This window comes from Mus caroli, unplaced genomic scaffold (genome assembly GCF_978045245.1).
Source record: "Mus caroli unplaced genomic scaffold, Mus_caroli_1 scaffold_14, whole genome shotgun sequence".
NCBI classification, from domain to species: Eukaryota; Metazoa; Chordata; class Mammalia; order Rodentia; family Muridae; genus Mus; species Mus caroli.
In genome coordinates this window covers 5806273-5950451 of record NW_028227269.1, presented here as the reverse complement: position 1 = coordinate 5950451, position 144179 = coordinate 5806273, and the positions used below count along the sequence as shown (strand labels likewise).

Genomic DNA, 144179 nt, shown 5'->3' with positions numbered 1-144179 from the left:
GACAGAAGTGCCACCACCCTCCACACGTGGAGGTTGATGGTCAGGTTGACCAGGTGCTGTGGGAGCCGAGGTCTCATGGAGGCCAGGTTGCATGCCCCCGTGCGGATGAGATGTGACAGCTGCCTGGGCTGTGGTGACTCTGACTGTTGAGGCCCGTTGGGTGATGGGGAGCTGCACGGTCTCCCTGGGCCTGGTGGTGACCTCCTTTTCCTTGTCCCGAGCAGTGAAGTCAGGCTCTGCTTCTACATGGAGCACAGGCTCTCCCTCCTCGGGCTTCTCTCCGACTGGCAGGACAGAGGTAAAAGCAGTCTCGGTGTTGCTGCTGGTGGGCTCTGGAGCTGTGGGCGTGGCTGTCAACAGCCATACGTCCTTCCAAGTGGAAGGTGTCTGCCGTGACAAAGTATCTGGCAAAGCACCTGCAGGGTCAGAGGTGGGGGTTTGGGGTGTCAGGGTAGGAGAGGTCTCCAGGCATCACACCTGATGCGACTCATGCTCTACCAGGAGGCTGAGGCCTCCTGAGACCCCAAAGGTGACCTAGCAAAGGCTGAACTCACTTTGAAAATTAGGCCAGAAAAGATGTCCTTTGCTGCCTCACCTGCCTATAAGTAGCGTGGTCTCTGAACTGTGAGAAATTCTCGGGAATCTGGGAAGGGATCCCGCTGTGAGCATGGGTCAAGACACCAGAGCTGATACAGGAATGCAGCCCAGGACAGACAAACACCTCTTCTACCCTCTTCCCCAAGGCCTAAGGCTCCCTAAGGCTGCATTTTACCTACCTTCCAACCCTTCGCTCTGGTCTCCTTCCCACTGTTACCTCAACTTTCCTTCTGAGCTCTCCCCATTCTTCTGGGAGACCCCTCTGGCTAGCTGCAGCTCACAGCCTTCTCCTCTCACCCCCCCAACCCTCCCACAAACCCACACTCTGCAGAGAACTGGTATCGAGAGATGGAGATGAGAGCAAATCTATACCTAGCCGACTCTGTGCTTCCTACAGCTTCTAACAGCCTCCTGGGCAAAGTATTCCCACCTCACAGATGGGACACCACACCAAGGCTCAGTGGAGTCAAACTCCTCCAAGGGTTGGCTCTAGTGGCTGCCCATGGCCTGGTGGAGCCCCTTCATTTCTCTGAGAGTTTCTCTTAGCTGAGTGGCTTGCAGCTGGATACCATTCTTCCTTTTGGCACTGTCCTGACTCCAATGGCTAAGGATGGGATGGGAGAAGAAGGGGGCTCACTAAAAGCTGGGTGCCTGCCAGCTCACTACTCCAGCCATGACCTATGGCCATCTCAGTGTTCTGGGTCAGTCTCACCTGTGCCGGAGCCAGAGAAGGTGTCAGAGTCATCCCCAGAGCCATCCTGATCTTCAGGAGGAACATTTACAGCCACAATTTGCTGCAAAAAGATAAGGAAGGGGTATGAGATGTGCCTTGGTCAATGCCCAGTATCCCTGGGTTCCTATTGTAGGCAGCTGAAAAGACTCACCCAACCATTGCAGCCACACATGTAGGAAACAATTGCCTGTGGCCCTGGGGCTAACTCTGGGAAACCCCTGGTCCTTCTCATACCCTCAATGCCGTAACATCATAGCCTAGTGCCAGGTGGAGGCACAAGTGACAGGGACATCGTCCTAACCCCAGGATGCTCTGACTGGTCAGGGAGCCTGACCTGGGAACAGAAGCTGTGATCCCCATGAAAGCCATCAATTGATCATACTCTGAGACTCAGGCTTGGGGCCATCAGTGGGAGCTTTCAGCACACCCCACCCCAAAACCTATATACATTTAAAGAAAATCAGTATCCAGCTGAGCTGGACAGTGGGTGTGCACACAGAAGTCTCAACTGTGAGAAGCAGAGCCAAGCTTGGCATGGAGGAGCCATCTGTGCTGAAGCAGCTTTGCCCACACAGTGTGGCCCCAGGCCTTGTCCCAAGGCCTGTCTTATCAGCCACAGGAAGGACTGTATCCTGGCCTTCTTAGTGAAGAAAGGACAGGGCACTCTGGGCTAGGGACAGTGGAAGCTAATTCGACAAGGCTTCTACATTAAGGAGACTGAAGTGAATGGGATGGGCTCTCTCTGGCAATAGCAGCTGCAGGAATGCGGCCCACCTGGACTGCTCCAGCTCCAAGGGACTGAAGGTGGTGGAGTACAAACACAGTTCCACAGGACTTGGGCAGGGAAGTGGAACACCGCCCCCAGCTAAGCAGGCTGGGCAAGGGGCAGAGTTGGGCCCATGGTTGCTCTCAGTACTGGTTCTAGGACAGCTAGTGCAGGAGGAAGACCCAGGTAAGCAAGTGACAGAGAAGGAAGATACAGGGGCCCTGCTCAGCAATGAGACTAACCCAAATAGCCCAGCTCAGTACAGAGCATCTTACAAGGCCCCGGCACAGACCAGAACAAAGAATGAATTTAAAAAAAAAAAAAAGTGTGCAGTTAGGAGGAATCACATGCCTTCAATCCTACCACCTGGGAGGCAGACATAAAAGACTACAGTGTATTTGAGGTCAGCCTCGTCTACATATGGGTTCTAGGCTAGCCAGAGCCATGTAGACTTTGTTTCAACAAAACAGAGAAAGAAGTACACGGTTCAGCAAAAGGCTCCAAAGACCTCCTGACCTTGGTAAGGCCTCACCAACTGAGTGGCCTTAGGGATGTCACTACACATCTTACAGCCTCAGTTTCCCTACCTGTAAAATGGTGCCAGCACTAACAGCTGAACTACTGCATGTCACAACACTTCCGTACAAGTAAAAAAACAAAACAACCAAACAAACAAAAACCCTACAGCCTGGTAGGAAACAAGTGTCTGTGTCCCTTTGTGTGAGCTGCTCGTCTTGTGATGAGGGGATTTGTGTCGACCCCCAAGGCCTAGAGAGTCATGTGCACAGAGGAGGTTCGGATTGAGATGAAGTTTTAAGAGAAAAGAAGGCAGGAGGAAGCCAGCCAGCTCACTCGGAGCCTCTGCTAAAGATCCAGAGTGGTCTAGCTGAGGCTCACCGTGGTCCAGGATGCTTGGCCTAGGGACCCACACACAGCCCTGCTGGCCTCACTCATCAGTGGAGTCAGGAGTGGTTGGTGGACCCACAGAGGAAAACTGCAGCTGTACACGATCTATACAGCTTATTGTACAGGGGCACTTCCACACACAGCAGCCACAAGGCCCGAAGTACCACTGAACTTCCTTTAAAAGTACCAAGCAAAAGCAAGCTCTTCTCCCCTGGGACAAAGGTTTGGAGCCTCCACAAGTCCATCTGCAAGGACAGTTGGTTCACTGTGGCTTAACTCCAGAGAGCAGTTACAGCCCGCCATGGCCTACACCCAGAGGATGAGTGGTTTTCAACCTTCCTAACACCATGACCCCTTAATACAGCTTCTCATGCTGTGGCGATTTCTTTGTTATTTCACAATGGTAATTTTGCTGCAGTTATGAATCATAATGTAAATATCTAATATGTGACTCCCACCCAAGGGGTTCCCAACCCACAGGTTGAGAACTACTGCAGTAGACACTCAAAATTTTTCCTGTGGCCCATCCACAAAGCAGTCAGATCCCATGCCCTTACCACACATCATCAGCCCATCATGCCCTTACCACACATCAGCCCATCATGCCCTTACCACACATCAGCCCATCATGCCCTTACCACACATCAGCCCATCATGCCCTTACCACACATCATCAGCCCACATCCTGTATACACTGCTCCAGGTGGTACTCAGATTCCTGTGGTAGTCTTCCCTGCGGCTGCCTCCTTCAGCGACGGAGAAGAGCACCCACCAGACAGGAACAGTCCCCGAGTTCATAGCTTCCTCCTCATTCTAGGACTCAACTCCATTCTCTCCTAACCCACTGACTCCCTCCATGGGAAGGAAAGCTGGAGATGGGGTAGAGGTCTCAGACCAGCCTGAGGCATGCATTAGGAGTGCAGACCTTGTTCAACAAGGGGTAGCCAAGGCTGCAAAGATTATTGGAATCCAGGCAAACATACGGCGGCTAGCCTCTTTCCTCCACAGAGAAGCCCTGAAAGTCAGCAATTTCCCAAAAGGGAGGGCTTCTCTAAGAGCTAGATAAGATTGGGTCTTCACAGGGAAGCAATTTGTTCCCCTGGGTTCTGCTCAAGCTTATCGCTTTGTGATCTTGTTTACGCAAAAAGCTTCTAGAACGAATCTGCTGAAACCAGAAACCAGGTCCAGGGCAGGGAAAGTGGGGAGCCAACCCCCTCCTACGCCCCAAGCCTCCAACCCCTGCTAAGCAAAGAGAAGCAGCTCCCTGACTGCCCCGCCTCCACTCTCAGCTGGGACCAATCATGACAGCATCACAGGTAAGGAAAGGAAGAGACTCCAGCCCCAGAAGAGAAGAACTGTGGGGAGGAATAACTCCCTCTGAACCAGGACTCCACCCAGCTGACGGAGTCTCCAATGTAACAATCAGCTACTATTTACAACCCTGTGTGTTCCCGAGGGCTCATAGGGCCCTCTCAGTATCACTTCTGACCTGGGTCCTTCCAGGGCCGTGCGGCCACGGCTTAGAGATGTCTAGGGATTGAGCCACCAACCTCCTGCCACTCGGGGAAGAAGGCAAGCCAGCCCTACCTTTCACCTCTGCAGGCCTTAAGAAAATCAGCTGCTCAGCAAACAAAGCAAGAATAGAGAACAGAGCTCAGCAGGTAAAGGCACAGTGTGATCCTGGGACTCAAGTGAAGCAAAGACAAGATTTTTATAAAGTTTGCCTGACCTCCTCACGAGTCTGCTGTGGTACACACACAGCACACAGATAGAGGTACACATGTACACACATACACACACACACGAAAAAAATCTCATGGTAAGAAAGATGTTCATGGTTCGTACTATCGAGCCTGGAAGCTGGCTGATTTGAAAACCCAAAGTTAGAGGCTTGTTTTACCTAGGATTATGAAGGTAGATCCATGAGAAGTGGACACAGGGTGAAAGAAAAGACCAGTTGACTCGTCTACTTTGGGCGTCCGCTGGGGCTGTAGAGCAGGGACCCTGGAGAGACACCCAAGGCAGGGGCCCAGTCCAGGACAAAGGGGACACAGGCCTCAGACTTCCCTAGGGCTGGACATAATTTTCCCCACTCACTTTCATTCCTACACCTCCCATGCAGTTCCTCCAGTCCTGCTGAGGTTAGCATCTCTAATAGATAAGAAACAGCACTTCCCAGGGTGAAGGACCTACCAAAGCCATTAGCCAACAAGTGACTGCTCACTGTAGTACATCCTTTCTTCCGGGCTCCCCAGGCCGAGAAAGACCTGGCTGAGACCATCTGTCTCAAGGGAAAATGGCCTCGGTTTCTTTACCACAGCTTCAGCACCAGGAAGCAAGATGAGTGCTTAACCCTGCCTCGCAGCCCAGCTGGGTACCCATCACGCGTGTGAAAGGTATAGATGCAGCAGCGTGGGTCAGGACATGGTACAGGAGAGAGTTCACCTCTAGTTGCAAGCCATTGCCAAAGAACATGTTTGGAGCTGTGGGCAGAGGATGCTTAAAGGAAGCCTGGAGCCACTTCCTGCCAGCTCCCACACCCACACTGACCGGAAGGAAGGCCACCCTCGGTGGTAGTCACTGCAATCTGATGGAGCCTTGGGTCCTGGCTGTCTGAGGCTGAGAGTGGTCTGCACCCCAGCACTTCATGATATCCTGAGTATGAAGACAGTTCAGCTGTGTCACACACACCAAAATCATGATACCTAGGGGGCATCTCCAAGGGGCTCCGGGATTACAAGGTTTTTGGAGAGAATGCCCATCTGCCCCATACCCTGGAAGTCTGCAGCCCCTGGGTACAGAGGCCTGTGGCTTCCAATCAGCACTCCAGGACACTGTCATGTTACCAGCTGTGCAACATTGGTGGTGTCTAAGACACACAGCCCTACGAAGCTTTGCTGATCCCAAGGGGCTTTCTACTTTTTATTTTCAGGATAAAGCATACACCTCCAAGCCTGACAACTTGGATTTGATTCCCCAGGACCCACATGGGAGGAGAGAACTGACTTTCCGAAGTGTCCTCTGATCTCCACAAGCACGTCCACACACACAGACACAAATATGCGTACATATGAAATGACACATAATAAAAGAAAAAATTTAAGGTCACAGAATTTTGATATTAAGTGGATTCCTTCACTTCAAAAATCAGGACTCATTACCTGGAAACTTGGAGGTACGAGCCAGGTAAGAAACAGCCTGGTGTTGACCCTAACAGAAACCACAGCACGTATACACCCAGTGCCCCATTCCAGGGCTTCCAGAAGGAGAAGCCTCAGGGACTGGGGTATGAGGGGACCACTCACAAGTCTCTAATTTGGGCAGTGCTGGGAACTTCACTTCGTGGAGTGGGAAAGTGAGGCAAACTTGTGGGCTGTCTGCAGCTGCCTGGTGCCACAACAGAAGCCCCAGCGTCTGTGGGTGGGAGCCGAGTAACTGAATCAACAAGTCCCATTAGTCACAACATCCAGTGACAAAGAGCTGCTGTTATCAAAGGAGCTGGGTCACAGCCATTCCCAAGCAGTCTGGATCCCAGATAGTTGCACCCCCACCCCCCCACCAACACACACCTGTTCCAGGAGCCCAGGCTTCAGTCACATGGTCTCTGTCCACTCAGCATACTACACTGGGAAAGACAGGGACATATGCCGACCCCCACCCGAGAGTCACACCAAGATAAACATCCACCGTTCTTACCCAACCAAGACTCCATTCCACAGCAAATACCCAGGGGGTTTCAAACAGGTTCATAGTATGCAAGAGATCTACCCCTACCCACAGGTCAGACCTGTGGATCGTAGGACTGTAGTCTTCTCCTCTCACCCCTAGATCCACAACTCTGGGGTACTGAGGACTTGAGCTACAGAACTCGCCTCCCTCTGTACAAATGGACATTTGATCTGGGCATGACATCTGTATCCAAGGACCCCAAGAACTATCACAATGTCAAATGATACTTCCCCCTCAGAGGCTGCTGTACTTTGAAAGCAGTCACCCGAGGAGGAAAGGCTCCACTCAGAGGAGTCTTTTCCTGCAGTGGCCAGGAGCTCAGGAACGCAAGACCTTTACTCCTGTTCCCTGACGGAATCAAAGTCAAGGCACTAGGTAGCAAGAGAGATCTGTAAGCCAGCACAAGAAGCAAAGCACCCTGGGAAGGTGCCCCATCAGGCTTTACTTCCAATGCCTTCACTCTTCGCAGACAAACACCACAGTACCAGGAGGGAGGGCCTGCTTCACCAACGAGCTGAGGGAACATTCAAGCTTCCAAGGAAAGCAGGAACCGCCTTCCTGCCAGGGCCTACCAGCAATAACCTAGTTTTCCCAAGTAGCTGGCTTCCCAGCCCAGCGCCTTCACATTAGCTGCCCCACTGTGTAACCTGACTGATGTCAATGAGAGGATGCTGACACTACTGAGCTACCCCAGAGGGCCCCAAAGGTGGACCTCCAGGGCAGCTGTTCTACAAGGTGCAATGTCTCCTGGAGGGTAGGGCTGACGGGAGAGATTGTGACTAAAACCTACTCCTATCCGGTAGCTCTCAGTTTGTATCCTGTGTCCTACAGCCTGGGGTCTTGACTGCTCTCTTTCCCATAATCACCTTTTCCTCCAGCCCTGGCTGAAATGCTGGGTGAATTTTCCCGAAGCTTCCTCAGTGAGGCTCTCTGGGACTGTATCAGATCTAGCTCAACTAGTCCCACGCTGGGAGTCTGGGCAGCTTGTCTCTGTACCCACTGTGCTGGCGGGGAATGAAGTGCGCTGAGTGGATAATTCTGCGTTCTTTTATGGCACTCAAAGGTCAGGCTGGGCAGTGCATGCTGAGAGGTGACCAGAGATTCATGCTGGGGTGACGATACCCAACTTCTCACTTCTCTCCCATGGAGCTAAGAAACTGTAAGGAGGCCTCAAGACCCAGAAACCCCTTCCTAAAGCCACCTCCAGAAGGGAGGGCCCCCATTGGTGCCTTCAGGCAACACCCAAATTTCCGGCTGACAGGCACCCTGATTTATCAACTTTCTCTCTCTCCACCAAGAATCAAGCTGAGACCTGCACTGAAGTGACTGGTGACCCAGCAGGGAGTGAACAAGAGGCCCAACCCAGGGTGGGGCCAAGGTGAGGACAAGGCAGGTAAAGAGGACTGTTAGCTGCCTAGCTGGGTTGCACAGCACCCCAAAACACCTCCAAGGCTCAGACCCTGACAGCACTTCAACGGAGGGGAATTTCCCAAAATTCCCTGGGAGCACACAGCTCACCCACATCCCCCACCTCAGTGATTCCCACTGCTGTTCCACATTTCCTGTACGTCTTGGGGATTCTTGGGAATGGGCTGAGTGGAAAAGCAGTATCCTGTCTTGGTTTTAATAACTGTCTTTTTTGTCAGCATTCCCTGTGAGTTTAACACCAGACGGCAAACCAAGGCCAATGCCGGAGTCAAGTCCGTCAGCACCAGCACACTTGCCTGTACCATTCCTCCACTCTCCATCCCCACTACAGGTCAATGTCCCATGAGTACCCAGATGCCCATACCTCCTGGTGGAGCTGGCACCAGCCCTGCAACCCACATGCCAGGACTAGTCTCTGAGCAGGCTCAGCTGAGAGCTGGGTGTGGAGCTGGAAGACCAGTTCCCCTGCAGCCCCCACCTGCTAGATCCCAGCCAGGACAGGCAGGGCAGGACTTCAGGCAATGTGGAGCAAGGGCGCCTGGCCCTGACCCAGGCCCAGCCTCTCACTAGGCACTGCTCCTGGAGGGAACCAGATAGGACCTATTCCCCCAGACTTGCCAGCCACCTCTCTTCAAATCTTTTGGGCCTGGCCAGCCGAATGTACCATGGGAAAATGAGAAGACCCGATAGAGTGAAAAGATAACTTAAGTTTTGGACTGTTTTTTGGCACAAGCCTTATTTGGGCTACTATACCATAGGAATTTGACAGGAGGATGATAGCAAGAAGGTTCCCAGGGCCCAGCCTACGGCTTTGTATAGCACATGTTCTCTGGCTAGGAGCTCTGGCTCACCTTCAAGGGACAACCAGATACAGTGGCTGAAGCAAAGGGCAGCAAAGCATTGTGGGCCAGGTGACTGCTGGAGATGCCCAGAATCATTGTCTCTGGGAAGTAGCCTGTGATGATGGAAGAGACAGAAAGCCATTCCCAACCCCCACCATGCTGACCCCACACTATCCTAAACGGAAGTGAAGGGTCTCCTCAGTTTTTTTTGGGTACATCTTGCTGGTCAGAGCCAAGGGACTCGAAGAGAGGTGGCTGACAAACTTGGGGGATAGATCCTGTCTGGAGCAGTATAGGAACCCCACCATTCTTGCTTCTGGGACGTAAACTCCCAGTCTGCCAATACCCCCAAAACTGCTACGTAGCTGATTCTCGACTCAGCAGGATATGGGGGCCTGACACCTGTGACACATAGACTTCGCATGGCCATTCTGCCCCTGAACTGGCTAAATAAAGTATCCTCAAGTTTCACTGAAGCAGAAACTACAGCTTTCGACACACCTGCACCAGCCGGGCCACCAGCTGGGAGGCTGGGGCTCTGATCACCAAATCTCTTCTTAGTGTCTCTGCGGTTGTGCAATGCCCTTCTGAAAATTAAAATGCCTGTGGGAGGGGCTAAAGGGTACTAGTCATTCACATTAGAGCATAAGTCGGCTTCCTATGGGGGAGGGGCTAGTTCTACAACTGGGGCCCTGCAGTTGGGTAGGGGATACAACAGATGGGAAAAGATCATAAAGAAGAGACTAGAAGATACGAAGAGCAAATTTCTTTAGCCTCTGTGAGAATGCAAGTGACAGTAAGTCCACCACCAAGTGACAGTAATACCACCACCAGCATTTCCTCTTTCCCCTCTTTCCCCTTGAACTAAAGATGCCTGTGCATCTTCAAAAGGCACTGAGGCCACTGGGAAACAAACCAAAGGCAGAGCATGCTGGGAGTGGTCCCACAGCATGGTGGGCTAGCCTGAGGTGTCAGACTCTGAGAAGAGGCTGTTTTTGAAAAAGTGGGTGGGTTTCTCAGTTCCTGGAGTGGCCCCAGCCCACACAGGAACAAAGCGGCCCAGGTCCTTTCTCTGACATCTCACAGCCTAGATAAACAACTCCACCACCTTTAGAGTTGACACAGAGGTGGCTTAAAGGGAAAATGGGGTCAGGGTCCAGCAGTCTAGGTCCTGGGGCCAGCAGTGGGTGGGAGAACCTAAGGGCCTGACCAAGGCTATAGGGGCACTTGAAGCATAGGGACAGGTCTAGATCTTAGGAAATCAGGCACTCCAGCCACTTGTTGAGTAAGGTGCCAGGTACCTGTCAGAGCACTTTCCCTGTATTAGCTAACTAATCTTTAAAACCATTTTCAGACCATGACGCCCTATCTATCTTGCAGATGTTGAAATTGAGGCAAAGTGGACAGTCACTTGTTTAAGAGCACATATCCATCAGAGTGGGGAGAGGCCAGGCAGGTTTGCTCTGAGACCCCCTCCACCATCACAGTCCTGTCCAGAGCTCTCACTCCCCAGAAGAGCAGCCTTTGGCACTGAATGGGTCAGGGCAGGGGCCCACACCCACCTTGCACTCTGACCCAGCTGTGTTAGTGTCTATAGGGAACCTGCTTCCTCTCGGGGTAACCTTCAGTCAGAAGCGCCAGGCAGGGGCCACAGTGCCCTACAACTGAAACACTGCTGTCCCGAGCCCCCACCCAGGTGCCCGGGTGTCTAGTTTTCCCATTCGCCAGCCCAGCCCACACAGCTCAGGCCAGGAGCCAGCCTCATATAGATGTCTGGTCTGCCAGGAAAGGCTTGGACTTCTGAGGAAGGCCAAAAGGCATGTTTGTAGACTCTATGACATCAACACTAACTCCGGGGCAAGACCAGAAGGGCCATTCACATGAAGACTCTGTACCCTCCTACTCAGGCACAGTCCTGGGGGGCTGCACACAGCAAGCTACCCTTAGTACTCCTAGAGACTTGCTCCAGTCAAGGAGAGAACCCCAACCACTCGGCATACTACTTCATTCATCTTTTCAAAAGCCCTTCTAGGCAGGATATGAGGAACCCGATTTCACAGATGAGGAGACAGGCTTAGAGCTAAAAAGTTACCTGCAAAATTATACGAGAACTGATAAAGCCAGTATGTGGTTCAGGTGGACCAGACTGTACACCATGGTTCTCTTCAGCCTAATGTGGGTTTAGACCAGCCAAGATGAACTAGCCAGCTGATATGCGAGGAGCCCCTTACTCAAGCCCTGAAGATCTGAATCAGCTTTCACTCCCAAAGGTAGACTGATTCAGACTTCTATGGAAAGACAGGTCCTAGGATGCCCAGCCTGTCCTGTCTCAGGTTCATCAACAGCATGCTCAGGACCACTTCTAGGAATCCAGGCCTGCCTCCTCCTGGGGGTGGGAGAGCAGAAGGAACACTGTGCCCATTTGGAATGGCCAAGAGTCCCTTTAGCATGCCTTTAAAGCACACAAGGGCAGGGAGGTAGCACAGAACCCAGAGACTTCCGCAGCCTAAAGCCCAAGCTTAGGGGTCAGAAGCAAGGGCTCCATCCCTCCCCAACATGCCATTCTGGGAGAGATGTGATCCCAACACTGCACCCTCAACACATCCTCTCACCTTCCTCGGGAGAAGCTGGAGTGACATGAACCTCCACAACAGTCTCAGCGACTTGCTGGGGCCCCACAAGCCCAAACCTGACCTCCATATCCACTGAGAGCTCTCCTAGGAGAGGGGATCTCCGAGTTGCTGCAGAGGATACCAGAGTTAATGTTACTTTGTGCCCCTCTGATACACTCAAGTCCCCGGCCAGGGAATTCCCAGGAACATCTCTAGCCACCTCTGGTATGGCAGCCAAGGGCCAGCACATGCTGGATACGACAGATCCAAATGGGGTGAGATGAAGGGGTTTCCTCTCTGTCAGTGTACTGGAAGGGTTCTTTTACCATCCTTGGAGATGGAGGAGGGGGGCAATGCCCAGGAGATAGAAGTGTCTGGCCCTCTTTTACTTCCTGATGCCCTCCCTACCTGCGGGACCTTTCTAAGTACTCCTCATACCCAGGAAGCCTGCAAGTTAAAGCATCAAAGAAGCCTGCTTTGCAGTCTAGGCTCCTGACTGAATTCTATGGTTTTGCAGAATCTGAGATAAAAACCCTCCAGCTGGCTGGGAAGACACAGGTGGGGGCTGACTTCACTGCCACTGTCACTGGTCTAGCTCCATGGGCCTATTCCATGGATGAGCACTCTCCCTTGGTGCATTTCCAGCACCCCAGCAGGGGCTCTAGGCAGGTTGGCACTTAAGGCAGCTTCCTCCTGGGACAGCAGAGGTATCTGAGACACCCACAAGTCCCCATGGCACAGCCAGGTCATGAACAACTCCCCTTTGCCTCTCAGCCCCCCAGGCTGGTCTTGTCTCACTGCCCTGCCCTACCTCCTGCTAGTGGGCGCCGGTGGGTCAAGGTGGGTGGGGTGAGCCTCCAGGGAGGACTTGTGGGACCTGGCATCGTGACTCAGCTGATGAGCACAGCGATAAACACGCCCACCTGCCCACTGCCCCAACCTGCCCGGCACTGCTTTCATTCCTGCTGATGAGCGGACCTTGGGGAGGGTGCCAGGCTGCCTGGGTGTGGGTGCGGAGAACATCACCTGGCCTCCACCCCCAGCCTGACCTTGCCCAGAGGCCCCATCCACCCCATTCCCACAACGAATGCCAAGGGCACTGATCTGAAAACCTGCCCCACCTCCAACTCCAGAGTGGTCTAGTTGAGACCCCTGGGGCAGGCAATTACTCCAGAAGGGATAGAGAGAAACCAAATGAAGCTTGGGAAGCTCAGCGGGTTAGCGTCACCATCCCAGGACTCGGTCTCTCCGCCAGGTCTCTCCTCCAGCGTGTGACTGTTAGAAATGGAGGTCCCTGAGGGGATTTCACAGGCCCAGAGGATCACAAGAAGTCAGAGACAAGGCTAGGACGAAAGAAAAGAGAATTTCAGCATGAGTCTAAGGCCATCAGACCAGTAGTTAAAAAGGGGGTAGACACCAAGAAAGGGAGGGAGCTGCAAATAAGAGGTAACCCGGTTTCCCAGATGCTACCACTGCCGAGAGCACCAGGGCTAGAAAGGCTGAAGCCAGCAGGACAGAAGCCCCTGAGCACGCCTGTGTGCCTGAGTGCACACATGGCTGCAGGCCTCAGGTGAGTCACTGGGCAGAACTTTTCCCAGGGCTGGAGGCCAGAGGAACATATCCTCTCTATGTAATTAGGTAGCCCACATAGCCATAAACAGTAGGAGATGGGAGACCCTTGAGAGGCTCCCAGAGGAGACACCTCTGGAAACCTCTGAGTTCCAGAGTCAGCAGGGACGATCCCTAGGCAAATCTCTAAAAGGAGATCTAGACCGCCACCTCACCACCACCACCACCACCACACCTGCCTGTCACTAGCCCAGAGATTTCCTACTGAGCTCTCCCCAAGTCCTGCTAAACTTGCCTCCACTTGCGGGCTTCACCAGACCTCCTGACTCTCCAAACACACAGCATATGCCAGGTGGCAAGATGTCCCTTCTCCAATACCCAACCCTGGCCAGGCAACCCCAGCGTCGACAAAGGTTAGTAACCTGGGAAGCTCTTGAAGAGCAGGCAACAGTATCCTACACAGGCAAAGCTAGCCATCCCAGAGCCTGCTGTGTAGGGATCTCCAGTGTCTATCTGGAGCTGAAATGGCACCAAGTGCAGGGTCTCACTCTAAGAACCTAGTCTTATAGTCTGTACCTGAAGCTGCTTGCTTATGGAAAAGACAAACAAGTGGCCATGCACTTCGAGCCCTCATCAGGGCATTCCTGTCATACTCAACAGAAGGTTCTAGAAGGTTCTAAAAGGTTCATTCTCACCTAAAACCTCATCTCTTCTGGAATAGCCAAAAGCGATACAACACCATGCTGACTCTGCTCCGGGGCACAAGGTCCTGGAAAGGAAGAGACTTTCTACAGACTTCCTGTTCCACTACCTTCCCTCTGCACACACTAGGGCAGGCTCTCAGGGGGCAATTTTCAAACCCAACACTTCAAAACCAGATTGAGAGGAAAACAAAAAAAGGCAATTAGGAAACAGTACGTTCTGTGTGCTTTGGGACTAGAAATAATCTAATGTCCAAAATGTCCCCCTAGCGTTCCCTTGCATTGGAAAGAACCACAGGAGAGTGCAACCTAGAAGCGAGGAGCCTTGGATTCCAAGCCACCCACTTGTGGCCACGAAACCCACCTCCCAGGGCTTACAAAAGCTCTACTAAATCTGTAAGTGTGTTCACCAAGCTCGAGATAAACTGCATGAGAGGGCAAGCAGGCACCACCCAAGACAGGTTCCTTAGCACTCAGCCAATACTAATAGCATGCGAGCTTTATGTGGCCCAGGTGCCCACTGCCAAGCCCCCACTGCTGTCGACTGAGCTCAGCTTTCTGTGAAGAGCTCTTACCTGTACCCAAGCAACCGTCGGGCACACACAGCCACAGCCCAGGGTGTTTCCCAATACTCAGGGTTTACCCAAAGGCACAATGTAGGCTACAGCCCAGCTAAACAGTCACTCCACGCAAAATGCTCACAAGCAGGAGTGTCCAAGGAAGATCTGCAAACTCCAGGCAGGGCCTCACAGGATTCAGCCAGCCCCTGTGTGCCGGCCTGCACTATACATATGTGAGCACGAGAGCACGCACAAGCATACTCTCAAACATGCACAGGCGTGCCCGTGCACACACACTCAAACAATCAGGCAATGATACATACCATAAAGGCTTAGGAAGAAAAGCTAAGTAGGATTGTAAGAAAACTACCAAGCCTCTCCCCCCACACACAACAGGCACTCGATAAAAAGTTAACCCTAACCATTATCAACAGCTAACATTTCCCCAGCACTTTCATTACAAAGCACGTTTGCACCATCGATTACGAAATGAATATGTTAATGACAGAATGTGGGTAGAAAGAACAGGTATGGTGATGTCTGCTCTACAGATGGGGACAGAGGAGTTGGAAGTGAGTCACTTGAGCTGACACAGTGAATCAGTGGCAGAGCTGAGCTTCAGTGTGAGGTTCTGTTCGACCCAATGCTGGTTCTAACCTGCTGTTTCTAAGTCTGGGCAATAGACTATGTGGGACATGAACTAAAACATACACTAAAGAGATGGAGAAAGAACCAGACCCAAGAGTCGTTCACAGTTAAGGAGTAGGAACAAGGGGTCAGTCACATATGGTGGCTCGAGTCTGTAATCTCAGCACTTTGAAAGTTGAGACAGGAGAATTGCTAAGAGTTCAAGGCTACTGATCAGTCTCAAACAGAACCAAGGACTTTCGATTATCAATACTGAGAGCGAGCTAGCCTTGTTTGTTAGTCCAGGGCAGCTGGAGCTGATAAAGTCACCAAAGAGAAGAGACTGCCAAGCTGGAACTCAAGCTCATGTGTGCTTCTTGGAATTGTGTGCATCTCCCACCGAGGGAGTTCTCTAGTCTCTTCATGGGGCCAGTGCTTCATCATTCTAGGAACAGGACAGTGGGGTTGGCAGCACGCTTTTGTCCATTCTACCTTGCCCCTTCTACACGCACGTACACTGCAGCAGTCTCAACAGAGATTCCCAAAGTACATCAAACCCACACAGCCAGAGAGCTGCTCAAAGGTGAGACCTTTGTGTTTATAAGAATTATAACCAACCTGATTTGTTTTTCAGTCTGATAAAGAAAATAAACTAGAATTAAACAGAGAAGCTGCCAGGCTTGGGCACACCAGTGTCACTCTGGCTACCAAAGACTGAGAAGGAGAAGAGACGCTCCGAATTCAAACTGCCAGTCACTGGGACACAGTCTTCTTCAGAGCCACCAAAAACCAGGAGACTACTTGACCTGGCGCCACTTGAGGAGGAGGCCCAGCATCAGGACGGAATAAATACATCCTAGCATCGTATTGTTGAAGACAACAGAAAGGAACTAAGGGTTTCAGAGTCCTGCTCAAAGTAAGACCACTTTGTAAAAGTTAGGCACTTTTGGTGGTCTACACCTTTAGGCCCAGCACTGAAAGTTAGAGGCAGGTGGATTTCTTTGAGTTTGAGGCCAGCCTGGTCTACATATTGAGTTCCAGGGCAGCCAGGGCTATACAGAAAAACCTTGTCTTAAAACAAAACAAAACAAAACAAAACAAAACAAAACAAAACAAAACAAAACAAAAACAACCAAGGATACTTTATAAGGAGGCAATTTTGAACTCACTGAAAAAAAAAGTCTGGCTACCATGATACATTCTCAAAGGACTTCAGGAATCCAAAATTTTGCTGCAGCAAGGGGGAGGGGGCATCTAGAAAGTACTGCAAAAAGAAAAAAAAAAGAAAAGAAAAGAAAAGAAAAGAAAAACATCAATCTTTCCCATCATTCTTTCCAGTCCCTTCTCCCCACCAATGTGTGTTAATGAGGCTTTATTGGGGCCCATCAAGAGCCACAGGTAGGTTACAACCAGCTCCACCCTCCCTGGAGAGCTGAAGCCAACAGTGACATCATGCAAGCCCAGGCCTCCCCCACTCCCTCCCATTCTGCCAGACCTCAGGGGAAGTGTCTCTACTAGTCCAAATGATTACAGTAAGGGAGAGGAAAGAAAGTGAACAAATAGCAAGTCACTATTCCAGAGCAAATAACCATTTCTCCTATTCTATATAGGAGAAACAGAAGACCACAAGACACTGAGGGACAAACCTGCTTCAGTCTCTGGGGAGTAGTTGCTAGCAGCCTCCGATCCCTTCCCCATTCAAAGGCAGGCACCCAACAGCACTCCCTATCTCTCTGGTCCCCAGGGATGTCTGACCTGCTTCCCACAGGAGCTTAGGGAGCCCTGAGAAAGGGACCAGCTCTCTGGCAATTTGTGGATATGTGCTCTCATTTTAAGTAAATCCCAGCTGCCTTCATTTTTCAGGAAAAGGGGAAGCTCTGAATATGTCCTCACTCTTATGCACCCACTTTTAAACAAATGTGGTTTTTTTGTTTTGTTTTGTTTTTCTGTTAGAGAGAAAATAAACCAAACTTAAAAAAAAAAAAGCAAAACAAACACTATTGCCTCCAAGTGGGAGTCTGATCCTAAAGCCCAGACAGTGACCTGGGGGCTCAGCTCATCATCTTCCTCCAGGAAGCCTTCCATTGAGATAATTCTACTTCCTAGACCTGTTTCCCTAGAGGGTTCAACCTCCCAGGCCAGCACACAGGAAGTTCCCGCAAACACAGTCTATAAAGAATCGCCACCTCCAGTTGTCTACTCAGCATTATTAATGGGTGCTTGAGGGGCCTAGGTCACAGGAACATCTGCCTCTCTAAAGACACCAGGAAAGAGAACACCAGCTCTCCAGATCCTGGCTGGAAAGAAATTCAGTACTGCATCTGTACTGCCCCATTGAGGCCTCATGTTGGGCCTAGAGAACAGAGCCGGAGGTAATGCCAGGCAGGCCGGGGAGGCATGCTAAGTGGCTCCACTTTCTTCTCCACAGTGGTAACTATGATTCCAGGCATAATCTGAGTCCCACAAAAACCACAACCCTCAAAGAATTTCTTGAACCTTAAAGCCAGGAGTGCACCGGAGTCTCAGTTCGGAATTCATAGCCCTCCCAGAGAACCCTTATTTGGCGCCCCCACACAACCCCAACTCATGGGCAATACAATTATGGAGGCCCTATCTTGGGCTCCAGAGTGATGGAGAGCACAAGCCACCTGGGAAGGAGCGAAGGCGATGCCATTAACAGTGACTGGGGACGTGTCTGTGTGCCACTTTATTTGTACACGACCTTGGTATCTACCAGCGCTCAACTCTCCTTCTCTGTGCACGTGTCTGCCTTTGCCAGGACTATCGAAGTTAAGCAGACCAGATGTGGCGGTGGGAGACTGCCACTTCCGGGAGGGATAAAGCCTGAAGCTCCGCACCTCGCCTCTGCCTTCCAGGGGTTGGGCAAAGCCGCCAGTGGAAAGGACACCCGGGACTTCACAGCGGGTGCAGGGGCTAGGGGCGTGGACACCCGGAGGGCAGCGCTGACACCTGGCGGCGACCCAGGACCCGGCCCACGTCAAGGACCAGCGCTGCGGGGCGGTTCCCAGGGAAGGGTTACAGGGTCCGAGAACAAAGCGCCCCCGTTGGGGAAGGCGGGCTAGCGGACGGCGGCTGGGGCGGGAGAGCACTTTCTGGGGTACCCTCGACCAAGCTCTTTGTCGGCCAAGCCGCTGATTAGAGAGACCGACCCCCGCCAAAGGTGGATGGCTGCATCCTACCCAGAAGCCTCCCCCCACCAGTCGCCAGCTCCACGTTCGTCCCTCTTTCCCCGCGGCCCTACTGGGCGGGCCAAGGGACCCGCCTTCCCTACGCGCGGCTTCAGCACAAAGCCGAGTCGGGGGAGGGGAAGAGCCGTACCGGGGTCCACTCGCGGGGAGGGTCCCCCGCGCGGGCCATGCGGAGGAGGCCCTCCGGGGGGCAACACAACTTCAACGACCCCAAAGTTGGGCTCTTAGGGTCTTCAGCGTTCTGAAGCCAACTTCCCGGAACCTCCCGCTGCCAGCTCGGCCGGGCTCACCTGGGGCAGCCAGAGAAAAACCTAAGGTCCCTGAGCCACCCTCTTGTGTCCCACGAACAGCCTTAATCTCGTCCCTCCCGCCACCCCGAACGTCAGCTCCCCCCCCCCCCCGTTCCCGCGCCGGCTCCACTGTGCCCAAACTTGCCCCGGTGCAAAGGGCCGAGCGCCCGGGCTCCGCGGCGCTGGGAGTGCAGCCTGCAGTCTGGTTTGAATTAGGGTCTATGGAAAAGGCGTTGTGGCCCTGGCCACTGCATCCCTCCGGGACACTGGCGGAGGCCAGGCCGCTGAGATGGCCAGCAAGACAGCAACGGGAGAGAGCAACTCCAAGCGGCGCCTAAGGCCGGCGGACTCAGACCCATGTGGAGTCCGTTTTACTTAATTGGGAGCGGGGAACCAATGGAGGTTCCACTCTGCAGGACGCCCGGACCACGAGCTGGGGGAGCCTCGTGGCATCCACGGACCGTAGAGGAATTGGGACAGGAGTCCTCATTAAAGGGCTCACCATCCCTGGATCCACCAGGCAGCGCGGGAAGAAGTCCCCGCTCCCCTCCCCCTCCACGTGCTGCCGCCTGCATGGCATCGGCGAGTGGCGAGTCCGGGCTTCCCGCCGCCTCCCAGCCCTGCCCCGGGCCACACTCACCGGGAGGGCAGGCTGCAGGCGCAGCGCCAGCGCGCAGAGCCAGAGCCAGAGCGCCGCGCGTCTCATGCTGCCCAGACCGGCGGCGGGAGCTCGGTGGGCTTCGTGGATCCGAGTTGCCGGTAGCACGGAGCTCCGGGCCCGCTCTGCTGATTGCTCTGTGCTTTGCTGTCCCGGGCTCCTGCCCAGCTCGCTGCTCTCTCGAGCGAGGGCTGTAGGTTTCGCCGGCTGGAGTCAGCTCCCGACTGCCAGGTCCCTTCCTCTGAGCCAGGCTCTGTCTTCTCTGGCCCGCACCTCTCCCGCCGAGCTCCGCCTTATAATAAACCCAAAGGCTCTGCAGTTGCAAAACTAGCCGCCCACCCCCAGCTCCGCGGGCCTGGGTAGTCCCAATCTCCACCCCCCTCGGGCCCCGCCCCCTGGGTTGCCCCACCCCCGGGATCCAGCCACACCCCCTTCCAAGCCTCCTAGGATCTAAACCCACCCCACTCTTCAGCTCTTGCGGGTCTGAGCCCCACCTTCCTCCCCTGAGCACTGGTGAGTGCCGGCAATCTGTAATTCCCGCGTCGCACCTTCCTTGATGCGTGGCTGATGGAAACCCAGGTGCACTCGCTACTATGTCCTGGTCCGGAGTCCGGAGGCACTGCCCTGGAGAAGGGCGATTGTTAGTTCTCTACGTGCGAGGCTGCAGCGCCCTCTGGGCGAGGACACCCAGGGGTCCTCCAGGTGAGCAAGATTTTGGGGGCAACCTCGGAGCCCCACAGCGATGAGGTTATATATAAACCGAGGGATAGATTTATGGTTCCCACCTCCCCATGGGCTGAGGATAGGGGACCCCTGGGGTCTTGGAGCACTGGTCCTTACCTACAAATTGCTGGGAACTCCAGACCTTTAAAGACATGAGCACTGTCCGGAAGAGCTGGCTTTGCTATTGTTTTTATTATTATTATTATTATTATTACTATTTTTCTTTTTTGCTGTCTTTCTATTTATAGAAAGCCCTCTCTCTTCCTTGTCCAAGACCAAAGGAAAAAATAAATGGCCTTTTTGTTTCCAGGTGAGCTCAGGCCTAACCATCTGAGGAGCTCCAGTTGAGCTCCTGCTCCTTAATGATTCTCTATAGGGCCTGGACCTCACAGTTTCCAACGTCCTTCAGACAGCAGCGAGAGCAAGGGGGAAGAACCAGCCCTGTCTTGCCCTCAATCTGTAGATGGTGCCAAAGGACCTTTGCACCTGCAAGGCAGGGGCCATAGATGGCATCCATCCTTGTTCCTCAGTCCCACATCAGCTGGCCTGGACTGAGAAGCTAGATCTGAGGCCCAGCCTCTCAGGAGGTCCCCAGGGTAGACTCTACACTGTGGAACCAGCCTTCTGGGAACTCAACAGCCTCCTTTACACCACACCTCCAGCAGTAGCCCAACAACCAGCACTCAGTTGTGTTTGAACACTTTTGTCCTCAGGAAACTCTTCCTTTTGGCGTCTCAGCTACCCTAGGTCTAACTATGGGCTACATACAGATCCTGCCCAGTTCTTGCCTAGATCCTTGAGGGTCTTGGTAAGGAACACCCAATAGCAAGGCTCAGGGAGGCGTAGGACCTAAAAAGCAGGTGCCTCCTAACACAGTGGCTTCAGGATCTTCAGTTCTTTGAGCCTGATATATGGAGGAAAATAGGACACTTCGGTATTTTACCTTCCTGTCCTCTCAAAATGGGGGCGGTGGGGGCGGGGGGAGACGGGAACAGGAAGGGACTGATGGGGGCGTTTCATGTTTTAAACATGACCAGCTTGATCTTTCCTTCCAACTGCATAAGTTTAGCCCAGATCAATGAGACAGTAAAGAGGCAAAGAAGACGACTCCTATAGGGAGAACCCAAGAAAGGCACATAAAGAAAGGAGGCTATGGTCCTGTTGATCTCAGAGCCCAGGCATCCTACATGGCTTGTGATTCCTCCCTGTCCTCAATATCCAAGAGGCTGGAGAGATGGCTCAGGGGTTAAGAGCACTGACTTTTCTTCCAGAGGATCAGGGTTCAATTCCCAGCACCCGTATGGCAGCTTACAGCTGTCTGTAGCTCCAGTACCAGGGGATACAACATCCTCACACAGACATACATGTAAGCGAAGTATCAATTTACATAAAATAAAAATAGAATACTAATTTTAAGAGAGAGAAGAGAGCCTTTGTTCCAGCACCCCTTACATCTAAGCTGATGGAGAGGAGGTAGGGAGCTTAGCATCTGACTGCAGGTCTGCATGCAACTGACATCTGAACTGGAGCAGACTGTCTCTGCATAGTGTCTGTCAAGCTGAAAATGCATCAGCCCTCTCACCCAGGAAGACTTCTCCAGACCATTTGTCTTCCCTAATAGGCATGCCTAATGCCTGTCACTGAAGAAAAGCCAAAGTAGTTATGAATGGTCCCCCATTTGAATTCCATGCAGTATTTCTGAAATGAAGCTAGTTAACTCCTAACATGGAAAGCTTTTTCAAAACCTACTTTGAGTAGACTGTTGGACTGCACACTTTTAATCCCAGCTCTCGAGAGGTAGAGAGACAGGCAAATCTCTAAGTTTGAGGCCAACCTGGTCTACAGAGCTAGTTCCTGGACAGCTAGAGCTACACAGGAAACCCTATCTTCAAAAACCTAAAAAACGGGGCTGGAGAGATGGCTCAGCAGTTAAGAGCACTGACTGCTCTTCCAAAGGTCTGGAGTTCAATTCCCAGCAACCACATGGTGGCTCACAACCATCAGTAACGAGATCTGGTGTCCTCTTCTGGAGTGTCTGAAGACAGCTACAGTGCACTTACATATAATAAATAAATAAATCAAAAAAAAAAAACCTAAAAAACGAGGGCTAGAGAGATGGCTCAGTGGTTGAGAATAATAACTGCTCTTCCAGAGGACCCAGGTTCAGTTCCCAGCACCCACAACAATGGTAGCTCACAACAGTCTGTAACGTCAGTTCCTGACACCCTTACACAGACATGCAGGCAAAACACCAATGGACATAGATAAAAATAAATTAAAAAAGAAGAAAAAAACAAAAAACTTATTTTGAGATGAAATATGTATCTCAGATGAAAAATGTCTAACATATATACTACATAGAGTGATATATGTACATACATCTATTAATGGTCAAAATGTTCTTTTAAAATGTTTGTAATAATTTTGTTTGTTTGTCACATGCCTTTAGTCTCAGCACTTGGGAGGCAGTGGTAGGTAGATCTCTATAAGTCCCTGGCTAGCCTGGTCTACGTAGTGAGTTCCCAAATAGTTGGAGCTACATAGTGAGACCCTGTCTTAAAAAGCCAAAATCCAAAACAAGCAAATAAGCAAACAAAAAGTATACATTAAAGAAGACCTGGGGGAGAAGGAGGGAATAGGAACCACAGACGAGAGCTTTGGTGTTAACGCTGTGTCTTTAGAGCATTTAAAATGAAAATAGCTATTTATATTACTGGTTTCGTTTTTCTTGGGTTTGGGTAGGATTTTTTTTTTTTTTTTTTTTTTTTTTTTTTGTAGGCCAGGCTGTCTTAAACTCACAGCAATCCCCCCCGCCCCCCCCCCCCCCACCATTGGTCTGTCAAGTGCTGGGATTACAATGTGCTTATTTTTTTTCTTTTTTGTGACCCATGTATCCCAGGCTAGCCTATACTATGTAGCTAATGACCTTGGACTCCCCATCATCCTCTGCTTCCCAGGTGCTAGGTGCACAGAAGCCCCACTACAGGTGGGACATGCAGTGTGGGAGAGCACATCCAGGGCTTCACACTAGGCAAGTGGAGCCTTTGGGTTGCTTTTAGCCTCAATCAATAAACTTCCCTCAAGCCTGAAGAACAGGCCCGTTACCATTTGTCAGGACTTGCGTTGGAGCCACTAGCCTTTACCCACTGGGCCATCATGCTCAAACCTTTCTATTTTTAAATTTATCTTATTTTTCATTTATGAAATGAAATATAAATTATGGTAGTTAATTTCTCGTGTCAACTCCACTGGGTTAAAGGTACTAAGAGAGCAAATAAAGTATTATTTGAAGGTGTGAGGGTGGATCCTCAGAACAGAGCTAGCTAAGCATCTGAATCAGAAGACAGAGGAGAGACTAGTCACTCCCGCCAATAGGGGTGGACATCACTCCGTCTGGTGAGATTGAATATCTAGAGGTACCAAGAAGAGACAAGCTCTCTCTCTCTCTCTCTCTCTCTCTCTCTCTCTCTCTCTCTCTCTCTCTCTCTCCTCACTCTCTCTCTCTCTCCCTCCCTCTCACTCACTCGCTCTCGCTCTCTCACTCTCACTCTCTGCTGGAACTAGACATGCATTCTGCCCCATCCTTGGTCATTGGAATGTCTGGCTCTTGAACTCCAAGTGAATTGTAACATCTTAATCTTTTGTCTGTTGCATGCAGGCAAGAGACTGTGGGCCTTCTCTGCCTAGATCATCTCAAGAGCCAATTCCCATAGTAAATGTCCTTGTTTATACATATATCCTGTTAGTTCTGCTTCTCTGGGGGCCCCTGACTAATACCCAGACACAACTGGGTTCTCCCAATTTGTGTTCTGTTCTAAGAGTTAACTCATGTTGGCACTTGTAGCCCTGATTCATGTACTTTAATTGCTGTATTATAATCTGCCTCATTGTTGCAAAATAAAAATGCCACAGTGTATCCATGGACATTCTGTTGTTTCTGGCTGTTGCTGTGCTCTTGGTTTTAAGATGTTATATACTACCACTGTCAGCTCCTTGTCGTTGTTATGTTTTTATTATTGTTGTTGTTTGTTCCTTTCTTTTTCCATGATACTGAGGGCAGAATATGCCAGGCAAGTATTCGATCACTATGCTCTGAAGAGAATCCTTGTCTGTTCCCTCAAGTGTGTGTGTGAGGGCGACTCTAAAAATTCAATCCCTGGATTATAATACAAATATCTTCAAATTTCTTATAAATCATTCTAAGCAATTTCTCTAAACAAAACAGTCCCCAAAAGGCCCGTAACCATGCATAGTCCCAGTGGCAGTCAGGAAAACTGGCATTCCTTCTTTTGAATATTTATGGAGAACAGGAGACCTGTGCTATGGTGCACGTGTGGAGATTGGAAGGCAACGTTCAAGAGTCGGTTCTCTCCTTCAGCCATGTGAGACCTGGGGATCAATCTCAAGTTGTCAGGCTTGTAGCAATCAACTTTCCCACTGAATAATCTAGTCAGTCAATGTAGCCTGACCACTCTTTGACATTCTTTTCTAGGCCTTGATATGGATGGACATTTTATGTCCTCTCGGTTGGACTCAGATCAAGTTACGGGAGCTGTGGTTTGAGTTTCCTCATCATTCCCATTATAAAACATCTTGCTGAAGCTTTTTGTTGCTACCTGGTTAGGAAGAACATCTCTGGTCGCCTCTCAGCCTGTTCTCCATCCCTTTCTCAGATGGTTCCCTAACTGGGCCATTGAGGTGCCTTAGCCGGAACAGTGCGCTCTTGTACAAGCTTGATAAACCACTACACTTGGCTCCCTGGAACCCACCCAAAGGTGGAAGGGGAGAATCAACTTACAGAGCTGTCCTCTGACCACACATCCTCCCCTCACACAGTAACAATAGATACTTTTTTTTAATCCCCTAAATTTAAGATGTGTTCATAGCTACAACAAGGTGACCTCTTCCAGCACCTTTTACAGCAGTGTTCAGCCATGTTCTTTGGAGTTTGCCATTGCCAGTGGTAAATGATGAGAGACAAACATCCCTCTCCCCCTTTCCCTCCTAGCTAGAATGCAGATATAATATCTGTACACGGGATAGCAATCTTTGGCCATGAAGTGACCTCAGAACAGAGACCATGTATGGTAGAAGAGCAAGTGAGAAGCAGCCTGGGCCCCCGGCCCCCAGCCCTCGGCCCCCACAGAATATGGAGCTAACTCTGGACTGCCCACCCACACTTGCACATGACAGTGGGCATGTTTTTGTGTTGTTTAAAATGTTTATTCAGGATTTTCTACCACTTGTCAGCAAATCTAACCCTAATGCACAGATTAAATTGGCCTTCTACGCATGACTAAGAAGATAATCCTAAAAGAGTATGAGGAGGACATATGAGAGGGGAAGAGAGATGCCCAGGGAACAGACAGGGAGGAACAGCTTTGAAGGCGCCGCTGAAAGACTCTCAGAAGCCAGCTAGCCACGTTCCCAGGATGGACTACGTGCTAACTTTGCATATGACTCCAGTCATCGAACAACCCCTGTCCCCAAGGAGGAGCAGACGTGACATGAGTGAGCTTTGCTTAGGATAGTGGTTCTCAACCTGTGGGTCGCCGTGACCCCTTTGGGGACCATATCAAATATTTATGATTCATAACAAACAGTAGCAAAAACTACAGTTCTGAAGTAGCAAGAAAAATACGATTGAGGGGAGGGAGTCCCCACAACACAAGGATCTGCAGTAAAAGGTCACAGAATTAGGAAGGTTGAGAACAACTGGCTTAGAAGAAACCTGTCTGAAAGCTGTGTAGCCCTCTGTCCTGGAGGACGCTGTGGCATTTCTCCACTGCTTTAAAAAAAATGGCTCGACTCCCAGGGTGGGGCACAGCCAGGAAGGCTTCTGTATCACTTACTTCTTTTCATGTTCTTGGGACCCATTAACCGACAAGAAGCAACTTACTAGAGGAAGGGTTTGTTTTGGCTTACAGTTAGAGATGATGTAATCCATCATTGTGGGTAAGACGTGGAGGGAGGTGCGCGAGGTGGCTAGCATGCTGTGTCAGCACAGCGGTCAGGAGGCAGAGGGCAGACAGTGTAGTGCGGCCCTCGGCCCTCGACTCTAAAACCTTAAGGCCCGGGGTCAGCAAGTTGGCTCAGTGACTAAAGGCCCCTGCACCTACCACCCCTGCCCCATGCTTAACAATTGGAGTTAAATCCCCAGGTCCCACGTGTGAGAAAGAACGGTTTCCCTGGCCTCTGCCTTGTACATGCACAGATAAATGTAATTAGTAAGTCCGGCTTTCAGGGGCCCACTGCTTCCCCCCAAGGCTCCACCTCCTAAAGGTTCTACAAACTTCTAAAATGGCGCCACCAGCTGGGGACCGAGCATTCAAACACATGAGCCTACGGGGAGCATTGCCCATTCAGACCACAAAACTCTGAGCCCCAACCGCTGTAGGGCTGTTCTCAGGGCCGTGGTGAGTCACAAACTCTTAAAGATTGTGGAAAAGCGCGGATCTCTGCTGAGGAGAGCTGGGTCTGCTCACAGAGATACTGAAAGCTGTGGATGGTCTGCTGTTTGCTTTTGTGCCCAGGCAGCTCAGAAGCAGCAAGTGTTTCAGTGTGCAGCAAGTGAGTTGCTTATTTAACTCATTCAGACTGTGTTCCACAGGGCTAGTTAACCCTCCTTCAGTCCCCACCTGCTTCTTCCTTAGCATCTTCCTTCAGCGGCTCCCTCAGCTCCATTTCTTGCTCAAATTGATCCCAGAGGCTCTCCCTGTATCTCTTTTGATTCTCTCATTATTTCTCAGAATCCTCTTTTTTCCTGCCAGTGCCACACTTCTTTTTTTTTTTTTTTTTTCCAGAGCTGAGGACTGAACCCAGGGCCTTGCACTTGCTAGACAAGCACTCTACCACTGAGCTAAATCCCCACCCCACCCCCAGTGTCACACCTCTTATTTCCTGTCTCAGCTCATTGGCCATCAGCTTTTGATCGACAGGTAATGTTCATAAGAGATTCTCTTTACCAACTGTACTTAGATCCTGTGTGTCACCATCCTTAATCCTCCATCGTCCCCAGCCTTGTGTTCATTTCCAACATGGCCACCCCCACCTCCTATGCTGTTGCTAATATTTGGTAAGATATCAACAAGGTGGAGAGGGAGAAGGAAATGAATACACTTCTTATAACGATAATTAGACTCGCACATCCACACCAGACTATCCACTTCCCCAGCGCAGGCCCCTGGGAACACTGCACTCCAGTATGTGCTGTTCCTGAGAGTGCAGAGGCCCGAGAGCCTTCTCCTATGGGGAAGGAGGGTTGTAGTTCATTCACTTGCTAAGTCTGTCCACAGCTTCTTCATCACCCAAGGCAGGAAGTATGGTTTATAGCCTTTTCCACAAAAATGGCTCCACAGCCCTGTGTGCTAGGAATTCAGATGTGTTTGCATCCTGCATGAATGCTGTCAGTAGAGCTGACTACCCAGCCTTGCTGCAGATGCAGAGAGCCCATAGAAGTCAGGCCTGAGCCTGGGGATCCACCAGTGAAAACATACGGTTCTCATTTTCTAAGAGTTCACAGGTCTTTGGGGAGAAAGAGATATAAACGATCTTTATAAAACAAAGACGTGTGTATAATACTGGCCTGTTTACCAGAAGCTGGAGGGGACAACAGCTTCCAAATGCAGGGATGGCTTTCCAAATGCCCCCACAGATGAGAATGGAGCAGAGGGAGCATTTTAAAGCCATCTGAACCTGACCTTGGGTGGGGAAAGAGAGTTTGGGCTCTATATGAGCTTCCTGTGGATTTGTGCTGTAACAAATGACTACAAATTTTGTGACTTGAAATAACACATATATATTCTCCTTCAATGCTGGAAGCCAACTTCATGGGGCTGCCAAGAGTCACCAGGCCTGCACTGCCCCCTGAGGCTAGGGTGAGAATTGGTCCCTTCTAAGTCACCCAGAGAAAAGTATGACTCACCTCCTCTCCATCCTTTACAGTCAGGATTTTCAGTTCTCCCTCTCCTCTGTGTGGAAAAGCCTTCCATGGGCTTTCTTTTATAATAATATAGACAAAGGGCTGGAGAAATGGCTCAGTGGTTAGTGACGGCTCTGCCTGAGGACCTAAGTTTGGTTCCCTGCACCCATGTATACGAAGAGCGGGACATAAGTACCTGAAACTCCAGTTCCGGGGCGTGTTACATCACCACACCAGCATGTACACGCGCACATCCTCAGAGACACACCATTAAAAATAAAATAAATTCCATCCCTTTAATAAACAATAACGATGATCACAGTGGACATGTTAGCTCATGTCTGTAATTCCAGCACTTGGACGGCTGGAGGGACTATTGTGAATGCAAGACTACCAGCCTGGGCTACAGAGCAAGAGTCTACCTCTGGGGAAAGGAGGAGGAGGAGAAAGAGGAAGAGGAGGAGGAAACAAAGAGGAGGAGAAGGAAGAAGAGGAGATGACAAGAGGAGGAGGAAAAGGAGGAGGAGAAGAAAAGAAAGAAAGAAAGAAAGAAAGAAAGAAAGAAAGAAAGAAAGAAAGAAAGAAAGAAAGGAAAGAAAGAAAGAAAGGGAAGGAAGGAAGAAAGAAAGAAAGAAAGAAAGAAAGAAAGAAAGAAAGAAAAGGAAGGAAGGAAGAAAGAAAGAGGAGAGAGAGGGAGAGAGAGAGAGGGAGAGAGAAAGAGAGAAAGAAAGAGAGAAAGAAAGAGAGAGGGGGAATATGGTAGGGCACTTGTCTTTCTTGTATAAAGCCCTGGGTTCAATCTCACCACTACAAAATACATAAATAAATTCTAGATGACCACCTTTCAGCTTCACTCGAATAATCCAGAATAATTTTCCCTTAGCTCCAAATGCACATCTTAATTACAACTTAATGCACAACTGTAGACAACCCAGATGCCACCGCCCCCCCCCCCCCAACCCATCCCTTGCTCCATTCTTTTGCCCTGTAAGGTAACACACACGGGTTCCAGGGGGATGAATAGAGTTTGATGTTTGTTTATTTATGTGCGTCAGGATGGCTTTGTCCAGGCAGGAGGAACTCCCGACACTTCAGAGTCACAGAGACAGGATCAGAAATTCTCTGGTCACTTCACAAAGGATGAGGTGCAGAGAAGGAGGCTGAAGCCTGGAACATGGGGAAGGCCAGCGGAATGCAGCTACCCTGAGTTTAGCAGGGCAGGGACCAGAAGAGGTGGGGATGGAAGATGAGATGGAGAGGGGGGAGGGGGAAGGGGGGAAGAGGAAGGGGAGAAGGGGGAGGGGAGATGGAAGATGAGATGGACTGGGTGCAGGCACACACAGCTGGAAACCCAGCTACATATAGTATAGTTCCAGACAGTATGGGAAAGGGTTCCTGAGCACTGAGGTTACATAGTGGACCCCACCCAAGGCTGGTGACTCAGTCTAGCCTGTCTCAAGAAGCTGCCTTTGTTGAAGGCTTGGACAGGAAGCTCTCGTGAAGGTGGGTGTTGCCAGCACCAGCTACACCCTCCCAGGTGTGCCAAGAAGAGTCACCCTGAGCCACTTCCTGGAGTGGCATGGCTCACTCCTGGCCCCCGGCAGGTACCCCACACAACAATCATCAATGATCCAGTGTCTGAGCTGTGCAGGCTCCTTCAGGACTCCGCCCCAGCCACTGTGGGAAGGGCACCAAGATGAGAGACAAGTGGAAAAGTGAATCTCTGCAGGGATTCACAAAGGTACTGAAGGCATGCAGAGTCTCTTTGCTCACTCTTAGGGCCATTTTGCCTGGGGAGCTTCAGGCAAACCTTGTAACACGTTGATTTGCCTCTCTGAATTACAGAATACAAGTGCCTACCTACCTTGGGGACTTGAGGTGCGTTGGGAGGTAAACCCTGCTCCAGGAGACATGTGCCTGGGCACACACATGCATGTGGCACTCCCTGCCTCAAGGGAGACTAAAGATGTCCCAGTTAGGAGGGTCAGAGACAGAGGTGAGTATACATGACAATCTGTCTAGCCTCCCTGTAACTTTGGGCAAGTTCCTTAAAGTATTCTGACAAAATACCTATAAAACACTAAGCGTTTTCCATACACAAAGCAGGGCCCTAGAGCTGAGAGAGAGAGAGTGCTACAGGGATTCCTGGGCTCACCAGCAGGGGCATAAATCACAAGGTGTCGTTGGTCCATCATCTGACTGTATGTATGGGAGTGCCTCCCTTCCAGCTCTGCGATCCAGATGCAAATTTACATAACACGTCAGCCACCGAGTTCTTTCACCTTAAAAGTCACTGCCAATTCCTTTAATGAGACTGTGTGGGCAAAGGTTGAGATGTGAGAGCTTTGAAGATAACATTTGACCTGTAGAAGTGGTGCCTCCTTTGGGGACAGAGAGTGTGGGGAAGGGAGAGGGAATTGATTATAAGAACCCCAATGTCTGGCTTTTCCAGTAGAGCCAGAAGCACAGAGTATACAGCAATAAACTGAAGCCATGGGTGATACACGTGTCCTTCTAGCTTCCGAGACCCTGGGGATCTGAGGCCCAGGGCCTCAGCACAGCAGTGAAATGTGTGTGCTTTGGTGGCAAGCTGGATTTTAAACTCCAGCCACGTTGGACAAGCCACAGAACCTCTCTCTCTAAGCTTCATTTCCTGTTCCCATGTGATGCCAGTTCGTTCCTCACGGAGTCGGGATGATGGTTGTCTTCGTCCATCTTGTGCTCGTCTACCAGAACGTCACAGGCTGGGACAATTATACTAAAAAGAAGTTTATTTGGATCACTGTTCTGTAGACTGGGGTCTTCTTGTTCCACCGTCTCTTGGCAGAAACAAGAGGAGAAAAGAGAAGCAACAACCCAGCAGGGGTTAGGGAGGCTAACTTGCTCTTCATTAAGGGAGTTCTTCTGAGGCAAGGGCAGCCACCCATACAGAGCCCCCATGACCTGTCCACCAAGCGGCCCGCCTCCCACGCTGCCCTCTGCACGGGGTTACCAGAACATGGAAACATCTTGTAAGCGTGGCCAGGATGAAATGAGGGAGTTTGCACAAAACAGTGCCTGGCTCTTAAGTGTTCTAGAATTTTCAGTGGCTGCTTTTATTATAGTTTGTAACATCGGACTTTAGAACTCCGACATCTGTGGAGATCTGAAGAAACCTTTTGTGATTGGCAGAGCTTGCTTTTTATACTGACCGCCCCATGTGTAATGTGGATGTATAGGTGTGTGTGTGTGTGCGGGCACATGCACGCGTGCACACCCATGCACACACACACACACACACACACACACACACTGCACAGTTTATGTCACACAGTCTATGGGATCTCTTCAGTAGTATTTATCTTCTCATTCTCCTCTCGATGTCTGACAGGGTGCTTGTTAAGACAAAAAGGAGCCTGGCATGGTTGTTCCTAGCGCTGGAGCGGCAGAGGCAGGAGGATCTCTGTGAGTTAAGTCCAGCCTGGTCTAGAGTTCCCTGCCTTGAAAAACCGTGGCAAAAATACAAATAGGAACTCCCTGAGCTCTCAGGGTGGGGCTGTGCCGTACTGGATAGGAAGATAAACTTTGCCCTTGGCGCCTTCCAGAGACAAACTCATTGAACTGACATTCTGTCAAGACACAGAGCCCAATGGGAGTAGGCAGGTCTGTGGTGCCAGCTATAGACTGAAAGAAGGGTGTGCCAAGCAGAGTACAAGTGAGAGCTAGTTGGGAAAGCTGTCAAGTGGCCTGCCTGTTCTGTGGAACATCAGCTTTTGAGGGGGAAGCTTAGGGAGGGGATAGACGCCTGTGGATGGGACCAGAAACTCACCTGGAAAAGGCCTGTCAGGGGTCCGACCCTGGGTGAGGAGGGGTGTCCAGAACCTTCCTCCGTTCCTCTTCTTCCCCTCTCCCTCCCCCCATCTCTCCCTTTGTATTCCCTGATGCCCCCTTCCCTCCCCTCCTTTTACAAGCACTTTCTCCTGTTTGACCCTGCAATGACTGATTCGGTACACCTGCTTTAGTTGTGATAACATGGATACACTCTTAGTCACAAGCCTTGGTTTTCTCTAGGATTGTTCTTGGTAGTTGTGCTTGTCAGTGTGTGTGTGTGTGTGTGAGACAATCTCTGACAGAGGCTACAGTCATCTTGCAAAAAGGAAACTCAATTGAGACAATGCCTTCAATCAAGTCGCCTTTACGCCTTTAAGTTTGTGAGGCATTTTTTTTTTTTTTTGGTTATTTTTTTGTCCCTCCTTCCCCCCCAACCCCGAGACAGGGTTTCTCCATATAGCCCCGGCTGTCCTGGAACTCACTTTGTAGACAAGGCTGGCCTCAAACTCATAAATCCGCCTGCCTCTGCCTCCCGAGTGCTGGGATTAAAGGTGTGCCGCGCCACCACCACCCAACTTTTTTGTTTATTTTGTTTTTCTGAGGCATTTTTTAAAAGTAATGATTGCAGTGGAAAGACACAGCTCACTGTGGGTGGGGCTAACTCTAGGCAGGTGATTCTCGGTTGTGTTAAAAAGGAAATTGAACAAACCGTGAAGAGCAAAGGAGACTATTCTCCACGGTTCCTGCTGCTCTGAGTTCTCGCTCTGATGACTGTGTTTAGGATGTGTAAGCCAAATAAACCCTTCCTTCCCAAGTTGCTTTTGGTTATAATTTATCTCAGCAATGAAGAACAAAGATAATTACTGAACAGTATTCCACCTTTAGGTTGGTTTGAATTTGTGGCAATTATGGATATGGCCACGTTAGCTTTCCATTCCTGTCAACAAATCACTGACATAATACCTTGTAAGAATAGTTTGCAGCCATGACTGACCCTGTTGCTTTCAAGCAGTAGAGATGTAACATGTCTTGGTGACACTGGGTGACAAAACTGCTTCCTTGCTGTAGTCAGGAGACAGAAGGGAAGAAACTAGGATCCCACAATCCCCTTGGAAGGACAGCACACTTCCAGTGGGGTGAACCGTCCCTCCCCCACGGCTCCCTCTCCTTCCAATCCTTTCACTATTGCGAGGATGCAGCTCCATGTGAGCCTTTGGGTGACAGTTCAGATGCAGTCTGTTAGAGCTGCTACAACCACTTCAGGCCACCTTTTGACGGGGTCATGTGTTTTGTATTCGGTGTGTGGAGGAGTAGACACCAGGGAGCAGGATTGGGGGGGTCCTGTGGTAAAGCTCTTTAAGTCATGTACACAGAGGCATGTGCGCTGCTCCGGTACTGAACTTCATGCTGTCAGACTGACACCATGAGTGTGAGGCAGCCAGGAGAGGAGGAAATACAAGGAATGGAATGGGATGTCATTGCCCTCCCAAAGTGCTTTGCACTCTGAAGCAGCTGCTTCCCTGGGAAAACACCTCTGAGTGAGGTGTGAGCTGGGAGGGGGGAGGTTATGATTTGGAGGGAAATGTATGGCAAAATCACAAGCCAGGATGGTAAGAGCAGCCTCTAGGTTCTGGATGTTGGTGTCTGCTGGAAAGATCAGAATCTCTCAGCTAGAACAGACCAAAGAGTAGCTACCACCTGGCCAAACTCCTGCTTAGAACTTTAGCCATACTGGATTTAGGGCACAGAGTGACTTCACTAGTTCCAGGTGGCCATAAACTGGTGAGACCCAATATTCAATCAGGTACACCACTGATCATGATGCAGACTTAGACAAACAAAATGCATTTTTGTTTTATATAGTCATGGGACTACAGGAGTCTGGGAGTAGAATGTGCTTTCAATGACAAATGCCACCCCCACCCCCACCCCTGTTTTCCAGCATTTGACTGTTTGCGTGGTTCTCAGTTCATGTCTGTTAGGTATATCATTGCTGTAGGAAGTATGTCAGTGGGGATGTCTGTTTGAGAGCTTAAAGACTTTTCTGCTTGCTCCCTGTTTAGGGTTCTGAGATGAGAGCTCCCAACTGTTTCTGCCACCATGCCTGGTGCTTCCTGCCATGCTTCCTAGCTATGAAGGTGACAGACTCTTACCCCACTGGGTACATTAGGCCCAAAGAAACCCTTCCTTATTGCCCTGGTCACTGTTATCACAGCCATAGCAGTATGCTATCTTTAGAAAGCCCTAGGCGCACTTCCAGTACTCTAGTCTGAGGTCTGTAGTTGGAACTTCTGGGGCATTATGTATGGCCCAGTACCCCAAGGACCACAGTAGTCAATGTGTGCTGAGGAAAACTACATTGACTTGCCAGGGATGTTCAAGAATTACTGCAGAATGTGCTTCATACAGAAGAGGTAAGATTACTGGCATTTGTTTTCTGAGAAAGGCTGATTGGTTGGATACCTCCACACAGACACAGGCAGACAGACAGACACACACCTATTGGACTTCTGTTTCCATCAAGTCCAGAGATACTAGGAAGGAGTGGTTTATGCCAGTGGGCAAATTTTCCTTATTTCCACTTTCCTTGCTATAAAGCTAAATTACCAGTTCTTCTGAATTACTGTGGTTTCCTTTAGGCAAACCTAATTTTGATGCAATGGGTAGGCGGGTACATGCTCAGACTTACCAATTGGCTGAGCTAGCACAACAAATATATGTATGTGTATCATGTGGGTGTGGGTGCTCCAGGAAGTCAGGAGGCATTGGAACTGGAGTTTCAGGAGGTTGTAAGCCACCTAGTGTGGATAATGGAAACAGAACTGACCGGTCAGAGCACCAAGCACTCTTTCATCAGCTGGCTCTTTAACAGCAAAGCTGCCAGGTTCCTACTCTAACTAGGAAGCCTGCCTCCCAGATGTGCTCCTGTGGTGCTGGAGAGGACCAAAGGCCTGATCGATGTTGGTCCAAGAGTTGCACATCACTGAACTGTTATCCCTGACTCATCCTGACCATTCAAACTTTAAACCTATGTATAGAATCTACAAGACATTTAGGACTTAGAAAGTAGTTGGGCCTGTAACTTAAAGACCAAAGGACAGACCTCTACTTCCTTCTGTACCACACCTTGAACACTGCAGCCTGTCATCCTCCTGACTTCTAGGTCTAGAGCACCTGACTCATTCCAGAAGCCTTACCCCAGGCCTGAGCAAGTTGTGGAAGAAGAGCAGACAATGAAGTGTTCCTCTGAGGTCCTTACCCCTCTCTGCTCAAACAAACAAACAATAACATCCTGAGGACACAGAGATGACTCAGGCCCTTTCTTGGGCATGATAATTCCAAGAGTGTCACTTTTCCCAAAAACTGCTTTCATAGCAATGATCAAACCAAGATAAAACTAAACAACTGAGGTCAGAGATAAGCAATATTGTATAGTGGTGTTTCCTTTTCCCACCTACAGAAGGAACAAAAACTAAACTAGCATGTCTCCATATTAAGAGTGGCACATGCCTTTAATTCCAGCACTAGAGGGGCTCTATGAAGCCAACCTGGTTTACAGAGAGTTCCATGACAGACAAGAGCTATACAGTGAAAACTCTGTCTTGAAAAATCAAAACCCTCCACAAACAAACAACAACAAAAAACCCCAAAACACACACACACAAAACCCAACTAATAATCATAAAAGACTCAAACTCTGGGGCTGCAGAGATGGTTCAGCAAGTGAGGCCCTGAATTCAACTCCCAGCAACCACATGGGGCTCACAACAATCTGTAATGTGATCTGATGCCCTCTTCTGCCATGCAGACAGAACACTCATATACATCAAACACGTAAGTAAATCTTTAGTTCACTAGGGCACCCAGGCTTTTGATAGCAGTCTGGAAATAGTAAGGTAAGTCTTAAACTCAGGCTTGAACCCAATATGCATTTTCCTAGAACAGTCCCAAGTTTATGCAGAGAGCAAGCCACACACACACACACGTGTGTGTGTGTGTGTGTGTGTGAGAGAGAAGAGAGAGAAGTGATGTAATCAGGCACTCTTGACTGAGATACAGAGGGATATTTTATCTAGAGAAAAACACAAGACCAGGTTTATTTCATACAATGTTATTCACACGTTTCATTTTCTAATTTATACATAATATACAAAGTGAAGATAACATTTCATTTGAGCCAATAAGAGCCAGGACTTAGACAAACTGGTCCAGAAACAATCTACATCAAAAAGAGACTACTCAAGAATTAAAGCCTAAGTGGATTCTGCCCAATCAGATGTCTTTATTCTGTATTGTCAGATTTTTCTAAAGTTCCATGCCAACATACTAGAAGGTGGAATCAGGGTGGGCACCAAAACTGGCAGATCATAAATTTTCTACACGAACAGGTTTTTTTTTTCTAGAATATGCCTAAAAGTATCAGGAGGACTGGGTTGTCAGCACTGGGAAGTATGAATCAGGACTGCTGGAGGAGGATTCAGTTCCAAATAACTTTCTCTAGGACTTGCCACTTTTCTGAGCCAAGTGACAGCTGCCTGGGCATCCAAAGGGAAGGGTGAGGACAAACCAGAATGGGCTGCATTTCTGCAGGAAGAGCTGTTACTAATCTCTAACACCAACAACTTTGATCCGAAACTATGGGCCGATGAGAGGAAGTTAAATTCAACCCAGGGCCAAGATACTCTGAGACTGGCAAAACAAAGTAGAACAGGGGAGAAGAGAATTATTCTACACGAGCGAGAAGACTGCTACTGTGACAGGGACCTGCTGAGGAAGCAGTGTGACTGAGAATGGTGACACATGGCCAGACTTAGTGGCCTCACCAAGGAATGCTGTGTTTGAAAGCTAGAGTAACTCAGTATCAATGTTAGACTCCTGGCACCCCAAACTCCATGCCAAATTTTAAGGTTCATGATATGAGTAACACAAGGATAGAATCTTTATGCTCAATATTGTGCTCTGATTGCTTTTCTTCTGCAGACCTCGAATAAAAAAAAATCCCTTCTACTATTCATCTGCCAGAAATAGCATGTTCCTTTCAGTTTTTAGCACTGAACATAAGTGGGTCAACATAAAGTTTATATAAAATACTGACTTCAACAAAATACAAAGCACTTACTTTCTTTATCTTTCAGAAACTGAATATACAAAGCAATTTTTTCCAAAATATTTTCATAGGCAAAGGATTAAAAACGATTTTAATTATACACATATGGTCACAATTTTGCCTTAAAAAGATTGTTGGGAAATGTACATAAGGCCGCTTGTAAATGTACATCATGTTACTGTTATAATGACTTATGTCCAGAGGAAAAAAATGTTATCATACAGATTTGCTCTTACTTGGGAGTAGGCTATTCAAAAATACAGTACTCTTCTGTACAAAGAAAAAAAGTCACATCACATTTAAAGATGGAAAAAGCATTGGCCTCTGTGGTAATCAATCTCAGTCCAATACTTTCTATTCATTATGCACAATACCCTGACATCAATTGAAAGTGATCCAGATCCTAGCACGTCCGTTATTAACAGAGTCAACAACTATGTTATAAAACAAAATGTCTCCCACAAGAATAACAAGAAAGCTGGTTCATACTTCTGAAACCATATAAAGATAAAAAATTTGTAAAAATCACTCTCGATTTGGAGAAATCAATGTACATTATACAACACTATATTGCCAGGTTAAGGGGCAGGGATGGAAATGTACACTAAGATGCAAATGTTTCCCGAAGAGAGAAAACAGATTCCATTTACAGCATGAAGGTTTACAAATGTACACCTGTACAACCAAGGAACGTCACTATGAAATTAGCAAGGCTTTCATAACAAACACTGAAACAAGATTTGCTTTCAAATTCTAAACTTACATCTACCCTACACACACAATGCGTTTATTTATAGGAAGGGAAAAAGCTCTCTGACTATGCAATCATGCGTAAATGCTGAGCTATCACTTCACTTCTCAGCGGCCTCTCTCCTCTATCGGGGTCCTACTTTATGTATCGACTATGAAAACGCAGAGTAAACAACACTTCCTCAACAGCCTAGCAATTCTATAATCAGAACGAAATACAAATCTCCATCCATTCTTGTTGCAAACCAAATGGAAAAGTTAGTGTGGGATTTAACTTTTCATTCAGTGCAGTTTTAACTGAATGGAAGTGCCACCATGATTTTGTTTCTAACTCATTACAGTTATAAGTATATACAATTCTGTACATTGTCAGGGACATTATAGGGCAGTAATTTTATTAAAACCACATCCACTGTAAATAATGTTATCTCAAATCATTTTATTCTTTTCTGTCTTTCTGAGTTTTTCTTTGCATGATAGTTTGTGAATTACCAAAATACAACTTAACTTTCTTTTTAAAATATTAATAATATTTATGCAGTTGATTGTTAATCTGTTATAAAAGGCTTCACACAAAGGAAAAAAATAAGAACTATAATTCTATATACATCTCTATAAACCTGTTGTGCTATGGGGTTGTAGACCTACCAGACTGCAAGCCAGTTTATTAAAATATTGTACTTTTCCCTTTAAAAACTATTTTTTGTGACTTTACAAGGTATAAATTTACAAAATATGTGACAACTTTTTTTCCTTTTTTTTTTTTGGTGGGGGACAGGGGGGGGACACAGTTACATCATATACAGGCATTCTGTGCTTCACCAGAAATCCAATCTGATAGGTCTCCACTCAGGGTTGAATATAATTTATAATTCACCACCCCCACCCCCTAAATATACACAAGAACCTTAAAAATTTACAAATGGATGAAGAAAGTCAATAAATAGTTTTGCTTTAAAAAAAAATCAAAGATTCATAGTTGAATTGTGTTTTGATAATTCACAAAGAAAACCCATTCTTTGAACATGGTTAAATCATCTTCTCGTTTGTCCTTACAGCATTCCATTTGGTGGTCCTCCAATTGGCCCTAGATCTGGGCTGTTTTTCAAATAGTATTTTTCCAACTTGGCCAGTATATGCTTCCCATATGTGTATTTGCGAAGAGTAGTAATATGAGGTCGAATCTGAAAAATAAATAATCTTGTAAAAAAATCTAAGTTATTATAGTTTCTGGCTTTTAATTGTGTGTGTGTGTGTGTACATGCAAGTCACAGTATGTGGAGGTCAGAGGACAACTTGATTCTCACTGTGTGGGTCCTGGGGATTGAACTCAGGCCTTTGGGCTTGGTGACAAGTAAGTTTATCTACCTTGCCTAGTTTCTGATTTACAAATAGCTCCTTAGCCATGAAAATCTGTCGAACATGTTTAAAGGGGCATTTAAACACTCTTTTTGTGCAATAAATAAACAAGCCACTGTTGTGTCATATGCAGACAAGGGGGACTCTAAGTAGTGCACTAAGGAACTGCTGTGCTCTTCAAATGTATCCTGCTCCTTCCCACCTAGACCTGCAGTGAGTAAGTAACGTCAAGGACAAAACAGGCCCTTTTCTTACCAGATACACAAGCTTGTATGATTCCTGAGTATAAACAGGCAATATGTAGGAAATCATCCTACAGAAATATCATTTTACTGAGCAGACTAAGCTACCCATGTGCTTTAACTGACTCCTACTGTGGAGAAATTAAGCCCGTGAAAGTCACACAGATGGAGGGATCCTGAGCACGGTGTTACCTTGTGCATGATTATCTTTCTCTGCGCAGGCTCAGCCATATCAATCATCTTCTGAACCACATAGTTGGCATACTGATCCTTCATCATGGTGTATAAGGCACTGTGAGGACCATCATTCTGACAGCAGACCTCATCAATCAGTAAAGCTCTCTCAGCACGGGAGGCGTGAGTAACACACTTTTCTACTACATTGCTAAAAATTAAAGGCACATACACAGAAACAGAAACTTTGTTAGTGTTTTTTTTTTTTTTAATTTACAGCAAAATATTTTTACTTTTCAATTTGCTCCACCTACCAGAAAACAAGACAGAATCTCATTCTATAATCACTTTTAAAACAGAAATTGGTACTGTAGGACACACAACTTGATATCCATAAACTTAATTCTCGTACTTAGAAAGTACATCGAAAGAGCTGGAAGAATGAACTACTACAATACCTGGCAAATTTGTGTTGACTCAGGGCTAAGACCTTTCCTCTGATTTCGGAAACAATTTTGCTCTTGTCTTCAGGTCGACCATGTTCCAGTACATGCTGAATAACATAATTGCCATACTGATCCTATGACAGACATTTAAAAATTACTTTCCATCCTTAAGAACAATGACTAAGAAAAAATGTTTAACAACAAATTACATTTCTGAAAACAACAACGAAAACCTGAAAACACAGACACCTGACATTACTAGGGACTGATACCTGAACCAACTGTTCTGTGTGTTGGTGAAGTTCTTCTAAGATGGGTGAGGTCTGCTCTGCGGTGCAGTGCTCTAAGATACGCTGAATGACTCTGCAGCCATAAGGATGGGTTGAAAGCACAAATACCTTGAAACAAATAGAAAGATTGAAGACGTTCATTTTCTGTTATTTTTGAATCATCGTATAAGACAGATAAATGACACCAAATAACCCAGTTTAAACTGGCCAAGTGGTAGATCCATAGTTAACATAATCGGAATGTCTGCATCTCGCAGCACTTGTGATAGGTCAGAGGCCATCCTAGGGAAGAAGTTTGTTTTTCTTCTCACCATGTGGGATCTGGGAGAAGCAAACTCAGGTCATCAGGCTTCTTTTACTTGCTGAGCCACCCAGGTGGCCTAAAGATAATTTTCATCAAAAAGGAATCTAATGAGCTGCCTAGCTTGTGTAAGGCCCAGGGTTCAATCCTCAGGACAACAGCCCAAACACCACCATAAAAGAACCTTAGCTATAGGACCAAGAGTGAGTGACAGTGTAAATGAATGGGTTTGGGAGAGGGCAGCTCGGCAGTGTGCCCAGGACTACTAACCATTGTGGGTTTGGTACTGATTGGTAGCTATTTTGCCTTTGTAAACATAGTTTTATGTCCTTTTTTCTCCTTGGGATTACGGAAAACAAATTTGTAAGTACTTTTATCTAATGGCTTTACTAAGAAGGCCCACATTTTAATGGACATCCAGTTTTTCTGAGACAGGTCTCACATACTCTGGTTCCCAGACCTAGCTGAGAATGACACTGAGCTTTCATCCAATGCCCTTGCTTTCATTCCATCTCCCAGACGCCTGAGATTTCAGGTGTGTTTAACTGCTGTAGTTTAACACAACTTACATTTACTAACGTGCCAGGTATAAGCTTGTACTTAAAAGAATGCTAATACTCAAATTATCAAACGCTCTGCTAAGAAAACCAATCTTACCTGTCCTTTGAACGCATCGATGATGAACTGCAGTGCCTGTGGCTGAACACACTCAATGCATTTCTGTACAACGTGGTTTCCATTCTGATCTTTCACACATTTAAGTACATGGCCATCTAGTTCCTTAACCATTTCACTCTGCAAAAGACATTTAAATAATTATTTCACCAAAAAAATCCAATAAAATTAAAAATATTTATATGGAATAAAGTTAAAAATATTAACACAGAACTAAGTATACTCAAAACCATTTCCTGGTTTTGTTTTCATATACAAAAATTTAGAAACCATTCAAGATAAAAAACATGAAAGCACATCACTGGATAGTAATGTCTACGACACACGCTGACATAAACCAGTGATGTTCAACTTGCCATATTTAAACGACAATTTTCACCATGTACATGTTCTGCAACTATCATTTTGTATTGTCTTTTTTTTTTTTTAAACTCCTGGAGCTGAGGACCAAACCCAGAGCCTTTCTACCACTGAGCTAAAGCCCAACCCCACAACTATCTTTTCTTTTTTTGTTTTTTTGAGACAGGGTTTCTCTGTATAGCCCTGGATGTCCTGGAACTCACTTTGTAGACCAAGCTGGCCTTGAACTCAGAAATCCACCCGCCTCTGCCTCCCGAGTGCTGGGATTAAAGGTGTGTGCCACCTAACTATCTCTTTAAATAGTTATCTAATGTAAGTTTTTAAAGTTCTACTTTTGTGCCGTTTAGCGTCTTTATCCTTTATTCCTAAGGAATCATCACTAATGCCTGTCTCACTGTATCACATTGATTAGAGCAATGGACCACTAGGTTATCTGCATTTCACTCACTATCAATTTAAATTTATTACCAAAGGGCATTTTTTCTTGTTTACTGTCTTATTAGAACAGAAAATTATTACTTTGAAGAAATAAATGGGCACACATATACAATCTTTTAAAGTATTTTAAAGGGCTCAATTACACTCAATTATGGAGGATTCCTTCTAAGTCAACCACAACATGGATTTATGCTGACAGACTAAATTACAACATAAAATTAACATAAAATCTAAATAATATACTTTAGAAATAACTTATGAATATATTTATAGTATATTTAAGATTTTAAGAGTTATTTTTTAACTAGTTCTCATTAAGATAGTCTCAGCCCCCTTTATTTCCAAAGCCCCAAGGCTATGGGAAGGCTATGCTACTTTTGTTACTTATGGCAGAGGCCTTCTTAAAGCTTTGAGTAATCAAATCTGTTGCTTTTCTCCACTGTGACATATTTCAATGAATCTAAAACTAGATACTTCTTCTGCAGGAATAATGGAGTTTTCCTACAGGTTTTTAATTTTGTTATTAAACCGTGAGTGTACACACACGTGTGCATATACACCCCTCTTCGCTGGCTGACACAAACTACAGTATTTTGGAAGAGAGAACCTCAATTGAGAAAGCGTTCCCATCAAATTGACCTGTGAGGAAGCCTGTGGTGCATTTTCTTAATTAGTGACTGATGTGAAGGGGTCCAAATCACTGCAGGAGGCATTGCTCCTAGTTAGGTGGTCCTGGTGGATGCTGTAAGAAAGCAGGCTGAACAAGCCATGAACAGTAATAGGGTGAGCATCACCCTTCCACCACCTCTGTACCAGTTCCTGCCCTCACTTCCAACATGTGAGTGACTGAAGAAGTAAACCCTTCCCCCTCAGTTGTTTTTGGGTCATGGTGTTATATCACAGCAATAAAAATCAACTATGACATCCTCAACCCTGTTTTTAAACTGTAGATTTTACTTTTATTATAACAGTCAAAAATGACTTTCTAAATTATTACTATAAACTTAAGAATGAGCATTTTGTTCAATTATATTCCCATGAGCACATAAAGTAACTTCATCTTGGAAGTAAGCTTAAGATCGCACAAGAACCTACTAAACAATTAGTGTGCCATATAGCAGATACCTAAAACCTGAACATTTATTCTCATATCTTACTCTCAATATTGTTGACTTCTTCAAATTATTTTAAAGATTAGATTCGTAACTTAAAAGGAAGTCTAGTGAAATGTGACAGAAATTACATTAGTCCATTATTTAAAAATTCCGACCATTGTGCGGAATATACGCATTTCTTTTATCAGTATATCCATTCCAAAACAATGTGTGTTTCTGTGTGAGACTGTGTCACATGTGCATGGGTCTGAACTGAACTTGGGTCTTCTGTTATACTAGCATGTGCTCTTTCTAGCACCAAAGAAGTCAATCTTGTTAAAAGAAATATTAGGTTTCTTCATTGGTTAGACTCCTTTAGTATACACACACATATACTAACTGGAATACATGAATGCTATTTAAAGTTCTTAAAAGAGAAGCTGGGCATGGTGGCACACACCTTTAATCCCAGCACTTGGGAGGCAGAGGCGGGCGGATTTCTGAGGCCAGCCTGGTCTACAAAGTGAGTTCCAGGACAGGGCTACACAGAGAAACCCTGTCTCAAAAACCAAAAAAAAGGAAATATTAGGTAGACCCCCCGCCCCCCCCCCAAATAAACACTAGAACAGTGAAGAGCTGCAACTGCAGATAAGAGGTAGCGATAGCAAAGACATATCACCTGGCATTTTATCTAGCAAACGTAGGTACTCCATGGAGAGGCAGTAAATGGATCAAAGTTCTGCTTTAGAAACATTTTATGAAAAGATCTTAAAGTCACCTACTAGAAATGTTTAGGTCATTTTCCCTCAAGATTTTATGGTAAAAATTTAATTTTAAATTAAATATTACAGAATTTTTATCTCAACTTACAATTACCTGCTGATCAGAAGAAATAGATTCTAATGCTTTTTGAATAACACGGCAGCCATACATCTGCAAGGCTAATGGTAGAACATGACCGCGAATGCGAGTAGCCAGGGCTAGTTTCTGATCCAAACTTCCAAACTGAAAGATAGTATCGATAAGAAATGAACGTGACAGTACTGTACAGTTACAAAGCTCATCAAATAGTATATTGGTTCCTGAAAATGACTGTTACCCAACTTTAGAGTTATTTGCTAGCAAAACAGAATGAGCATATGAATATAAATGTACTTACCTCAAAAAACTTCTGTATAACATAGTTTCCAAAAACATCTGTCATTAATTGATAGGCTGCCTGTAGAATTTCATTAAATACCATCTGTCTCTCAGCTGGAGTAGCTCTCTCTAGCTTTTGCTGTATGAATCTATATGGGAAAAAAATTTAAATTCTAAGACAATAAACTAAAAACCACCTTTCTAAAATCATCTGCATTCCCCATCTTTTGTGTGTGTAGAAGATCTTTAGCTCAGGCTGACCTAAAATTCACTATGTACCACCTCAGTAAGCAAAATTAAAGCTTTTTCTTTTATCCTTTCAGACACAGACACACAGACACACAGACACACAGACACACAGACACACACACACACACACACACACACACACACTCTCACCGTGTAGCTACCTCAGGGAGAAACATGGTGATTACTTTCTATTTAAAGGTAGCCGTGTTCAAAGGAAACAGAAGTGTAACAAACCCTAACCACCTACCTGGAACCATGCTGGTCTTGAGAAAACTCGACTATATGTCCAATTAAGTCTCTGAGTTGAAGGTTGGGGAAGCGGTTGTTCCTGAAATCTTCCAATAACCTACTGCGGCCGGAGGGCATGATATCAGATCTATTATAGCGGAGCCGAGAAGGAGGAAAGAGCTGGCTGCTGGAGCTAAATAGACTGGAAGTGCTTGAAGCACTTCGGTACTTTGCTTCTGCTCCAGGTGCTGCAGAGATATACCGACCACTACCGTTTGTCAGGCCTCCTACAACAAAGCAGCTGTGGTCAGCAAATATTTCTGACAAGTTATTCCACAGACAAAAATTACACGAACTATAAATTTAGTCAAATAAGCTTCAACAAACCTCTCCACTGCATTAACAGGCAAGTTATAATTAGCTAGTAAGATGCAGATCCAGAGCCATAGGGATGCTTTAAATTTTCTTTGCAGCCTCAGGAAGTAGCTGGGTGGTAGAGTGTTTGCCTAGCACACTCAAGGCCCTGGGCTATAACCCCAATACCACAGAAAAAAGGTCCATTCAGAGTATAATAGAGTAACATTGAGAGCTAAATCTGTACTTTGGGGGGAGACATTAAAAATATATTGCCAGATGTATTTTGTGGTAAAGACAAGTCATTTTTAGTCAATTTTTTAATGTCTGAAACTTTTTAAAACCCACAGTAAAATACGATTTTTGAAAACTAGAAAATGTTTTATTAAAAATATTTCTCATAAAATGCTATTATTTTGTAGATAAGGAATGATAGTAATAAATTATTACTATAGCCACAAGCCTCCGACTTGTTTATTCCATACAAGAAAATGAAAGGCAGCTAACAGAAACAAACTTAAATGAGGAAATTGTTTCTATTATAAATAACAGCTAACGCACTTGACAGTGTCCTTTTAAAACGGAAAAATGTAAATACGATTATAAAATGCAGATTTAGTAGTTTACAAAAGCAATATCCGTCTTGAGCTGTACTTATACAGTACATTGTATGCAGTGCTACACAGTAGTCCAGACCACAGTTTAGAGGTGACCTCAATGCCAAGGCAAAGTCAGAGAAAAAAGAACCGGGAACAGTAAGTTTAATGCTAGAGTGTGGACTCCTCTACCTTTAGCATCTACTCTAATTTAATTATTTTTCTGTTAAATTTCCCACTGCGCAGCACATCAAACATTTATTTGTATGATTAACCCTTTAGTAAGTATCACCAAACTACATGATATCCTGTGTATCAGGTATTTACATTACAACTCATATCAGTAGCAAAACCACAGTTATGAAGGAGCAGCAAATAACTTCATGGCTGGGGTCACTACAACATGAGGAGCTCTATTACAGCGTGGCAGCATTCAGAGGTTTTTCACATTATTTAAAAATTCTGTATATACACATACTAAAATATACATCTATGTTGCTCTGCACTGGCAACATTATTTTATGATATAACAATGTCATAGATAACATAGTGCCATCATTTTAGTAACCCTGCAGCAATATAAATGTATTTGTTTTGTGTGAAAATAGGCCTGAGAAGCTAAAAACTTAATTAAGAAAGTATACCTACTAATTAGTCATGCTGAATAATTAACTTAAAGATTTTCAGTAATGCTCTGCTGCATTTCAAGGAAAACATTTAATAAGGTAAATTTTGGGAAATGACTATCATTACTGAAAAGGATATAAACTACTGTATTTTAAACTTTCAATTATATAGTCCCACATAATTAAGCATTTTTTGTTGGAGAAAAGACAAGGACTACATGTTTAAATACTTAAGTGATCCTAGCAAGAAGTATAACTTTGTCTACCATCTTAATAATGGGCTATTATAAAAGCACTAATGTAGCAATTCTGTCACGTTAATGGAAAATTTTGTGAGAATATACACAGACACTTGGTAACTGTAGACCGGAAATTCAGCCACATAATAAGTAACTGCTTATTTTTAATGTTTTTGATTCTTTTCTAAAAATAGTTTAGACATCATATAGTCTTTAGTGCTTCAATTAAATGAATGGGTGTATGATATCATTACCACCACACATGGTATTGAAAACATCCCTCCTTCTTGCCTAAATACCTCTTGCCATGGGGTGGGGGGTGGGTAGGACCATTAAGGTGCATCTGTATTTTTTCCCCCAAATATTTCTAATAAGATTTCATGGCTAGTGGCCTTAAATTTTTTTAAAAAAAGGTTTATTTTCCTTGGTGCGAGTACTTTTTCTGCATTATGTATGTGCACCACGCCTGGTGCCCTCATAGGTCAGAAGAGGGCATCAATCCCTTGGAACAAGAGTGACACATGACAGTAAGGTAGATACTGGGAAATGAAATCCAGTCCTCTCCAATAGCACTTAAGTGCTCTTAGCCAATGAGCCACCTCTCCAGCAACTCAGGTGCCTTTCTTGATTGGGATTAGAATATTATGGGAGTTGAGATTTTTCTTTTTAAAGCCATGATTATTATCAAGTATTTAGTAGTATCTTTGATTCTACTATATAGAATATAGAAGATGAATATAAATTGTATCTTGAAGTAGATGAATATAAATTGTATCTTGAGCACACACAAGCACATTTATTTTTTCCCTTGGTGTTATTAAGTGATGGTAAAGGACTGAACTGGGATAGGATTGTGAAAGATGTACCAAGCTTAGAATAATCTTTAAAAAATAATAATCATCAACTATACACATACAAAACAGAGCAAAAAATCCACAACTGACCCAAAAGAATACCCCCCAAAAAACCACAAAGACATTGATTTTGTATTACAATAATTACATACATACCAAATTTAAAAAAAAAAAAAAATCTGAAATCCACAAACTTTGAAACCCTATCTGCTACAAGAAACTGTTGCCCAGGCTGGCCTTGAACTTAATAATCTTTCTGCCTAAATGCTAGGATCATAAGAGTATACCAGACTCCAGACTACTTAGCTGAGTCTAATCTTTCTTCAAGTTATAGAAATAACTTCCTTATTTGTAATCTATTGGGAAAAATAAAGCTATAAGCAATATTAAGTACAAACCTGCTAGCAACAAACAATATAAAAACTATAAAGAAAGTTATTGGTTCTACCGAAGAGTTTTACTACCTTCCTACAGGAATAAAGTATTTAACACAGTAAGGCAACAAGGCCACAGAAGTACTAACCTAAGGATGGTGAATAAAGGCTGGGTTCTTTTTCAGCCAGAGTACATCACATTAAGTATTCAATACTGGATAAATTTAAAATGTTCAGAACTTTTCTTGTATCCAATTCTCATCACTACCAAAAATCACAAACCATACCAAACCAAGTCTAAAGCAGCAGTTAGTAAGCTACATGAAAGACAGAAACTGAATAAGCAATTCATCTCAGTATGAATTAAATTGCTCAATTATGAGTATTTATAAAGCCATAAAGACCTATACCAATTAATAATTTTAAAATGAGTAATAAATCATTTTACGACATGTATTGAAATAAATATAATCAGCTAACAAGCAAAAGTCTAAAGACAACACTAACAAATCCACTTTTCCCATCAAGTTACAATACATTAAGTTAAAATTTGCTATATTGGGCTGGTGAGATGGCTCAGTGGGTAAGAGCACCCGATTGCTCTTCTGAAGGCCCAGAGTTCAAATCCCAGCAACCACATGGTGGCTCACAACCATCCGTATCGAGATCTGGCGCCCTCTTCTGGAGTGTCTGAAGACAGCTACAGTGTACTTACATATAATAAATAAATAAATCTTTAAAAAAAATTTGCTATATTTATTATTATATAAATATTTAAGATTCTCAAGTTGTAGAATAGAATCCTTTTCACTTATTCAGACAGATATTACAAAAGAATCCTTTGAGAAGTATATGAGTAAACCATACAGGCATGAACAAAAAAAATGTTTTGTCTCTTATTTTATGACTGAAAACTAACCAGTTCATTTAAAAACGGTGTGGTGTATGTGAAATAAGAACCAAAGCTCACTGCTCTCATTCATTCAGACATATAACTGCTCCAAGACAACTCACTGATAAGACCATCTTTGTCATACATTAGAGTAGCAACTATGGTCAGAATAAGGTAATTAAATGAGCATATCTATTTCTGGGTACTCTTATTTGTCTTTGCTAATGTCAAAATTCTAGTTATTATGATTGTCTAAGTTTTGGTACTTGACAGTATGAAGTTCTTTTTAAGTGTACTTCTAGACTATTTGAGTATTCTTGGTTATACTTTCCCAACTAGATTTTCAAAATCAGCTAGTAAGTTTCTTCCTAAAAACCTGAAGAAAAAAAAAAAACCCAATAGATTAAATGCACCCATTTAGTAGAAGAAAGTTGGTACCTTTGTAATACTTCCAACCCACAAAAAGTAGGAAAATAAGAGGACAATGGAAAAAGAGGAAAGTAATAAAGTGGGAGTAAACGATTGTAATTAGGTCAGCAAAGCTAGAAAAGTAAAATCCATTTAAAGCAAATGCTCTCATCTACAAAATAGTCTAAGGATTGATATGCATTTTAAAACAGAAAAATTAAGACTTATTTTTCTATCCCTTGTCCCATGAATCCTCTCCTCCACTTAAAAATGTAATCATTCGGGCTGGTGAGATGGCTCAGTGGGTAAGAGCACCCGACTGCTCTTCCGAAGGTCCAGAGTTCAAATCCCAGCAACCACATGGTGGCTCACAACCCTCCGTAACGAGATCTGGCGCCCTCTTCTGGAGTGTCTGAAGACAGCTACAGTGAACTTACATAAAATAAATAAATAAATCTTAAAAAAAAAAAAAAAGAAAATATTAAAAAAAAAATGTAATCATTCAGACTTAAGGTCAGCTGGGCGGTGGTGGCGCACGCCTTTAATCCCAGCACTTGGGAGGCAGAGGCAGGCAGATTTCTGAGTTCGAGGCCAGCCTGGTCTACAGAGTGAGTTTCAGGACAGCCAGGGCTACACAGAGAAATCCTGTCTTGAAAAACCAAACCAATCAACCAACCAACCAACCAACCAAAAAAATCAAAAAAGAGTTAAGGTCAATGGAACATAGAAAAAAAGTTGAAACTACGTGAGGGAAGACTATGGCTGATAAAGTTAAAGGCTTGTAAGAAAATCCAAAGATAATTGAGTTAAATTGAGGCAAACTGTAACCATAAATTTTTTTCCCATGATACCCCTTTTCATATAGGAACTAGAAAACACAGTGAGGACTGTGTTATGAAAGAATAGTTTCTGCTACTGGACAATCAGTTACAAACATATTTCCAAACTCTTCACCTCTCCAAGTCTACACAACTGTAGTCCTCATCTAAATGCTTAAGGCTTACATTTCTCAGACTTTAGAGTATTTATGTAGATAGATAAGAGTTCAATGTTGAGTATTCTTAGGCTGATAATTTGAATAGAAATGTTCCAATAACAGAGACTTCTGAGTCCAGCGAAAGATTCAGGTTTTCGTAAGATGCCCAACTTGTACTAATTTAATTAAACATGTGCCTTGAGTGATCTACTGCCAAAGTACATCAATCAGTCAAGTACTCTCTCTTAAATCTGTGATCATCTTAACTAAATTAATTGAAGAAAACATTCACAAACATTGGAACCAATGTCACAAAGGTGCTTAAAGGGTTTGATGCTTAATTTTCACTATCAGTTTTTACTAGATTTGGATTCAAATAGGAGACAGACCTCATGGCTTATCTGTGAGGGTGTTTCCAGGGAGGTTTATATCTGAGGAAAACTATCCCTGAATGTGGTCAGCACCATTCTATATTTTGTGTTTTCAGAATGAACAAAAGGGCATGCAAAATTAGCATAACTAGTCATGTCTCTCTGCATCCTGACTCTGCAGTCAGCTATCCGACTACCATGATGCCATGACTCCCCTGCTATAATGGATTATATGTTCAAACCATCAGTTAAAATAAACTCTTTCCCCCTTATTGCTTCTGTTAATGATCTGATTATAATCCTGAGAAAAATAACTAGATAACAAAGATAATAAAGAAAATGATAAGGACAAAAGTAAAATCATTCAGTCTTGAAACCAGTACAACCAAAACTCAATAAATTTATGTGCAGCCATGTGTGGTAGTGCACACCTTTACTCCCAGTACTCAGGAGGCAGACAGAACTATGTGAGTTCCCAGGCCAGCTAGAATCACACGGTGTTAAGACCCTGTTATAAAAACAAAATTTTATGCAGAAAGCCAATCATAAATTGTCCCACAAAACAAAATTTTATAATTTCTTTACATTTAACCCTCCCATGAGCAAGACAGACATCTTGAAGAGTTGCAACAGTACCTTAGCATACATGATAACTGATATATAATCTTCTGAGAGCTGAATGTGATGTTCTACTTCCTGCCTGTGAAGTTGCCCATCTAAAGTTGCAGAAGGTACACACTTGAACTTTAAAGGTGCTTAGACAATATCTCTCAGGGAAATCTCAAGAATAACTAAATTCAGAAAGGAATCTAGACGTCTACTAATATTCTATACAAAAAAAAACCCACAAAACCTTAGGAAACAAGATCTTCAAGATAATGTAAATATTACTTCGTGAAAGGCTAGTTAAAATGCAGTAGTCAAACACGTTTAAAAACTATATTCCATTCCTTATGTAAGAGCATAATAGAAAAGGAGTACTATCATAGGTCAGAACTGTAGGTTGGCATCAATTTTTTCAGTTATTCTTACAAGTCTTAGGAGCTTATTTACTCTTTAATTTGTTTGTTTTAAATGGATTTATCATTGAGCCAGTCTATGTCCACATTAAGGATGAAATGACAAATATGAAGATGTTTTAGCGAAAAACAAAAGACTAATGCTATTTAGTTAACACCTCAATATATTTCATATTGTTATGCTTTTATTAACAATCATACTTAAACATAAAAACGGAAGACAATCTTACATCTAACTTGGCCATACTTGTTCACTCTTATACATTTCCTCTAAAAGGAGAGCCTGAATAAGTCTGTTAAAGCATGTGATTCTTAGCAAATAACTTCTGGGGGGCGGGGGGGGGGGGGGAATCATCACAGTAAATAATGCCCCATTTTTAAATAGAAAATGTTCTGATTAGGAGAAAAACATAAGTTCTAGAAACGTGTGATCCAGAGTTAATATTTTCCTATTTACTTAACATAAATGATTCTCCACAATTCTGAGCCACCTTCCAATAAACTAGTATCACTGAGTTCAAAGTTCACAGTATACATTTTAATCTCTGATTTCTTGGGGGTGGAAGCACATATCTTGAGAAGTCATTTAGTCTGGCAAAACCAAGGAAGGCCATGCAAAATGGTGCTTTATACCTAAGAAGTCCCAAATGTATCCAAATACTAAGACCATAAGCATTAGACAAATTAGAAATTACTAACATATTTTAAGTTTGTTTTCCCTAACCTAAAAAGTGGTGACATAGAAATGGTCTAAGGAGGCCAAGCACAGTACAACTAATGGTTTAAAACTGACACTAACTAATTGTTCATTCTGAGAGTTAGAAAATGAAAGAATGAGGCATTATCCTAACCACTATAGGAATAACAACCTTTTAGGGTAACCTTTTAAGTTATAAAGGAAAATTCATCATAGAGAATTTATAGATTGATAGTATGAGAGCCACAACTTTTCATAACCCCTGAAGAAATATTTTAGGCAGTGGCCATAAGGTGTTAAAACACCATGTAGACTAGATTGGTAGTCTCACAAAGGACACAACCATATGTATCTTGATTCAATGTAACACAACAGAAAGTGCCCAGAACTGCACCTTGCCAAAAGAAGCCATTTACAGGAAATACCATGAAGGCATATGCTTACCACCACCATAGGAAAGCAAGCAGCAAACTCAAGAATGTGAGAAATTTAACAGGACAATTTCTTTAACAAATGAATGAAACAAAACAAGAAAAAAAAAGTGGGGAAACAAATATAAATGAAAAGACAATTAAACTTAAACGACTGTGACTCAAATGACTGATATTTAAGCCAACCAAGCAGACCAGTCAATAAGAAATTAAACTATGATAACAATGTTATAGGTATAGTGTTAGAAAACCTGATTTTATACTACATATTGAAAAGCTAAAACTATTTTTCAGTCTTCTAAGCTCAATATACTAAAAAACATAGGTTCTGAATATAAGTTTTTATTTTAAAAATATTCAAAACTTATGAACTAAAATAGCTCTCCAATAAAAGTGACTCTAGCAAGTCTAATGATATCTACTGATTAAATATTTACTCTTTATAAAGAAAGTCTTTTTACAAGGAGATTGCTGCTTTGGGCAGTTTCTGTGGGGTTCAGACAGCTACCATTATCAAAAGGAGAGATGAGTTTTAAAAGTCTCATCAAGAACTTTGGGAATGTTGATTCCAAGAACCACTCATAACTATAATAGTTGTATATTCATTATTTCAAATCTTGGTCAAGACTAACCGAGAATTAGTTTTAACCAATTCTAGTAAAGCAGGGAGACTTACTCTTTTTGATATAGGAGCCTTGCTAAGTTTCCTGGCTAACTTTAATTTGGACCTTAGCCTCTGAAGTAAGTAGGATTACAAAAGCATGCTAATAAGTCCTCACAGGGAAGAATCTTATGCAGGCCAAGTAAATAAAATGCTTTATATAAAATCAAATCTGTAAATTCTACTCCCACAAAGTATTTTACATGTCAGCAATCTTGATATTGACTCACAAAGAAATCTAATTCAATGATATAGAGTTCAAAATTACTTTCTAAATAACTGAGGCAGCAAACGTAGAATGATCATTATTAATGTGAAGTCAGCTTAGTCTATGCAGCAAATTCTACGTCAGCCAGGCCTTAATAGCAATACCCTGTTTAAAAAATAAATATTTTTAATGTCACAAAGCATAGGAGCTTTGTATCATTATTAAATCATAAGAAAGTAGAGAATAGATTATTTTCATAAATAGTGTAGTAAATTCATGAAACCTGAGATATTTTCAATTTGGTGGGGAAACATTTCAAGTAACATGACTAGAACTAGGGGAAAGTAGGGACTAACAAAAGAAGACATTATAGGTGATTACTCATTGCAATCGGAATGCGTTTGAGCATCTAATTTCCAACTGAAGCTTTGGGTGTAACAGTACGAGGTATAACACAGGACTCTTGCTCAGATATGATTTCCCACAATTGACTAAAATTCTTCCTCTAAGTAATTAGACCAAATTCTTTACTGTCTAAAAAAGAGACACATCCACACTGTAGTGCAATTACAGACACCTAAAAAATCACATATATTCAATTTATTAGCAAGTTATATATAACGGTTCTAAGTAAACAAACACACACAGTAACAGTTAACAGAACCTGATCTGCAACTTACCTATGAAAAGATGACAGGACACAACAAATATAATTTTTACAAACACAAAACTATTGGGATACACCTGTCTTTTTTTCTTTCTTTCTTTTCTTAAAAATTTGCTTTTGGGTTTTCGAGACAGTTTTCTCTGTGTAGCTCTGGCTGTCCTGGAACTCATATATCCACCTGTCTCTGTTTAAAATTAAAGGCATGTACCACCACACCCAACATTTTTTGGTTCTTTGTCCCAAACTTAATACATTTCAAAAGCATGTCTTATCAAACAGCTCTTGTGAATAAGACGGTTGATAGCAGAGGCTCAGGCTATAAGCTAGGTAAGTCTATGAACAGGCAGGGATGTAAGTCAGACCTCAGAACCCTATCTGAATAAACTAACTGGTACATATTCAAAAGAGCAAATCTTCCAAAGCGCAAAAATTTCAGAATTTGGGTGGGATGCAGGACCAGAATCTTCGATGTAGTCTGTTTATAATAATGTTACATTTTAAAAATCACAAGATAGCTTAAATATTTCTAAGCAACAGAACCATTTAGTTTCAGCTGTACTTAAAAATAATCACAAAAATCCATAGCTTAATTTTTAATGGCAGAATTCTTTGATAAGACAGGGATTCATATACAGCTAATAATGTCTAAAAAGTCTTCAAAATATACTGTTTCCCTTATGGACAAGTACTTCCTAGAAGAGGAATAAAGGATAACCACCAATTTAATAATCTGGAGGTGAGAATAATTTTTAAATAGAGATAGAAATAAAAGTCCTAAATGTTTCACCTTTAGGAATATAACACGCTCAAATCATTTTTCCCTTTTAACATATTCAAAAGAGAAGCCTATTAACTTCTCTAATGCGCACACATTAACTGATATTCTCTGATATAACTTGTGGTAAAATGGCCAATACTGTACTAAATTATTTACATCCCATTACTATAATATAATTTTCTTATGGTGCGCAAAAGCTTGACAGTAAAAATTTCTTTCACTATTATGTATATTGTTGACTTTCAGATGCTCTAGAACACATAAATCAAAAGCACAGACAAGAGAACATACACCACTGTATGTCATAAAAGAACATAAAATACAAAAGAGGGTCTTTACCTTACTGTACATTAGACCCTCACTTTGAATTTCAGGAAGTAGAACTTTTTCAAAAGGCTAGTATCTAAAAGCAAAAGCAATTTGGCATGTTTTATCCAACATTCAATATTTTACACATATTATAAACACACATACAAACACACATACATGTATACATACAAATAAAAAGGGTTTTGGGTTTTTTTTTACCTAAATGCAAACTGGATGAGGATCCATGTGATGAAAGTGATGGCGGTGGCGTAAGTGAATGTCCTGGAGTTTGGCTTGGCAGAGGCATGCCTATTGGACTTGGAGAGGAGGAAAATCCCAGACTATTGTAAAATGGTTGCCCTATGGGTGCTAGGCTGCTACTAGATCTTTTGTACAAGTCAGAGCTAGTAGATAGAGACTCTCTCCTTGTGGCACTACTACTTGCAGAACTGCCAACTGAAGAAGAAATAAAAAAAACCCTAATTACATACAGTGTTAACTGAATAGAACCTATTCCCAACCAACTCTTGCTGGGCAATAATAGAAGTGATCACAATAATTATTTTAGAAACATTGTGGAGATGATAATTATTGTGATAACTATATATAACAACTTATTAATCATAAAAGGGTATAAATGCACCCCAATAAATAAGCAATCCTTAACAGAGCAGTTATATGATTCATTACTTCACACATATTTTACCACCGACACATGTAGTTACTGTGCTTTAATACCCTGGTATGATTTATAAACTCTGAATTGCAAAGTTGTCTGTTTTAGGTCATAAAAAAGATTAAACTCAAATAAGGTTTACTTTTGTATTATCCTGATGTCTGGAACTGGTTTTTAAGATTTCAGCTCAATGCCAAAAAAAAAGATTATATTAATAAATAGAGTATTCATAAATTTCCCTCAACAGTCATATCTTAGATTTTAGCTGTGTCCAAAATAAAGCCCATATTGGCCCGAATATTACTAGCTGGATGTGAAAAACAAGTGGGAACTAACTTCTCAGTATTGTTCATATAATTTGTTAAACAGAAAATCCCAACCACCAAATTTTTTCTTGGAAAATTAATGTCTCTCTTTACTGGGCCACACTAAAACCATGCCTGTGTCTCTTACCCTTCAGGATCCTTCATTTTTTAAGATTCTAGAACTGGCCTCCTGAGCTCCTTATTCAGAAGTTCCCCCTATCCCTCAGCTATCTAGGAGTGCATGTTAGGAAAAACAATCTGGCTGTAAAGCAGCATGCACGTGTACAATCAAATCCTTTACTGAGTATGGAAAGGCCATGTCCCAAATTTCTATCATTTATAACCAATATTCTCAATTACGTTTCATTCTTATTTTGAAACATCAGTCTCTTTTAACCAAACACCTTTCATGAAACATTTTTTCACCTAGGAACAAGGTCTACTTTCCCCAATAAGGACAAGCTCTATATTCGGACCAATATGGCAATTCTTTCCAAGGAATTGTAAAGTCTACTAAGTCTTGGTTTTTATATTGTAAGTCATATATAAGTAATGTATATAATAAGTAGGTCACACCTAACATGGATAAAAGAAAACAATTAGAGAACATAATAAGCAAGCTGAGCTTCTAACAGATAGAACCCATGATTACCCAGGTTTGGTCAAATTTAAATACCTATATAGAAAAGGGGGTTGGGGGTAGTGACAACTGCACAGGCAAAAGGTTATACTGCAATAGTGACTTTCATAGCATCCAATGCAGTTTCTAAAATACTGGCTATGTCTCATGGAACAGTTCACATTTTAAGACCTAACATATGATTAACTAGAATCAGCAAGGACACTATATGTACTTTAATAGTAAAACTAAATTAAGCCTTAATGAAATAAACATTTTTTGTTTGGTATTGGCAAAATGTCAATATGTGCTATATCAAATATGCTAATTTAAAAGGACACTGTCAAAGTGATCGCTTGAAGTGTATATTACCTATTATACTTATCTCAGACTCCTATTTATTTTAATAAGCAATTTAACTGATAAGCAAGGTTATTGGCTCTTTTTAGAGCAGCACCATTATCATTCCTTGGCCAAATAACCAAAAGAAACTGGCTGTGACACATGTAATGTATTCCCCAAAAAGAGAAATCAAGATAAATCTTTAAAAAAAATTTCAGAAATTACTTCAAAATATAGAGGTTCTTTAAATTTTGTCCTGTCTGTAAATTACATGCAACATTGACAAACAAAATGTACCCAAGATACTAAGTAGGTAAACAAATGCTGGAATCACAACTCGTTCATCAACTATGCATATGATATTAAATCACAAACTTTCAATTAAAATATCACTTTAGAATTAACAGGTCATAAAAAAAAAACATGATTTAATTGTTATATCAGAGTAGCTACCACTGCCTGCCGTATTTGCTATTACTCAAAAATTAAACTATCATATTGGTAAGGAGAGCTATGTAAAAATAGACAACTATGTATTTTAGCTTCTGCTTATGTATGCAATTGTGTGACAGGGCAGTAACAGGTGTAAGAGTACATATGTATAGCACTTGAATGGACTCTCACAAAAAGTCAAAAAGAATGGAGAAGATGAAGTTTATCTAGAGGCAGTTATAAGTGCAAAGTGTAATGCTCCTACTCTTTACTTATTAACTTGTAAGTTCATTTTTACATTATACTGGGAATTGAACCCACGGCCTAATGCACACCAGACAACCACTCTAATCCTGAGCTGTATGCCTAGTCCTAATGTTCCTAGTAGCAAGATAAAATGGTTAGTTCCCAGCCAGACCGGGCACCAGAATTCGGCATGTGATGCTCAAAAGTGAGTAAGGCATGAGTGCTCTAAGGGAATTCCTAACTCTGAGATAGACGGGAATCTCAAGAACAAATGAATACAGTGATCTAGAAACCTGCACCAGCGCATCAATAGCATACATTAGAGAAAACAATATGGTGTTTATCAAAGCTGTTTTTCCCCGAAAGGATTATAAGGGGACAATAGCTACACTTTAGAAATTACTTTATGTCCAGGATGTTTATATCTTAAAGTGTATGTTCTATCAGTTTTGCTTAGAACATTTAGGATTCTTTCGGGATAATGTCTTAATTGGGTTAGAATCACAGAATGAGACTCATGGGAGTACATCATCTGGACATAAAAATAATCAACTCAAAAAGGAACGAAATAAGTAGAATTTTTAAAGAATTGGGCAGGAGAGTTGGCTCAATGTCTAAGAGCACTGGCTGCTCTTCCAGGGGACACAGGTTTTAAACCAGCATCCATGTGATGGCTTACAACCAACTCCAGTCTCAGGGGATCTGATGCCCTCTTCTGGCCTCCCTGCACACATGTAGTGCAAAGACATACATGCAGGCATAACACCCATACACATAAAATAAAAAAATTTAAGAGCGTTAACACAAAGTCCAAATTCACCAGATGTGCCCTACGCTGTACTGCTTATTTAGAAAATACTGTTAGGCAAGTAAAGCATTCCTTTATTGTATTTCTTGAAACTAAAAGTGCCTTTTACTCCCTACAAGTTTATAGCTGTTCTACAAAGATATACTCATACTACAAAGATGAATATTAGTTCAGAAGACACATCAGGAAAATGGCAAACACCTGATAACTGCATTAGTTTTGCCATTTTATTTCTGTTCTGGGGGGAGACAGTGTCTCATGAAGCTAGATTTGTTGCAAGCTCATTGTAAAGCCAAAAATAACCCTGAACTTCTGATTCTTATAACTCTACCTTTTTAAGAAATGGATAATAAACATACGCCGCCATATAGAGTCTAGGCTGTGCTACAGATCAAACCTAGGGCTTTGTGCATACTGGGCAAGCAAGCACTCTACCAACTGAGCTACACCCCAGACCAATTTTATCATTTTCCACATCAGAAAAAAATCTGAAGTGATAAGAAAACAAATGGAAAATGATTAGGGGTTCTAAGAGTATTAAATATAAACATTAAGTATTTTAAAAAATCCCTTGAAGTCCAAATTCGTATCTGTGCTCTTAAAAGTTACCAATTACATATAAAGAACTAGAATATGCTATCCTTACCTAATGTGAGACTGTTTTAAAATTACGATTTCTTAATCCAAGTAAGAAAGAATCTATTACATTATTTTTAATGAAAAAACCTAAGTTATTTTAAGTATACTGGTAGTTTCTTACGGGACTCTAGTGATTCAACATTTATTTATTTAGATATTAGGCCAAATACAGAAAACCATAATTAGCTACCCAAACCTAGTAAGACTGTACCATCCAATAATGACTATTGTTCTTTTTAAGTTATCCAAATTTTAGGATGGCCATGTATTAACCTCCTCCAATATTACGGGGAATAAGGAAGAAATAGTGATTAGCAAAATATAGAGTACCAAATTCTTAAATGCTGGGGGAGGGGGAGTATGGGCTTGCTAGAATGAGCTAAACATTTATAAATGACTGAAAGATTTACAGGAATTCTGTAAAATTAAACTAGCACCCCATACTTTATTCCTATCCCTCCTACACTATGTTATTACTGCTTGTCTTTATATTAAAAATTCAAATACCTCAAGTATGCTTAGCAAAGTTTTTAAACAAACTTACCTGATGAGCCAAATCCACTGAGAGCTGAGCCAATAGCAGCTCCTAAAGAGCTACCACTTCCAAAGCCAAGAGACGCACTTCCAGGTTGGCCAGGTCCATGAGAAAATAAAGAGCTGCTCTGGGAGCTGTTAGTCAAAGAGCTGCTCCCATAAAATGAATTAGACTGCAGGTTAGTGCTTGGTTGCTGCTGCTGCTGCTGCTGCTGTGGTGGCTGAGTGCCAATTGGCCGAAACAGGCCATTTGTGCTGCCTGTAAGACTATTTGCAGTTCCTCCAGCTGCTGCTGCTGCTGCTGTAAAATAATTTCAGAAACTTCTTGAAACTACTCAGAAAAGTACCTAAAATCTCTAAAAATGTCAGTCATACTTACCAGCTTGTGCTGCTGCTGCTGAACTAATTAAGACAGGTGTTGGAGCCATTAATCGTACTGGAGCTCCAAGGCCAGTTCTTGCTCCAGGGCCAACCACTAAGGCACCAGTCTGATCATAATAGGCAGTTGGAGCTAGTACTTGATAGCCTAGATAACATTAAAATGAGTACTTATTAATGAAAACACTTTACAACATAAGACGTGAATACTTTCCCTTGTATTTGTGTTTAGTCCATGATTTCACATTATTATTACTAAACCTCTGAATACAGATGGAAAAACCACCTCTGAGGTCTTTTAAAAATGTGTTTTTATGGAGGTACCTTTATCAGTCATGTCTTATACTTACAGATTATGAAAAGTTCTTTTCTTAAAACAGAAGCTATAGGCTTCCAAGAACTAAGTCATAGAAAAACATCACCATTTGGTCAGTTATGAAGAGAGAGGCTAGAAAGACTAGAGGAAGTAAATTAGAACACTATTTAAAAAAAAGCTTATCTAAATTTTAGAGCAAGAACATTATCAATGCATTCACTTAGAATTTCACTTGTAAGCATCACTTTAAAATCTTAAAATATGGGGGTTAGAAAAATGGCTCATAGGCCAGGAGCACTTGGTTTTCCTGCAAAGGACACAAGTTCAGTTTCCACTACATACATGGCAGCTTATGACCAATTTCAAGGGGTCAAGCATATACAGTCAGGCAAAAATACCCATACACAGAAAATAAAACATATCTTACTTTTATTTAGTTTTTCGAGACAGGGTTTCTCTGTGTAATGCTGGCTGTCCTGGAACTTGCTTCTTGGCCTCTGCCTCCCAAGTGTTGGCATTTTAAAAAAAAGGTTCTGTGAGACAGATCCAGCCTGGTCTTCATAGTGGGAGCCAGGTCAGCTACAGCTACACAGTGAAACCCTGTCTCAAACCCCTCCCCAAAAGTTTAAAAAATTTTAAAAATATAATCTGAGAAGACAACTTAAGATCACTAAGAGTCAACCTGTAAAGACTCTCATAGAGGCCTTAGTTTTATTGTAGGTTTGTGTATGAGGTAAATGACATTTTTAAATTTCTAAAAAATACCAGAAAATGAAATTTACTTCTAAGCAGTTTTTTCTCAAGAGAATTTCTCCTCTGAATCAAAACTACACAAATGACATTTGACATTTTCCCAAGGATGGCACATTACTGCTCCAAAGGCACAGAAGACAATTTAACTGTGAGCAACAGCTATTTTGGGGCAATAGGGTTTTAACTCTCTCCTGGAGCTCAGGTTGAGAAGGTGACAAGAGCTTGACAACTGTCTGTGAAAACATACCAAATTATACTAACACAGCAGTGCTGACAACCACACAGAAGCCAAAGCTTCTTTGTAAAATTACAATAGCAAAATGGCTTCAAACATAGGCAAATTCAGTTCATGTAAGTGAACTATGCTGAGATAAGCCTTCTATCATTGACAGTAACAATTTCACATTTATTTTAAGTAAATATAGCAAATTCCAATGTAGTATTCATTATGCACAATACTAGATTCTCAAAATTCTGTTCACATTGATGCACAACAATGGTCCTAAATTCAAGACTTAAATAGTACTCCCGCTCAAAAGCATCATGGTACAGCTGGCAAGAAGGCTCTGCAAGTAAAGGTAATTAATTACTGCTTAGCCTGATAGCCCTAAGTTCTATCCTATAACCCATCTGTTACAAGCAGAATTCTCCTTTAAGTTGACTTCTGACCCCTACACACTTGTTCTCCATGCCTCAAATAAATAAAAAATGTTTTAAAAAAAAAAAAAAGCATATTGTCGGGCTGGAGAGATGGCTCAGTGGTTAAGAGCACTGACTGCTCTTCCAGAGTTCTGAGTTCAATTCCCAGCAACCACATGGAGGCTCACAACCATCTGTAATGGGATCTGATGCCCTCTTCTGGTGTCTGAAGACAGCAACAGTGTACAACAGTATACTCATAGACATAAAATAAATCTTAAAAAAAAAAAAAGCATATTGTCAATAACACCTGCATTAAAAACTAATGGCTACCCCATTTGGATTTTGGGTTGAAAACACTCTTTACAAAAATAAAACCCATACTTAAATGATGTGTATAATTCCCTAAGAGAAATTTCTTGTAAAACTTGTGTTCATCTGACCCTGAAAATCTCTCAAATGCATCCATTCTTCTGATTACCACTACTCTTGTCCAATGGTATTGATGTCATGTTTCTGTTCTCTTATCACACCTTTATAATTTTATGCTCCAGAATTATCTTTTTAATAACCAATTTGCTAGCATACCCCTCCCCTCTTCAACACATTATAAAATGTTTAAAATGAAAAGCAAAACTCTGAATGTAGTCCATAAAGTGATCCACTTAGTCCCTGACCTTTTATCTGAATGAAGACATATATGAAAGGATAATCTCTGGTGTACTGTATGGAAGCATCACCTGTCAATAAAAAAGCTGGTGGCCAATAATCTGAGGCTGAATTAGAAGGTGAAACATTTGGCAGGGAGACAAACTCTGAGAAATAGTCAGAGGAGATCTTGCCACCTGGGCTTGAAGGAAGTCAGATGTGGATCTAAGGAGAGGTAACTAGCCATATGGCAGATAAAGAACAGTATAAACATTAAATAAGCTACAAACGAGTAGGAACAAGCCTAGCTATTTAGGCACTTTTTAATAAATGATAAGCCTGAGTCATTATTCAGGAACTGGGATATGGGTGGAAAAGCCCAAAGTTACAAATGGCACCCATCATTGTTGGCATGTATTCCAAACTTAGCTAAAAATCCAAACTTAGAACAAAAGATCCAGGTATGCCCCCCCAGTGGAAAGGCAGGGAACAACCACCTCTTAGAGCAGTTTCCCAGCCAGGCAGAAGATATTCTAAGAGAGATCCAACCAGAGCCTTAGTACTTGGTACATTTCCCAGGTGACAGGGGGACTGAGCAACCTGGGCCCGTGAGAAATCAGTGTGTGAAGCCTGCAATGGCCCGGAGCCAGAAGAGGCACAGGCCACCTTTTCAGAGTGGGGAGAAGTCATATGTGGGCCCTCAGAAAAAGCCTGCTGGTCCCTCCGGTAGAGAGAAGGATCAATAGGAGGGGACAGAGCCAGCAGCCTGTACAATGTGGCAGAGAGTAGCTAAATGTCAGAGACATGGGCGGATGCCAGCTACAAACACTGCAAGACACTGCAGACAATGAGAAAAGCTAAAACAAACAAACAGCTAGACAAACAAATAAACAACAGACTTGGTAAGATACTTGGGAAGTCCTTAAGGAGAAAGTTAGAAATTAAAAAGAAAAATATTTTGTGTTAAAAAAAATGAAATACACAATGACATAATGCATCTGAGTCCCATATGACTTTGTTTCGCATATCAACATACAAATAATTATTTTTTCAGAAACAATTACAATTTTAGATGTCCCTTTAAAAAGATATCAGAATAAAGCAGACTTAGGGAAAGGATTGAGGAATGGATAATGAGATGATTAAAGGATTCTTTCTATCAGAATCAGGAATCTTCAGTGGATTCTGATCTGGAGTCTAGAACAACAGCATAAGGGTAGTTCCAGATGAGAAAAATCCACAAAGGTTTGAGGAATTAGAAGGGCAATACAGAGATACAAATATACTGAGTTAAAAAATACAGATTCTGTTTAATGAAGTCACCTTAGAACAATGTCATACAATACTTTATGTTTCATTTTGTAGAATTTGAAAATGTATATTTACATGCATTAATACATCATACAGTTGATGTCGAATTCAGAATTCCAAGGGGCTTCTGCCTTGAGTTTTAAAAAGAAATAATTCTAAGATTGCACATTTATTAGAGATGGTGGCTATACTGGAGATGCCTTTACAGACTGAAGCTGATGAAGCTTTGACATATGTATCCAATAAAATAGAACAATTTTTAAAAATATTATAGGGTAAAACATATACATCTTACAAATATACCTTACAAATGTACAGGTTAAACAACTGTAAAAAGATCTAACTATGCTTTAAAGGAAAGAGTCAGAGAACAGAAAGGGAATATGGGATCTCTCAGAGATAGATTAAATACTTTATTCATTTTTTTTTAAAGTCAATTAAGACATAACATAGCTGCTGAAATACACTGAAAGAACTGTTAGATCAGCCTATGTGAAAACCTCAGAATGAAAAGAAAGGAATGTGTTGCATTGAGGAAGAGGTTTTGCCTGTTTCAATAGGGAAAAAAAAGCTGTGGATTCCATCAAAAGTAGTTAAAATTAGATTTAACCAGAGCAGACATCCTGAAGATCTTGGCAACAGAAACAAAGGAAGAAACCAAGAAGAAAAATAAAACAGATAAAGTATATACACGGATCCCTTTATGTGGGAACAGGTTTGAAACTGGCTAAAATTTGGATATCTCAAGCCAGGACTACAGCTATGCACAGCCTGTAAATCTTGTTGGTTACAGAGTTCTCAAGATTTATCATGTCATCATTTGTATGGCAAGGGTAAAAATTTATTTTATAAATTGGATATGTAGTAAAAAAAAGACTTATAAAATTTGATGCCTTTTCCCTAATCTGAACACAAAGAATAGTCTTTAGTTGAATTGTACACACTGCATATTCCATACATGTTAATGCAAAAATGTATATTACCGTTGAAAGATTCTATGTTTGCAGAACAAAAGAACCAGACATCAAAGAAGACAAGGCAAAACTAATCCAGGTTAATATGTAAGGCTGGATAGGACAACTGATGGTAACAAAAGAGAGATTGGATTCTTGAAGTATCTGTTGAGGATCGATGTAGCTATGAGGGTAAGTAAAAGGGGGGGGGGGGGGCGCTAAGCATTGCTATTTTCTGATGCAAATTTTTGTAAAAGATGTAGTGTTTACAATGAAGCAAAGATAAAATTAAAAATATAAATTTACTATCCCCGTATTTCCCAATTTATTAACATGAAATTCTATAGGTTCTTTTCTTTCTAAAAACATGTGTAGATGTTTGGCTAGCATATATGTCTATATGCCACACACATGTCTGTCACCATGGTACCAATAATGGCAGGAGAAGGAGTTGGATGTCCTAGAACTAAAATGACATGGTAGTGAGATATATATATATATATATATATATATATATATATATGTATGTATGTGCTGGGAGTCAAACTGGGAACACTCCAGAGGAGCAATCTACTCTCTTACTCACTGACCCATCTTTCCAACTTTTCCTGGCTTTTTGTGATATGTAAATTTCCCTGACATTACTTAACTGTGTGTGATGATAAATTTTAGTTATCAACTTGACAATCTAGAATCAGCTGGGAGAATGTCATCTTAAATTGTGAGAGGTTGTCTTACTATAATAATTGAAGTGGAAAGATGCTGTGGTTCACACCAGAAACAGTTAAAAAAAAAAAAAACTACAAATAAACAAAACCAACAACAAAAACCCTTGATAGTTGTGTTAAGAATTCTGCTATATTGTCATTCCCAAAACTGGACTTCTCAAACAAAAATATTTGATTTCAAAGATTAGTATCTGGATCTGAGGAGTTTGTTTTCAGATGGGGTTTCTTTGCATAGCTCTGACTGTCCTAAACTCACGGAGACCAGGCTGGCCTGAAATTCACTACCTTCACTCCCAAGTGCTGGGATCAAAGACATGCACCATCACTACCCAGATGGGTTCTGCGTTTGCGATAATATATTAATAAATAGTCAAAGCTTCAAAGATTCTGAGTTGGTCATTCTTCACTTAACATTTTAAATCTCTTGAGCTTCCCCTTCCCACCCTCAAAATCACCACCTCCCCAAACTAAAGTTCTATATCAAACTACTTATATACCTGGCATGCCTGCAGCAAGACTCTGACCAAAAGCCAAAGTTGGGTTTGCAGCTGCTGCAAGTGACTCTGCTTGCTGCCCTTGCTGGCCCTGACTGGGAGTAATAGGACGCTGACCTGCTCCAGGACGAAGAACCTAGAAAGGACAAATAACTCAGTTAAAAGGAATATAACAACAAATTCATCTTAGACAACTATATACATATCACAGTAGAATTTGTATTTTTTTGGAAAATAAAATATAAATTTAACATGAAAAGTTATAAATAATTTCTACCATAAAAACCAAGAAATAACACTCCTGGTTCTTGACAACTGCAATCCTCTATAAAGTAACACTGAGAGTCTAGCTCTTTGAGTAAGTTACTTCTAATATTTATACTCTCCTTTTCAAAGACCCAACTAAAGGTGAAATGGCTAAAGAGTTAAATTATTTAATTTAAAAATGTTATTTATTAAAATTTATTTAAATTATTTTCTAAGGCTGAACACTGAAACATGAGATGTTTAAGGGAATTCTGCTTTAATGAGACTGTGATGTGAAGCCAAAAACCAAACCAACAAACAAAAAACTCACCAAAAACCAAAACACACAAAAAAATTTTGGAACTCAAGGAAAATTTAGCTTAAGAACTTGTTAAAACATAAAACTTAAGTGTGAAAAATAACAAAGTAACAAAGTACCTTCAAAATAAGGTAGAAAGCTCTTAAAATAATAAAATACAAGCATGATGAAATTAATAATACATTTTACAAATATCCAAGCAATTCCTGGTAGAGCACACACAAAAGATACGGGTTAAATAAATTATTAAATGATATTATGATACAATATACAAGGGCTAAGCTAAACAATACCTTCCACAGAACATCAATATGGCATTAAAAGTATTATAGAAAATTCCTAACAAAAACTACCTACCAAACAAGCAACAAGGTATTTAATTTGCTTTATAGAAATACCATGAACACAGCAGCCAGAATTCTCACTTAGCAACATTGTGTTTACATTTATCAAGATAATTTTATTTCAGGCCCTTTCAAAAAATGTCTCTGAAGGCACAGACTGGAGGATCTCTGGGAATGGCTTTATAGTAAAGCTCTGTGGAAAAAAACTCTGCCTAATTAATATTTTATTTGAGAAATTAAAAGTACTCTTTAGTGAAAATGTCTCATCTTTTACTGATTAACAGCACACTTATATAACTACTTAGACATCTGTAGACAAATGAAGGAGCAAGCTCTTTGATATAGATATCAAGAATGTTTATTTTAATGTTTCTTGCAACAAGGCCTAATTACTCAAGATGGTTTCGCCTCTGCTTTTCCAGAAGTACTGAGTTCAATTCCCAGCACTCACATGATGGCTTGAAACCACCTATAAAGGGGTCTAATGCCCCCTTATGGTATGCAGGTGTACATGCAGACAGAATACTCATACAATTAAAAAAAGAACATAAAATAAAAAATAAGCCTTAAAATTACTTGACTTTTGAAGAAAGTAAAATAATGAAAATAGGACACACCAAACCATTGTTTTAGGGTTTTGGTTTTTTCCCAGACAGGGTTTGCTTGTGTGGCTCTGGCGGGCCTGGAATTAGCTCTATAGAACAGGCTGGCCTCAAACAGATTCAAACAAGAGATTCACCTGTCTCTGCCTCATAAATGCTAGGATTAAGTAAAGGTGTGTGCCACTATTGCCAGAGCACAGCAAACCTTTAAGTGCTGATCAGAAAATTAAAAGTCAGTAAGTAGTTGCATATCAACTGTATACTGAGTACTATCATACTATCCACTGAGGGATGGACCTGTTTTAAATACAGGAACTCCAAGGCTCCTTTATTATTTCACAAAGAAAGGCCTACCTGCTGCTGTCCAGGCTGAGCTTGTGATGCTGCTTGCTGGTTGGCTGTGTTGCTTGCCGCAGCTGCAGCTTGTTGCTGAAATAAATTAGCTGGATACACTCCCCATGGAACACCGTAATACTGAGGTGGAACCACTGCTGGACCTAAACCCCATATGGCCCATCAAAAGAAAAAAAAGTCACTAAATTTTATATACAAGATCAGTTATCGTTAAATTATAAAAAGAGACAAATCGAAGGCTTAAGAGCTGAGCATATCTATTATAATGTTTCTCCTCATGCTTGCTATTATACCACACTTTTTCTAATTCTTTTAAGACATGTCAGGTATGGGTTTGTTTTTGTTAAATTTGAGACATCATCTCAGTTTGTAAACAACTAGTCTCAAACTCATAATGTCTTGCTTCAGATTCCCAATTACTTGCGCCATTACAATACCCAGCTGACTGCTGCTATCAAAGACAGGAGCAGAGTGTTCATTCATGACAGCAGTGGCCTTACTGAATAGATTCAAGTAAAACACAAGGCTACCAATAAACTGACAAGACACTTACACACTCACATGTATTGACTGCCCATGTGGGTCTAATATAGACACAAATAACAAGGTAATACATTAGAAACCATAAAACTGCAACACTCAAAAATAACTCATTAATTCAGTAAGAAAAATTGTTTGATGTTAAATTGTTTTAACTATTACTTTGTAAGAAAACTAGGGAACCAGCTCACAGTGTATGGACTTTAAGCCTTTAAAGACATTTTTCCTATTGGAAACAGCACGTCAACATCCTTACATTCAACTGAGTTATATGAAAACAGATGTGAGACATCAGTGGTCAGGGGAATGAACAAGTTGTCTAGTCGAGAATTAGATGATTCAAAAGGGGTGGTAAAGATAGCAAACTAAGGGGAAATAAAATTAACTGATTTTGCTCTATTTTATTTTGCTCAAGATATTTGATTATATAGATTAATGAGTCCATCAAAAAAGTAGTTGAGTAAATGTCCTGATTTTTGACAGATACAACAAAATGTCAAATCAAATTAGGGCAATTAACTTGTTTAAAAACCCAACGTCACAGAGTTTAGGAGAAAAACAAAGCCCAGTATAAATATCAAATTGCTAAAATTAAAAGCACTTATAAACTTAAAGGCAAATATATTTCTAAAGATAGTAATTTAAACACAACCTATAATAAAGATTGTCAGAACATAAAAAATTGCAAAACAAACAAAATAAATAGAAAATGAAAGTGTTTAAAAAAAAAAAAAAACAGCCTCAAACTACCAAAAGCCTTTGTCTATTCAACATAGCCAGAAACTAGTGTAGAAGCTGAGCAAGAGGCCTAATCCGGAATAGTTCTGCACAAGTATACTAGGATTCTGAAAATTTAGCATGAAGAGCAATGCAAAATATAGATTTTTAAAATACTGATTAGGTGTTACAGTACTTTAGACATACTGGATCAAGTCAAATAAAATATACTACTGAATTACTTTATATTATGGCTAACTAAAAAACTAATAAACTGTATTTTCTGGCTTATACTGCATTTCTGCTGATCAGTCACGGTGCTAACAAAAGGCTTAAGTTAACTAACTGCATGTACTAAATGACCTCTTGAAGATACTTCTTTCAGTCCTGTGGATAAATGTATATACACACACACATATAGGAGCATGCGCAAACACGCACACATAAACAGATGACTACTAACATCAGCATATTAATATCTAGTTAAACGGCACCAAGCAAACTATACATAGTTATGGAATTATGTGGCACAACTTCTACATCAAAAGCTACTGACAGGTTTCTTTCAGTTTAATAGTTTAGACAGAAAAAAAAAATTAGCTTTTTTCTCTCACTTTAAAAGTAATGTCTTACGTTTGGAAGCTGTCATTCTCCAAAAAGAGATGGACTATCCAACAGTCATAAATACTAACTGGTGACAATTATTTATCTCTTAAAAGTCAGAAGTAGTAGTGACATTTTCAAAGTTATGCCACCAGAGGCATGCAAGTGAACCTAGGAATGACAGCAACACATTCTTGCCTCTACAAGCAATACAAACCATGCTTAAAGACTGAATTTATTTCTGTATCTGTAGCCAATTCGACCTAAATCAAATACCCCCTAATGACTTTCCACAAGACCATGAAAATAGTCTGTCAGTAAGAGTGCACCTGACTAGCACGCAAGTCTCCCTTAACTTAAATAAGCAATTAACACAGACTTGGCTTGAAGAGCACCTGTCAACATAATTCCTTCCATACTGTTTGCACCCAGCTTGCTTGTAGCGCTTAAGAAATGTTTTAGATAGACATTCTCTCCAAGAATTTCATCCACCTCCAAATTATTTCTGAAAAAATAATGCCGCTTTGTTGTTATTTAAAATGAAGATGTAGGTTCCACACTGTAGGATTTTCTAAACTACAAACTAGAAATATAAACCAACTACACAAGTTATTGTTGCTGCCCTGTAATAGTGTAATTGAAAAATGAACTCTCTGCAAATTTCAGTTTATTATGGACAATATATTAGTTTCTCAGAAGAACTTCAAATTACTCACAGATTACCCCTTCCCCCCCCAAAAACCCTTATATCAAGATTAAAAGCAAGTTCATAACAAGCAACAAGGATCAACAAGTTACCTGCTAATGTTGCTGCTGCAGCCAATCCTGCTGCAGTATACGGGTCGGTCCCTGGAGGAGCAGCACTAATAATATATGGATTTGGCACAAATGCAGCTGGAGCAAGGCCTGCTGAGAATACACCAGCTATATTTAAAAGGGTGAGAAATAATAAACGAAAATGTAAAGCATTTCTTCACTAGGTACAACCATTGTAATTCTGAATCTGGGGTGGGACCCCATACAATAAGGGTTTAAATTTTTACTGAATAACCCCATTTAGAACATCAGCTGTTTTATGAAACTTTTGGTCATCCTAAGTAGTTTAGACTTTGTCCTCAAAACAACAGAGAAACAAGAAAGAGTTTAAAGAGAGTGACTTTTAAAGCTTCTATGATTTCTGAGCTTAATATAAGCCTGCACAGATTAGGTAAAAGCCAAAAATTATTGAAAACACTGTCTTTGCAGTATTTTTTTTTTTTTTTTTTTTTTGGTTTTTCGAGACAGGGTTTCTCTGTCCTGGAACTCACTCTGTAGAGCAGGCTAGCCTCAAACTCAGAGACTCCCCTGCCTCTGCCTCTCAAGTGCTGGGATTAGAGGCATGCGCCACCACAGCCCGGCTGGTAGCTACAAGCCTGGCTCTTTGCAGTATTCTTATCAAAAGAGAAGAAATTTCTAGGCACTGACAATTACCATTCCTGAAAATGCACTGCTACAAATGTGTCTTCTGGAAGGTAACCAGACAAATTGAAAAGGGAAGAAAATAATGAAAATGAATATATTTAAAATTAAAGGAGTTAGAGACCCAGCTTTAGATGATGATGATGATAAAGATGAGTTTATTTTTTCCTTGCCTTTTTGAGACAGGATTTCTAAGATATAGGCTGAAACCCACACAATTTCATTCCCAGACACAAGCAACATAGCCATTTTTCAAAACCAGTTTTTTTGGGGTAAAAAATTAATTAAGTTGTGGGTTCAAGACTACTCTTATACTTAGCATCATTTGCTCAGGACTGTATTCTAAACCCCACTCCAGGTCAACAGTTTCAAGACTTCTCCCTAGCTAGGGCTGAGGACGGCTCAAGTGATGAAGAGCACAAGTGGCCTTGTAGAGAGCCTAACCTAGTTCAAGCATCTCACCACCGTCTGTAACTACAGGCTACACAGACCCAGTATTTCTGGCCTGTTTGGGCACTCAAGTACTCATGTGGGTATGCAGGAACACACATAATAATAAAGTCTAAAAAAATTAGGTTCTCACTGGTTTCATCTGTGATGGATTTGGTTATTATAGGACTAGGAAATTGTATACTAGTATTGATGTTCTACTTAAGGCAACCAAAAAAAGAAACTGGAAGGCTAGGATTTACTTTTTTAAATGTGTTGTTCCACAAAATTATATATGACATTTACAACTTGCCAAAAGAGAAACCTATCAAATTTTGTTGTCTTCTACCAATCTGATCAGTGAAGTAAAACACTGAAATAAGTAAAGACAATTTTAATTTATTGTTCTTTTACTGTCAACAAGACAAAATGTGCCAATACTTAACGCTTATTTTTTAATTTAATAATTCAATCTCAAGCTACTTTCAAATAACCATTTTTAAACACTGCTTTGAAATGTCAAGATTTAAAACTGATACACATATGTAATCAAAATGATTCCCCCACTAATCATAATGTTTAGTGTGTAATCTGTTACTACTAACCTCAGAGGCCTTGCAGAAAGTAACAAAATGTAAACAAGGCATAAAACAAGAAATAAAAAGGAAACATTTTACATACCTTAATATAAGATTTTTCTTCTAATAGTGAAAAGGGTAATTTAATTCAAAAGACTTACCTATATGTGGCTGCTGAGCTGCTGCTAATGCATATTGCTGCTGTTGAGCTGCAGTTAACTGCTGAACTGTTAGTGCGTTAGTCCTCTGAAAGAGCTATACAGGAAAACATTTAATACAAAGATTAATACCAAAACATTGCGATTCTCATTAAAAAGCTATGAATATTTTAAACACTTATTTGAAGAACTTTCTTAACCATAATGACATTTTAATCAATAAAGCATTAAGTGTCAAAACCCTTATCACTCCTATGAGTCATACCACTTCAGGTTTTTCTAATAATAGTGTTACAGAAGTATCTTTACCTGCTGTTGGGAATTGTAGTCAAAAAGGCCTACAGTAGCTCCTGAAGAATCCATGGGTACCTGATTACCAGGATAGTCAAACTGTAAGGAATCCAGACCAACTTGGTCCATTGCATCCAGATTCTGAGTTTCAGGGTTTGAAAATTCTTCAACAAGTGGTTTATTCGCTGTCGGATTAGGAAGAGGGCCCAATCCTTCTGGGGGATTAGTACTAGGGCCAAGGCGCTCAACTACTTCAGTTGGAGAGGCTTGGCGACTTCCAGGAGTGCGACTAAATAAATAAAACAGAAAAGCACTGTGAGTAAATGGAGCAAGTCCAAGGGTAAAATAGTTAAGTATGAAGGGGAAAAAAGTCCCAAAATATGAAGAATAAATAAGGCTTTCTGAGTCATCAACCGTTCCATTTCCCATATTTTTTTCCTACTTAGTAAATACTTAAGATAACTGTTTCAGTATTTTTAATTTTATCACTCTCCTCAATTTGAATAGCATAATCATATAACTCAATCATACAGGTAAGACAAATACACAGGTAAGAAAATTTGTCAAAATTTACAACTATACTACTTGAAACTTTTGTCTAAAGCCATAGACAAAAATTAAGAATAAAAAACAACTATTAAATAACAAATATGGCAAAGCTCAAAATTCTACTTATCAAAAAACTAACCAGACATGATGGTTAAGTTTCCATGACTGAAAGAAATCTAAACTAAAACAAAAGCTGATTGACAACTGTGACTTTCAAAGGTTTTTCTGTGCAAACCCTTTTATCTTTTGCACTTGTTTCCTTAATGAGAATAAATGTAAGACTGGGTAGTTCTAGCTAAAAGAACAGGAGAAAGAGCAAGCAAGAAAAGGAGTAGCAGCCAAATAGCAAGCCTTTATGAAAGCCCTATACAATAAATAGCTATCCAAAGATCATCTTTACTATTTCAAGTTGTTTCTGTTTAAAAGTAAATGTAGTAAATTTTGAAAACTTAAAAGTATACAGAACGCACACAATTTTATACAAACAAAATACCAACATTGCTCCCCCACACTACCCTAATTTTCACAAGAAATTCACTAATACTGAATTAAAATTTCAGCATTGGTTTCTCTTCTCATCAACACTGTTCATGTTTCTGACATACTACTGCTACTACTACTACTATTATTATTGTTGATGATGCAGTATTCTGCCTGCATGTATACCTGCAGGCCAGAAGAGGGGTCCAGATCTCATTATAGATGGTTGGTTGTAAGCCACCATGTGGTTACTGGGAATTGAACTCAACCTCTGGAAGAGCGGCCAGTACTCTTAACTAGTGAGCCATCTCTCCAGCCCCCTCTAACATTCTTTTTACACTGTTTTTAATCCAAACATAGTCTATCTTCTCTTATACATGTTTTATATAGGAATCTTACTCTAAGTGTATTGCTCTGAGAAACTATGCATTCATAACACATTCAAAGTATAAACACCTAAGTTTAGTGGTAATGCGTGTTTTACTTGTGTCAAACACCAGCTGTTCATCAAACTTAACAGCCTCTAATTTAAGATGTTCCACACTGGCATAAGTTTGCTATCATACAGCAGTTTACAAAGTAATTCTTTTTTTTTGTTGTTGTTTTGTTTTTTGTTTTTTGTTTTTGTTTTTCGAGACAGGGTTTCTCTGTATAGCTCTGGCTGTCCTGGAACTCACTTTGTAGACCAGGCTGGCCTCGAACTCAGAAATCTGCCTGCCTCTGCCTCCCGAGTGCTGGGATTAAAGACGTGCACCACCACGACAAAGTAATTCTTAATTACAAGTACAGACCACTAAGTACTTAAAACATTCATGGTACTTCCAAGTCAATCACTGCTTTTGCATATTAGATTTCTAATGTGTTTTTCCTTTAGCCATACCTGCCATTTGTGGTTTTTTCACTTAAAACATTTAACTAGTAATTTCAAACACATATTTAAAATCTAGTGGAACAAAACCCACAAATATAGATATTCATAGTCATGTTTAAAATGGAGCAATAAACTTTCACATAAAACAACTCAGTACAGCAAAAGCAGAGAACAAAAGAACATACTGTGTTATCAGTGGTGCTATTTTCTTGCTATAGTTAATGGTGTGTTAACACTTCAATTATAAATATATAAAAATCAAGTTTGAAATGCCTTTCACTAAAACTTAGTAGCAGAAAAGAAAAATCAGGAAAGGATTCTAAATAAAGAACAATATTTTTTTTTCTTGTCAAAAGAGGTTTACTGATTTTGGATGCTTTTTTGCACTAGGAACAGATGAAAATGGTTCCTTAACAGAGACTATTATTCTTTGTTAGGTGAAGGCAATAAATACAAAAACATAAAAAGCACCAAGTAACTGTTCCTTTATCTATCACGAGCTGACGCTTGACAACTAACTAGGAACGGCACGGCTCAGCCTGAAGCATCAGCTTTCTAGCATACAGGTAAGTGTGCAGTGTTTAATCTAAAGCCAATGACTGAAAAACTAAACCAAAACAACAAAACACATTTGATCGCTAGAAACAACTAAAAATAAGTATTCAAGAACTCCAAGCTTTAAAAGCTATTTCATGTTTGAAGAAGCAATTATGTTTTAGCACAATTCATATAGTATAAGAAAACCACTGATTACTAAACTAATTTTGCCTCATATATCTAAGATGAAAAAAACCAAATGGCAGGGGATGAAAAAGTAGTTAATATAGCAATACAAAAGAAAAAGTCCACTGCAAGATATGCAAGCACAACTCAAGGGGAGAGGAAAAATCATGTTAAACCTGTAAGTCACTAATTAGCAACAAAAAAAGTTCTAATTTAGTTCCTAAGACAGAAATAGCAGCTTCTAACATTAATCTTCCAACATAACACCCTGCTTTAGATATGACTGTGAAGATTTTTCAATGACTCATGATGATTAACTCTATTTTTAAAAAAATCCATCCAGATTAACACAAGGCACAAAGGAAATAAAGTCACCCTAAATTGGAAAAACCACCTAAATCAATCACATCAACTGTAATATCTCCTAAAAGAAATAGTTTTCTTCTTGAAAAAGTTAAAAATCTTACTTAAAATCTTTGCAATCGGCATCCATTCCATTTGGCAAACCTCTGCCATTTATTTTAGAGTCCTCATCATCTTGTTTAAGATCTCTGTTTTGGTCCTCCTCAAATGGAGAAGCCTTGCCTTTTTGATCTCCTTTCTCAGGTCCATCTGTTTCAGCATCTCTAGTACCCTGAGGAAAAAGAATCTGTTTGATTCTCAATACTTAATAGAACAGAAAAAAAAAAAAAAAAAAAAGGGGGGGCACCAAAAGGTAGTCTAAAACTACCCTGTAGTGCATGTAATAATAAAACAATAATTTGTTAAGTGAACTAATTTAGCAAAGGCCAAAAAACTAGGGATTTATAACAGAAGGGCTAAGTCAACCTTAACTATAGCGGCACAGGAAAAGCAGCAACACCACAAATTAAAGTAGCTAACTGTTACATCATCTGACTCAGGTACAGATTAAGTACTATCACGACCTAGCAATATCACCTTTGCAAACAAAGTTTTAAAATGACTTGCTTTTTGTTAACACAGTCATAAAAACATAAGTACCTGTGATTATTCTATAATTTTATGAACTAAGTAAAGAAAACAAATTGTAAAGACTTTAAAGTTTCTTTCAGTTCTATGGCTAAACTGGAAGCAGTGGCCCATATCTGTAATGCCACGACAGGAGACTCAGGCTTGACTCAGATAGCCTGGACTCTGCACAGTAATTTCCAGGCTAAGCAAGGCAATATATAGTAAGATCTTATGTTAAAAGGAAGGACTCAAAGAGTAAAATACCATAAAACACACACACACAAAACAATAAAAACATTAAATTTGTATTTAAAATACTTACAAAAGTTCCCTTCCTAAATCGAGAATCCAATTTATCAGCAGGAGAGGAACTTAATACATATTCTACCATGCTCACACCAAGGCCTCCACTTTCTGAGCGCGGAGAAAGAATTGCATTTACTTCACTGTTTCCATGAAAACTCTGTCCAGATCTTCTCTGCACCATAATAGGCTGGGACATTGAATGATCTGTTTGGAAGAAAAACATAATACAGTTTTACTTCTAAGCCAAGTAAAATATAGTTTACAAATTAACATATCAATTTCAGGAAAACTAGTATTTTCTCTTATTACTATATTCTTGCTATAATAATATAATATTCTTATATAATATTCTTGCTTTCCATTCTGGATAGTTGGGACATCGTCTATCATATGATACATTTTATTATTTGTGTAAGTCAGAGGACAGTTACATGTGGACAATTCCCTCCTTTCACACTGGCATGGCACCAGGGATTAAACTCAGATTGTCAAGCTTTATGGCAAGTATGTTTTTACCACATCACTGATCTAAGAGAGCAGGTTTCTTGAAAATATATAGAGAAAGACAAAAGGCAACTTTGTGGAGTTGCTTCTCCAACCTTCACATGAGTTTAATTTAGTGATAAAAAGGCAAAAAAGAGTCAAATCAAAATATATCAATGCCGCAGAAAAATGACTCTGAAGGCTGAATTGTTTCTAAGTCTTAAACCTTTAGGAATAAAACCTATTCAAAACAAAAAACAAAACAAACAAGAAACAAGAGGTGCAGTTCCCAAGCTCAGGTATACATCACACAAACCTAGAACACACTGTTATTAATACAATACCAATCAGTTTGGGGGGGAAAAATCATTAAATCACGAAATTTTATGTGCATAGTGAGAAACCCAAATATCAAAGTCTTTTAAAATACTTTCTAGTTTCTTTTATTTTAGAACAAAATTATGCACCCAACATAAATGCAACATGTGAAAGCTAGCATAATTTTAATACAATCCACAAATTAGACGCAGTATTCCAAGTTTTTATTGCTGAAAATTGTTTTTAAAGAAACCAAAAAGGCTGTTAACTCTGGCTCATTTGTGAGCAGAAACAATCTCAATTAGTTTTAGTCCTTAATATCATGGGTATCTTCACTTATTTCATTGCTATAATAATTTTCAAGTAAATGGTGCTTTCCTTAGTTCTTATTAAGACCCTTCTGTTTCCCACTTGTATCCATACAAGACTTGTCGTTTTACCCTTGCCGTAATCACTCACCCTCACAGTTTAAATACTGGTATATAGTGACCCATGATAGGTATGATTCAGTGGGGAATCCCAGAACAAGGCAACGTGTCTTACGAGTTTCTACTGCTGTGATGAAATAGCATGACCAACAGCAACTTGGGCTTATTTCACTCACTGTTCCATGTGACAGTTCATCATCAAAAGCAGTGAGGGCAAGAACTCAAGCAGGTGAGGAACCTGGAGGTGGGAGCTAGCGTAGAAGCCATGGAAGAGTGTAGCTTCCTGCCTTGCTTATCATGGCTTGCTCAGACTGCTTTCTTATAGCACTGCAGAACCAGCACATGGATCACATCTTCCACAGTGGGCTGGGCCCTCCCCGATCAACCACTAATTAAGGAAATTCCCTACAGCTGGTTCTTATGGAGGTATTTCTCAACTCAAGTTCCCTCCTTTCAGATAACCGTACCTTGTGTAAGTTGACATAAAACAAGTCAACATACAGAAAGAATGAGCATGGAGACTGTTGATGTAGATCAACTGGTAGTGATTGCCAAGCACGCAAAAGACTAAGTTTGGTTCCTAACATTGTCTAAGATGGGTGTAGTGGCGCACATCCCTGATCTCAGCACTTGAGAGGTGAAGCAGGACTATCAGTATTTCCAAGTCAGTCTCTACTACACCAAGGTCCAGGCCAACCCAGGGTTACATTTAGTAAGGAATAATCAAAAATAGGATAAAGTCCCTCAAAAATAACCCAGAATTTTACAGGAATATAAAGCATGAGGAATTGATTCTTCCCACCCTTAAGGTGATTACAAAAGAAGAAATAAATGGCCGGGCATGGTGGCACACGCCTTTAATCTCAGCACTCGGGAGGCAGAGGCAGGTGGATTTCTCAGTTCGAGGCCAGCCTGGTCTACAGAGTGAGTCCCAGGACAGCCAGGGCTACACAGAGAAACCCTGTCTCAAAAAAAAACAAAAACAACAAAAACAAAAAAAAGAAGAAGAAATGATATTTAAGTGGCATAGACAGAAAGGAGGAGTAGACTTACAAAGTGAGACAATGAAGGAGGAGTGAGAGTATTTCAGTTACAGAAACTACCATGCTCCAAAGTCCCACGGTTTGAAACATGCTTTTAAAAAAAAGGAACCAGACTATATCATTTTAGCTGCAAGGAAGTAATAATATATATGATTAGACCTCTCATAGTAGCAGAGAAATAACTTTGAAGCTTTATTGTTATGTGTATGATGTACATGTAGATGCATATGTGCCGTGGAGCATATACAACAGTCAGAGGACAACTTTGATTGTTCTCTGCTTCCACTTGTGCATGAGTTGCAGGTCACCAGGTTTGTACAGTAAGAGCCTTTATCCTTCTCACTGGTCCAAGAATTTTCTTTCTTTTTCGGAGACAGGATCTCACTATGTCCTCTGACCTCCTCAAGCAGTGCCCTATATATCCCTGTTCTTATTCAACCCTCAAAGAAATGTTACTTGTAAAATATATGCTTAGAAATTTGAATTTTTCTTATTTCATTTACTTTGTATATATAGCATACACAAACTGTATCATACTCAGGAATAAAAAGAAAATATTTGTAAAAACATTTATATGCCCCTCAAATTTGATTCATCACACATTTTAATAAGTCAAAATGTTTTAAAATTGACAAATAATGTGATTTCTACAGGCTATATAGTTCATTATCTGCCTGCCAGGTTCCTTTCCCCTAGTAGTTTTGTGGATCTACTCTTTCCTTACAACTTAATAGAAATCAAAAATATTTTCAACTGCCCTGTTTCTAGGAAATCTGTATCACCAATGTATACCATTTCTAGATGTGGCTAATGTTTTGCAATGCTAGACTGAAATGCAGTTAGATTAATCAGTCACTGTCACCCAAAAGAATTTAAGACAGAAAATTCTAGTTAAGTTAATGAGTCCTCTAGTAGTTGTCAAATTTTTATCACCAGAGTTAATTAAAAAACAAAAGAAAACAACTATTAAAATCCTGTACTAAATCTATCTAATCAATAAAGTGTATTGTCACAGAAGACTTAACAGTTGTTACAAAAATCTGAACTAAAGCTGGGCGGTGGTGGCATATGCCCTTAAAACCAACACTGCAGAGGCAGAAGCAGGCAGATTTCTGAGTTCCAAGCCAGCCTAGTCTACAAGGCCAGCTCTAGGGACAGCCATGGCTATATAGAAAAATCCTGTCTGAGAAAAACAAAAACAGAAATCTACACTATAATCAACAAAGGTATCACAAAGCTTTCCCCTAAATTGTTTAAGGATGGGCAAAAAAGTTTCAATTTGAAAACCTGAATTAAAAAATTTTTGAATTTATTCATAATTCTCACCCAAACACTAATGACTTACGAGAAGTTCCCCATGCAGTCTCTCTCCATTCATCATCCCCAAGAAATATGCCTTTTTGTCCATCTTTTGTTGAATCATCAGGTTCCCAAAACTTTTTGGTAGGCAAAAGCTATTTGAAAGGGGAAAAAGAAAAAAAGAAAGTTTTATACTGTTATACAATTTACAAAAAATACATAAGGAAATGTAAACATGTCACTTACATGTACATGTTAGCTTTCGCATACCTTTGAGTTATCTATTTTCCAAGCCATCTCATTGAGCAAAGTAACTCCTTATTTAAGTACTGGCTCAAATAATTCTAGGCCTCTAATACAATTTTCAAACAGTTTTGTTATGTCCCATCTTTTTTTAATTTTTATAAGGTATTTATTTACTTTGTGTTGAGAATTGTGCCTGCATATAGGTATAGGTATGCATACATCAGCCATGCTTAGAGCCCAAGTAGGTCAGAAGAGGGTATCAGAGCCCCTTAGACTGGAGTTATGGAGGATTATAAGCTATTATGCAGACGCTGGGAACCATCTCAAAGAGCAACAAGTGCTCTTAACCACTAAGTTTACCCCTTATGACTTTCTTTATATATAATTCTCAAAAGACTTAACAAATTTCTTACTCAAGATAATAAAAATGCCCAAAGAAATTATTAAAAATTCCCTCACTTCTAAAAGCTGCTTTTGAACAATCTCTTATCAAAGTCCAAAATAGTATTTTTTCAAAACTCTTACTAGCTTTGAATAGCACCAATCTGTTGATTCCAAATCAGAAAGCTATGAATAACAGAAGACACACAAAGAGAAACCCTAACAATATTTTCTGAGATAATAACCTCAAGGTATTATGCTCTATTCTACATGGTAACCTGTAAAAACTACATCTGTCAATAGGACTACTCGGTCATTACTCGCTATCCTTGACACTCAGAAACAAAATTCCATTTGTTTGAACAGATTCTTTTTCTCAAGACATACATGTAGCATTTTAAGTAAACATTCATAAAGACATCATTTGTATCCTATGAATTAAATGCCAAGTCATTTTAGCACTCATAACCAGGCCTGTACATACTTCTACTACTATATTGACCACACTAGTTACCTGTGTTTGCCCCTTTAAAGGCATGCTGATCTCATCTTCGGAGAATTTAAACAGACTGGAGTAAAATAAATAATATCTGATGTACAGTCTGAGAGATAATTTAGTGTCTATTTTCAGGAGGCAGGGCGAGTTGCATGCAAGGTGAGGAATACAATAACCACAAATGAAACAGAAAACTATGAACAAAAGCAAAACTTAAGAAAATGCAATATTCTACACATAAAGAAGATGCAAGACAACTCATTGAACACTAGTAAAGCTAACCATGAGGTTATGAAAACCCTTAAAGGCAAATTAAGGAAACTGAAAGTTTTACTAAAGCAACAGAAATTAAGACAGGTTTGTGACAGTATGTTTTGGAAAACAAGTCAAGTTGTAATACCAACTGATAGAATGGGGACAACTAAAAAGCAAGGAAACCATCAGTTTAGGAAAGTCACAACAAAGCCAAGACAGTAAGACCTAAGAGGGTACTGGCAGAAAAGTGCTGAGGGGGGAAAAGAAAAAGAAGAAAGAAGAATCTCAGAGACTTCTTGGAATATCAAAAGACATTGATTACAAATGGTGGAAAATGTAAATAAAATGCACAAAAACTAAGTGATGCTGTTGTTACCAAACCAAGAAGCAGTGTTGAATATAAAGCATCTTATCTTATCTATTTAATTAATGTAAGATAAAAGTTTTAACTAATCCTGGGCACAGAAGTGATTAGGTGAATCATCATCTGAGAGAGTAGAAATAACAGCATTGCACTGAGACTATTCTGTTCTAAGATAATATTCCGAGTGCTTTCACAGACTATTGCTTTAGACTACAAAGTGCAGAACTAGGGATTGGCATCGTGTGGAAAAACACCTATCTAGCATATCTAAGGCTCTGAGTTCCATCCTCAGCACCATAAAAAGGGTAAAATAAAATGTATATTGCTTATGTAGAGGAGAAAAAAATCATGTCAAATATTCTATATGCTAATTTTACCAAGTACTTCTATAAGCAAAGCTGTATTTATTTTGCAATTATGCATAAATTATTAGATATACAGAAAATAATTTAGCCAAAATTAACACTTCTACTTAGAGATCTATCTTCCGTACACTCTAGAAATGCTTTTTAGTTATTATAAAAAAAAAAAAGTTTTCAGTGAGCGTGTACTATATGTAATACATGCACATTAGTGTGTTTGGAGCCAAGAGCAAAATGTGTCTTTATGACTCTGCCTTTTTACCTTTGAGACAAAGATAGGGCAGGCTGGCATTATAGGTACTGGCAGCCATGGCCTTTTACATTGATGATGGGGACCCGAACTCAGGTCCTCAGACTTACAAAGTAAGCACTGTTACCCACTCAGTCATCTCCATAGAAAAACACCTTCTGTGGCAATTTAAACACTAATTTAAGTGTTCTTCCTAGCTTGTGATCCATAGTTTAAAATGGATTAAAGATGAGAAAAGGCAATGGGTCAAAAAAACACACAGTTAAAATAAAAAGTGAGAAAACATCAGGTTAAATGAATTGAGACAGAAACAGAGATGTCTCCATAAATTCTTTGATTATATATGATATAGCATAAATAAGATTTATGTTATAGAAAACAAGGCAAAGAAATTTTTAAATCTAAAAAGTTTATTATTTTCCTACTAGTGCCCTAACTCACAAAGCTTTGGGCCTAAACCATGGTTGGGACACTAAGTGTTTCTTGTCAACCTGTCTTTCCATCCTCCATGTCAGGATGACTGACAAACATTTTTTGTCCTCCAGAAACAATTTATGGCTTGCCCTCTCTGTTGAGAAGAAACCAGTGAAGACCCGATATATACTGCCTTATAATCAACCAAATTCCTGGTCCAGCATTTCAGGAGGTACACTTAAACACCATACTTTTCTACTATAAACTAAGCAAAAATCTCAAAGAAGCCAATTAACATGCTTGAAATTAAGTTCATACAGCTTATCTAAGCTCAGATACTTCCAAGAAAAGAGATGTTATGATGACATCATAACTCAACTACGGGGGTGGGGGAGTTATCAAGATATACGATCACTCTACTTATATAATACAAATTCACAAAAGACAAAACAAAATCCCAAATGAAGTTGTAGAGAACAGCAACAAAAAAGAAACCTTGATGAAATTTCCTAAATCTCTAAAATGGTGCTTTCTAGTCTTAATCTTTGCTGTAGTCTATTCTGTAAATAAAGATTCATTCAATCCATCCTCTAGCTTATAGCCATCATAAATACTAGGAACCTTTCATAGCCAAAGTACAAGAGTCATTTTACTGACTGTTTATTTCAAAGAATTGTATGTTACTAAGGTTTTGTCTATAGCCATTCTCTTTCTTTTTTCTTTTGTTAGCTTAAGTATCCCAGAGAGATGAAAACCTAATACTTAAGAATAGTTACATGAAGCCGGGCGTGGTGGCGCACGCCTTTAATCCCAGCCTTGGGAGGCAGAGGCAGGTGGATTTCTGAGTTCAAGGCCGGCCTGGTCTACAGAGTGAGTTCCATCCAGGACAGCCAAGGCTACACAGAGAAAATTTGTCTCAAAAAACCAAGGACAAAAAAAAAAAGAATAGCTATATGATAGTTTTTCTACATAAGAAAACACAATCAGATTTACATTTAACTACTACAGAAGATAGTACTTTCCAATTCATCAATTTCTAAGAATTCCCATTATTAAGACTATCTTGGGCTAGAGAGATGGCTTAGTGGTTAAGAGCACTGGCTGACCTTCCAGAGGTCCTAACTTCAATTCCCAGCAACCACATGGTAGCTCACAACCATCTGTAATGGGATCTGATGCCCTCTTCTGGTGTGTCTGAAGACAGCGACAGTGTAACTCATATACAAGAAATAAATCTTTGAGAAAAAAAAAAAAAAAAAGACCATCTCTAGGTAAATAAAAAGTTTAAGATTATCTAATTCTTCAATCTTTAGATAAACTCCAAGAATAATTTAGACAGTGATTTTATAAATATACTGCAATCTTCTGAACACTACCTGAAATAGCTGATTTCCTTTTATGTTTTGTCTTGAGACAAAGTCTCTCTATAGTCCTGGCTGTCCTGGAGTGTAGCTAGTGAGACTGCTGAGACAACAGAAGTCTCCTTAGTTCCTCCAATATGTCCCTACTCCATCACTCTATTTTGTTTCTTTTTGTTTAAGACAGATTTCATTGTATAGTTTCAGCTAGCATGGAACTTACTATGTAGACCAGGCTGGCTTTAAATTGGAAGATCCACCTGCCTCTGCCTCCACAGTACAGGAATTAAAGGCATTTACTACCAGGTTAGGCTCTACTTGAGATTTTTTTTTAATGCTTTACATATTTCTTATTTTATGAGCCTTGGTGTTTTACCAGCATGTATGTCTGTGTGAGGGTATCAGGTCCCCTTTAACAGAAATTACAGACAGACAAAACTGCCGTGTAGATAGATACTAGGATCTGAACACAAGTCATTTGCAACAGCACCAGTGCTCTTTAAACTACTAAGTCCTCTTTCCATTTTAATAATTTTCTAAAATACTGTGTCAAAATAGGAGAACATTATTTATCACAACAGTTATGAAACAATCCCCCAAATAAAACTCACTAGCTCAAAGATCTGAAGTGAAATTTTGGTTTCCTCAATAAAATTCAGGCAAGGTCCTTTTCTTCTATTATTTCAAAATTAAACAGGAGACAGCTATATGCACTCTAATAAACTGATTGATGACAGTTAAGAAGCATGTGCTTCTCTGGATACTTGATTAAAATATTATATCTGTATACATACTAATAAAGCCAAATACCTTTTCCTATGTGTTATATTTGTTTGTTCTAAGCCACACAATATAAAGGAAGTCAATACAGACAAAAACATGCTATTGAGGAGAAGAATGAGTTTATGAATACAGATTTGTTTCTATTTTTGGACAAACAACTTAAGAAAATGACCTCCTGGGCTGAAGAGATGGCTCAATGGTTAAGAGCACTGACTGCTCTTCCAGAGGTCCTGAGTTCAATTCCCAGCAACCACATGGTGACTCACAACCATCTGTAATGAGATCCGATGCCCTCTTCTGGTGCGTCTGAAGACATGACAGTGAGTGTACTCACATACATAAAATAAATAAGACTTTAAAAAATAAAATGACCTCCTGATGATAGCTCACAAAAACGATACATTTAAAACAATTCTTGTAAGTATACACAATGATTCTCCATACATTAGAGAGATTTATAACAGTTAAGACTCAATATGCAAAACTTTAAAAAGAACAGGGCAATCCATTTAAAAAAAAAAAAAAAAAAAAGGGATTGTTTTACATCACAAAAACATCCCAAACAAGCAATCTTAGAAAACGAGAAAGAGCCAGAGAGTACAGGCTGCTTTAATTTATTCCAATGAGTGAATTCTGGAATAAAACAAACAAAACACCTCACCTGTCAGTAAAGGAGGAGAAGACTGGTGAGAGAGAGACAGGCAAAGAAGGAAATCCCAGAAGGTTCCCTGCTGCCTGTGAGATGAGGAAAGATAGAAAGGCTTGTGGGAGAGAACCCAGAGACAGAAATTTGAGTAGGCTTCTTAGCTATCTCAAGAGGTAACAATATTAACTGGTAAACTGTTTTTTAAAAAAATAGCAAAACCAGCTTACTTTCTAAAAAAATATTTTTTACTAGATGAAGGTTACATGTTAAACTGGCCTGCAGCCATCTACCAGACAGCAAGAAGTTTAGGCCCTACAGCACTCTGGTTGTCTGATATGCTGACTAATAAAGCATGGGTTTTAGCTTATTTCATTTAGCTTACTATTCAATCCAACTCCTCTACTAAAACCCATAGACAACTAATTTAACCACTACTTCTGACCATAATTTTAACCACAAAAGTATATTTAAAGTTATCAAATGTATTTTCAAATAGTAAAACAAAACCAAACAAAAAGTCAATTAGTAAATAAATCCATAATGTATATGGAAGTAAAGAACCAAGCCTAGGATTAATGTAGGGTTCTTACTCTTATGAAAATCAAGTTTAAGTCTGTCACAGACAGAAAATGTTTTCACTAATTTAGTATCTGAAGATAAGGCCTTTCTATTTAACCTAAACTGGCCTTAAGCTCAAAACTTTACTGTCTTGGCCCACAAAGTGCTGGAAGTACAGGCATGTTCTACAATGCTCCCAGACCTGCTGTTAAGATATGCTACTCTACTTTCTAAAACTCAAAGAATACAAATGGGGGGGGGGGGGCGGGGGACAGGGGGCGGGGCAGCCCTTTTAGCTCTATTTAGACTACTGGAGTATCAGTAATGCCTGAGCAAGCCACTATGCTACAAAATATAGGTTTTCTTTTAAAACCAAAAAGTATCCCTCTCTCAAAATATTTTTTAGGGCCCAGATTAGATTTTCCTTTATGTACTGAACTAACAAGTTTATTTTGGCAATACTTAGCTTAAGCACCTTAACTCACCCTTAAATCAGTCCTCTGAAAATGACAAACTCTTTGGAAAACGCTGTTCTGAAGAAAGGGAGGGTTAGCTAGCTGCAGAGTGCCCTCTTGTGGCCCAAAGGAGTGACTGGACTCTCTTTCTGCATCTGAAGAGCACAGCATTGGATGGAGTGAGTCTCTTGAAGGTCTCTAATCTACTAAAGTAAAATAATCTCCAGGAGCAAGCAATTCATTACACATCTTAGGTCTGTTTACTGTTATTTTCTACTATCAAAGTCTATACAGGAGTGTGTAATATAGAATACAACAAAGGTGTGTCTACAGGAGTTTTTATAATCAGTTTTCTAAAATTCATTAGGAATATGGAAAACTAAGTATTTTAGATGCCTTCAAATATGGAATGGTATGGTTAACTGGGTGACCCAAAGAAAACCATAGATTAATAGAAAAGATAGCATCCATTTAAAATTGTAGAGTACCTATTATACTAAGCATTAAAAGCTAGCAATTTATAGGAGACAAATACAAAACAAACTAATCAGTAACATAAAGTATTTATAATGAACTAAATGACAAGTCAGATGAGGCTAATTCTATTACAGACAGCTATGGGATACTAGATATTGTGTTTTCAGTGGAGTCTTGCAGATTAGGAGTTTATTAAGCAAATATCTTCAGGTAAAGAGAGTTTTGAGAAAGAGTAGCAACAATCAAGCATAGCTAAAGCAAACAGCATACATATATAAAATGGCAGAACAGGATGTACTCTTTTGAGCAGAGCTAATTCTAATTACACAATTCACTAGCAAAATATGATAACCAAGTCAATCAAAATCACCTAGACACAAATAAGCACACCAATAATTACTTACTGGGTCTAACTTACAAAATAAGCAACCAAAAAAAAAAAAAAAAAAATCATTGACTACACAAGTGCATAATTTCAATTAAAAAAATATAGGTCTGAAAGCTGTAACTATTTCCAAGATTTATAGTTTAAAAATAAATGTCAATGATTAGAGTGAATCGTAAGTTTTTGGTATTGGTGAACTCTTACCTCTCCCATTCCCCGAGATTCTAATGCAAGAGCTTGAAAATCATGATTCATTTCATCCACAGATCAAACCTAGTGAATAACCAAAAGTGAAAGTTAGCAGGATTTTTTTTTTTTAAAGTAGTAACTATGTTGTATGTCTATTAACTAACATTATCACATTCCAAAATAGACAAGAACAGATGTTTCTGTGACAGGCTTTCCTAAAACTATAAAAGTAGTTTGTTTATTTGTTTATATAATTCTGTATGCCAACAGACCACTACACACTCTTGAAGCAAAGGAAGTAAAAGTGAATCCAAACATTAAAGCATTTCTCTTTTTAGTGTGACAAGTCACTTCTATAACATTGTTTTACATTACCTAAGGTTTTGTTAGAATCCCCCCCCCCCCCAAGACAAATCCTGAAGCCCTGGCTGTCCTCGAACTCAGAAATTCGCCTGCCTCTGCCTCCCAAGTGCTAGGATCAAAGGTGTGCGCCACCACACCCAGCCTTTGTTAGGATTTTTTAAAAAATTCTCACCACTTATTTATAAACCTCAATGTAAAAAATTAGCAAGATAATTAAATGGTAAAGCACATTTTTTAGTGAAAACATTTCGTATACAGTGAATTAACGACCGTTGTTTGTTGTAGTTTCTTCAAGAAAGCACTTTCAATCCTTCCATTCATAATAGTTAACCTCTCTCTTTTTAAAAGTAAGTAATCTTGGGCCAGAGAGATGGCTCAGAGGTTAAGACTTCTTCCAGAGGTCCTGAGTTCAATTCCCAGCAACCATATGATGGCTCACAACCATCTGTAATGGGAATGGATGCCCTCTTCTGGTATCTGAAGACAGCAACAGCGTACTCATACATTAAATAAATAACTAAATAAATATTTTTTAAAAAAGAAAATCTTAATTATCTACTGAGGTGTATTTTATTTATTTACGTTTATATTTATTTATGTATGTATATGGATACTTTATCTGCATGTACATCTGCACACCAGAAGACAGACAGTTGTAAGCCACCATGTGGGTACTGGGAACTAAACTCAGGACCTTCCAAAGAGCAGTGAATGCTCTTAACCACTGAGCCATCTCCAGTCCTACCACTCTCTTATGTGACAATGTGTTATTGGTCCTCTGCCTCCTCCAACTAAGAAACAAAAGAAAACAAAACAAAATAAAACATGCAAGCTTAAGCCTTTCCCAAGTTAACAACTTTGAAATTCAACTGGAAAAAAAAATTCTATTATTCCTCCCCCCAACCCCAACTCATTCTTTCTCTAAAACCCTCAGGTTTTGACAAACTGAAAGCACTAACTTTAATTCCTCCCTGCTCTCTGTTCTAATCTGATCCTATGATAATTAGTTTTGCTTTCCTAGGTTTCTAGTTGGTACATCATAGATTCCTATTTTTCATCTCATCCCTTAATTATTAGTATTCCTCATTATTCTGTAGAACTCACCCTTTTTCTCCATTCCATAATATGAATAATCCCTGTTTTCAATGCTGTGAGAGTTGTCTAGATGAGCTGGATACCAAACCCACCAAATTTGTATCTACAAAGGAAATTTCTCTATTCTCCAACACTTCCAGTTATCGCTTTCCTTTTATTTCCATTTTGTTCTCCTTTACTGCCTTTCTTACACACATTTTCATTTCATATTATTTATCAAATATCAAGTCCTGTTAAACCAATCTTATCTGCTTAAATCTGTTTTCAAGCTATCAGGTTGTGAACACCACCTTTTAACTGAAACACTGCAACATTCCTCATCATTCCTTTCTGTAATCTAATCTCTAAATTGTAGTTATCTTTCTATAACTACTCTGATCATGTGACTCTCGTAAAGCTCAAACTCCTTTCTTTATACGGCTTACAAAGAGATCCTAGCTGATGAAAGTGTCCTCCAACTTGAGTTCAATGCCCAGGAGCCACAGGATGGAAGGACTCCCTCAGCTTGCCTGATTTCCACTAAATAGCTGTACGGAGCTGATGAAGTCCTGTGCCAGTGTGCACTGTTAGCATGGGCCCATCCATGTCAAGGGCCTCAGTTTCTCAGATCTATGGCAAAGCCTCTTCTGGTCTAAGTTTGAGTGTTTACGAAACTGTGTGTGTACAAAAACTAGCCACAGTTTCCTCCTCTTGGATGACTACTTCTGACAGAGGTCTCCTATGAGACTAGCTAGCCCTTCCTCCTTGCTCTGTTCATAATAAATAAACAAGCTGACTTTTTGGGATTCTAGTAGGTATCCTCCATTAGCGTGAGCACAGCCTATGGTAAGCACAGTCCATCCAACTCCAGCTTCCCTGTGTAGTTTCTTTATTCCCACATTGCCCCAGTCAGATTTCAAGGAACAAATATATAAGTAAAACATTAGAGTTCAGACATCTGGTAATTCTATATCTCTGGACAAATAAAGTAATATTTCTTTTCTCTATGTTCTAATATGAAGACCTGCCACACAGATTGGCTGTGAAAATTAAGTCAGAAAAATAATAAAGTAGTGGTTACTAGGTAACTATTCAAGACAGCTAGTAGAAGACTTTCAGGGACTCGTGAGATGGCTCAGCAGTTCAAAACTGTCAAGTTAGAGGACCAGAATCCAGTTCCTAGCACCTGCCTCCTGACAAACAAGACACAAATATTTGGGCAAGCGAGACAGGCTCTGAAACTCCTATAGCAAATCCACTCCTATAAGGCCTAAAGAACTAAAAAAACAAACAAACAAAAACAAACAAACAAACAAACAAAAACCCACTATGGGGCAACCAGAGCTACTGCACAACAATGGGAAGAATCCCAGAAAGAAAGAGTATACATTCTGCACTTAAATTAAAATACATATTTAGGTGACCCTGGAACTACAGATCTAGAACCAGTTCCAAGAAATCTAATTAAGGATCTAAAAAGAATTAAGCAAATTTCAGCTGCTGACCATAAAAAGTACAGGAATTCAGATTTTGAGTTACATGAAAACTAAACCCAAGATACTCCACAACAGAATCCAATCATCAATAACATCTGAAACTCAGACTATTTAAACCTATGAAGAAACTAGAAAATGATATAAAAAGAAAAAAAAAATCAATGAATAAAGACAAATGCTGAATGACATCAGGCTTGTGCTCTGCCCTATGCTACTCTGTATTGATTTAAAAGTCATTTTTATTTCTCACATTTTGCCTTGTTTTTAATCACAGCAGCTTTCAGTTTTTCAATACAGGATTTTATTGTGTATCTTTGGCTGTACTGAAACTCAGAATCTGCCTGCCTCCCAAGTGCTGGAATTAAAGTTGTATGCCACCACTGCCTAGCTCCACCACAAGCAGATTTTGACTCTATCATGAAGTACTATGTGCCAACGTGGACACATGAAAGGTACCATCTGCCTAGCACCACCCACATGGCAGAAAAATAAATGGATTTAGTAAATCTGGGAGTAAAAAGAATACCATCCTAGACTGCTAACTGGGTCTTGGTCTTAGGTCTTTTCAAAGAATAAGCAATCTTGTTCCGAGCTAGCTTTTGAGGCTTCTGCCCATCACATCGCCATGGAGGAACTATCAGAGAAAGTCGACCCAATGAAGGACGCTGAAACTCCTCAGAAGAAAGATGAAGAGGACTCATTCAATGATACAGACGTCCTACAACCAGAAACACTAGTAAAGGTCATGAAAAAGCTAACCCTAAACCCCGGTGTCAAGCGGTCCGCACGGCGGCGCAGTCTACGGAATGGCATTGCAGCCGTACCTGTGGAGAACAAGAGTGAAAAAATCCAGAGGGAAGTTCAAAGCGCCTTTCCCAAGAGAAGGGTCCGCACTTTGTTGTCGGTGCTGAAAGACCCTATAGCAAAGATGAGAAGACTTGTTCGGATTGAGCAGAGACAAAAAAGGCTTGAAGGAAATGAGTTTGAACGGGACAGTGAGCCATTCAGATGTCTCTGCACTTTCTGCCATTATCAAAGATGGGATCCCTCTGAGAATGCTAAAATCGGGAAGAATTAGGACAGTTTACATTGTCCGCTGCCCTTGCTGTCCATGATGCCACACAGCAGATGTTAAAGCTATTTTTTGTTTAAGATTAAACTTTTTCTGGTGCTGGGAAATCTAACTTGTTAACCTTTAAATTGTATATAGGATGTATGACAATCCGGATTTATGTGAAGTTTAGAAGCCTCAAGCTGTGAGGCCCAGGGCTGAGGAATAATATAAATAGAATTTGGAGTATGTACTTTCTAATTTCCAGAAATTTGTAATAAAAGCATTTTTGTTAAAAAAAAAAAAATACCATCCTATACATTTATCTGGGTAAATCCAACTGTAAGAACACAAGGTCTTATTAAAACATCAGAAAAGACAAAGCCAAGAACTTATCAGATACAACAGACCAAGGCAAGAGAATAACTGTCTCACCTGGACCCCATACAGACAGACAGACACCTGGGCTGTAGAGATGGCTCAGTGGTAAAAAGCACTGGCTGCTCTTTCAGAGGTCCTGAGTTCAAGTCCCAGCAACCACATGGTGGCTCACAACCATCTGAAATGGGATCTGATGCCCCCTTCTGGTTTATCTGAAGAGAGTGACAGTGTACTCATAGACAAAAAAATTAATCTGAGTGAGAGAGAGACACAGACAGACAGAAACATCGACTGACTGTTAAGTGAGATGTGATGACATAGAAAGAGAACTCGCCACTTTCTTAGGGGCTTCAGCTTGGCTTCTCAACTGTTGATAAGTCGTCCTATCTGCCCAGCAGTCTGGGCCTGCCATTCATCTGCCTGTTCATTTATTTAGGCCCAAACCTGCCTTTTGTTTACCTTACTCCTCCAGCTCAGTTCTGATCTTGCATCCAGACTCTGCAACTAGGAGCCAGCAGTTTCTCTAACTTGAGGTTATATAACTTATTAACAGACTGGTATTCATATCAGGCAGGTCCCCAGCATTAGCCTCTCAGGCTTCTTTCTTTTAAATTTTTTGCCTCTTTAACCTTTACAACTATTCTGTAACCTACACACACACACACACACACACACACACACACACACACAAAATACACTATGTCATCTGAGAGTTAATGCTAATAAATAAGATTGTAAGAATGTGTTCTTGGCCCGGGCGTGGTGGCAAATACCTTTAATCCCAGCACTTGGGAGGCAGAGGCAGGCAAATTTCTGAGTACGAGGCCAGCCTGGTAGTGAGTTCCAGGACAGCCGGGGCTACACAGAGAAACCCTGTCTTGAAAAAAACCAAAAATGAAGGAAGGAAGGAAGGAAGGAAGAAAGCAAGCAAGCAAGCAAGCAAGCAAGCTAGCTCTAGTCAAAGAGAACACAATCTATCAAGGAAAACAGTAATACCTGGCAAACTGCAGCCACTGAAGCCTTCTCTGTGAATTTACTGTTAAATAATGTCTGATATTGCACAAAGACACAAATGTGCTTGTCCATGTTTCTGACATAATATGTTTGAACAATCAACCAACATCAAGATAACGCATGACAGAATTAGGCTATACAGAACTTAAAAGCAATGGTTCTCAACTTTCCTAATACTGTAACCCTTTAATACAGTTAAGTACCTCATCTTGTGATCCCTAACCATAAAATTATTTTCCTTGCTACTTCATAACTGTAATTTTGCTAGTTATTAATTGCAATGTAAACTCTGATATGCAGGGCGGTCTTAGGAAACCATCAACCCTTTGTGACCCACAGGATGTACCTGGCTAAAAGTACCTATCAACTGTACTAGATGAAGGAAAAGCATGCTTCCAGTATGCAAATCTGATTAGTGTTGTCAACTTGACAAAATCTACAATGACCTGAGAATGCCTATGGGGGATTATATTAATTGCATTAAGTGAAATGGGATTGACTCTGATCTCAACTACATAAAATGGAAAAAGAGTTAAGCACTCCTGACTGCAGAGTACCATGTGAGTAGCTGTGGTAAGCTGAGGCTTTGCTCCCTACTATGGCGGACTGTACTTAGCACTTTGAGTTAAATATAGATCTTTTCTCCCTTAAGTTTCTCATGTATTTTATCAAAGCAACAGAAAAAGACAGTAAGTACAAAATTTCAACAGTTCAGAGAAACTAGAAAAATAACCAAAATGAAACTACTAAAATGGAAAAATATCTTTCAATGTCAATAAATGCAATTACTAGCAGAGCTAATAGAAGGGTCAGTTTAAATTTTGAAAAGGATTTCTAATCTAAAGGGGGGGGGGTGGGAAGGAAAATAAAGGTTACAAGACATGGTCAATGCCTGCAATCCCAACACTTAAGTAGAAGTATCAGGAATTAGGTTACTACTTAATGTTCCCACTTAACTCACCACCAAAACCAGGGGCCAGGAAAATGGCTCAGTAGGTAAACACTTTGCTGCTAAGACAGGTAACCTGAGTTCAATCCTTGAAACCTACATAGTGGAAGGAGAAGAGAGGTCTCCCAAACTGACTGACTTCCACAGTTGTGACATATGTGCACACACCTATGTTTTTCTAGGTTCCTTTAAAGAAAACATAAAAAATAAAAATAAAGGAAGAGTAGGATATCCTTCCATCACTTGGTAACATAAATGTCATCAGGACCAACCCTGCTGAAATACATGCTTGTCTATTTGACTTCCAACATCAGATAGTTTCCTAGTCTAAATGGCAGGCTCTACTTCCAGACTACAAAATCTGACCCTGTGCAGATGCACTAAATATTAGTGCATCTAAATATACTGAAATACAGAAACATAAAAAGTGTGCTGTGTCTACTTGCAAGGAACTTATGGGAGTTAAAGATGTTAAATAAACAGGGAGTAAATGTGAAGACCTGGGACATTACTTATATTTTACTGATCCAGAAATCACAAATCTCCTTCAAAGATGCTATTAGCCCTAATCATCTAATTAAATATTTTATTCCAGCCCACCACTGTCACTGAATAAAAACCTATCAAATATTTCTATATAAGATCGTTTTAGCTCCTTGAAGATTAAAGCCAACCCTCAAGGAGGTAAAGTAAGATATTCTTCCACATATGGAATATGTCTTCCACTAAAACCCACCTTGGAGAAAACACCAGTAAACTGTCATTACAAAGTCTTTCATATCACAAGGCATTCATTCTTTCCATTGCTTTATTTGAAAAACAAAATAATGCTCATGAAACATTCATTTTGGAAAAAAATACTACAGAACCAACATACTTTGATCGAGGTTAATGCTAGCTTCCAATATGCCAATCGTCTATGAAGTCAAGATCATTGAGACGGTAATGAGGACGGCCTACTTCAGATAACTACTGGGATACCACAAAAAGGTGGTCAAAATCTTGTCAGATACAAGATATATTTTTCCATCAAAATAACAGTATTTCTAAGCTGATGTTATTTTCTAATTTAAAACCTCACCATCAATCTGGCATAATGGCTCAGAAATGGAACCCTGAAGACCTGAGTTCAAAATCCCAGGGCCCACATGATAGAGAAGGAACCAATCACTACAAGTTGCCCCAACCTCTACATGCTCTCGTGGCAGATATGCACCCCACATCAAAACAAATATTTAAAAATAAATTAAAATCTCACCACCCCAAAAAGCAGAACAAGACATAAGCCTCACTGTATAATTAATGTAGTTTGAAATAGTGCCACCCATTATAAAGAATCATGACTAAAATCAAAAGAGCCCAAGCCTAAACTTTAGCAGGGACTTGAGAATAAAAAAAAAAAAAAAAAAAAAAAAAAAAAAAGATACATTAAGAAAGTAACAAATCCAGAATGTGCAGGTAAGGTAGACATCAACTGATTTCACTAATACATCTACAAAGTGAAAATTCTAAAGTGGAGGGAAAATGAACTATTATATAGACCTACAACTTAAATGCCACAAACTATGTAAGCTGTGTTTGAATTTTGATTCTCACAACCAAATACAAAATGCTTTGTGAAAACAAATTTTGTTAGGCGTGATACTGGTAAGACAGCTTTACACATTCTCATTATTATAAGAATAAATTCCTTTAAAAAGTAAAATAGATATTTCATACAATGCTGAATACAAAGGATAGATATCCAAGAATTCACTCTATTTTCTTTACAACATTTGACATTTTCCATAACCAGGGTTAATGAAATACATATAATCAAAAGCTCTATGAAGGGGCTGGTGAGAAGGTTCAGTGGTTAAGAGCACTGGCTGCACTTCCAGATGCTGAGTTCAATTCCTAGCAACAACAAGGTGGCTCACAATCATCTATAAAAAGGGATGTGATGCCCTCCTTCTGGTATGCATGTGTACATACAGAAGAGAGCATGAATCTATTTTTAAAAAATTATATGAAGACAGGCGGTGGTAGGGCACACCTTTAATCCCAAAACTCGGAAAGATATCTCAGTTCCAGGCCAGCCTGGTCTACAGAGTGAGTTCCAGGCCAGTCAGGGCTGTTAAACAGAGAAACCCTGTCTTGAAAAACCCAAAACAAAAACACTCCAGCTAATAGGAAGCAATAAATACAAGGGAGCTGGGGAGATGTCTGAGTCAGTAAAGTATGAGGATATGGATTTGGATTCCCAGCAACCTTGTAATTGAAGTGCTGGGAAGGCAAAACCAAGATGATTCCTGGCACCTGCCAGCCAGCTAGTCATGCAAAATTAGTCAGCTCCACATTCAGTGATGGACTTGTCTCGAAAAATAAGGAGGGCCGGGTGTGGTGGCGCACGCCTTTAATCCCAGCACTCGGGAGGCAGAGGCAGGCGGATTTCTGAGTTCGTGGCCAGCCTGGTCTACAAAGTGAGTTCCAGGACAACCAGGGCTATACAGAGAAACCCTGTCTCGAAAAATCCCCCCCCCCAAAAAAAAGAGTGAGTGGATTATGAAGCCTGACTTCATGAATAGATTAGTGCACTGATAAGATTCATGACGTGACCCAATTACTGGGAGCTGAATAATAACAGAACATTAAGAGTGTGGACCCTAAATGGAGAAGTAGGTAACTCATAGGTGCCTTTTAAAGACTTACTTTCTGTCTAACAATTCCCTCTTCATTCTGCTCAGCTTCCTACTTCAATGGCTTACTCTACTATGAAGTTACTGCTTCCCTACAGGCTCAGTAACATAAAACCAACCAACCCATCATGAAATAAAACCTCTAAAGCTAAATAAGTATTTTCTCCCTTAAACTGTTCCATTTATTTGGCACTGCTATGGAATGCTAACAAAGCTGATAACTATTGAAATCTTTTTTTTTTTTTCTGAGACAGGATTTCTCTGTGTAGCTCTGGCTGTCCTGGAACTCACTATGAAGATGAAATCTTAATTTTAAAAAGATCTTTGTCCTTATCTTTCTTTAGCTCACCTGGACAGCATCTTACTAGTTCTCTCTCTCTCTCTCTCTCTCTCTCTCTCTCTCTCTCTCTCTTCAAAACTGTATCAAATAACCCAGGTTTTCTTTTTCTTTTTTTATTAGATATTTCTTTATTTACATTTCAAATGCTATCCTGAAAGTTTCCTATACCCTCCCCCACACCATGCTCCCCTACCCACCCGCTCCCACTTCTTGGCCCTGGTATTCCCCTGTACTGGGGCATACATATAAAGTTGCAATACCAAGGAGCCTCTCTTCCCAATGATGGCTGACTAGGCCATCTTCTGCTACATATGCAGCTAGAGACACGAGCTCTGGGAGTACTGGTTAGTTCATATTGTTGTTCCACCTATAGGATTGCAGACCCCTTCAGTTCCTTGGGTGCTTTCTCTAGCTTCTCCATTGGGGGCCCTGTGTTCCATCCTATAGATGACTGTGAGCATCCACTTCTGTATTTGCCAGGCACTGGCATAGCCTCACATGAGACAGCTATATCAGGGTCCCTTCAGCAAAATCTTGCTGGCATATGCAATAGTGTCTGGGTTTGTTGGCTGATTATGGGATGGATCCCTGGGTGGAGTAGTCTCTGGATGGCCCATCCTTTCGTCTTAGCTCCAAACTTTGTCTCTGTAATTCCTTTCATGGGTATTTTGTTCTCTGTTCTAAAGAGGAATGAAGTATCCACATGTTGTTCTTCCTTCTTCTTGATTTTCTTGTGTTTTGCAAATATAGCCTAGGTTTTCAACTAAAGTTCTTTTATCAATATAGTATAACAGAAATCCAAATCAAAAGACTTAGAATATATGGATACACAAAATTGAAATAAGTGTGTCTTAGTTAGGGTTTCTATTCATACACAAAACATGACCACGAAGCAAGTTGAGGAAAAAAGGATTTATCCAGTTTACACTTCCACATTGCTGTTCATCACCAAAGGAAGTCAGGACTGGAACTCAAGCAGGTCAGGAAGCAGGAGCTGATGCAGAGGCCATGGAGGGATGTTACTTACTGGCTTGCTTCCCGAGGCTTGCTCAGTTTGCTTTTTTAGATTTTTTTAGAACCCAAGACCACCAGTCCAAAGATGGTATCACCCACAAGGGGCCCTCCCCCCTTGATCACTAATTGAGAAAATGCCTTACAGCTTGGTCTCAGAGAGGTATTTCCTCATCTGAAGCTCATGGAGGCATTTCCTCACCAGAAGCTCCTTTCTCTGTGATAACTCCAGCTTGTGTCAAATTGACACAAAACCAGCCAGTACAAAGTGCTTCTTAAAGTATTTTTTGTTTTGTTTTGTTTTTTCAAAACAGGGTTTCACTGTGTAGCCCTGGATATCCTGGAACTCACTCTGTAGACCAGGCTGGCCTCAAACTCAGAAATCTGCCTGCCTCTGCCTCCCAAGATTAAAGGTGTGTGCCACCATTGCCCAGCTGCTTCCTAGAGTATTAACTGCCTATCTTAATGAGTTTGTTTAAAAAAAAAAATCAATATACAATTCTCAGACGTGAAAGTTTCTCTCCTGTGAATTTGCCTCATACAAACAGCATCATTAACAAAGCAGAACTATTCAACAGTTTTTACCCAATAGTGCTTAACTGAACACTCCAAGTTCAACAGAAAAAAAAAAGTAATAGTAACAATAGCCCATGTACTAAAAATGTTATTAAAATTAAAGCTATATGTACTAATAAAACATCCATTATATTAAGGAAAATACTAAACAGTTCTTGAATGCAGTTTTAAGGGATTTTCCTTTCAAACATTTCAACGAGCATCTTGGGGGACGGGGTGGTGTTGTGAAAAGGGGACCTAATGAAACTCAGGATGGCTTCAAACTATGTAGGTAAGAATGAACTAATCTTCCTATCTCCATCTTCAAAGTGCCAAGCTTACAGGTATACATACAGGTATCCACCAGCTCAATAAGATTATTTACTTAAGGGGAGTAGTCGGCAGGAAACAACCTCATAGAAACAAAGAGAATGCAAAGAATCAACAAAACCAAGAGGCACAGAGACAGTATCTAAATTAACAAAATCCTAAACAAAAAGGGAAACATAAAAGACAAGAAATTCAAAGAATTATGTCTTACTTCGAAAGCCTGTACTCCACATAATTGAAAAAACTAAACAAAATGGACAATTTTCTTACTAATGTTAAATCAAGATCAGGTAAACAATTTAAATAGGGATATAACCCCTAAGGAAATAGAAGCTATCATTAAAAGTCTCCCTGGGCCAGATGGTTTTAGCACAGAATTCTACTAGACTTTCAAAGAAGAGCTAATACCATCCCCCTCAAACTATTCCACAAAACAGAAACAGAAGTAGCATTGTCAAATCATTGTAGGAGGGGCTGGAGAGATGGCTCAGCGATTAAGAGCACTGACTGTCCTTCCGAAGGTCCTGAGTTCAATTCCCAGCAACCACAGGTGGCTCACAATCATCTGTAATGGGATCTGATGCCGTCCTCTGGTGAGCATGAAGATAGTATACTCATACATATAAAATAAATAAGTAAATATATATATTGAAATCATTGTAGGAGGTCAGTCACCCTGATTCGTAAACCACACAAAGACTCAACAAAGAATTTCAGACCAATTTCCCTTATGGACATTGATGCAAAAGTACTCAATAAAATACTCACAAACCAAATCCAAGAACACATCAAAAAATCATCAAGTAGACTTCACCTAGGGATCCAGGGAAGATTCAAAAAGAAAACCCATCAAGGTAATCGACCACATAAACAAACTGAAAGAAAAGAACCATTAGATGCTAACAAAAAAGCCTTTAACAAAATCCAACATTCCTTTGATTTAAAAGTCTCAGAAAGGGCTGGATAGATAGCTCAGCTGTTAAGAGCACTGACTGCTCTTTAATAGGCCCTGAGTTCAATTCCCAGTTCAATTCCACATGGTGGCTCACATCCATCTGTAATGAGATCTGATGCCCTCTTCTGGTGTATCTGAAGACAGCTACAGTGTACTCATACATAAAATAAATATAATTCTTAAAAAAAGAGAGAGATCAGATGCATACTTAAACTCAATAAAAACAATATACAGCAAGCCAATAGCCAATATCAAATTAAATAGAAACTTAAAGGAAATCCACTAAAATCAGAGACAAGGCTGCCCACTCTCTCCATATCTATTCAATAGAGTTCTTGAAGTTCTACCTAGAGGAGTAAGACAAGTAAAGGAGATCAAGGGGATACAAATTGGAAAGGAAGAAGTCAAAATATTGCTATTTGCAGATGATATGATAGTATATGTAAGTGACTCCAAAATTCTACCAGAGAATCCATGCAGCTGATAAACACCTTCAGCAAAGTGGCTGAATAAAAAATTAACTTAAAAAAAAATTCAGTATTCCTCCTTTATACAAATGTTAAATGGGCCAAGAAAGAAATTAGTAAAGCAACCTTAGTGTAACTCTACCAGGCTTCTGTAAGGCAAAGGACACATCAATGGGACAAAACAGAAACCTACAGAATAGGTAAAGATCTTCAACCCTACATCTGATAGAGGACTAATATCCAAAATATCTAAAGAACTCAAGAAATTAGACACCAACAAACCAAATAATCCAATTTAAAAATGGGGTACAGAACTAAACAGAATTCTCAACAGAGGAACCTCTAATTGCTGAGAAGCACTTAAATATTCAACATCCTTAGTCAACGGGAAAATGCCTGCCTTCAAGATGTGCAGAGATAAAGATGGAGCAGAGATTGAAGGAATTATCAACCAATTACCAGCCTAAATTGAGACTCATCCATCATATAGGAGAGAGCCAACCCTTGACACTATTAATGATACTTTGCTCTATGCTTGCAGACAGGAACATAGCATTAACTGTCTTCTGAAAGGCTTCACTCACCAGCTGATAAGAGATGCAGAGACCCACAGCCAAACTTAAGGCGGATCTCACTCAGGGAAGAGTAAGAGATTGTCTTAGTTTGTGTTTCACTGCTGTGAACAGACACCATGACCAAGGTAACTCTTATAAGGCCAACATTTATATAATCATCAGGCAGGAGCATGGCAGCAATCAGGCAGGCATGGTGCAGCGAAGCTGAGAGTTCTACATCTTTATCTGAAGGCTACTATGAAGACACTCACTTCCAGACAGCTGGGACGAGGGTATTAAAGCCACCCAGTGACACTCACTCAAACAAGGCTACACTTCCTACTCCAACAAGGCAACAACAGTGGCACTCCCTGGGCCAAACATAGACAAGCCATCACAGAGATAAAACTGATTGAGCTGGAGGGGTCAAGGACACCAAAAGACCTACAGAGTCAACTAACCTGGAACCTTGGGAGCTCAGAGACTAAACTACCAACCCAAAGCGTTGCCAGGCTGGACCTAGAGCCCCTAGACATTTATCGAAGATGTGAAGGTTTGTCTTCATGTGGGTCTCCTAATAAAAAGAGCAGGGTTGCCGCGCACACCTTTAATCCCAGCACTTGGGAGGCAGAGGCAGGAGGATTTCTGAATTCGAGGCCAGCCTGGTCTACAGAGTTCCAGGACAGCCAGGGCTATACAGAGAAATCCTGCCTCGTAAAAAAAAAAAAAAAAAAAAAGAACAGGGTTGTCTCTGACTTTGTTGCCTGCCTTTGGATCCCCTTCCTCTAGCTGGGCTACCATGTGGGAGAGGATGCATTTAGTCCTGCTATAACTTGATATGCCAGAGTGGGTTGGTACCCACAGGGTACTACCCTCTGAGAAAGGGAAAGGTTAGTGGGGAGGGGCGTGTAAGGGTGGGGCTGGGAGGAGAGGGGGGGCTTCAATCAGGATCTAAAGTGAATGATTAAATAAATAAAAATGATTGGCTTACACTTCTTTGAAATTAAGCTCCTTGTTCAATATATTTAAGATACATTGATCTCCAAAACCCAGAAGCTATTTTTAAGCTCTGAGCACATGCTTAATTTAGGTCACTGTGGTTCACCCATTGTCCTTAAAACTTTACCCCAGTATCAACACAGCTATTTTTGGTCTATGTGTGGGCTGTAACTACTTGTTAGTATACATATGTGTACATGTGTAGGCAAGAGGTAGATATTCGGTATTTTTGTGCTCCAAGACAGAGCAAGAGCAGAGTTTATCAATTCAGCCAAGGTAGTTAGACAATGAATTTCAGCAACCAGCCTGTTTCTACATACCCCCCCTACACACACAAAATGGGGTTATAGATATGCATTATTTTGCCTGGCTTTTTATGTGGGTTCCATCTGGGAATCCAAAATAAGATTTTCATGCCTATGTGCCAGGTACTCACCAACTAAGACATCTCTCAATCTCTCATGGTAACATTTTAAGTAAATGTTAACACAAAAACACCAAGGAAAAAAACCCAGTAACTTCCCCTAGACAACTTAAAAAAAAAAAAAAGAATATATATACTTTTCCATATAGGCTATATAAAATAGTCTTAGCTTTATAATGATTTGTGGCGTTTAACAATTAACACCTTTTAACAGTTAAAAGCTTTAAAATGTTTATTGTGATCTATGAAATAGTATAAAATATATGGTTTGTACAAATCTAAATTGAATATTGAGTCTTTTTTAGATAATGATGAATTGTAATTTTTTCCCTCAGACATTCAAATAAACCATGAATTCTTGATCATTTTCTTCTCACCAACAATCAAAATATCCTAAAGATGACAAACTCCAGGGCTGCAGGGCTGGAGAAATGGCTCAGCTGTTAAGAGCACTAAGTGACTGCTTTTCCAGAGGACCTGGTTCAATTCCCAGCACCAATATCACAGATAACAATTGTCTGAAATTCTAGTTCTAAGGGATCCAACAATACCTTCTGGTTTCTTTGAATACCAGGCACACACATGGTGCACAGACATATACATAGGCAAAACACCCACATACATAAAAACATTTTTAAGAGGGTTTGTGATAAGATTCTTCAGCACAACTTAAAACTTATTCTATAGTCTTTAAACAGAAAATTCTAGGACTATCATACAAAATAAAATTTTTATTTAAAAAAACAAAAGCAGATATTGAATGGAAAGACTAGGAATAGTAAAACTAGTAAATAAATTCTAAGTTTACTTTAATTGTAAATCCCATGCCAGAATTCCACACCCAGGATCCACAGTATATAAAGAGAAAACTTGCTCAAGTTTGTACACACACACACACACACACACACACACTCAGAGCACATAATACTTTTAAAATTTTTAAAAAACTTTTAGATATGAACACCTTTTCTTATCCAAAATATAACCCTGCTTCCTGAATACAGATGCAGTGTGACACAGCAGCTGCCTCATACTGCAGCCATGCCTTTCCTCATGGCAAGATAATGGCGTGATCCTACTTTGGCTGTAGTTAGGAGGTCTGTTCTTTGCCATCTGAAATGCCTACAGGTTCCTACAAATGCTCAGCTCACGGCCCTGGAAGTAAAGTTTCAATTTCAGCTGCCAACCAAAGAATACAGTCACTTACTACACTGACTTTAGTTACCTTCTAAAGAGACAGAAAGGATTAAAACATAGCAGTTTGACGATATCACTCAGGGTAAGAAAAGTCAAATTTGGAATGTGAAGGTATTCACTATTAGGCACCGGCTTTGAACTGAGCTAACAGTAATCATCTGACATTCTGTTTTGTGCTTTGATGTATTACATCTAACTGTATGCAGAGCCTTAGCTATAAAAGCTAGCCCCAAAGTAAGAATTTCTCTTCTTTGCCTCCCCCATCTTCATTCTTGAAGAAGAGCTCAAATATCTGGGCACAAAATCTAAGGAGAGAAAATATTTCCACATACAGTATAAGAATCGCTTTATGTCTAAACTTTGTTACTTGGCAAAGAGTTACTTATTCCTTATCCTAATGTATATACTTCTATGGCTTTGTTCAGTCTTCTTTGACTTCACTGTAATAGACTAAATTTGTATCTTAGGGTTTGTACTGCTGTGAAGAAACACCATGACTAAAGAGCAAGTTGGGAAGGAAAGGGTTGACTTTCAGATCATAGTCCATTGTTGGAGGAAGTCAGGGCAGGAACATAAAGGCAGGAGCTGATGCAGAGACCACGGAGGGTGCTGCTTACTTACTGGCTTGCTTTGCCTGTCTTAAAGAGACTCCAGTCCAGGGATGCATCACCCACAAAAGGCTGGGGTCTCCCCAACTGATCACTAATTGAGAAAATGCCCTCATTTCCCAATTATGGATGCATTTCCTCAAAAATGGCTTTCTCTGGGATGACTCTAGTTTGTGTCAAGTTGACACACAAAACCAGCCAGTACAATTTGTTTACTGACTTCTTGAAACTAACATTTGGAAAATAACATGAAATAATGTTTTGCAGGGGGAAAAAGGGAATAATACCTATTCCACAGAGGCAACCTTATTTCCAAACATTACTTTTTTACTATTATTTTAGGTTTTATATATTGCATTTTTATTCTAAACAAACAAAAACCCCACTTAAGTATTGCAAGCTCATGAAATACAGTAAGGCAGGACAGTTCATGCTTTCATCCTGACCTCTGTCATTAAGATTTATAGGTTCTTGGGCTGGTGAGATGGCTCAGTGGGTAAGAGCACCCGACTGCTCTTCCAAAGGTCCAGAGTTCAAATCCCAGCAACCACATGGTGGCTCACAACCATCCGTAACGAGATCTGGCGCCCTCTTCTGGAGTGTCTGAAGACAGCTACAGTGTACTTACATATAATAAATAAATAAATCTTTAAAAAAAAAAAAAAAAAAGATTTATAGGTTCTGAACACATAATACATGCCCTGCTTTTGTTCTCCTGGTAAGCTCATTCAAGCATGAGCTTTTATATTTGAAGTTTTGTGGAATCCTGGTTGGTCGATCCTAAGCAATAGCAACAATATCCCAGAATTTTGAATTTTAACTTAAGACATACAAGCACTTTTATTCAAATTGATCACAATGTAATACACATTTAAAGTTTAGGAAAATCTTTTCTTTTTCCTTTTTATTAGATATTTTCTTTATTTACATTTTGAATGTTATCCCCTTTCCTGGGTTCCCCTCTGAAAACCCCCTAACCCCCCACCACCAACAACAACAATCCACCCACGCCTAACTCCTGGTCCTGCCTGCCATTCCCCTACACTGGGGCCTCTCTCCCATTGATGACTGATGAGGCCATACTCTGCTACATATGCGGCTGGAGCCATGGGTCCTTCCATGTATACTCTTTGGTTGATGGGTTAGTCCCTGGGAGCTCTTAGGGTACTTGTTGGCTCATATTGTAATTTCTCTTATGGGGCTGCAAACCCCTTCAGCTCTTTGGGTCCTTTCTCTAGCTCCTCCATTGGGGACCCTGTGCTCAGTTCAATGGTTGGCTGAGAGCATCCACCTCTATTTGTCAGGCACTTGCTGGAGACAGCTATATCAGGCTCCTATCAGTATGCACTTCTTGGTATCCACAAGTGTCTGGGTTTGGTGACTGTATATGGGATGGATCCCCAGGTGGGGCAGTCTATGGATGGTCATTCCTTCAGTCTCTGCTCCATTTTGTCTCTGTATCTCCTCCCATGGGTATTATGTTCCCCCTTCTAAGACCACACTTTGGTCTTCCTTCTTGAGTTTCATGTGGTCTGTGAATTGTACCTTCGGTATTCCAAGCTTCTGGGCTAATATCCACTTATCAGTGAATGCATATCATGTGTGTTCTTTTGTGACTGGGTTACCTCACTCAGGATATTTTCTAGTCCCATCCATTTGCCTAAGAATTTCATAAATTCATTGTTTTTTAATAGCTGAGTAGTACTCCATTGTGTAAATGTACCACATTTTCTGTATCCATTCCTCAGTTGAAGAACATCTGGGTTCTTTCCAGCTTCTGGCTTTTATAAGTAAGGATGCTATGAACATAGTGGAGCATCTTATTACATGTTGGAGCATCTTCTGGGTATATGCCTAGGAGTGGTATTGCTGAATCCTCAGCAATACTATGTCCAATTTTCTGAGGAACTGCCAGATTGACTTTCAGACTGGTTGTACCCACCAGCAGTGGAGGAGTGTTCCTCTTTCTCCACATCCTCGCCAGCATCTGCTGTCACCTGAGTTTTTTATCTTAGCCATTCTGATTGGTATGAGGTGGAATCTCGGGTTGTTTTGATTCTAGCATTACTATTTAAAGGAATATTTCTTAGAGAAGGGATAGAACTCTAATAGGCAGTGTCTTCAATGAAGTTCCAGTAATATTTTTTCCCCAGTCCCTCAAGGACAGGTTATATACCTAAATCCAAATACAACACAGGGGAAGCAATTCTGTAACAATTTTAGAATAGTTTTGGGATAATTTAAATCTTCCTTAACTGAAATTTTGGTTGTTCAAATCTAAATGAATAAATATCCCAATCAAATGACCACATTATGGTGAGCTCCAGTTGCTCCATTCAGATCTTGTCACTTCTCTCCCAGTCACTATGTGAATCCCTCTGGCCAAATAACATGTCACATATCTCTTGATATTAATGTCCCTAAATTTTGTATCATCATTATTATATATGTATACATGACACTGAGTGTGTGAGGACACCAGTACAACACTCATGCAGAGATGAAAGAACAATTTGGCAGAGTCAACTCTCTCCTCCCACCTTTACATAGGTTTGGGGGGGAATATACTTAGGTTACTAGGCTTGCATGGAAAACATTATTCATCGAGTCTTCTCACCAACCCTAACTTCTCTAACTCTTTTAAAAAAGACTCAGTTATTGTAATGGCTATTCTTGGTTGTCAACTTGATTATATCTAATCAATTAATTAATAATGGAATGGATTAATCTGAACTATAATCCATAATTGGAGAACTCAACTTTGATCCAGATCTTGAGGTTGGGAGATACAAGTTTCTCACCTGGATCTTGGCATGGAGATCTTGAGGCATAATGGCTATGAAAAGCTTAGGCCAAGGCAATGTAACACATGCCTTTAATCCCAGGAGACTAAGGCAAGGAGATTTCAGAGTTCAAGGACAAAACAAGGCCCTCCAACTCGGGATTGTAGTTCATTCCAGTTATACCTATACAAACTTTTCCTGACCACTGCTGTATTTTCTACCCCAGAGTTCACAGCCACCTTTATAACATCACCTTTATGACAGCATACTGCACAAAAACCCAAGTTAACCCTTTCTCTACACTATAAATTCCTTAAGAACAAGAATTACTGATTACCAGCATCTAAAGACAGTATAGCTCAAGACCAATCTACAATCCTCAAACAAGTATGCTTTTGATAGTATACCTTAATAAAAATACATATTCAAAAACAAATATACTATGTTCTTTAACATTCCATGACTACTTTAAGAATTTTCATTTAAAAGGGCAATTATTTTTAGCAAGCATTTAGAGTACTCTTACTGATGGTGAAGACACAAAAATCTAGAAATTAAAGCACCTTTTCTCTCCATTTTTTTGAAAAATCCATTATTATAATTATACTTCAATCAAAATGTTCAAGCCAGACACAGTAGCTTACCTGCAATCCCAGCACTTGTTAAGAGGCAGGAGGATTTTAAATTCAAGGTCATACTCTCAGGAGTTTCCACACCAACCTAAGCTACATAACATCCTAACCTTATCCCACCGCCTTATTCCAAAACAAAGACAAAAAAACAAACCAAACTGAATACATAAACAAGCAGCTGTAGAAAAAACCCAGACCCACTTTCTAACTTCAAAACTTTATGCTGTGAATAAAGATTTAGATTTTACTATGTAAGTATCTGACATTTTGTCACACAAAAAAAAGTATAGATAAAAATGGTATGGAAAAGTTCAAATAGCTCCTACCTGTGCTTAATTTTGTTTTTTTAGAAACAGGGTTTCTGTGTGTGTCCTGGAACTTGTTCTATAGAGTAGATTAGTCTCAAACAAAGATCTGCCTGTCTCTACCTCCCATGTGCTGGGATTAAAGGCATGCTCTACCACCACCACTTGGGAGTATTTAATTTTTTTGATAGTTAACAAACTTTGTAATTTAGTCTATTGTTTCTTTCTCCCCATTTTGACAGCCTGTTACATAGCTATCCATAGATTTCCCCCACGTCTATATTTCACTTACCTATATTGTCTGAATAAAACCAACTGCACCTTAGTTAAGATTCACTTATTTCTAAGAAGTCTTTTGGGAATGGTGCCAAAGGGATAAGGTGATGTCTCAGTGAGTAAAGAGTGAGGACCTGAGTTCAGATCCCCAAAAACCTATATACAGCCAAATCTCCAGGTCCTAAGGTACGTAGGTAAGAGACAAAACATGAGAAACCTTTAAATCTCCAAGTTTTTTGCAATAGCAAGAACCCCCACCCCACCCCATATCCAACAAGGTAGAAGGTCAGGACTCACACCCAATATTATCCTCTGATCTCCACACATGTACTCTGTCACATTCAAGTCCTACGTTTGAATACTAGAGCACAAACACAAAGAAAAGAACTTGCTACTCTTGGCAAGTCAATTACAACAGAAATCATCACAAAGATTGACCTTCAAACCAGGTCCCAGACTCACTATTTGACTTTTGTTTTTTTAAAAAAGGGACTATACAGAAACAATACTTTCCTACGTTTCCAGTTCCACCACATTATACATTTGTTGGCAGTTACAAGTTTTATTCCTTCCCAGGGGTATCCAACTTTTGGCATCGTTACAGCACTGTCTTCTATGAAGTTCATACTTAAGAACCACACAAACTTATTTTTTAGAAGTATGTCATAGTGTTTTAGGTGAGTTTAGGGCTTTATGGTGAGTTGAATTCATAGTTATTCTTGACCACATACAGCTAATGGACCAAGAACTGGACAAGCCTGATAGGCAGTATAAAGTATAGCCAAGTACACTAAATCCTCTCCAGGAAACAAATTTGGGGGAGCCCAAGCACATACTTTGCCAGAAAGTAGGTGATAATAATCTTGTTTGTTTTTTTTCCCTGTCCTGCTTGCAGTCAATTAAAACACACCTTTTTCACATTTGAAATTATTCTTCTGTAGTTGGCAGCTAGTGTGACAAGCACATCAGGTGGGCACATCTGGATGTTTCTCAGTACTCTCAAATCTTTTATCCCTTCACAAAAGAAAAGAAAGTGAAAACAAGTGACCTGTAGCTTGAGAATGGATTAAGACTTGCAGAATGCAGTAAAGAAACCATCCTTCTGTCAACACATTTGAATAAAGTCAATCACTTTCAATTTCTTAAACCATTTCATTTTAGATTCAAAAAAGGTAAGAGTCAGAAAGACTCATTTAAAAAGTCAATGAAAATTTAAAGTTACTCTTTAAGGTGAAGGCTGCTAACTAAGCAAATCCTAAATTCTCATTTAAAGTTCAATCTCTTGAATTATGGAAAGAAAAAGCATCATCTCATCTCTAAATTTACTATTTCCTGAAATATTAAGAAAAAACATTATGCACCTCCTATATAATAATAATAATTTAATTCTACAGTGTTTCAAGCACTAGAAAAGTTTGAAAATATCTTTAAGTCCATGTTTCAACCACAAAAGCAGTAATTATTTAAAAACTGACTTGTTAACCAGGAGTGTTGCACTCCCCTTTGATCCCAGCACTTGGGAAGCAGAGCCAGGCAGATCTCTGAGTTGGAGGCCAGCCTGGTCTACAGAGTGAGTTCCAAAGGATGACACAGAGAAACCCTGTCTCAAAACAAAACATTTCAGTTTGAAGGAATATTTTCCTACTGCATTAAAATTCAGAACCTACTGAACTGAGAGGCAAGTTAGACGGTGAACGAACGAACGGATTTTTCATGCTGGCAAAACCACAGAGAAATACTTTAGACTTAACACAATCACTGATAGCACAAGCTGCCAACCACCAACCTCTCCTACACACAGAACTATCTATCCTGGTTGGTCTCATGAAGTGAGACACATTTTCTGCAGGGGCCACACTCCCAGGAAAAGAGAGGAAGGGGTCAGCATAGTACTTAATTCTCTTACAACAGGCCTAATAGACAAACAAGGAGAAAAAAAAGTGCAAGCCAGACAGTTTTCATGCCTTCTTTTTTGTTGTTGTTTTTTCGAGGCCAGCCTGGTCTACAAAGTGAGTTCCAGGACAGCCAGGACTACACAGAGAAACCCTGTCTCGAAAAACCAAAAAAAAAAAAAAAAAAGACTGGCCTCAAACTCAGAAATACGCTTGAGTCACAAGCCAATTTCAATTTACCCACCTACAAGTGCACTGTTTATTAACCTGCTTGTAAAATGGCCTAAAGCTGTTAAATGAATACAAGTTAATCAAAGCCTTGTGAGATATGAGTATTTACATAGTGTATTTCAGATAAATATAAGAACAAACACCCACATACATACACACAAGCAGTCTTGGTCGGTGCGAAGATCGGTTCTGGATGTCACACCTGACCTAAATCAATTCTGAGGTCACACCTGGCCTAAATTGATTAGTACTTCTGATGTGGAAAAATACATATTTAAAAGACAAACTATCTCTTAACATTACAAAGACAAGGAAAGAAAATCCATGGTTTTGTACCCCTATTAAGTTACTTTAAAATCTTGGGCAGGCAACAAAGTAGAGGTCGACCTACAGCCAGACAACTGAGTCCCATCCCCAGAGCCCACACCGTGGGAGGAGAGAATAACACTCACAATGTGTCCTCTGACCTCCATACACAAGCCACCAACACAGAGACAAAAAGTTACACAAAAATGTAATATAATTTTAAAGAAAAAATTACTTTAAAATCTTACTAAATACAAACCACCTAAAGGAACTTTAGACTCAAGACAAAGAAACTTTATTAAATCAGCTTAGATTGTCTGAAAATGTTTAAAAGTGCTCCTGGCAAAGCCAGTTAAGGAAAATCAGCTAGACTGATAAAATGAGAAAAATAAAATTAAAGCCCTGAATACTGTAGCAAGTTTCTGAAATAAAAAAAAAGTTATTGTAACTTTTTCATGTGGAACAGCTGTGCTCCAAAACATCAAAGACAGCCCTACAGAACTTAATCTCTCTCAGAATCATTTTAAAGACATTCTTGAGATAAAGAACAAGCAGTCAATTACTTATGACTGGTCACATGATGTAAATCATTTATAAACAGCAGGATATCGGACTAGCAACAGAGGCTTATTATTAACCAATTAAAAATATCCATCTTTGTATTTTTAACAGGATTCCTGGCCAGAATTCCCTAAACCATCCTCCATTCACCCGGTCACATGGTTAGGAGTCACGAATGTAAGCGGTGAACAAGCTTTAAACACGCCAAGGTAACTCCTTAAACTGATTTCGTGACACACTGTATCGTTTCCAGGCACTGCACCCTGCTAAGCATTTAAAAACATTTCTCCTGAAATCATCACAGAAAACCCCTTCCTCCAGATTTCTTTAAATCTGGAAAAAACTATCATAGCATGTCTTCTTTTGTACATAAAACGTCTGAATTCCATTCCCTTCCCCAAAAGTTCAGATGTTACAGAATAAAAGGCTACGAGGAAAAAAGAAGGGTTTCTAAAGCTGTATTCTTGGAAGAAGCACTAACTTTACACGTGTTTGGCCATAAACTCCGCACAGTTTATTTCCCCTCAAATTTGACCGTATTCACAAGCAAAACTAAGGTTCGAATATCTGAAGTCGCTGATTTGGTCTTCGGCTTTCAAGTTCCCCGTTCTTCGGAGTACCGAAGAGATGTTCCCCTAACAAAAAGCACCACGTTCCTTACTAAGGCACCTGAACAGGTCGAACCCCAGTCCCTATTTTCTTTCACATTCACATCCGTTTGCCAAGGTTTTCCTGCACACTCGCAGGCCTGAGGACCACCCTGCACCCCAACCTAGCGACCCCCGCCCACCCACCCTCGCTCGCTCTCATAAACCCACTCCTTCCGCTTCACCCACTTCCACCTCGCACGTTTCTCTGGATTCACCGTGCTTCTTCTAGACTGTGGGCACCCAGGGGCTCGGGGCCGCCTGGCACCCACACGGATCTGGTCACTAAGGCCGGCAAAGGGCGCGGGGCGCGGGAAGGAAGCGGGAAAGCGGCGAGTGCGCCCCCTCCCCCGCCGGCGCACACCCCCTTCCGGCTCCCCTCCCCCGGCATTGTGCGAGCGGGGCCCAGGCCGCGGCCCGCCGCGATCCCCGCCCAGGCCCGACCCGTTCCCGCCCGAGGCCTGCTCCCGCGGAGGCCGCCACACAAAGCCCGGAGCCGGCCCCCGCGGCGCCCACGGACCCGACGAAGCGAGCGCGGGCTGACTTACAGGGCTGCTGCGGCCGCGCTGCCTCAGCCGGGGGACACCGACCGTTGGGCACCGGCGGCGACGCTCTCGGCCGTCCGTCCTCCCCCTCCGCCTCCGGTGGCGGCGACGTCTTCTTTCTCCTCCTCCTACCTCCCTCCCCCCCACCCCACCTCCTTCTTCTCCTCCCCCTCCTCCTCCGAACCACCGAAGTACCGAGGGTGAGGCACAGAGACTCACAACAACATGGCTGCCGCCGCCGCCTCCCCTCCCCTCCCTCCCCCGCCCACCGGCCGCGCGCAAAGCACTGCGGGAGAAAGGGGGGAGCACTCACCCAGCCGCGACGCCTCGCAGTGAAGTGCGTATCTTCTCCCGCGCGCCGGGCGCAGGGGGCCGGCCGGGGCTCCGCGCGTGCGCACTGGCGCGGCGCTCTCCTCGCGGGTGCGGCCGCCATCGGGCGTGCACTTCCCGGTCTTTACCTTCTGGGTTCAGGGCTGGCCTGCGCGCCGGACCTCTGGCGCTCTGCTCCCGGGGTTGGTCTCGCTCCTCGTGTGGTGCTGCAAACCCTCGACTTTCTGTGTGAGACTGAATTTATTCATCCACCGCTTCCTCCCGGATATCTCATTGTTCTCCCTAAACTGCCTGTGTGTAAGCACTGCTGCCCATGCACCCCAAAATTGAAGTCTCTTTCCCCCTACTTCCGGTATGCTGGCACCTACAGGAGCTGTAGACCTTAATACAGGCCCTACCGCTCAACGTTTATCTCCCCTTTTCCACTCAAATGTTGGAGGTTTAGGGGTTTAAAAAAAATGCACCTTGATATCGTTTACAGTACTCTCAGGCAAGTGTCGCTGACTCCCTGCAATTGATGAGCCAGGGGTACTGGGTAAGCACAAAAGAAACTACCATAGCTTTGTATCACACTGAATGTTTTCTTATTACCAGTTAGACTTGACTTGCCCTTCCTTGAAATCTGCAGAGAATAACAATGACTGCAAAGATTTGGTCGCAGTAGTTGGGACCACTTTCTATCACACCTCTTTTGGAGAGCTTAGGCCCTCATGGGACAACTTCCTAATTAATGGCCTACCTCCTGGTTTTGACAATCCAGGGCCTTTTAATTAACCCTGTGTCAATGTCTTCCCTAGGCATCTGTGAGCTCTACCAGGCTAAGGACTGTGTGTGCTTTGTTCATGTGATGTATCCTAGTGCCTGTTAAACACAGCTCTTTGGGTTTTCATCATTATAAAGACAGACTGATTTAAAATTTATCTTGCCGGGCGTGGTGGTGCATGCCTTTAATCCCAGCACTTGGGAGGCAGAGGCAGGCAGATTTCTGAGTTTGAGGCCAGCCTGGTCTGCAAAGTGAGTTCCAGGACAGCCAGGGCTATACAGAGAAACCCTGTCTCAAAAAACCAAAACCAAAACCAAAAAAAATAAAAATCTTAGTGTTGTATTGCTTTGACAGAATCAGGTCATTAATAAGGGAAAAAAAATTTACTTCCCAAGTGTCTGAAGACTAGGAAGTCCAATGCTAAAAGTAGTGGAAAGATCCTTGGGGCTGTGTAATCAATCCCATAATAAAATTCAAAAGGACAAAAGAACAGGAGGGGAGGGCTTGAGCTTGCTTCAATAATAATCCACTCAAAATAACATACTCCCTAGATAGTGATACTAATTTATGCAGGAGAGCCCTTTGACTTAATCCCACCTCTTTTTAAATATCAATATGCATGTTTGTGTGTGTACAGGTGCACGTGTGTGTGCATGTTTGTGTGTGTACAGGTGCACATGTGTGTGCATGGCACGTGGAGGGATGAGGTTGACACTCTCACTGAGATTTTACTGGGCTGCCTGGCCAGTGAGTCCCAGGAGTCCTTTTGTCTCTGTCTGCCAGGCACTGTGATTACCTATAGTTGCCACAATTCCCTGTTTTATAAACAAGTTCTGGAACTCAAACCATCTTTGTGCTTGTTCAGTAAACATTATTACCAAATGAGCCATCTCCCCCAGATCCTCAATCCTCCTGTTATTAGGCTACCACTTCCCAACATTGTTGTACTGGGTTTTTAAATTCCAACCCATAAACATTTAGAGATGCATCTGCATCTCCCCAGCATATCACGTCTCTACCTCCTGCCCAAGTTTCAAGCTTCCATTTGAGTATCATTCTTGTCACCAAACATACTAAGAACCCGTCATATCTGTGCCCTATCCCTAACCCTTACTTTGTCTCCACAATTAGCAATTACCACTGATTCATTCCTAAATGACTATTCTGAACCATATTTACTATTTTCCTCTTTCCCCCCACTCCCCACATAGATAAATCGACAACCCTCGCAGATTTTTAACTTCCCAAATACTTCTGTAGGCGTCTCCTTTCTCTATCCCTCCACTATACAGACATCACTTGAATAGGTAGCTAGCTCAACCAGCCTTCCCTTCACTGGTCTCAGTCTGTGTAGTAAGTTCTCGCTGCCATCTATCATACAAGCTCAACTCAACTCATGGTACTCAGACCTGTCCTTCAAGCATCCCAGCTCAATGTGTGTTCCAGGAGCAGTTCCCAAGTACTCTTGCTTGCTCTCTCCTCTCCTCTCCTCTCCTCTCCTCTCCTCTCCTCTCCTCTCCTCTCCTCTCTCCTCTCCTCTCCTCTTCTCTTCTCTCCTTTCCTCTCCTTTTTTTGGGTATTAATAGTTATTCCATTAAGAAATGTCTCCCAGACCATGCATGTTGGCTACATCTGTGATCTTGGCATTTAGGAAACAGAAGCAGAGAGGTCTTACTGGGCCAACTGGGACTGCATATGTGTGATGGTTTGTATATGTTCTGCCCAGGGAGTGGCACTATTCTAAGGTATGGCCCAGTTGGAATAGGTATGTCACTGTGGTTGTGGGCTTTAAGACCCTCATCCTAGCTGCGTGAAAGTCAGTATTCTGCCAGCAGTCTTCAGATGAAGATGTAGGACTCTCAGCTCCTCCTGCACTGTATCTGCCTGGATGCTGCCATGTTCCCACCTGGATGATAATGGACTGAACCTCTGAACCTGTAAGCCAGTCCCAACTAAATATCCTTATAAGAGTTGTCTTGGTAATGGTATCTGTTCACAGCAGTAAAACCCTGAGACTATGATACCCTGTCCAAAAAGGAAAAAAAAAAAATGTTCCTCAAGTTAAGCAGTTATGGGATGTAGATGTTTTTGCTTGCACATCCTTGTGCATTCCAAATTACCAATTGCAGAGGACTCGGGGACTCCAAGCTGGATTATTGAATTCACTGGGCCTATAGCCACAGTCATTATATAGACTTGTTTAGTCTAGGTAAAACTAAATGGAACCATCAGAGCCTCTTCTTTAGAGAATGGAATTGGGGTGAAGAGGCACTCCCCCCACTAGACAGTCTCTATGAGCTGGCCTTGCCTCAGGATGTAGAGAACCTCTTTAGTAGAGCTGAGAATGTTGTAACACTGTTTTCTTTTCCATGTGGAAATTTCTCTTCCACTTGCTTAGGTGACTGCTGACTGCCTAGGTACTTGCCTGTATGGAAAACTTGCCTGGACGCCCAGCAGTGCTGGGGCACGCCTTTAATCCCAGCACTCGGGAGGCAGAGGCAGGCAGATTTCTGAGTTCGAGGCCAGCCTGGTCTATAAAGTGAGTTCCAGAATAGCCAGGGCTACATAGAGAAACCCTGTCTCGGGGAAAACAACAACAACAACAAAACTAGCCTGGAAAAAACCTTTATAATGAATTACAGTGATCACGACTACTACTTCTTCTTGACTGTCTTGTTGTAGTTAGATCCAACAAGTTTCTACTGCAGCCAAGAATCTTCACCAAAGCCCACGTGTCTGTCTGGTGTTTCTATCCGTTGCCCCCTTTACTCCTCTCAGCGTCCTCAGAGCTGGCCTGGTGTTGGGCATTATACAAGGCCTCACCTAGAAAGGCTCTGCAGTTGGTTTAACGTTCTTGTCACCATCTAGAAAGTCTGAATAATTTTTGGAAGAGCAGCCCCTCGTTTTTATTTTAACATATCCTGCCTGACCTATCAGTTATTATCTATTTGAGGAAAGGCTTCTTTATTGCAGGAAAACTTCTTAGCATCTTGAAAATTAAAGTAGCCATTGTAAATACCCTAGTGAGAGACATAGAATGTAATGTTTCCCACAGTAATCGGACCCAGAAGAGTTCTTTCTCAGACTATCCCTTATGGTTTTGTGTTCTGAAGAACAGTAAGGGCCCACCCTTTAGTGATCTGACTGCCTTATCCCACCCATCTCACTGCTCAGTGAGCAGCTCCTTGCTTTTGTGCCTTCACATACGCTTTGCACTCCTCTGCTCATTAAGCCCTTGTGATTATAATTGGCTTCTCTTTAGAGTTACCTACAAGGAAAGAATGTATTCCTCAGCTAATATAAATATCTCGTGTGCTTGGCAGTTAAGATGGACATTGTAATTGACACCTCAACCAGCCAGTCTAATCACCTGGGAGCTTGTTAGACATGCCAAAATTGGCCCATGGCCAAACCTACTGAATCAGGATCTGCATTTTAAAAAGATTCTCAAGCAATGCCTATACAAAGTAATGTTTGAGAAGCATTAGTAAGCTAATCACAATAGTTCATCATGCTTACTAGAAATTGCTCCTGTAATGGGTGTGCCTTATCCATTTTGAATCAGCAACATACAATGAGATGCCAACTCAGAAAGTCAATCTCTCTCTCTCTCTCTCTCTCTCTCTCTCTCTCTCTCTCACACACACACACACACACACACACACACACACACACAGGTTGTAAACAAGAACACACATGGTCTTCTTGGTCGTCTTCTTGGTTCCTGTTGTCAGGCACTTTATGACAAGAGAAGCCAGGCTGGGGTCAGGCTGCTGTAGCCCATCTCATGTGGTTCTTCCTTCTCCCCTAGTAACTAGCTCTGGTCACGAGACTCTTTTTTGTAGCCAGGACAGTCATCTTGGGACGTATCCATGTGACCTGTTATCTCAAGTGGTTCTTGACCAGAGTTGTACATCCCAGTCACTCGGGGAACATTTAGCACACATCAATTCCCAAGTCCTACCCCTGAGCTTGTGGCTTAATGGGTCTGGGCTGGAGCCTAGACGTTGTTTTTTTTTAAAAGCCCCTCGGTGGTTAAAATGTGCAGTTATAATTGAGAAGCAGCAATTTAGGCAGATTGCATCCTAGAGCATAATTTCATCTTAATATTCCCTATGCAAGTGGCCCTTTCCCCCAGGACTGTTTGTGAAGCTTCTTGTAAATTCATTTTATAACTTTGTTATCTTTATAAAAATAATACAAGTCAGGAATGGAGAAATGACCAGAAGTTAAGAACACTTGCTGCTTTTTCAGAGGACCTCAGTTTGAGTCCCATTACCCACATGATGGCTCAAAACCTGCAACTCACTGGCCAATAGTTGCACACATCTTTTTTTTTTTTGGTTTTTGTTTTGTTTTGAGACAGGGTTTCTCTGTGTAGCCCCAGCTGTCCGGATCTCACTCTGGTGCTCACCCGAGTGAGTGCTGAGTTGCACACATCTTTAATCTCAGCACTTGAGAGGCAGAGGCAGGTGGATCTCTGAATTTGAGGTCAGTCTAATCTACAGAGTGAGATCCAGACAGCCAGGGCTACACAGAGAAACCCAGTCTCAGATAGATAGATAGACAGACAGACAGACAGACAGATAGATAGATAACCCATGCAACTCCATTTCTAGGGCAGGCACCCAGCATGCAAGCAAGACATCTCCCAGACATGCTGCACAGACATACCCACAAACAAGGCACCCAATCACATAAAATTAAAATTTAAAATAATAGTCGTAGTACAGGTCCTTTATAAAGATGTCCAAAAATTAGCCTGGCAGTGGAGGCACGCAGCTCTAGTCCCAGCTCTCAGGAGGCAGAGGCAAGCAGATCTGAGTTTGAGAGCAGTCTGGTCTTTAGAGTGAGTTCCAGGAAGCCGTGGCTACATAGAAACCCTGCCTTGACACCCATCCCAACAACAACAACAACATGTTCAGAAATTCAAAATGGTACTTTTGTTCATGTTTTATCTTCACAGAAAGTGTTTGTTTGTGGGCAGGATCTCTTGTAACTAAGGCTGGCCTCAAACTCAACTTGTAGACCAGGCTTGCCTTACATTTCCTAACCTCCTGCCTCCACCTTTGGAATTCTGAGGTCAGAGATTAGCACCACCACCCAGGGCACAAGCTAGTAAGTGGGAACAGCTTTATCCTCTGCATAGGTCATTCTGTTGCTAACTGGGCCATTCCTCTGAATTTGCTGATTAAATCAAGCCTTTCCCATTCATTCAGCTTGTGAATTACTAAGTATGCATTGCCAAGCCTTCCAGTGGTGAGTAATTGCACCTGCAGTGATGTTTTGGTTTCCAGGCTGCCTCAGCCCTGCAGTTCCATCTTCTTATCTCATTCTGAGGCTGCAATCAAGTCAGTTCTACTGATGGTTGGTCTCTCATTTTTCAGCTTATGCCGTTAAAGCTATGGTTGTGCAGTCTTTACCATTGAACTACCTGATAGGCTCTGAGGATAGCTGAAGAGACACTGGATGCCAGAAGGAAAGAGAAGCCTCTTGCTGCTTCTTGATTGCATGGAACTTCTGTCCACCCAACTGCAGCAGTTGCTTCCTGTTTTCAGCTTCTTTGCACACTCCTAGAGTTAGCTCATAGTACTTCCTTAGTCTCTAAGCAGGGGCTAGGCAGTACCTCAGGCCCAGAGTTATTTCTGGGAGCTCCTGTGCTACAGCAGTATCCAGGCCACCCATTTCCTTGGGAATCCGTGTGCCCACTACATGGGATTTGTCCTCTTAGTTTCTCAATTCAGATTATATCTATCTCATTTTGTTTCACCTTCATTCCTTTGCTTCCCCAAGAGATTAAATATTTACTGCATTTATTAACTCTGCATTACTTCATTGGCCCATTTTGTTTTGTCATTTTTTTGGATGCCTGTGTAACTAATTCCCTGTGTTTAAGTCTCTGTCGGGCAGTGATAGCGCACACCTTTAATCCAGCACTAGGGAGGCAGAGGCAGGGGGATTTCTGAGTTCAAGGCCAGCCTGGTCTACAGAGTAAGTTCCAGGACAGCCAGGGCTACACAGAGAAACCCTGTCTCAAAAACAAACAAACAAACAAACAAAAAAATTAGCGTGTAGCTGGGCATTGTGATACATGCCTGTAATCCCAATTCCTTAGAAACTGAGACAGGAAGATCACAAGTTCAAGGCTAGCCTGAGTTACATATGAAAGACCTAGTTTCAAATAATTAAAAAAAAAAAAAAAGCCTAAATGGTCTGGAGATCTAGCTCAATGACAGAGAGTTTGCCCAGCTCGAGTGAGGCTCCGGGTTCCATCCCCAGCACCACATGGAACACAACCGTGAAATAAACAATGTGGCTTCTGCTTTCCTGACGCATGGATCATCTTTTGCAATTTATCGTGTTGAAATCATAGTGTTAACCAAAGAGTGCACATGGAGGGACTCATGGCTCCAGCTGCATGTGTAGCAGAGGATGGCCTAGTCGGTCATCAAAGGGAGAAGAGGCCCTTGGTCGTATGAAGGCTCCATGCCCAGGGAGTGCCAGGGCCAGGAAATAGGAGTGGATGGGTTGTTGAGCAGGGAGAGTGGGGAGGGAAGAGGGGTAGTTTCAGAGGGGAAACCAGGAAAGGGGATAACATTTGAAATGTAAATAAAGAAAATATCTAATTAAAAATAAGAACAAATAAAAAAGAAAGAAATCATAGTGTTAAATTCTTCCTTAGTACAGGATCTGCAAAAAATGTGAATTTTTCGAAAGACCTATTCATTTAGTGGTATGTATGTTTGCCTTGCCTGTGTTTATATGTATTGTATATAATCAAAAATGCATGGCGGTCAGAGTATGTCAGATCCACTGGAACTAGAATTATAGATGGCTATGTGGGTGCTGAGAACCAAGCCAAAGCCAGGTTACTCTGCAAAAGCAGTAAGCACTCTTTAACTGTTTAGCCATCTCTCCAACCCCAGAAAATGAAATTTTGAGGTTTTTTCAGCAAAATATATTTTCCCATGTCTTTATTATCAATTTTTATGCATATCTTATTGTTATTTAAATTTGTAGACAACCTTGTTAGTTCTTATTTTTGAAGAATTATGGAAATACAATTTATATACTTTATAATGTGTTCATTTTTCTTTGATTTTTTTTTTTGGCACAGGGTTTATCTATGTAGCCCTGACTGTCCTAGAACTCACTCTGTAGACCAGGCTGGCCTTAAACTCAGAGATCTGTCTGCTTCTGCCTCCCAAGTGCTGGGATTAAAGGAGAGTACCATCACTACCTAGGTATAATTTGTTTAATGTTTACTATTCAGCATGTTTACATTGTTGTTATTTATTTTATGTATGTGGGTAAACCTGCAGGCATGTATGTACACCACAGGTATGTAGTCTCTACAAAGGACAAAAGAAGTCATCTGATTGTCTCCCTTGAGACTGGAGTTACAATTATGAACTTGCATGTGGATGCTAGGAATCAAACCCAGGTCCTTTGGAAGAGCAGCCAGTGCTCTTAGCCACCGATGTCCATATGTATGTGTACCCATTACTATAGCCAATTGTAGGATATTTTTCATCACTTCAGAATCGAAGTATATATCTTCATGCTGCCATTCTCCTATTTCTCCCATTACTTCTAAACAACCACTAAAGGGCTTTAATTCAGTATTTTTTGATTGTGTAGTTCAACACGTCTCAAACTTGCGGTCCTTCTTCCTCAGCCTCCTCATGTTCTGGCATCACTATTACAGCCATTCATAACACTTTTTAATCTAAATAAATGATTGACTTCTGTATTTTATTAAAATGGAATTATTTATGACTTCATGTTAGTCTTGGTTCACTTAGTTTTTTTTGAAGGTTTATCCATGTCAGATGTACCACATTTCTTTCACTGGGAAAATAATATCCCACTGCACCAGATGTTTCACATCTTGTTCAGTTACTCATCACCTAGTAGATATTTTGGTGTTTTCTACCTTGCTTATTATTAGCAGTAAACACTGCACACATGTCATGTCAGTGCAGAGCACCTTTGCTCTGAGGAGTGGTGCTTTTCTTTGTTTTCTCTAAACAAGTGCGTTGTGTATTTATCCATTTAGAGAGATGGTCTCATGTGGCCCAGGCTGGCCTGGAACTCACTCTGAAGCTAAGGATGACCTTGAACCCCTGGTCTTTCCACCCTCACCACTACTAGAATTAGAGACATGTCCCACGGCTCCCGGTTAACAAGGTGCTGTGGTAGAACCCAGAGCTTTGTGCTAGTCAAGCACTTCAGCCGTCAGCTACATCCCCAGCCTGGCTGCATTTCTTTCAAGTCAGGATCTTTGTTGTCCTGTAATGTGTTCCTCCCACCTTTCCTGCCTGTCAGTCAAATAGAAAGGCCACTGTGTTCTGGGGTTTGTATTCTTGTAAGTCAAGTTCCCCACGGGCAGATCTAGCATACCTACTCTGTACTGTGGATTAGTGAAATTGGGAAAAAAACATTTTTTGAACAGTTTTTCTGTGTAGCCCTGGTCATCTTGGAACTTGTTCTATAGACCAGGCTGGTCTCAAAATCACAGAGATCCGCCTGCCACTGCATCCCTGAGTGCTGGGATTAAAGATGTGCACCACTACTGCCAGACTAAAATATTTTTGAACTACAGTTCTTCATTTGAGGGGTAGGCATGTGAATTTCTGAGGACTTGTGAGAGTCGGTTTTCGCCTTCCATCACGTGGGTCCTGGGGATCAAAATTAGGTCATGTGGCTTAGTGACAAGTGTCTTTACCTGCTGAACCATCTAATCAGCCCTAAGTAAACTATTTTTGAAAGCTATGTTTCTCATCTGGAACCAGTATGATCTGCAGTTGTAATGCTGGGTACTGAGTAAAGCTCTAACCATCTTGGCTGGAGGGAGCAAGTTCTAAATAGAGACTCGTGTGGCTCTCTCTCTCTCTTTCTCTCTCTCTCTCTCTCTCTCTCTCTCTCTCTCACATGCTGGGGGAAAGGGAATCCTGAAGACTTGGTACTAGCCAGAAGAGGAGCTTGTCTTCCAGGAAGAGATTTCATAGTCTGACATCTTGTCAGACCACCTTCAGGTTAGACCAGGAGCCAAGGCAATGTCTTGGCCAGAACCGCTGATGTAAGCATACCATTTACCCTCTATAAACCCAAAAGGCCTGCAGTTCCTGGAGGATGGACTTATTAATAAGTACCTCTTTGTTTCTTCCTCTTCCAAATATGATGGCGCCAAGTGAATTTCCTTTCTCTGCTTATTAGTATAACTTGTCTCTATAATTGGCATAGTGAGGGCGGGTGACTGAACACAGCTTGTTAGGGCTACCAGGGCCCAGGTTTATATTCCACGAATTCCATAACAGAGCTGCCTCTCTTTAGCTTGAGGGAACCATGGCTGTGTGGAATAAGAGCTCTTAGTCAATGATAATCGAATTCTTGGCAAACAGCTTAGACTCTGGTCACTCGGTAGAAATCCTCTGAAGAGTATTTGCTAGTGCCTAACCCCCTCCATCCTACCGTAAGTCACAGGTCTGGTCTTTCCCACTCTCGTGGGCTTTGGTGTGTTCTGCCAACTAAGATTAGCCTGGTAGATGTCCAGCTGGAGCGACAGCTGTAGTGCCTCCTGCTCCATCTCCTCGTAGCATCTTGGTATGTTTGAAACTGACGACTCTGATTCTAAAGTGAAGTAGGGGCTCTCAGTCTGCCAAGGCAGAGCTGCCATGAGCTCTCTTCCCTTCCAAGACAGCCTGGTTTTGTCAGGATTTGTATGTTGACAGAAGCTTGATTTATAACAAAGTTTCAATTCTAAATTGTGAAGAAATGCCTTAGTGATCACAGTCTGATGAGCCTCGGTGTTTAGGTTCTGGAAACAGTTATCCTAGCTTGGATAAGCTATGGTGGGTTTGTGCACAAGACCAGTACTGTATAATTGTGTGTATTTTAGCGCCCCCTTGAAAAAGAGGTCTCCTGCTTAGAGGGAGAGTCAGAAGGAATGTCCTGGGTGTACAGGGATACAGTGGGTGGGTCAATTCCTCGTCTGTTGCTGTGATGAAACACCATGACTAAAAGCTACCTGTAGAAGGAAGAGCTTGTCTTGGCTCATATTTCCAGAGGAAGAGCCCATAATGGAGGAGCAACACGTAGCAGGAGCAGGAAGCTGAAAGATCATATCTCTGTCACAAACAGAAAGCAAAGAGCCAGCAGGAAGCAGGGTGAGGCTATAAACCTTCAAAGCCCATACCCCACTGATGTACTGCCTTCAAGACTGCTCCTCCTGAAGGTTCTGTGGCCTCTCCCAACAGAACAACCAACTGGGAACCAAGTTTTCAAATGCCTGAGCCCTTGGGAGATATTTTTTCATTCAGACCTCAAAAGGAGGGTTTTCCTAACTTGTTATTGTTTCTTAGGGGTATATCATAGTTTCTCTTCAGCATTGCCTTCTTCAGCTTAAGTTATAAATGATAGATCTTAGATGTAGGAAATCTATGCCTTATTTAATATTTCTGACTAAGGAAAGCACAAAAGTTGACCAAGAGACCCTATACTGTCTCAGACATACTGCACTTCTATAACTTCTAGAGTATAATTGCATACCACTGGTGTGACTGTCAGCTTGTGAGGATGTGAGTCAGGGAGTCATAGGCTTAGGAATTAAGTAGTTGATGATTTCCAGGAAAAAACTACTGCTGTCTTCTACATCCTGAGCTATCAGCAGTCGACATTTTCAAAGTAATTTGTGCTTTCTTACTTTGTCATTAAGTTAGAGATGCATTTCTACTAGAAAGATACATACGTCCTATTAAAAACTTCCCAGTTAAACAGAAGATTTGGATTCAGTGTCCACAGTTTCCTGTATGCTGGGTGTGAAGTAGTTCTTCCTAGAGCATGCTATCAGTCTGAAATACCCAAGCTGGGTAACTTTATGTAGCTCACAGTCTTGAAGGGTAAACATGAAAACAGCTTGTCCCTTGGTGACCGCCACCTTGGATGTGTTACTTCATGGTGGGTGGCATCATGATGGCAGAATGTGGCAAAGGGATATCACAGGGTACAACGGACGGGAAGTCAGGCAGCAAGGGGATGCATGTCTTACTTTTTTACAGTGAGCCTCTCTCATGGGAGCGCTGGAGGTTCTGTACATGGGACCAGTACTCCTTATGTAATTGAGGATGACACTGAATTCCTAACCCTCTGCCTCCACTTCCTAAGTGCTAGGCTTATAGGCTATGAAACCATGAGCTATCACAGGTAGCTGCTTTTTCTCTTTTCTGTGATTAGTTAACTTTTAACTTTTTAAAATACTTATTTCTTTCCAGTTATTTTGAGGGGGGGATAATTTTGCTTTTTGTTTCTTGGGACAAAGTCTCCTACATAGCCCTGGAGGTTCTGAAATTCATATAGATGCTGGCCTCAAACTCAGAGCTCACATGTCTCTGCCTCCTCCAATGCTGCTGTTGTGGATAGAACCTACCTTTAATCCCTCTCTTGGGAGGCAGAAGCAGGCACATCTCTTTAAGTTCAAGACCAGTCTGGTCTATATGGTGAGTTTCAGGATAGCCAGGACTACCCTATCTCAAAATAATTTTAAAATTGCATTTATTTACCTATTTATGTATTTGTGTGTGTGTCAGGGCACTTGAGTGCCATGATGTACACATAGAGCTCAGAGGACAACTGTAGGAAATGGCTCTCACCTTCTACTCTGGAGGTTTCAGGGATGAGACTTAGTTCACCAGGCTTGGCAGCAGGCCCTTGACCTACTCAGTCATCTTGATGGCCATTACCATGTTTTCAAACAGGTCTCTCTCTTTATACCAAGTTTTCTTTGGATTTTTTTCTAATGACTTTTTATTTTGGAAAAATTCCTTTAACATATATTTTATTTTATTTTTACCTGATATAATAATTTTAGATACTTTTGAGATACAGCGTGATATGTTGATATAGTACACAACATGTAAAGATCAAACTAAGGGTGTTTTTTAAAAATCATGTCTGTCACTTCAGATGTGTTATGTCTTTGTGATAATATTCAAATTCCTTGTAGATATTTAGAAATATGCAATAGATTGTTATAAGTGTAGTCACTGTACTGCACTATAGCACACTAGAACTTACCTCTTCTATCTAACTATAATTTTCTTTTTAAAAAGATTTATTTATTCTATTTTATGTATATGGGTATTTGCTTGCATGTATATATTTGTGCCACATTCATGCCTGGTACCCACAGAGGTCAAAAGAAGGGCTCAGATTCCCTAGAACTGGAGTTGTGGATTGCTGTAGCTGCCATGTAAGTGCTGGGAACTGAACTTTGGGACCTAGGCAAGCACAATGTCTGAGCCACCTCTCCAGCCCCTTCATTTTCTAACCCTGAGCCAGCCCCTGCCCACACTATCCTCTCTGAGCTTCTGGCAACCACTGTTCTTGCTCTCTTTATCTGTGAGATCAGTTTGTGGCTGTGGTTGTTGTTACTTTCTGCTTCCACATATGAGTGAGACCATGTTGTCCTGTCTTTGTGTGTCTGGATTACTTTCAGTGTGCTCCTTTTATAAAAGAAGTTCACTTCTGCTCTTAGAACACTTTAATAGCTCTGCGCGTCACAAACAGGAAGTCCAGAACCACAATCGTAGCCTTTCCCATCTGGCTCTCAGTTCCCTCTCAAGTCCCTTAGCCCTTTCACCTTGACTTAGGTCACACTGGATGTGCACTGCTCTTCAAACCCAGCAGGAACTCTTACTTCAGATGAACCGTGGTAGCATTTTCTTGGCCCGGACCATGTTTCCACCAAATCCACATGTGGCTCATTCCTCAATTCCACACACCTTCTCCAAATGTCCCTCCTTTGACAGCGCATCTACATTCAGATTCTTCTCAGCCAGTCCTCTAATGGGTTTTACTCTTTAGCAATCATTGCTGGCTCAAGTATCATTTGTCGGTTCACTGTTGTGTTCTGTCACTCAAATAAAGCACCATGACAACAGAGACATGCTCCTTCCCATGTTGTTCTCCATCTCCCAGACAGTACTGAACGCAGGATGATGGAGAATGAATGAATAATAAATGAATACATCATAGGAAGGCATCTACTCATCCTGTCTAAGTCTCTTTGGTCAAATAGCTTTGATGGCATTGGCTATAACCTCTGTAGCCTCTGAACCTCCGAGGCTACCAACTTGCCTTGGCTTGCTACATGGCCTAGCCACAAGGGAGAGCTACTCTGGGGAAGAGGGCTGCTGAGCTGTGGAAGAGAAGCCACCAACTGTTCAGGCACTGAGGATGAACCACCAGAATCAGTCTGACAGGAGTAAGGCCAGATTCCTGCTGGATGCGAGACTCATGGGGACTCCAAAACTCTGTCTCCTAAAGAAGTTTACAGTGAGGCAGTGGGAAGTCTGAGACTTCTTGTTAAGGCAGTAAAGCCAACCTGTCTCTCCACACTCAGTATGGAAGCTGCTGCCTGTTTTGCCAGAAAACCAGCAGGGGCACAGACCTTACTTTTGGAGTCTGCCATTCTACAGAGGTTTACTGTAGATACACCATGTACCCAGCTCCATGGATGGACTGTTTCAAGAGTGAAAGCTTCCTGAAATACAGACCCTAGAGTCCCCCAGGGAGGGGACCTGTCAGCTCAAGTTTCCAAACTCTTCTCCTCTTTGGCAGAAAACCTGCAAAGATGTCACCTCTCTGGTCCCCAAGGCTTCTGGTGAGCCAGGGAGGCCCACACAGCCCCTGAAGAATCCCATCACTTCTTAACACCATGGAAATCCTTCATACCTATCCCCCAACTACTTATAATTCCTTGACAGACTTCCACCATGTATTGCCCTGGACTCTGGACCCAGACCTGTATCTACTGGTACCCTGAAAGCCTTCCCCTGGCACAAGGTTGTGGCTTGCTACAGCTAAGAAAGTCCTCTCAAATAGAAATACTGAAAATAGTACAAGATACATTTCTCTAGGGTATGGTATTGGGGGGGGGGTCCAGCTAGCATTGTGGCTGATGAGGCCTCCAGCAGAGACCAACAAGGGTCAAATTATAAACAAGCTATGTTGACATTTGGAATGGAGTTTAGCCATTGACACTGGAGGCCACTGGTGCTCAGGGCCAGCATAGGTACTGACGGTGGCGCCGCTGATGCCGAGTCTGGAGGCCACAGGAAAAATCCACTGAACCTTCCTGGAAGCCTGGCAGCTCAACCCACTCACCTTAGACATGAGGCTGGTTGGGATTAGCTGAACTTGTGTGATGACTGTCTTCTCCCTTAGGACTGGAGGGGTGACGTCGCCTATAAACACTCGAGTGTACAATTGAAACAACTGGGCAAGGCTAAGAGCACCCAAAGGCTGATGCCATCTCATTTCCAGAATTTGACCACTCCCTTGCCTGGTCCGCTCAGCCCACTGACCTCTGGTTATGATTGTCCAGCAGGGCTAGTCTCATCTCCACAAGAGGAAATAAGCTGAGACAGTACAACTTCCTGTCACCTCTAGTGGTTTGTGTTGGCTAGTTATATGTCAACTTGACTTAAGCTAGACTCATTTGGGAAGAGAGAAACTCAACTGAAAAAAACCACCCTCACCAGATTGGCCTGTGGGGAGTCTGTAGTGCATTTTCTTAATTGGTGATTGATGTGGGAGGCTCAAGCTAACTACAGGCCACCCCCTGGGCTGGTGGTCCTGGGTTGTATAAGAAGACAGGCTGATCAAGATTTGTGGCTCAAGCCAATAAAGAACATTCCTCCATGACCTGTATATTATTTCCTGCCTCCAGGGTCCTGCCCTGCTTGAGTTCCTGTCCTGTCTTCCTTCAATGGTGAACTACAATGTGGGAGTGTAAGCCAAATAAACCCTTTCCTCCCCAGGTGCTCTTGGTCACAGTGTTCATCACAATAAAAGACAGAACTAAAACAATGTGCCTTCAGGCCTTCATGGCAGCTCTCAGGCCCAAAGAATGACAGCATCTTAAAGACTTTCAGAGACCTTGTTTGTGAAAGGACACAGAAGCTCTGAGTATGAGACTTGAATCTTTCTGTTCATGTTCCTGCAGGTACCTTGGCGGGAACTGGACAGAGCTGTAAGGCTGGTCAAAGCTCTGTTGTCTGGCTCTATGGATATGCCTGAGCTTCAGATGCCCCAGAAGGAATCTGGTTGAATGAAGAAAAGTATATCCTGGGCCTCAACGTTCCTGAAGGAGGAGCTAGTGATCTGAGGCTCCACCTCAGAAAGAGAAGGGTAGGGGACTGGTGAGGGCTTTGTTACTGCGATTGGTGAGGGTCTGTCACTACTGTGCAAAGGCAGGCTTTCTTTTTGCTGTACATTTAGGACTTTACTTGGCAGTCCCAGGCGGCTGAGGTCTGACATTTGGGTGTTACAAGTCGGATTGCTTCAGCACAGAGAAGGTAAAATAACACACAAAATCAGGGGCATTTCTAAAGGGAGGTCAGCCCTTCTGGTGTTCCTGGTTTTGGAAACACTGGAGACAACATTCTTGGTACAGATATTTCCACTTCCAGAGTGGCTCTGTCACAGGAGGAAGACACGAAGCACACCCACTGCAGGCTCATGAGCCAGGACAGAAACAAAGAGGAGCAGGGGGTGAAAGTGGTTGGCTCTGTGCAGCTGACAAACTGGTGTGTGCACATCCAGATGACACCCCTGGGAACTTGGCACAGTACCAGAAACTTTCAGTGTCCCTGAGTCTGGAGTGAGCAAATAGGAGGAACAACATCAAATCTGACCCGTGAGTGCAAACGCACCCTGCCACATTTGGGTGTGCCAAGTAGAAGAAGGGCAAGAGACCAGCCACAGCCAACATGCCTCAGCCTGCCTTGTCCCTGACACCAAGAAAACTGAGCAGGAGCTGGCGAGCTGGCTTGGTGTGCAAAGGTGCTTGCCACCAACCCTGATGACCTGTTTGTTCCTGGAGCCCACAGAGAGAAAGGAGAGAACCAGCTCGTGCAAGTTGTCCACACCCTCCACACACTCATGACCACATGCGAAACGCCAAGAAAGAACACTGAGTAGCCAGCCCCTCTGCTTTCCTAGGGTTTTCCTGGGAGTTCTCACCACTCCCAAGTTTTGCTCTAGCTTCCTTTGTGTGGTCCAGGCTTCTCTGTCCAGGGGGAGCAACCTACCTCATCCCATCTTCCTGTGGGTCTACGGATCACAGAAGCCTTCCTGGTCTTTTCTCTCTCATGTGCGTAGGTTGTTTATTCATTAGTAAGTGCTCCCCAGGGAAGTGCTAGCAATCACTGTTTTCCTTTCCCACTGGTTCCACTCTCTGCCCCCACTCCCTTCTGTCTATTGCTTTTCTCATACTGGCTGCACTCCCAGGCACTAGCACGTATTCTAGTGTCCATCCACGAGGCATCTGTGGGATTCCTCTGTGGAAGTGTATAGATTGGGATTGATTCTCAGCTCAGTCACAACACCCCTTCGTGACATGAACAATACCTGGCCAGATAGCAGCTGTCAACACTGCACTCTAATCAAGTCTGTCTGGAGACAGACTCTTTTATTTCCTTTGCCTATTCCAGACACCACTAGATGAACTATACTTGGCAGATGAGTTCATTTAACTTTCCTCTATGGGACTCAAGAGCCATGCAACTTTGATTTACACGAATAATTTCATTTATATTGCTTGAAAATATTTTTAAAATCAACAGAGAGAATTGAAGATTACAGAACCCCTACACAGCATACCAAAAGCCAAACAGTAACCACACATTTAGCTGAACTGCACTACACTGTCCAGAATGGTAGCTGCTAGAGCAGCTAATGCTGTGACCCTTCAATCAGGTTCTCAGGTTGGTGACCCCTCCGACCATAAAGGTTTGTTGTTGTTGTTTGTTTGCTTGTTTTTTCTTGTTTTTTTTTTTGTGTTTGTTTTTTTGGACAGGGTTTCTCACTGTCCTCACTCTGTAGATCAGGCTGGCCTTGAACTCAGAAATCAGCCTGCCTCTGTCTCCCAAGTGCTGGGATTAAAGGTGTGGTCACCACTGCCCAGCCATAAAGTTATTTTTGTTGCTACTTCATAACAATGCTACTGCTATGAGCCATGATGTAAATACTTGTGTTTTCATATGGTGTTAGGCAATCCCTGTTATTCAACACCCACTGAGAAGTCACAACCCACAGGTTGACAACTGCCATACTGGATACATGTGCCTATTTAAATATTTCAATTAAACTTAAGTAAAATTTTAAAGGATTTTTTTTTTTTTACAAGCAATTGTTACTATTGTTGGTTGCCTACCAGAACTGGTTTGTAAAACCCTATTGCTGAAGATCCCATGTGCCACTGGTCATAGAACAGGACTCAGAACAATCAAGTTGGAACTAGAATAGAAGTTTCCTCCTTATTCCCTAGCTCTCATAGTGCTAGAAGATGCTACCCAGGCTGCTGAGGAGGAATTGTTATCAATAATCTTATTCAACTTCAGACCCTGGGAGCAACAGCATCAGTCCACTAGAAAAGATGCACCCACTGCTACTGCAGTGGCAAGTCTGTTACAGGGGTAACCAATTGCTTTTTTTTTTTTTCCAAGTCTGCTCCAAAGGAGGGAATTCATATCTGGTACTGTAAAACTGGCAAAAGCAGCCAGGCATGGTGGCACACGCCTTTAATCCCAGCACTTGGGAGGCAGAGGCAGGTGAATTTCTGAGTTCAAGGCCAGCTTGGTCTACAGAGTGAGTTCCAGGACAGCCAGGGCTACACAGAGAAACCCTGTCTTGAAAAACTGAAAAAACAAACAAACAAACAAACAAAACTGGCAAAAAGCCCACAACTGGGACGCCATAGACCCCAGTAAGGAAGCTGGTGCTGGTGTTTTGCTAATGGATGAGATGTGTTCATCAGATTGCCCTTCTAAAACACTGAGAAAAGCTTTACTCTTCTATGGGCATCGGTAACTGCAGGGACCCATAACTAGTCAAAGTGCTGAGAAGAAAGGACCACTGGATCACCTGCATCAGCTATACATGAGCCAGCTACATAGTCTCCCCCAAGGCTCATGGAACACTGAGAAAGGATAGGTGGAGAAGATGTAAGAGCTGGAAGAAAGCAGCATGGAAAGGTTGAATTCCCAACATGACATGGTTGTTGTACCCTTAAAACCATGGCAGCTGCGATTATCAGCACAGGATCTACATAAAATTGAGTCCATTAACATCCTGTCATGAAGAGGAGAGGGCTTCATGGGAATCCTCTCCTCCCTGGGTATTTGTGCAAAGTTAACAGTTGATAGGGGTGGCGAGAGACATTTTCGTTAGTGGTGTGGCCTCTGGTTAAGGTGCTTATGCACCTGTAAACAAAGCTTCACCTATGCTTCTGTCAGCAGTCCTAATGAAGCTCGCTTGGTCATTAAAAAAGGGGGTGGGGGGACTGGAGAGATGGCTCAGCAGTTAAGAGCACTGCTGTTCTCCCAGTGGTCCTGAGTTCAATTCCCAGCAACTACATGGTGGCTCACAACCGTCTGCAATGGCATCTGATGCACCTTTCTGGTGTGTCTGAAGGCAGTGATAGTGCATTCATACACATAAAATAAATAATTCTCTTTTTTTAAAGGCACTAAACTAGGGATCTAGCTGGGAAGAGGGGGTCATTCAGTGTGAGTGGGGAAGGGACAAGAGATGGTAACAAAGACAAATATCAATGAAACACATAATTATAAACTGTAGGAAAATGTAGTAATGAACCCATTCTCGTGTATAATTAATATACAGTGAAAAAAACCACTTGAAAAAAGTATAGTTTCTCAGTTGTACAAACCATATTTCAAGTGATCTTTAGCCATGTGTCATGTGTGGCTGGACATTTTTGCATTATGGACTCTGTATTGGATGGAGGGACATTCTCACATTAAGTCAAACCTCTTCACACTCTAGACTTGGTCCTGTCTTGTCTCCACCGACCTCATCCTTATTCACTGTAGCATTCTCCCTGAGTTCTGCTTTGCCTGATCTGGTTCCTGGGCCCATGAGGCCTGGCTTGGAATGAGCGGTATTTCTGATTGTTGTTTGTTTTGAGATAGACTCTATCTGGATAGCACCAACTAGCCTAGAACTCAATATGTAGCCCAGGTTGCCCTTGAACTTGTATCAGTCTTGTTTCAGCCTACCAAGTGTTGGGATTACAGGTATGAATGTTCCAGTGAAATTAATGCTTCCAGGGAAAGCATTTCTCCTTGGACCAATCTGCAGACGTAAGCTGTCCTGCTATCATGCCAATTCCAGGTCATCAGGTCCCAGCCAAGCACCTCCATCCATTGAGCCAGCCCAAATACTTGCTATCTCTGTGCACATGCTCACTTTAAAGAATTCTGGTTTCCTGTAGATGATGGGATACACACACACAAACACACACACACACACACACACACACACATATATATATATATATATATATATATATATATATATATATATTAGACTATATACTTCAGTTGAATAAACTATGTAATGAATTGTATATCAGGAAACTGAAGACAGTGTCCAGTTGCTTACTCCCTTCCTATTCTGGTCTGAATGCCAGCCATGACCTGATAGTTGTTGGCATAGAAATGTCCCTAAGTATTCAGCTAAGTGAACCAGGCATGTACTGAGAGGAGTTCTGGTGTTCTTAGACAATGGGTTTTGGAGTTCTGACTCAAGTACAAGCTGCAAACAAATAGGTAACCATAGAACTTGACTTTCCAGTCCAGACAAAGTATAGAACAGTTTTTTCCTGTGTTCTTCTAGAACAGAGGAGTCATGGAGTTTGGTTAAATCTCTTAGGCCTTTTAGTATAGAAGAGGAATCTTCAGAGAGTGATGGAATGACACTGATGAAGCTCTCCCCCTCCTCTTCCATTTTTCATGTCATCACTTGAATCTGGGGTTCGTGTTCCATCCAACTCAGCAGTGTTTCATTGTGTACCTACTTCTGGTTGAGAGAGACATAAGGCCACTTAAGTGGAGTTGTGCTCTTGTAGTCATTTATCTATGCATTAGGAATTAGCAATGGTTTCTTTAAAGTCATTAAGTTGTTTTCTGCTTACTAACTGTAGGCAAGAATGGGGCATAATGTGATGTGTTCATTCTTGTATACACTGGTGCAATATAATAAAATCAAGGTAACGGATTTCCTTGTTTCTGGGTTGGTAGCCTTTCAATCACACCCATCTGACTCTTCATAAGAACTTCATACGTGGGGGCTGGCGAGATGGCTCAGTGGTTAAGAGCACCGACTGCTCTTCCAAAGGTCCCGAGTTCAAATCCCAGCAACCGCATGGTTGCTCACAAGCATCCATAAAGAAATCTGATGCCCTCTTCTGGAGTATCTGAGGACAGCTACAGTGTACATACATATAATAAATAAATAAACCTTTAAAAAAAAAGAACTTCATACGTATATAGTCGGCCATTATGAGCCTTCACAGTAGAGTTTTGTGATTCCTTCCTTCTATCCAACTGTGTTTGCCACTCTGTATTTACCTCCCTCTAGGCCTCCTCTCTTCTCCCTTCCTAGCCTCTACTTATGACTATTCTAGCTTCTTTTACTATGAAATCCGTTTGTTGTTTTTATTGTTGTTCTACACATCAGAAAATGCCATGGTATTTGACTCTCTGTGCCTGGTTTAAACAATGCCCCCAGTGCCCTCTATTTTGTTATAAATGAGGCCATTTTGTTTTGTTTTGTTTTGCTTTGTTTTTGTGGCTGAATAATGACCAACTGTCTATCACATTTTCCTTATCTGTTTATACATTGATGAACATGTGGTCAGACTCTGCATCTCAGCTCTTCTAAATAGGAAAATTAGCAAATAATTACTAATTATCAGTACAACCTAGTAATGCAATATACTACCTATCATATGGGTTTTGTGTGTGTGTGTGAAATTTAACTAGTGGCAGGCTCTTTATAGTAAATAAAAGCTCTATATACTGACATGGTATCTTAAAAAAGCTGTGGATGGTAGCCCATGCTGGTTTTGTTTGTTTGTTTGTTTGTTTTTTGTTTTTTGTTTTTAAGACAGGGTTTCTCTGTGTAGCTCTGGTTGTCCTGGAACTCACTTTGTAGACCAGGCTAGCCTTGAACTCAGAAATCTGCCTGCCTTTGCCTCCCGAGTGTTGGGATTAAAGGAGTGCGCCACCACGCCTGGCTTGGCCCATGTTTTTAATTCCAGCACTTAGGAGGCAGAAGCAGGTGGATCTCTGTGAGTTCAAGACCAGTCTGGTCTATGCAGAGAGATCCTGTTGCAAAACAAACAAATAACCACACACAACAAGGAGGCAATATGATGGAAAGAAAAACATTACCCCATGTATGATAAATAAATCATTCTTCTAAGTCAAATATACATTTAAGAAACTATAAAAATAAAAAATAGGTAAAAGTTAAGGATTAAATTACTTAATTGTTAAAAAGTTGGATGTTCTTAGTAGTAAAAAATGTTGCAAATGAGCAAACACTATTTTCTATTAACATTTTAAGAATTGTATTTCGAAGGTTTTTGTAAGGTCTTATCTGTCTATTTACTAAATAAATTGAATGTAAACTAACCACGTAGACAGCCATGAGAAGAACTGAAAAGACTGGGCTTGGAGTAGCACTTTCTGTGTAGATCCAAGTGAAAGACTGAGTGCAGATGGAGTTCTAACAGCAGAGTGGGAAGAAGAGTGAAGTGATGAAGACCATGGAGAAGATTGGAGAGAGAATGTTGAAGACGCTGCCTGTTTCCCAAGGGTGATCGTGAGTGGGTAGGACTGGCTTCACCGTGATAAGGAAATGAACTGCAGCAGGCTGGTGTTGGGGATGGATGGGACTCCTAACAGTAGCAAAATTGCAAATATGAAGTAGCAATGAGATGGTTGGGGATATTAAAGGATCAAAGTATTAGGAAGGCTGAGAACCTCTGTCCTAGATGGAACTAGTTCCTACTCAAAGGCAGCCCAGCCTCCTCCCTTCTACATGCACTGGCATGGTGGTGGGGGTAGGAAAGGAGACTGTTGGTCCATATCTGGGCGTGGCTCGTGGCCACTAACAATTATGACCACTTTCTGCTTATAGTGGTGAGCTGGCTCTCACCCTGGCTGTAGACATCTGATAATGGAAGGATTAAGACCCAGGTTGTAGGTTACTCCTATCTTACAGCTCCTGCCAGGACCCTCAGAGAGTTTCCTGGAAACCCTGAGCTCTGTTGCTATAGGGAACCAGCTCTTTTCTAAATGACAATGAGGAAGAGACCCAGGCTCAGTGGGAAAAGGGGTGACTGAGGAATTCTTCAAAGTCTCATCTGGAAAGTATTTTTGTGTTTCCATGAACATAATACTCCAGGATTTTGTGTGTGTGTGTGTGTATGTGTGTGTGTGTGTAGTGTATATATGATAATATAGTGTATATACTGTGTGTATATGTGCACACATGTAAACACACACATATGTAAAAAATCAGGAGATTTCTCTGAAGAGAATTTGGCTTATAGTTAATAAACCCCGGTCATCCTTTGTCTTTGCTTTTCAAGAAAACAAAACCATTCTGGATTATTGTTGTTGTAGTTCTTGTTTATTATTATTATTATTAATTGAAACATGGTCTTTCTGTGTAGTTCTGGTTGTTCTGGAACTCTTGTGTGGACTAGAAAGGCCTCAAACTCACAGAGATCCTCCTGCCTCGACCCTCTTGAGTGCTGGGATTAATGCCATTTTTTGCAATGCCTGGCTCCACTAGATAATTTCATAAGCTATCTAAAAATTATATTATTTACATATTATATCATATGTTACATTTGTATGACCTAGGGAAATTTTACATATATAATATTTTAAGTACATAGAAAATAGTTCTAATTAGAGTTAGCTTAGTGACTCTGTTTCTACAATTCAGAGATGACAGAAATCCTTTCTGCTGTTTTTAAGCTAAGTTACACAGAGCCAGTAAGAAAGAATTTGAGTAGTCAACTGTCAAAAAAAATTGTAATAAAGTCAAGGCTGTTCACCATTCGATAGGCAGAAGCATTCAGGACGCCATCGCTATGAGAGTGGATGTTACTGAAGTGGAGGTGTTACGTGCATAAGGTCACGGGGCCTGCATGGTTTCTAGATGCTTCTCAGAGAACTCAAGTCTAGAGCAGTTGATTGACGTGTCAAGGTTACAGCCAGTTAATAGCAAATACTGGATGTACACTTACTTCAGGTAACTCAAAGTCCATTGCTTTTGTCCAGTTCCCTATGGTCTCCTGTGACTAGATATGGGTTTGGTGACATCAGGTACTCTAATGCTACACAGACCAGGACCAGAATAGTAAGGGTGGAAAGATTATAAGCGTAAAGGTTACAAAACAAAGCACAAAACAAAACAAGCCTCGGACTTACAATTAAAACAGTAATTCTGAAGGTATTAGTATCATCCTCTTCAGGCATTCTGTTACTGCCAGAGGGTGGTCTGGGCCCTTATTGGCATTCAGCTCAAGTCATGGGATAAGAATACAGCTTTAATTTGGATCTGGTGTCACAGTCTATCATCTCAGTTACTCAGGAACTAAGGCAGGAGGGTTGTAAATTCAAGGCCTGCCTGGACCACAGAATGAATTTAAGGTCAGCCTGAGAAACTTGCAGGCCTCATCTATAAACAAGCAGGAAAGAAGAGAGGATAGAGATATAGTTTAGTGTTTGAGCATTTGACCAGCATTTGTAGGACCTTATCTTTATTTAAGGAAAAGCTTTAGGGGATGGCAAGAGGCCTCAGGGAATAGGGGAATTGTTTTCAAGCCTAGCAACATGAAAGAAAAAAAAAAGCCACCTTCTTCAAGTAGTTCTCTGTCTCTCTCTGTCTCTCTCTCTCTCTCTCTCTCTCTCTCTCTCTCTCTCTCTCTCTCTCTCTCTCTCCACCACAAAATAAAAGGTCCAATTAAAAACCTTCTCTGGCAGGAGATTATAGGCTACTGTTGAATATTGCTTTTCTAGTAACCAGGGAAGAGGATGGAAATTGTTCCTTGTGTACAATAGACAAGGACGACAAGGAACCCAGATAACAGGCAGAACTGGTTGTAAAAAGATTAGAAGCATGTGAACCTCACTAAACAGCAGGAGCAGATAACACACATCTGCAAGTTGCAACGGTGTGAGCTGGGGACTGGTGACCCTTGCAGCCTGCACAGTTAAGGGTAAGGTGGAGTAAGGACTGAGTCCCATGTGTCAACTGTCTAATGTGTTCTGGTTAGAAACAAAAGCAAAACGTTTTCTAAGCAGCGTTCTGAACGACTAGTGTTTCATCTTATTTTATGTTGTAAGCTTCTGAATACTAGGGGTGCGAGAGAGCACCCTGTAAGGGCCTGTGTGTCATAGAACTTCAGGAAAGTTCTAAAGAAGAAAGAGATATGGAGTAGTTCCTCCAAGCAGGAACCATGGTTGACCCGTTGAATCTACATGTCTGCCTGCTTTTATGTCCATTGTATAGATTCTTGGAAGGGTTGGTGGTTTCAGATCAGGGTTCGTGCTGGCTCCTGGATTTCGATCTGGTCACTTTTGGTGCTTTTCCATTTCTCAAATTCCACAAATCTGGATTGTGGAGAGGGCTTCACTGTTCATTGTCCACTTTGTCAAGGTTGGTCTGAAGAAGTTTCTAGAAAGGCCATTTGGCATACATGCTTGAACTTATAGGGAATGATGTGCATGCAGTTTCTAATGAAGTTAGTGAGAATGTGGGAGGAGGTCGCCTGATGTAGCTTTAAATTGTAGATAGCAATGGTCCCCTCATTCAAGACTCTCCTCAGTCTGCCTTTGGTCATGTGTTTAAGCAATGTGTATTGGGAATTATAGCTTATCCATCGCAAACCATTTGTGATCTGTAGAACTACATTCCAGGGAGTGATCAGAGTTTTCATCCTTATTGCATTTAACCTTTTCAAAACTTAATACTCCCTTATTTTATGGAGGTAGAATAAGAATGCAGAGGAAGGGAATCGAGCCACATAGCTGTTAGGAGAGGGATGTGAACATGGAACTGTGCATTGTCTTTCTGGAAAGCGTGGTTCTCTGCAGCTGTTTAGAGTGATTAAATTTCTCCTGACCATTACCATGCTATTGACACCATCAGAGGCTTTAATCATAGCTACTCAGATTCTAGGTGAGGAGCAATGATGTCAGTAGACAAATGGCCAAGAATTTAATGTTGATGTAGGGCAGTGGTGATCATTTCATTCATTGATTACTTGCCGGAGGTTGACTTTCATAGATGAGAACTCTACATATTTTGTTCAATTATTGCGTTCACAACAAATTTGCTGTTGTAAGTATGTTCCAAATATTTCATGAAACTAAAAATGTGATGTGTTGTTATTCTAAAATTAAAATATAATCGCTCAGTAAGGTCCCACTGACCCCCCCCCCCAACATTACAGGCTATTGCCATTGCTCTTGGTTATCCTCCAGAACTTTATGGTAAAACTCTGTTGCCGAAGATGCTACACTTGAGGCATAAAACAGAGAAATCAAGCTGGAGGCTTCATTCAGACTGACTAGATGCGTGCCACCAGAGGCTAAAAAGAATCACTAGTCTTACCCAGCTGTGAACAACAATGATCAGCCTGGAGAGCTGTGCCCACTGGTGCACTGATGGGTAAGAATATCATTGGAGCAACCAATTCTTTTCTGATTGGATTCAAGGCCCACTCTACAAGTTGGAACTCATTCTTTGTACCGTTTGGGGGACCAAGAACTTGTGGCTAAACAGGTTATAGGCCCTAGAGGAGAATCTACTATTACTCAGCTAAATGGACATCTACCAAACCATTTCTTAATGATTTAGGATTATATTCATAGATTACTACCTCTGATAACCTTTATATAGCAGGGCAGTTGAGCATATGAAATCATAGCACTTGTGATAGCATATATAAGACTTGAGGAAGCTCAAGCCAGGCAAAATTCCATCATGGAGAGTGGAGATGGGCACAAAGTCCCATCCCCAGCTCCTTAGAGCTATTGGCAATTAGTAGATTGAAAGGTGCTAAAATGGCCACAGAGCCAAAAGCAAGAGTCTGTGATGTCTAGGTCCTCCCTTGTGCTCAGTAGCTAAAGATATTTCCTTTGGAAGCACATGCCCTGGGAAAAAGATCTGTGCAAACTATAAGTTGGATGTCTAACTGATGCAGTGAGTATCAGGAGCCCACTTACTTCTATTGAACCCAGGCTTCTCATCTGTAATGTTAAAATATTGGCAGATATAGATTGAAGTCTTTCTACTACAGGCAACTCTTTCTCTAAAGAAAGAGGATTTCTCAATTAAGATTCGGTAATTGTATATTGGGTGCTCAAAAGACTGTTTCTTTTTGCATATAGAATCTCACTTTCCATGTCACTAAATTTATTCACTTTATGATAATGGTGGTAGTGGTGGTGATGGTGGTGGTGGTGGTGTGCGTGTGTGTGTGTGTGTACACATGTGCACATACATGTAAATGTACCACAGTATGCATATGGAGATCAGAGGACATATTTTTAAAGTTTTCTTCCCCCGTTGGCCCAGGGAGTTGAACTCAGGTTGTCATGCTTGCCTGGCAAGTACTTTAACCACGACCTATCTCTGTCATCCACCAATGCCATGTGTAATGACATTTTCTCCCTTGATGATGGGTCTACTTCTCAGTCTTCTGTGTTTGTGTCTACGTACATTCCACATTGAGTTCATTACTGTAACTTTATAGTAAAGCTGGGAGTCAAACAGTGGAAGACTTCAACTCCTCTTCAGTTTTGATAGCACGTTTTAATAAGTAAATGGGGAAATATTAGAGAGGTTTTTTTTTTTTTACACTTTGAACAGTCATATATATCCTCAAAGCATCCATTCACTTTCTATAGTAATGTGCACTAGTTGTTACCAAGCCTGAAGGAGTCTAAAGAGTCTTATAAGTCCTTCTTTTCATATTGTCTTGCAAAGGGACCCATGACTCGTATCATTCCATGTCCATGAAGTGGCCTTCTCTCTGAGGTTACATTCATGGGTTCTCAGCACCATGGGGACAGGTAGGTGGAATTACAGAACAGCTCTGCTTTTGAGACTGTCAAGTGACCTTGCTTTCACATTGTTTCTTGATTCCTGAGAGTCTGTCTCCTCCCTTCAGTGGCTTTATAAGCAGGGTGTGCAGGTGGCATTTTAAGTGGCAACAAGCTATGTTTAAGTCTTTGGAGCTTCCTGAAAATTACAGTCGCTCCCACCAACACTCTTGAATTAGATGAAGAAAGAAAGGTCATATGAATGTTTATATCACAACTCAGGGTAATTTGTGCTGAAAACAGACCTCCATCCTCTGTTTCTGAATGAAAAGGCTCTCTCCTCTGTTCCCAAAAGTATTGTTTTTAGAACAAAAAAGAGTTTCAATTGCTGAAAAAAAGTATGAATTATTTATTCATTACTCTATTATTATCATCCAATAATAGAATTGTATATTCTATTATTATCACCCAATTTATGCTTTTCTTTTTTGTGTGCGAATGTGTGGCATATGCCTGTTCATGTACTGGTGTCTGAACCTGTGTGTATGTGACTAGAAGTCAGAGCTAGATGGTGGGCATCTTCCTCAGTCATGCTTCTTCATCTTAGTTTTTGAGACAGGGACTCTTACTGAACCAGACGACCACTGTTCTGATTAGACTTTCTGGCCAGCAAATCCCTGGGATTCTCCTGTTTCTGCTCCTTAGCAGGTGACAGGAAAGTGCTGTTGTGAGAGGCTTTTAATGAGGTGATGGAGATCTGGTCTCAGGGCCCACACTTGTACAGCAAATGCTCTTATCCTCTGAGCCATCTCCTAGTTCATCCTAATTCACCCCCCCCCAATCCATACTTTTCTTTCAAAGCCATAGAATCATTAAATTTGATAATGAGGCATTTAGTGGTATGCGATAAGTGTCTTTCCACAAGAATATCTCGTAGTTACCAATATTATTGGAAGAAGGCCATAAAATATCAATGTTTAGAGGAAATGCTTTTCTCCACTGAACTGTGCATGTCCTAATATAATGTGTTGGACACAACGTAGTTTCACCTAGTGACTCAGGGACTGTAGTGTTTGTGCCTGGACTAAAGGGTCTAATGTGTTCCATGTTTCACTTTCAACACCTCCCTTGCTGTTGGAACACCTTTGGTTTCTTAGTGAGATAATGAGATTATTGAACAGCTGCGCTAGAAATGAGAACACCAAGCTTGTTGGGACTGAGAAAAATCCAAGAGAACATGAGCCTGTTTGGGGCCCAAAGGTGTCTCCAATGAGCTGGTAACATGGCTTGCCTCTTCAGTAACTCAGAATTCTCAGTTTTGTGATAGATAGTTAAAATAACTGGAAATAACCAGTTGAGCACGTATAGGGGAGGGAAGGTGTAGTATCTCTATGTGCTAAGGATGAAAGAGTTAAATGTGTAATATGAGGTTTGCAGTTGCTAAGAAAGCTGTATACATCTCCTTTGGATATAAGCTCTTGGGGAGCTGGAAAGAATCCAGTGGTTAAGAGCACTCAGTCTTAGGTTAAGAGTCTTCAGGAAGACCTGAGTTTGGATCCCAGCACCCATGCTTGCCCTGTGGCTCACAACTGCAGATGACTCCAAATCCAGGACACTCAATGCCTCTGGCCTATTTGGTCACCTGCATTAGCGCACACGCATGCACACACCACACACACACACACACACACACACACACACACACACACACATACACACTATTCAGCCAGTAAAATGCACAGCACAGGAGCAGAGGGACCTGGATTCAGATCTCCATCACCCATGTAAAAACTCAGGCATGGTGACCCATATCTACATCCTAGAGCTGGGGAGGTGAAGACAGGAGAGCCCTGGACCTCACTGGCTGGATAGTTAAACTGATCTGGAGAACTCCAGGGTCATTGAGAGACTCTTGTTTCCAGCAAACAACATACCCCACACCCCTCCAAAAGCCAGCAAAACAAACAAACAAACAAACAAATGCAAAACAAAAACAAACACAGGCAGAGTACAATGGGGGCAAGCACTCAATGTCAACCTTTGGACTCCACACACATGATACGCATGTCAGTCACTCAGGTTATCAATACTAAGCACCCAATAAATGTCCCTTCAATTGATGAAAAAATACACGCACTTCATACTTTTTGACCATATTGGCAACTTCTACAATTTTGTTTTTTCCCTGTTAATGTTGGAATTGTACTACTCCCCAATTCATTATGGAAGTTCTGATGACATCGCTGTGACTGACATCCACAGTGCACTTGCTCAAGACGCTACATTTCTGGATAACCTACTTTATGTTTCTACACTCTTCAGAGTGATTAATTATTCTATTTGTGTCTCCCATCTAGGAATGGGGGCATTTAAAACCCACGTGACACTTTATAATGCATGAAATGCCAGATATGATGGTGGTGTTGAAAGGCAGATGCAAGATAGAGGTTTGTAAATCAATCTTTCAGACCAAAGGGGAGTTTATTCTTCAACTGATATTACCCTTAAAAGCCACAAAATGTACCAAATTTAACGATGAGAACAAATTAACTGAACCTTCGTCAGTCCATCAGTAAAACAATGATCTGAGGATAGAAAAAAAATATTGAATCCACCACAGAAGACAAGTGGATTTGGGGTGCTGAGAGGGATGATCAGAAGTTTTCCATTGAATTTTTAAGTGTGTGTGTGTATGTGTGTTGTATACATGTGTGGCTGGAGAGATGCCTCAGAGGATAAGAGCATGTAGTGAACTTCTAGAAGATCTAAGATAGATTCCCAGAATCCATGTCACAAGGCTCATAACCACCTTTAACTGCATCTCCAGGGAATACGCAAATCTCTGACCTCTCTACATGCACCTACACTCACATGTGTACAGCCACACAAAGACAAACACATGTACACATGATTAATAAATAGATAGATAGATAGATAGATAGATAGATAGATAGATAGATAGATAGATAGATAAAACAGATTTGGGAGCAGCAACAGTCTTTTCCCAAGAGGGATGACTCTAACTATTGCATATTCTTTGCTGTTACAGCTTATCCATCTTGGCTCCTGTCCTTACTGTGTGGCTTCACAGTTTTAACAATGACTCCATCCAAAGGGCTCCCCTTCCTCATGTTTCTAAATTTCCCAGTGCCAGAATGATCTGCTTGTTTCTTGGTTTGGGTCTGGTGGACAGGCTGATCAACATTAAGTGTATCTGTAAATCTCTGATATAATAATTCTTGATTCTAGTAGTCCATTGAGTTAAAGTAGGGTCAACAGCCTGTTTATAAAGAAGTACAATATTTTACATCATTAAGGCTGGGAGTGGTTTTCTTTCTAGTCTAGTTCCTATGAAGACAAGATGTCAGCGACCCAAGGATGGCACCCTTAGTAATTTATTAAACCTATGCAAAGAAGGATGCTTTTCCCCGTTTGCATTCTTTCGTTTCAGTATTTCTGGAGCCCCAGTACAGGACGGGTTCTCGTGTGTCTCAGATGATTTTTATAAGATTTATTCATCTATCTCGTGTCTATGTGAGCTCACTATAGCTGCACAGGGTGTGAGCCTGCGTGGGGTCTCTGGGAATCGAGTGACAGGACCTCTGAGCGCTCCGGCCCCGCCCCAGACATTTAGAGTTTTTTTTTTTTTTTTTTTTGGGGGGGGGTGTCAGGGTTTTGCTGCTTTTTAAAAAAAAGAGTAGTGTTTAGTGCTCTTGAATATTTTTATTTAAAATGCTAGGGTTTTATTTTTGGGGTTTAAGAGTTTTAGGGTCGCCAGGCAGGGGTAGCACACGCTTTTCATTCCAGCAGCACTTGGGACGAGGCAGAGGCAGTGGATCTCTGAGTTCGAGGCCAGCCTGGGCTAGAGTGAGCTCCCACAAGATAAGCACACGAGAATTTTTTATTTTATATAAAAATCACGGCCGCCCGCCCGTGTCTCTGCAGACGCGGATCTCTCTGCGGGGGGGAGGGACGGTTTCA

The 144179-nt window shown here is 41.6% G+C and overlaps 3 protein-coding genes across 15 annotated transcripts in view; 1 reads left to right on the top strand and 2 right to left on the bottom strand.

The window, feature by feature from the left end:
- Positions 1–19570, bottom strand: part of Sdc1 (syndecan 1) — a 22512-nt gene extending 2942 nt beyond the window's left edge. The window contains exons 1-3 of one of the 2 annotated variants that reach the window (XM_021179419.3): positions 19210–19570; positions 1310–1391; positions 1–416 (exon numbers count right to left, since the gene is read on the bottom strand). The exon at positions 1–416 is cut by the window's left edge and continues 66 nt beyond it. In XM_021179419.3, the coding sequence (XP_021035078.1) occupies positions 1–416; positions 1310–1391; positions 19210–19275 (564 nt within the window). In that variant the 5' untranslated portion in view covers positions 19276–19570. Of the gene's footprint in view, positions 417–1309; positions 1392–11613; positions 11738–19209 lie in introns of those variants that run through there. The other variant, XM_021179420.3, reaches the window with a different exon arrangement.
- Positions 19571–36667: 17097 nt separating this feature from the next.
- Positions 36668–112500, bottom strand: Pum2 (pumilio RNA binding family member 2). 12 transcript variants are annotated; one of them, XM_085830194.1, is made up of 24 exons: positions 112173–112310; positions 108898–109001; positions 87561–87629; positions 86525–86649; positions 85497–85570; positions 79973–80081; positions 76372–76559; positions 75545–75711; positions 72473–72743; positions 72167–72260; positions 70339–70464; positions 67681–67823; positions 65819–65951; positions 59975–60121; positions 59606–59896; positions 55214–55450; positions 44554–44821; positions 44077–44206; positions 43788–43922; positions 41008–41145; positions 40032–40157; positions 39772–39893; positions 39332–39524; positions 36668–38722 (listed from the first exon to the last, which is right to left on the bottom strand). In XM_085830194.1, the coding sequence occupies exons 7-24, from the start codon at positions 76549–76551 to the stop codon at positions 38591–38593; spliced, it is 3033 nt and encodes a 1010-aa protein (XP_085686320.1). In that variant the 5' UTR covers positions 76552–76559; positions 79973–80081; positions 85497–85570; positions 86525–86649; positions 87561–87629; positions 108898–109001; positions 112173–112310; the 3' UTR covers positions 36668–38590. The 12 variants fall into 12 exon arrangements, with proteins under 12 accessions (XP_085686320.1, XP_029340164.1, XP_029340161.1 ...); XM_029484304.2 differs by lacking the exon at positions 108898–109001; XM_029484301.2 differs by lacking the exons at positions 85497–85570; positions 86525–86649.
- Positions 91104–91556, top strand: LOC110306729 (developmental pluripotency-associated protein 3). The gene has a single exon (XM_021178788.2). The coding sequence runs from the start codon at positions 91104–91106 to the stop codon at positions 91554–91556; it is 453 nt and encodes a 150-aa protein (XP_021034447.1).
- Positions 112501–144179: the final 31679 nt, after the last annotated feature.

Excerpts from the sequence above, each read along its gene's own strand:
- Pum2 (XM_085830192.1), bottom strand. The coding sequence starts at position 87,611 with ATGAATCATGATTTTCAAGCTCTTGCATTAGAATCTCGGGGAATGGGA. Across the intron at positions 75,712-76,371 it reads GATTTAGGAAGGGAACTTTT|GGTACTAGAGATGCTGAAAC; the intron begins GTAAGTATTTTA and ends CTTTTTCCTCAG. Across the intron at positions 72,744-75,544 it reads GCCGATTGCAAAGATTTTAA|TCGCACTCCTGGAAGTCGCC; the intron begins GTAAGATTTTTA and ends TTATTTATTTAG.
- LOC110306729 (XM_021178788.2), top strand. The coding sequence starts at position 91,104 with ATGGAGGAACTATCAGAGAAAGTCGACCCAATGAAGGACGCTGAAACT.